A 144,179-nucleotide genomic window follows, 5' to 3' on the forward strand; every position below is an offset into this window, starting at 1 on the left:
AGCAATTCTAGACAAAGAAAGATAACTAAAAAAGGATGAATTTAATAATGAAATCATTCATATCTTTAGAAGAGATATTGAGATTCCTGCAACTTGCTAAAGTCATGTAGTTTTTTTTGACAAGTGTAACATCATTTTGTACCTTGGATGTATGAGCATATATTACACCAATTAATTTCTGGAAATGTTCATAGATACTCATCATAGGATGTATAGAATGTTATGATCAATCCACTAAATTGGTCCAATGGATGTATCAAAAAGGTAGTGATAAATCTTAGAAGATTTAGATATCTAGTCAGTCCCATAAGGTTTTGAATGCACTTTGTGCAATCTTTACCTAAAAACTGGTGGACAGATTTTTCTAAGCTCTCAGCATAGATACTTTTTGTTGTGCTTAAATTTAAACTTGTAACCTAGCTTCTCTAGTTTTCACGATTTGTTTATACAACAGGTTGGACAACAACATCAATCCAGTAAGAAGTTGTTACATACCTCATTAGAGTTTTTGTTCTATCACTTGTATAAATCATTTTTCTTTATAAACAGTGCTTAACCTCGCATTTCAAGTCAATAAGACATTCTGTAATAACAGTATCTCGCATTTCAAGACAATACGACATTCTGCAATAACAGTATCAATTTTGCTACACCAGATGCCTATTTTAACAACTAATGTCTCTTCAGTGATGCAACATTAAGTTTTTTAAATTAATTTGTTACTAACTGAAAGTTTACCTTCAGATGTTTCGTTACTTTATATACTAGTATTATATAAATAGTATTCACTTCTTTACATGTCATTCCTTTAATTTTTTTCAAGGAGGGTCATATTTACGAATAAGAGGAAATTTTGGATAATTTTCTTCTCAACAGGCTAAATACATATCCCTTTTGTTGATTCTGCAAGTTTTTTTTATCATGCTGAGTGACAGTTTTTTAACATACTGAGTGACAGTTTTATTTATTGATGCATTAGATTGAATGACCCAATGTAGACATGACAGTTTTATTTATTGATGCATTGGATTGAATGACCCAATGTATACATGACAGTTTTATTTATTGATGCATTGGATTGACTGGCCCAATGTAGACATGACAGTTTTATTTATTGATGCATTGGATTGAATGACCCAATGTAGACATGACAGTTTTATTTATTGATGCATTGGATTGACTAGCCCAATGTAGACATGACAGTTTTATGTATTGATGCATTGGTTTGAATGACCCAATGTAGACATGACAGTTTTATGTATTGATGCATTGTATTGAATGACCCAATGAAGACATGACAGTTTTATTCATTGATGCATTGGATTGAATGACCCAATGTAGACATGACAGTTTTATTTATTGATGCATTGGATTGAATGACCCAATGTAGACATGACAGTTTTATGTATTGATGCATTGTATTGAATGACCCAATGTAGACATGACAGTTTTATTCATTGATGCATTGTATTGAATGACCCAATGTAGGATGACAGTTTTATGTATTGATGCATTAGATTGAATGACCCAATGTAGACATGACAGTTTTATTTATTGATGCATTGGATTGATCAACCCAATGTAGACATGACAGTTTTATTTATTGATGCATTGGATTGAATGACTCAATGTAGACATGAAAGTTTTATGTATTGATGCATTGGATTGAATGACCCAATGTAGACTTGACAGTTATAGATATTGATGCATTGGGATTGAATGACCCAATGTAGACATGACAGTTTTATCTATTGATGCATTGGATTGAATAACCCAATGTAGACATGACAGTTTTATTTATTGATGCATTGGATTGAATGACCCAATGTAGTCATGACAGTTTTATTTATTGATGCATTGGATTGAATGACGCAATGTAGACATGACAGTTTTATTTATTGATGCATTGGATTGAATGACCCAATGTATACATGACAGTTTTATTTATTGATGCATTGGATTGACTGGCCCAATGTAGACATGAAAGTTTTATTTATTGATGCATTGTATTGAATGACCCAATGTAGGATGACAGTTTTATGTATTGATGCATTAGATTGAATGACCCAAATGTAGAAATGACAGTTTTATTTATTGATGCATTGGATTGAATGACCCAATGTATACATGACAGTTTTATTTATTGATGCATTGGATTGAATGACCTAATGTAGACATGACAGTTTTATTTATTGATGCATTTAATTGAATGACCTAATGTAGACATGACAGTTTTATTTATTGATGCATTGGATTGAATGACCCAGTGTAGACATGACAGTTTTATTTATTGATGCATTGGATTGAATGACCCAATGTATACATGACAGTTTTATTTATTGATGCATTGGATTGAATGACAGTTTTATTTATTGATGCATTGTATTGAATGACCCAATGTAGGATGACAGTTTTATGTATTGATGCATTAGATTGAATGACCCAAATGTAGACATGACAGTTTTATTTATTGATGCATTGGATTGAATGACCCAATGTATACATGACAGTTTTATTTATTGATGCATTGGATTGAATGACCCAATGTAGACATGACAGTTTTATGTATTGATGCATTGTATTGAATGACCTAATGTAGACATGACAGTTTTATTCATTGATGCATTGTATTGAATGACCCAATGTAGGATGACAGTTTTATGTATTGATGCATTAGATTGAATAACCCAATGTAGACATGACAGTTTTATTTATTGATGCATTGGATTGATCGACCCAATGTAGACATGACAGTTTTATTTATTGATGCATTGGATTGAATGACTCAATGTAGACATGACAGTTTTATGTATTGATGCATTAGATTGAATGACCCAATGTAGACATGACAGTTTTATTTATTGGTGCATTAGATTGAATGACCCAAATTGTAGACATGACAGTTTTATTTATTGGTGCATTGGATTGAATGACCCAATGTAGACATGACAGTTTTATTTATTGATGCATTGGATTGAATTATCCAATGTAGACATGACAGTTTTATGTATTGATGCATTGTATTGAATGACCTAATGTAGACATGACAGTTTTATTCATTGATGCATTGTATTGAATGACCCAATGTAGGATGACAGTTTTATGTATTGATGCATTAGATTGAATAACCCAATGTAGACATGACAGTTTTATTTATTGATGCATTGGATTGATCGACCCAATGTAGACATGACAGTTTTATTTATTGATGCATTGGATTGAATGACTCAATGTAGACATGAAAGTTTTATATATTGATGCATTGGATTGAATGACCCAATGTAGACATGACAGTTTTATTTATTGGTGCATTAGATTGAATGACCCAAATTGTAGACATGACAGTTTTATTTATTGGTGCATTGGATTGAATGACCCAATGTAGACATGACAGTTTTATTTATTGATGCATTGGATTGAATTATCCAATGTAGACATGACAGTTTTATTTATTGGTGCATTGGATTGAATGACCCAATGTAGACATGACTGGATAATGACCCAATGTAGACATGACAGTTTTATTTATTGACGCATTGGATTGAATGACCCAATGTAGACATGACAGTTTTATGTATTGATGCATTGGATTGAATGACCCAAATGTAGACATGACAGTTTTATTTATTGGTGCATTGGATTGAATGACCAAATGTAGACATGACTGGATAATGACCCAATGTAGACATGACAGTTTTATGTATTGATGCATTGGATTGAATGACCCAATGTAGACATGACAGTTTTATGTATTGATGCATTGGATTGAATGACCCAATGTAGACATAACTGGATAATGACCCAATGTAGACATGACTGGATAATGACCCAATGTAGACATGACAGTTTTATGTATTGATGCATTGGATTAAATGACCCAATGTAGACATGACAGTTTTATGTATTGATGCATTAGATTGAATGACCCAATGTAGACATGACAGTTTTATGTATTGATGCATTAGATTGAATGACCCAATGTAGACATGACAGTTTTATTTATTGATGCATTGGATTGAATGACCCAATGTAGACATGACAGTTTTATTTATTGATGCATTAGATTGAATGACCCAATGTAGACATGAAAGTTTTATTTATTGATGCATTGGATTGAATGACCCAATGTAGACATGACAGTTTTATTTATTGATGCATTGGATTGAATGACCCAATGTAGACTTGACAGTTATAGATATTGATGCATTGGGATTGAATGACCCAATGTAGACATGACAGTTTTATGTATTGATGCATTAGATTGAATGACCCAATGTAGACATGACAGTTATAGATATTGATGCATTAGATTGAATGACCCAATGTAGACATGACAGTTTTATGTATTGATGCATTGGATTGACTAGCCCAATGTAGACATGACAGTTTTATGTATTGATGCATTGGTTTGAATGACCCAATGTAGACATGACAGTTTTATTTATTGATGCATTGGATTGACTAGCCCAATGTAGACATGACAGTTTTATGTATTGATGCATTGGTTTGAATGACCCAATGTAGACATGACAGTTTTATTTATTGGTGCATTGGATTGAATGACCCAATGTAGACATGACAGTTTTATTTATTGATGCATTGGATTGAATGACCCAATGTAGTCATGACAGTTTTATTTATTGATGCATTGGATTGAATGACTTAATGTAGACATGACAGTTTTATTTATTGATGCATTGGATTGAATGACCCAATGTAGACATGACAGTTTTATTTATTGATGCATTAGATTGAATGACCCAATGTAGACATGACAGTTTTATGTATTGATGCATTGTATTGAATGACCCAATGTAGACATGACAGTTTTATTTATTGATGCATTGGATTGAATGACCTAATGTAGACATGACAGTTTTATTTATTGATGCATTGGATTGAATGACCCAATGTAGACATGACAGTTTTATTTATTGATGCATTGGATTGAATGACCCAATGTAGACATGACAGTTTTATTTATTGATGCATTGGATTGAATGACCCAATGTAGACATGACAGTTTTATTTATTGATGCATTGGATTGAATGACCCAGTGTAGACATGATGATACTGCATATCAATACAACCTGCATACACAGCCAAGTGCTCACAACTTCAAACTAACTATTGCCCTCTTAAACTATAATGTGCAAGTTAAAAAAACAGCCTAAAAACATTGAATTTTCCTTCAAGAGTAGGTCAAGATACTTATGCATAAGGATGATTCAACTCCCATTTCCTTGCATATTGTACCAAAAGCATACCAAACTCCCTCCATTACGACAGTATAAATTTTACAGTAATGCTCATCATCAAAAAGTTGTCTGTTTTTTAATTAATGGTTTACTCATTATAATGCCCTACTAACTTGACCATATTTGGTTTTACAAATGTTCTTGTCATAGTGGGTACTAGAATGGATAATTGATGGTAGACTATTATCCATAATATTAAATATAGGGAATGGAGACCATGAATTGTAATGTAAGATAACAAACAATCAAAATTAATATCTTCTTTATATCTTTAACCATGATCTTTGTAAACATTATCTAATAACAACGCGAGATAGAGCACTAATATATTTATTTTTAAATTTGATATTAGTACATTATTATCTTAATGATTTGAATCCAAACATCCCTTCTTTTTTTCCTGATGTTAACAACAATGAAATAAACTTAAATATATTGCATTCAAGATTTAAAATTCCACATTTAATACTTTCTTTAAAAAATACACAAATAATAACTGAATGAAATTTCTAACAAAAGACTGACAATTTTTGTTTTATACCACTACATAAAAAGATGAATTCATTGATCTTTCTAACAAAACAAATGTTAATTTCTTTTTTATACCACCATGGGTAAAGACGTTGTCATTTTCCTTCAAACTATATTGTAATTGAACCTTTGCCTAAAATTGCATGAGTTTGTCATTCATCACTAGAAGTTCTGTTTAAACCTTCGGTAAATAAAATAAGGTATGAAATTAATTTCATGCTTTGTCTATGTTATGAAATTAATTTCATGCTTTGTCTATGTTATGAAATCAATTTCATGCTTTGTCTATGTTATAAACTCATAAATAAGGGTTGATTTATACAGTTATAATCAAAACTGTCACATTATTTAATATATTTAAACACCACATTATAGCAATATTACTGAAAATAAGCCATGTACATCATCAGAGATTATCAAACATCAGTGTTAGTCAGAGGTGTCATGAGGCATGAACCCATTAAAAAAAAGAAAGGATAAAAGGAGGCCCAAGCTCCTGTGGCAATAGTGAGATTATCTAGGTTTTCTTAAACCATTAATTACCATAGCTCTGATTTGACATTTCACTGATGAATAACATTTTCATTAATTGTAAAATAATATAAAGAAATTGGCCAATACAACAAAGCAGCAATAAATATTTTGTTCTTTTACTTAGGTTTTGTCATGTGCACTAATGCATTATGTGTCATGAATCTATACACCATATTCGACAGATTTGTTGACATGCACTGAGGTGTAAAGAGTTTCCATATTTTTTGCACTTATTCCATGGTTAGATAATAATTTCAACCTTTTTACAGGGTAAATGTTTTTTAAAAATATCAATTTTTTGAAAGCTGAACAAAGATGATTTTTCAATTCATCTTGGGAACAGAGAGATTTTTTCTGGCAGATAAAGCCTAGAATCTTTTCAAAGTTTTGTACAATAGTTACAATGAATTCTTGGAAATCCATTCTTTGTAAAAAGGAAATGGTTGTGATAGCAAAATAAATAATGATGAAAGTCATGTTGCTTTTAAGTTATCACAATATAAAATAAATAACAACAGTAGACAGAAATATCAGTCTGCAATATAAGGTTCTAATAAAAGTTCTGAAAAAGCCTTGATCCTCTCAACCCCTCGCACTTCCTCTTCTTGCAGTGGTAGTTTTGTTACATTGAAATCTTCGTACAGATCAGCAATCTGGTAAAATTAAAGCAACATTTAAAATTTGTCTTTTTTAAAACTTGGATAACAATAGAGAATGGAAGATTTGCAGCAATTTATAAATTAATACAAACTTACTTTACTAGCCACTCACTCTGTACACATTTAATTTTTTAGCCACTGAGTCTATCAAACTTACTTTACTTTCCACTCAGTCTGTCTATAAAATCTTACTTAATTGTTTTTAGCATTTGAAAATATTTTTTACCATGCTTGGCAGCATTTATCGAAGGTTTGGTCTTTTTGTAGTTGTGTGAAAAGGTTGAATATCTTAACAGTGGATCGTGGATTCAAAGATATGGTGAAGATCACATTGAATTTGAAAAAGAAGTTCAAACTATAATTTTCATTCAAAAAGCCAAATAAAGCTTGAAGCAAAACAAAAAAAACATAGTCGAAAGAAGGGATTTTTTTTTTAAATGCTCATTTCAAGATGCATTTGTAATAGTCCTAATCAATATAGGTATATGTATTTTCTAATCAAGTAAATCTCCTCACCTGGTCAAGGTATTTTGCTTGGATTTTATGTCTGGCTCTACACATTTTACATGGCTCCTCCCCTTTCTTCAGAAATAGTAACTGATTGACAACAACATTGTGTGTATCAATACCATATTTTGTCAGTTCTTGAACAAGTCTCTCTGTTTCATACAAAGATAAAAATTCTGCTATACATACACACACAAATGTTGTTTGCTCCTGAAATTGAAAAACAGAAAACAATATTCACACAAAAAAAAAATTGTTCGAGATGTTGAAAATAAGTACTGTATACAACCAGATACTCCGCAGGGCACAGCTTTATACAACTGCAGAGGTTGAACCCTGAACGGTTGGGGAAAGTATGGACACAACATTCAAGCTGGATTCAGCTCTAAATTTGGATTGTGATTAAATAGTTGACACAGCATAGGTTTCTGACACAGAATGAATGTGGTCTAATTAATGAACTTTAAAAAAAAGTTTGCCTTTGAGCAATTCACGATGCTGTTGAATATTAATCCTCCCAAAAAAATGTTTGAAGAAATTTTCTTTTAATTTATGAAATCTGAAAAAAAATTGACCCTCCCCCCCAATTTTGATTTCACATCCCCCTTTCCCTTATTCCAAAACTGACCACAATTCAAATTTCTAATGGAGTTTGCAAAAATAACTGCTCATTTAAATACATCTTCAAATATTAAAATGTAAAAACATTGAATGGTAAAGAATGTTTTAATTTATCAGTTGGTAGTAAAAGTGAAAATACATTGTATAGTGTATAAAACAATGATTTAAGTTGATTCAACTACTATTCTGGACAAAGAAAGATAACTCAAATTTTCAAAGAATATTGAAAATATCTTGCTATTGCACAAATATCTATTCTGGACAAAGAAAGATAACTCCAATTGAAAATTGATTGCTATTGCACAATATTATGCAATTAGATATTTCTTCCTATTGTGCAATACTGTCAATTGAAGATTTCTTGCTATTGAACAATACTGTGCAATTGAAAATTTCTTGCTATTGCACAATACTGTGCAATTGAAAACTTCTTGCTATTGCACAATACTAAATATAATAATTTTGAATCCTGATTTGGACCAAATTGAAAACTTTGCCCATAATCAAAAATCCAAGTACATGTTTAGATTCAGCATATCAAAGAACCCCAAGGATTCAATTTTTGTTAAAATCAAACTAAGTTTAATTTTGGGACCCTTTGGACCCTAATGTAGACCAATTTGAAAAAGGGACAGTTAGATTTGGCATATCAAAGAACCCCAATTATTTAATTTTTGATAAATCAAACAAAGTTTGGACCCTGATCTGGACCAACTTGAAAACTGGGCTAATAATAAAAAATCTAAGTACATTTTTAGATTCAGCATATCAAAGAACCCCAAGGATTCAATTTTTGTTAAAATCAAACTAACTTTTATTTTGGACCCTTTGGACCCTAATGTAGACCAATTTGAAAACGGGACCAAAAATTAAGAATCTACAAACACAGTTAGATTTGGCATATCAAAGAACCCCAATTATTACATTTTTGATGAAATCAAACGAAGTTTAGTTTTGGACCCTTTGGGCCCCTTATTTCCAAACTGTTGGGACCAAAACTTCCAAAATCAATCCCAATCTTCCTTTTATGGTCATACATGTAAACCTTATGTTTAAATTTCATAGATTTCTATTAACTTATACTAAAGTTATGGTGTGAAAACCAAGAAAAATGCTTATTTGGGCCCCTAATTCCTAAACTGTTGGGATCTCAACTCCCAAAATCAATCCCAACCTTCCTTTTGTGTTCATAAACCTTGTGTTTAAATTTCATTGATTTCGATTCATTTATACTACAGTTATTGTGAAAAAAAACAAGAATAATGCTTATTTGGGCCCTTTTTTGGCCCCTTATTCTTAAACAGTTAGAAAAAAACCTCCCAAAAATCTATCCCAACCTGCCTTTTGTGGTCATAAACCTTGTGTCAAAATTTCATAGATTTCTATTAACTTAAACTAAAGTTACTGTGCGAAAAACCAAGAAAATGCTTATTTGGGCCCTTTTTGGCCCCTAATTCCTAAATTCCTAGGGGTTTCAGAGTTAAAGTGCTGAAACACTTATTTCTTTTATTAGTAAAGGAGTGACAGAGTTGAACTGAGTTTAGACCAATACTTGCACTGTACAGTTCTCTTGAAATTGTTATCTGCTATGCTCTGGTTAAATTAAACTATTCTATTCTCTTCAAGTAAACTTCATTGAACAAATATTCAGTCAAGAAGCAAAACTGTAACAAAGGAGATATGAACCTGGCATAATTCCATGTTTTTTTAATTGGTTTGGTGGATGTACTTTCTTTTTTGTCAGTTTCAATTCAATATTACTGGTGAAGGATAATAAGATTTCAGGATTTCCAAAGTCTTGTTTAGGAACTACCATATATATTCCATGCATTCTATTGATTTTTATCAATTATCCATCTTTAAAGAATCATGATTTCAAATAGACTTGAAATAAATCAATAATGGCAATATCCTGTATCCTAATAATAGTATGTAAACAAAAGATACAAATATCAAAATGATAAGAGGTCAATATTGGATACATCTGTAACCCTTATAAGGCACACTAAATATGTCAAAGTTTCAACTTCAAAAGTTCTATTTTTTTTAAAAACATTCAATATAGGAGGATGGGTTAACCCTTTGATATTTTTAACCATACAGTTTTGATAATATATATCATCCCTCAATAACAGATATGCTGATTTGCATCTAAATTTATACATTGTAAACCACTTACAGCATTTTTGAATTGTTCATTAACTTGACGTATGGTACTCAACATATCTTCTAGTTTCCCAGACATTTCATCAGCATTCATGTCCTGCATTCCAACAAATCTGCCCATCTGGAATATTTGAAAAATTACAATGTTTAAAAGCAAGAACAAATTAAAACAATCCTAGAGGGCGAAATCAAATAAAGTTATAGGTAAAACAGTTATCTGAAATGAATCACTGGTTAAAATGATTCCTCAGACAATTTTGAAGTAAATATTCGTGAGACTCATAAATATGCTCACAGATTGTATCCTGCATTTATTTTTTTATCAGAAATAAGTGGTTGTTACATCATTGAATTATCGTCCTTTTTTTACTTATAATATAAACTGTAAAACTTAAAATCTGAGAATTTTATTTTCTCACTATCAATTGAAGACTAAGATTAAATAATTGTTTCAAAGGATTCTTAATGTAAATTATTAGTTATTCTAAATTTTAATAAAATTTTAACTAATTTACTCTATACATGATTCACAAGTAGTACTTATTATGTCCCCTTACAAAATTTTGTCTCACTTTCTATCTCACCAAAGCTGAACTCATTTTATAAGAACAGTTCTGTGTATAGTGATATTTATTTAGTTAAAAACTTATTTTTATACAGTATCACATTGAAAACATGCTGCAATTGTTTTTTATAAGCTATATGCATATCTTGAAAATTTTTATTCAAACCACTTCAAACAAAAAATTTCATTTCTACCCATTAACCATCATTTGATGTTAAAGCAAGATGTATGAATTTATGAAATATTAGGCCATCTGCAATTAGCAGGTGCCTGTTAAATTGTTCATAGTAGCCAGTTTTAATTAAGGCCACTCAGCCAGAAATGGGGCCTATGTACAATGAAAAAGTCAGATAATATTAAATAATTATGTTTAACCTGACCTAGAAAACATTTGACTACCTAATTCTTGACATTATGAATCTAGTGTTAATAAACAAGTCTAGCTTGAAATGCTTAAGCATTAATAAAAGCATCTTTTATTTACCCTTTAAATGATCAAAGCAAATAAAGCAATGCTATTTGTGTTTAACACTACTACCAGGTGTAAAAGAATGGTTGAAGATTTCATTAAGAATGTAAGGATGAAGATGTTGAGAGTAAATTTTATTAAACCTTTATAAATTGCTATGTTAAGATGAAGTACAAGTACTCATTTTTATTTTTGATTTGATAAAGTGACTTATTTCATAAGTGAAATCATATTATTAAGGCAAAGTGTATATAATTGGACTGTGATTTTTTTTTTAAATCTATGTGAATATTGTAAATCTCTTTGAAACTGTATCTGAATATAATAAAAATACTGTTAAGAGGATTTAAATATATAACTATCCACATTATGTGACATATGTATAAAATGTGTGTAAAATGCAACTGAGATTATAGAATTTTTTCTCTCTCTATTCTCAAAAGCTTTGCAACATACATTACATATCATGATTATTGCTATGAACCTTCCTGTAAAATAAGCCAATGAACCATTATCAATTATCAATTATCAATAAAATAGAAATGTCCATAGCAAAACCAGGTTAATTTTCGATCAAATGTTTTCAAGTTTTCAACGAAAAATGCATATCAAGGTACTTTTTAAAAACATTCTACACATTTAAAACTCGACCTAATTCATATTGTTTTATCTGTTTTTCCACTGGGCTAATAATAAATGCTATATAATTCTTTTATTATATTCAGATGCAGTTTATAGAGGTTTAATGCAAACACATTTTTAACAAGTTTGAAACACCACCAATTACATATAGTTTGCCTTAATATTCACACATTTAATGATTTACCATTTTCATATCTTCCTAGATATAAAATATTGAGAAAAAACAAGTTTTTACAGGTTTTTTTTACTTATTTCATACATAAAAACAACTATAACATGTAGAACATTCTACACAGCAAATATTGCACCAACATTAATTATTTAGAGCTCTTCTTTGAACTGTCAAGTTAATTACTTAGCAGGATTGATAGACTCTAAATAAGAATCTCATTATAAACATTAATGCAAATATCCCTTTAAATTACTTGTGACTTTTGTAACATTTATAATCTATTCTTCAGAACTCAAGACAAGGTCATGAACTAACAAATATTCTGTGTAAAATGAGTTAAACAATTATACATTCTCTCTCTCTCTCTTAATGAGTCTTAATTCCTTATATAAATTGGAAGCATAACCGATTTTTGTTTTAATATTTTTAGAAGTTACTAAAATAAAAGTATACAGAAATCTATTAATATCTGAATACCCTTTTTTCCTTTTGAACCTAAATTAGAAGGGACTAGATGTGTCAGAATGACATGAATGGCAAATCTAAAGCTTGAATTTTGGCAAAAATTAGCAGAGCAGAACAAAACTTAAACTTGATCTGTAAATCATCATGGTTAACTCACATACCAAAAAAATCAGCCCAATCTTAGAAGGTGTTAATAATAAAATTACATATAATGGTTTAAATTTGTTCCAGAATGACAAGATGCAAATGAAGGTCAAATAATATGAATCCAACAACTTTGTTGCAAGCCATAAAAAGGAGGCAGAGTTTGAAATCGTACAGGAAAGGACGACAACATAACTTAATTTCTTGTTTATTTCCTTTGCTCTTTTACCCAAATGGATATAATTGTTTTGCGAAAGCTAAGCAGAAATTGATTAATTAAATAAATATCTTGTCATCAGAAAATAGATCACATTTATTGTAGTTGTGATTCTATATATTCAGTAGGCAGCTATTTCAACAATGGATGCTTTATCTATTTTCCCACATCTCTGCTGAATTTCTGTCAATAAACTGATGACACAGGGATATGTCTCGCTTTTTTGTAATTCTGATAGTGTAATGTAACACAAATTAATACAACGTTGACTCTAACACTGCCACCAGAAATATGTTTGTATAAAACTTGCTTTTTCCTTTTTGTAAAGCCAAGTCAATTATGATTTAAAGCATTTTTTAATTATTTAATTATTTTTTAAAAACAGAAGTGTTTAACACACAATATGCTGGTATTGTAGTTAAGAAGATAACATAGCGACACTTAAAAATGAACCATCACGTTCATTTGTTCAGCGATGATCCCAATTTGATCTTAAAAGCAAGAACCAAAAGTTTGACTGCTCTAATTATATTCCTTTTATCTTTTAAGGTGGAAGTTGTTAATAATAAATCATAACATGCTATGTATACTTTTATTTTATCAATATACTTGGTTGCTATTATACATCATGCTATTGCATATAAACAATGTATAATATTGCTGTTCGTCATCTTAATCAAAACATCACCAACCAATATATCATATAATATATGCGCATATAAACTAATGTAATTTTTAAACAATATTGTACATACCTGTGATATAAATGGACCAATCTGATTTTTTAGTCTCATTATCTTTCCTAAACCTTTTTCTACCACACTTGGAAAGGAGAGTAATCTTAGCGTATGTCCTGTTGGTGCTGTGTCAAATACAACACAAGAGAAGTTCATTCCTCGTACCAATCTAAAACAAAATTCAGGGAAACAAACATTAACCTTAAATTGTTTCTTTGTGTGTCATTTGGTTCCATTTGGAGAGTTGTCTCATCAGCAATCATACCACATCTTCTTTTTATACTTATATACAACATATATTTTTGTTTAAACTCATTCATGTCTTAAACTTGAATAAGTTGAGGTATATTGTCAGTCATTGTTGTTTGTTCAATGCATTTCTATCTCTGATTGATCAAACTTCATTGACTTGAGATCTTAGCTTACTCAAGTATATTTTAGGTCCCTTCAAAGATAAATGAACATCATTTAACTCTAAGCCTGTTTAAGTTTGTTGTAAATTGTATTGTATCAGCTTTCAAAACTATAACACATACACAAACAAATGATGTGGTGTATAACCGTCCTAAACATTTTTTCCTGTAATAACCTTTATATAAAAAAGAACCAAAAAAAGACCATAACAGTTTAATTTTAAAGCTTTTTGTTTCAATTTGACCAGGCACCCCAAACAACAAAGTATGCATATCTGACAGAGAAAGTTCTATCAGATTTTTAATCGAAACAATTCAAAAATTAAAACTTTGAATCTTTTAGGCCCTTTCTACTGTCTTAAAACACGACTACATGTGTGTGGTTCAAATTTTTCTGAAAGGTGTAATTACTTCATCACTTCAGCAAAACTCATTGCCTCATCAATACCAGGGAATGCACTCAGTAATTCTGAGGCCATAGCTTTACCCATTGACAATGTATCTGAAAAATACAGTAATTCAATAAGATAAAACAACATTAATTGCTTATTTTTTTATTAAATTGTATGTCCTAATATAATTATATAAAATCAATAACAGGAAAATAGTCTTTTTTATTACTACAGTGAACTATAGTTGCTAACATCACTTGGTCTCTGGTGGATAGTTTTCTCATTGTCAATCATAACTCTACCCCTTACTTATAAATAAAAAGACAACATAAGTAGGTAATAGATAAATAGATCATGTTTGTTTAGTCATTTTTTTGCCATAAAGTCCCAACTGTTATAGCTTTGTAAATTATATAATTATAGTTTTTTCCCAGCTGACTTATCTAACATATATCATTGTGCCCGTGGTTGTCTGAATGTTTGTATTGCTTTTTTCCATACTTCAGTGTGATTGCCTGTCAAATAGTTGTCTTCTTTGACCAAAATATTTTTATTACTACCATGGCTTTGCTTTTCACAGTTTAGGTGTGATTGTCAGTAAGCAAAGAATTCATCTCAAACAGTACTACAGGACTGTCTTAACCTTCCAATGAGGTTAGTGTTTTTTGCTCTTGTATTGAAGGTCTCACTGTGACATTGAGATAGAACAGCAATAAATAGCAACATATTGCTTACATCACAACCAAGGTTTAAAGATTTACTGAAAGTGTTCATGAACATGTGTATAACACTAGTGTTTAATTTACAGTCAATAAAATTTGGAAAATATAATCTAGGTCATACATGTATATCTGAAACAATCCTCATCTTATTTACTATACTAACCTTGTTCAAAATATTCTTCTGGTAATTCTGAAAAACCTAAATTTGGATCTATTTCCTAAAAGTAAAAAAAAATATCAAAACTGTAAAATTTAATGGATAATAAATTTTCAAATGAATATGGACTTTGGCCCCAAGGGATCTTATTATATAAACTAGTCATTTAAAAAATTACAGGTGTGCATGTCATGCATGTGATGGAATCCTAAATGGAATGCAATCTTTTCATAAATTTCTCTACCAATAATTTCAAGAAATAACTACACTATCATGACAATAATTTCTTAACTGAATTCTAAAAAAAAAAATTGCATTTCAACGAATGCTGTTACCATTAACATGGTTAAATAAGAAAAACATATTTAAAGCTTCCTTGAGGAATTTTCTAGTTCAATGTTTGTTCTAACATTGGCTAGAGGTATAGGGGAGGGTTGAGATCTCACAAATATGTTTAACCCCACCGCATTTTTGTGCCTGTCCCAAGTCAGGAGCCTCTGGCCTTTGTTAGTCTTGTATTATTTTATTTTAGTTTCTTGTATACAATTTGGAAATTAATATGGCGTTCAATATCACTGAACTAGTATATATTTGTTTAGGGGCCATCTGAAGGATGCCTCCATGTGAGGGAATTTCTTGCTACATTGAAGACGTTAGACGGTTAGTGACCTTCTGCTGTTGTTTTTTCTATGGTCGGGTTGTTGTCTCTGTGACACATTTCCCATTTCCATTGTCAATTTTACATTTTGTATGTACAAACTAGCATTATATAATTTCTGATAACATGGATAAGTGATAACAGAATTAAAATAAGTTAAATATAACCAACTATAACTGGTAATAATGTCAAAATGCATATAATACCAATACTAATGTTCTAATACCATGAATACACTACAGTATAATTTCATCAGTTCAGTTTTATATGAAAAGTCTTCACATAAAATGTAATCAGGTGTATTAGTATTTTGGCTACTATTATTGATGTGATCTATCCACATAGGGACCATAAGATATTTTCGATGTTCTTACCATTGCAAACAAATTAGTGAATCCATTGACTGGACCTGGCACTTTGGAGAATTTCTGATTGAAGGCATCAGAAATATTGTGTGCTGGATCAGTTGAAATGATCAGGACTGTTTCTCTCTTTTTAGCCAGCTGGACTGATAGACAACAACTGGAAAAGAAAATTTTGTTCCATATCAAAATTTTAAACTTTTAAATGACCCTATAATTATAATATTCTAGATCTGTAACTGTAAGTCAAGTCAATATAAGATAATTTCATAAGTTTACATTATGTCTAACAGACTAAAAATTTGTTTCAATATCTATACATGTACATGTATATCATGTATATGTCACTTCCCTTTTAGATTGAGTTGAGTCATTCCAATTGATATTTCATAATGTTTCTTTCTATGTAGTGATGTTATACTACTGTTTCAGAAAAGGGAGACGGTTTGGTACCATTAAAACGTTTAATTCCGTTTTAGGCCATTGGTTTTCACTTTTGAATGGTTTTACACCAGTAATTTTTGGGGCACTTAATAGCTTGCTGTTTGGTGTGAGCCTATGCTCCGTGTTGAAGACCGTATCTTGACTTATAATGGTTTACTTTTATAAATTATGACATGGATGGATAGTTGTCTCATTGGTACTCATACCACATCTTCCTACCAGTATATCTACATTGTATATATGATATTATCAGTTCCCCACTATCTATGTTACTCTGCTCAGCTCTTCATTAAATCATTGTTGCTACAATGTATGTGATGTCATATCTCTATAACCTGGCCTGAATAACTTTCACCCAGACATATCACTTACATCATAACAAATGAAATGACATTGATAAGCTTCACTATACTGTAAATTCAGAAATTATTGCGAGGTTTTCAGTGGCGTAGCTGGGTCATTTTTACGTGTACGCCCGAACCTTGGCGAGGGATATGAGGGTTCCCAACCGCTCAATGATAAAGCACCTGCTGGTGGTGGGTTCGAAAGGGACGACGCCCGCGAAAGCTATGAGAATGAGATACCAGATACCGTAATGATTCCTGTCAGTAAAAAATCATTGATAGCAACATACTTTTGAATGTAAATTGTTTATTTGTTTTTGGTTAAATTTTGTAATATGTTAACTTTATAATCATCGTGTTAACCTGGAAGCTAGCCTAATGGTCATTGGTTTTAGAGAAAACTTTCAAACCAATATTACTTTTAAATAAGTTTAAAGGGTGCAGTGAGTGGGCATACAATCGACAAAAGCACCTTTTAATGAACACTAAGAGGTGCAATATGAAAAAATTATGGAACACTTAGGATTTCTTCCCACAAAAAGTGAATCAAAATATATCGTTCCTTTAGAGGGATTTAAAAAAAATCTTAAATTTTTTTCTTGATCTGGAATATTTTACGACAATCTATGAAGGTTTATAGATAGAGCATGTAAAACAATTAATTGCGTAAAGAAAAGTCCGGCTATCTGTCTATCAGAAAAGAACAGAAAAATGAACGAAAACAAATGCTTTTCAAATTTTAGCTTTAGACATTAGTCATAGAAAAAGCTTCTTCGGCATTTTCATAAAATTCGATGAAGGTTCGACAAGTAGTCAATGTAATAGAGAAATAACTAAATGTAAGCCCAAACTGCGACAACTTATTAATTGCAGAAAGAAATACATTTTGTCCTTAAAATGCAGGAAAATTGAAGATATAATTGCAATCTAAATATTGATGCCGCTTTGTCTCTCTTTTGGGACATAAATCACAGGGTCGACAAAAATACAAACAGAATTTCAAATCTGAGCAGATAGTGAATTGCTTTAAATATAAGAAAAGTATGTAGAATTCATAGTAGATTTAGACTTTTACAAAAGATTCGAACAAATATATTAAATGGATATAGGAAGATGTGGTGTGAGTGCCAATGAGACAACTCTCCATCCAAATAACAATTTAAAAAGTAAACCATTATAGGTTAAAGTACGGCCTTCAACACGGAGCCTTGGCTCACACCGAACAACAAGCTATAAAGGGCCCCAAAATTACTAGTTTAAAACCATTCAAACGGGAAAACCAACGGTCTAATCTATATAAACAAAACGAGAAACGAGAAACACGTATATATTACATAAACAAACAACAACTACTGTACATCAGATTATTATGATCTATTTGAGAAAATTTAGTCCCTTTTTATTCAAAATTTCAATCCATTGAAAAAGGAAGCACAAGGCTGATGTGCTTTTGACCAGTTTTTTTTAATTTTATGTCGATTATTTTTTTTATTTTCAAAATTCAAGTGTACGCCCGGGCGTTTTGACGTAAACGTAGCGACGCGCATGGTTTTTATTATTGCGAATAATGCGACTGAGTTGTAAACGCAATAATTAAAACTCGCATTTTGTAATATTTCAACTGAACTAAGCATGACTTTTCTCAACATCGTAAAAATTAAAATCGCTTTCAAGTGTAAAATGACAAAATCGCAATAATAAATGCACGCAATAATTTCTGAATTTACAGTACTTTTAAGTCAAATTCCAGTTTGCTGAAGAATCAAAGAAAAAGACTTGTTTCTGTCTTGAAAAATTTATAAACTGTTTATTTTAATGATGACTGTTTTGCGAGTTTTAAGGCCAGTAGAAATTATTTTTTGAAAAAATGGGTTCCATATATACAGTGCCTGAGTAATCTAAAACTGAGCAAACAAGAGACATGTAGGAAGTTTCTTTAAAATGTTTGTTGCAGTGTTTAAGGTTCCTTCTGCATGTTCTGATAAATCCCAGGGTAGAATTAACTTTGTTGCAGAATTAGTTAATGTGAGATGACTATTTCAAATTATTGCTAACCTAAGTATTTATTTTCTCTGACTTGCTCTAAGGCATGATTACCTAATGTATAGCTGTATGTGAGCGAGGACCTGCTAAGGTGAATTGATATGAAATAGCATTTACTGGCATTAAAATGCATACCCCAGTCCTTTGCCCAATTGTCTAATGAGTCTAGATCTTTCTATTTTTGGAGGTAGGTCCTGTGGTGTGTTGATGGTAAAATACAGGAGGCAGTCATCAGCAAATATTCATACTTGCGATTTTACACAGAGAGGTAAGTCAATATGACAAAGAAAAAGAAGGGGCCTAGGACAGTTCCTTGGGGCACTCCCGAGTCAAAGGAGCAGGATGAAGAAAATTCTCCTTCAACAATAACTCACTGTTGACGTTGCATAAGGAATGATTAATCCATTCATTTGTATTACCTTCAATTCCATAGTTTTTCAATCTGTGTAAGAGTTTTTAATGAGGCACCATGTCAAATGCCTTACTTAAGTCCAGTATCACTATGGTTAAATCAATTTGTTTCTTGACATAAAAGATACAAGAATTCATGATGTCATGCATAGTATAATTAAGAAGTTGACTTTTGCAGGAATGGCCACTACGAAAGCCATGTTGAAGTGAGGTATTGTGGATTCATTTATTTTCCTGGTACCACTTTTCGTGGATTGAGAAAAACAGGAATTTTTGTGGATATTCAATTTCTAGGTTTAAAACGTTTTAACAGAGTCTGCATATAACATGTATAATTCTTTAGAAAATTTGTAATTTGTTGAACATTTGAATTCGTGGTTCCCTTGTTCCCACGAAAATTGGTATCCATCGATTATCAATGAATCGACAGTAAGTTAAGTATACATGTACTGAACTTGTATATATTTGTTTAGGGGCCAGCTGAAGGACGCCTCCGGTTGCGGGAATTTCTCGCTACATTGAAGACCTGTTGGTGACCTTCTGCTGTTGTTTTTTATTTGGTCGGGTTGTTGTCTCTTTGACACATTCCCCATTTCCATTCTCAATTTTATTGTGTGCTTCCAGGTGATTCAGGATATGCTTGCAAACTATGAGTTCAAGAAGCTTACAGCAAACACAGGTGAGTGATACAAGTCGGTAATTTGCTGCTGTATGTCTATCACCTTTTTTAAATATTAGACTGATGTTAGCATTTCTCCAGTCCGATGGAAGTGTACCATAACCTAGTCTTAGCTGGAATATGTGACTCACAGACACTATTCATGCTAATTCAATTGAGCAGTTCTAAGACTTTTTTTGCAATGCCGTCTGGTTGACTAGCTTTGTTGACATAATCCATGTTATAGGGCTCTTCATGGTTAGTACAGCCACATTGGATAGGGGGCAGATTTTTATAATGAAGGTAAAAATGGTGTGAAAAATACCAGAAAACATCATTAAAACAGGGCAGTTGCTTGGTATCTTGCGTAGGATTTCCCATGCTTTCATACACTGGCACTTGTTTCTTTCAAATGAATAGAAACAAGTGCATGTGGTGAAGAGCCCTATTGAAAACTCTTTTTTTCCCCTTAAAATTAATAAAAATATTCATTTAAATTGGAAGGCCCGGATTGTGTTTACATGTGGGACAATTTGTCAGTAAGTCAGTATATTTAGAAAGTTGAATGTGGGTAGTATATGGAGAAGAGGTATATGGAAGAAGAGGACCGACTTGGGACGGAATGACTTGTGACGGATCGACTTCGGGCCGGTTCGCCATTAAAGCAAAACTATATAGTAGCAATCACCTTGTTGTTGTTTTACCAACACCACCTTTTCCACCGACGAATACCCATTTCAGGGAGGCTTGGTCTACTATATTTTTAAGTGAAGGATCCAGCTGTTCAAAATCGTCTTCTAGATCTTTTAAGTTTGCCATTTTTTTGGTTATTCCAAGTATTACTTCCGGTTTCGAGACCAGAGACTCCTAGCGGACATTATATCAAACAAACAAGTCAGATTCGTCCCTAAGAAGTATCGTCCATGACCGTTTTGCGAGTTTTTAGGCCAGGAGACACTTCCAAAAAAATTGATTAATTCAAATATTCAGAATCAAGCAGACTAGATTATGTTCATACCTCTGCAAAATGAATGAAAAGTAATGTTGACTGCTGTACCCCTATTTTTTTACTTACATGCCATTGTTTTCCCCATTACAGAGTAGCCATTTAACTTAAAAAAATGTGCAAAACAAAAACATTTTTATTTCAACACTGTTGATCATTAATTATTTTTTTTCTGTCAAAATTTATCACTTTATTAAAGTTATGGGTGAAAATTTGGATTTGGAATATTTTATTTTTCATCTACTTGACCACAATATTTTTTTTCATCAAATTAGGGATCAGAATAATTTTTTTTTGATAAAACTACTGTAAAACCAATCTAAAAAAAACGAAACCAGAAACAAAAAACATTTATGAACCACACCAAGAACAAATGTAGCAGATTAAATTTTTATACTGGCACCAACCTTCACCCTAACCTGAAGTAGTAGTGTCAAATTACAATATCATTTATGCATTTACAAAGTTGGGAACCTCAAGTTCAGTGGTTGTCATTTGTTGATGTGGTTCATAAATGTTTTTTTGTTTCTCTTTTTTTTTTTAGATTGGTTTTACACTAGTCATTTTTTTTTATGTTTTCAATAATTGCAGTGTCCATTTGTAAGTAATTATACATGCATAATTATTGTGATGTCCATTTGTTGTTCTGGTGTGCATAGTTATTCTAATGTCAATTCATATTTCTGTGTGTAAAGTGATCATGATGTCTATAATTCATGCACAGTTTGTCTTTATATACCTTACACAATCTGCACTCAAATTGATGGTTCATAATTTCCAGAATGTTAACCATACTGAACAAAGATATTTTATGGATATTTTTACTAAATCCATTGGATGTTGGATGTGTATTGATTGATACTTTAATTATTAGATGCATATCTTTAAATATTGTAATGGCTTTGCATTAGCTGTCAGTAACTGCATGTTCTCTCAGATCTGTACTTTGCTCAGTTGTTGGTAGGGATGTATAAATACCATGTCAATTCCAGTCTGTGTTTTTATTTAAAGTCTTTCTGCTTTATATCCATCTGATGAGTTAAGCCCTTTTCTACTGATTTTTTATTGTCTGTTTTTATGGTGTTCTGTAACTCTGTCCCTGGTATGGGGAGGTATGAGCACTTGCATACATGATTAACCCAGCCACATTCTTTAGGCCTGTCTCAAGTCAGAAGCCTGTAGTACAGAGATTCTCCATTCATGTCATTCATAGTTTATCTTTGTAAATTGTTTTGTTATAAATAAGGATGTTAGTTTTTTCTCAATTGAATTGTTTTCAATTTTTCATGTCTTTTTATAGCTAACTTTAATAATGGTATATGGCTTTTGCTCATTTTTTAAATCAATATGGTTGCCTATAATTGCTTACATCCATGTCAATTGAACTTTGGTTGATAGTTATCTCCTTAGCAATCATAACATATCTTCTAATTTTTAAACATAACTACTTTGTTGTTGCAGTGAAATGCCCTAAAAAAAAATTTGCTTTGAACTGAGAATTTTTTTAATGAACACAGCATCATAACAAAATACTTACAGTATTGTGTATACATATATGTATTATAAAGTAATAAAATGAAAATTACACATTTATCACAGACTATTCTTTCTATCTTTATCACAGTAGCTTATCTACAGTCAGAAGTGTTATTGTCATATAAAAGTTATGCTTTATAATTAAGTCCTAATATTGATACAGGATTACATCCTTTCAAACATATATCTATCATTTTTACATGTATTTTTATTTGTTTTGTTGTGCACAAACAGTAATTTTGCTTGAACAGGCAAAAAATGGAATTGAGTTTCAGTATGAGATTTCATTTTCTATTGAAATCAAACATTCCTTTTCAAATACAACTGCAAATGAACCAAATATATACAATGTAATTCATTTTATCTTAAAACAATGAAATTATTTGACATTTAATATGTGAACTTTGCACACAACGTTATAGAACAGTGCACCAATAGAAAGCATTCAAGTTGAATGATTTGAAAGTTAGTTTTCTTTTAATTAATTCATTGTAAATCATAGCATTAGTATAAATGTACTGCACATTGATAACTTTTCAACCCAATGGAGATTAAAAGTTACGTGATTTTCAAACTAATTATGTAAATATTGATTCACTTCTTGGTTGTTGAAGGATTTTAATCTATATATATATATGTACTAATTGTATGATCATACATTTCAGTGTTTAAATGCAACTGCATGCATATAAGAAAATCTCAAAACACAAAAGAACAAAAATATGATTTAAACAAGGAAGATCACTGCAATAATTCTAACTTTCTATTTCAAAATGTTTAAATCTACATGTATATGAATCTGCAACCTAATCAGGACTTCAACATGTTAAGCCTAGTTAAACATTATTTAACTTTATCAAGCTTTTTTTATGTTTAGGTTCTTTGAGGATTATTTTTTTGAGTTAAATATTAAGATAATTTTTACTTTTCGAATAGATTAGTTACAACATTAAAATACATCATACATAATAAGAGATGATAGTGTTTAAATGAGCATATAAGTCCAAATGTTATCAAGGCCTCATTTTTCACAACATAGAGCCAGTTTCTATTTCTTTTACTATGTATAAGTTTCTAAGCTTGGGTTCTTTGAGAATCATAAACCTTCATTCTATCAGATCTTTCAGATTCCCACTTCTTTAATTCTCCTGCATCTAATATGTTTTTCATCAATTCCTTGAAGAAGGCATCACAATCTCCAAATATTCTGGACCCTAGAACATTTCCATCTTTATCTGTTGCTGAGCAGGCACTGTCTTTATCTGTAAGTTGCCTTTAAAAGAAATATAGCTTTATAGGTTTATTGGAATGAGAGTTGGATACCACTTGATAGCAAACTTGAGTTATTTTTCAACTTATTGATTTTTATACTGTAATGCTTCAAGAATTTGTACTTTATTATTTTTTAATTATTGATTATGAGGATGTTGTCATCTATTAATGAAAAACAAGTATGGACCAAACATTCAAGCTTGATACAGCTCTGAATTTGGATTGCGATAAAATATTTGACATAATAAATATGAGTTTCTGACACAAAACAAATGTCAAGATCTAACAAATGTATTGTGCAATTAAAGATTTCTTCTTTTTACTTATTCAAAAATTATAATCTGGAAACAATCTGTCTTTGGTTGATGCTGACAACGACGACGTGATATCAATATACGACAAAAATGTTTTTAATATTTGCGGTCGTATAAAAATGACTATAGATAATACGAAGGAATATCTAATTCTTGCTTCTGAGTGTTTTGTATACTTTGTAATACAACACACATATTTCCTTTGCCACAGTCGAAAATTAACCTGGATATAGTAAAGTTATCATTTACCTCACTTATAGTCAAATGAAACATTGCAATTTCATATTCAGAAAAATTCAAAGAACAAAAAAATAGTTTCAAGAGGCTATCATTAATCATTCACAAACCTGTTACATATAACATATTGTTGAGGTTTCTTTATTTTCTCCACCAAGTCACTAGCAGGTGTTACTGTAAGGGTAGTACCCAGACATAACATCAAATCACACTTCTCAGAGTTTATTTCCGCTTGTTTGAATATGTGATCATCCAACAAGTCACGGAAATTAATAATTGAGTCTTGTAAATATCCAGAGCAGCCCTGCAAAAATATTATATATAAATTTCAACATTATTATTTAACATGATTAAGTAGCTACGTCATTTTTGTATATTTATAAAAATGGAAAGATGATAAATTTCAAAATTTTCAATCAAATGTCTATTATCTGTAAATTCTATAGACAGAGTACATGTTCATGAATTGTAACATGTCCAATTTTCCGAAATAATATAGGTTTTTTCGTATTGAATATTTTCACAAGATTTGACCATCACAAAGTGAGCACTTGGAGCACCTATTTGTATGTTAAGTGTTCTCACCAGGGTCTTATAGCTATTTGTACCATATTACTATATTTTTTCAAAATGTTGCAATCTGATTAGATTTGATTAAAGAATGTATCCTACAAAATACAAACATGTGGTGCTATAACTGAGAAACAACCTGGATTTCCTGTTCATGCTGTACTTTATGAGAAAATATAATTAATTTTAAATTGAGATGAAAAACAATTACAAAAGTGCATGTACTGATCCTTTGCTGTTTTGTGTACATTTGTATGTACTAGAGTATGTAAAGATTTTGTGTCGGGAATAATTACACCAAATATGTCTTTTATTCAAGTATTATCTTATAGTGTCAAAATAGTTGGGATTTTTCCCCACTGTCATTTCAGCCATCAAAAAACAACTATTCTTGTCTGTAGATAAATCATATTTACACAACTCTGTTATTTTAGGTCATGTGAGCTTTTGTAAGGGGAGAAAAATAAATAAATGTATAGCAATCACAAAGAAAAAAGTGTGAAAACTGGTTTGCCAGACTGACAGATGGACAGACTGAATGCATCCTAAATACCCCTTTGACTTCTTTGGTAGGGACTAAAAATGCTAGTCTCATAAATATAAACTTCCACTGGGGAATGCTTCAAAGCAAAACTTTTCACTGGAGAATGCTTCAAAGCAAAACTTTTCACAGATGCTATTATATACAAAATGAATATTGATGTTTTAAAAATACTGAAATGCTTAAAATAACATATCAATTAATGTACCTTAGATTCACATTTTCTTCCAGTTCTGTGTGATAAACCACATTTTTTACACTTCACTGCATATTTAGGTTTCTTTATATCTGTTTTCCCATTATCGTCCAGTTCTTCAAAATACTGACTACCAACATCATCCATCACATAGGAAGGTCTGTTATACTGTCTCTTACATTTCTCACAGATTTCTAAGAAAACATTACCATGAAGTTCTGAAATTTTGTCACCTGGTACCCCTGATAAACCATGCAGGCCATCTCCATTCTGACTGATTATGTATTTCAAATACCCATCAGTCATCAATTTCTGAAGTGCTTCGTGAGTGTATGTCGGTCTTAAAGCTTCATAAGCGACACCATTTTCTTCTGTTTCTTCCATGTCTTTATCTTTTTCTAAATACATTTTACAAACATGTAATTACTGTAAGACAAGTAGAAACAGTATGTGACTTTCTCAAACTTTGTATTTGATTTTTATGTAAAAGTGTATAATTACAATGTATGTATTCTTGTACAATCTTTTAAGTTTGTACTTCCAATGAGTTTTCACAATGGCAATACATTTGTACTTGTAAAACAAATTCAAAATATTAAAACATGCATGTTTATGTCTATGGTCAGCTGGTTGTTGTCTCTTTGACACATTCCTCATTTCCATTCTCAATTTTATGTACATTTTTGTAATTTAATACAAATTTAAATTTTAAAATTTAAAATTAAAAAAAAACCTGATTACTAAGTTTGATAAGCAGTGTGTTTCCCCATCAAAGTCATACATCTTTCAGTCAGTTTTATTGAAGTCTGGAGCTGGCATGTCATTTAAATGCTAGTAGTCTGTTGTTATTTATGTATTATTGTCATTTTGTTTATTTTCTTTGGTTACATCTTCTGACATCAGACTCAGACTTCTCTTGAACTGAATTTCAATGTGTGTATTGTTATGCGTTTATTTTTCTACATTGGCTAGAGGAGGGGGCAGCTTTATACAACCGCAGAGGTTGAACGCTGAACGGTTGGGGCAAGTATGGACACAACATTCAAGCTGGATTCAGTTCTAAATTTGGATTGTGATTAAATAGTTGACACAGCATAGGTTTCTGACACAGAATGAATGTGGTCTAATGAACTTTAAAACCAGATGCTTCGCAGGGCGTAGCTTTATACGACCGCAGAGGTTGAATCCTGAACGGTTGGGGCAAGTATGGACACAACATTCAAGCTGGATTCTGCTCTAAATTTGGATTGTGATTAAATAGTTGACACAGCATAGGTTTCTGACACAGAATGAATGTATTCAAATGAACTTAAAATTTTTGTTTTCTCTTAGAGCAATTCACTATGCTGTTGAATAGTAATCCTCTCAAAAAATGTTTGAAGAAATTTTCTTTTTATTTATGAAATTTCAAATGAGAAAAATTGAACCCAATTTTTTATTCACATCCCCCTTTCCCTTATTCCAAAACCAATTTCAATTAAAATATTCTAATGGAGTTTGCAACAATTACTACTCATTTAAATACATCATAAAATATTAAGATGTAAAAAAAACTGCTTGTTATCACTGAATGGTAAAGATTATTTAAATTTATCAGTTGGTAGTAAAAAGTGAATATACATTGTATATTGTATATAACAAAGATTTAAGTTGATTCTGGACAAAGAAAGATAACTCCAATTAAAAAAAATTCATGCAGATATTTCTTGCTTACTATACTGGACAAAGAAAGATAACTCTTAATTAAAAAAAAAATTGCTATTTCACAATATTGTGAAATTAGATATTTCTTGCCATTGCACAATACTGTGCAATTGAAAAGACTTGCTATTGCACAATACTTAATATAATAATTTTAGATCCTGATTTGGACCATCTTGAAAAATGGGCCCATAATCAAAAATCTAAGTACATGTTTAGATTCAGCATATCAAAGAGGTCCAAGAATTTAATTTTTGTTAAAATCAAACTTAGTTTAATTTTGGACCCTTTGCACTTTAATTTAGACCAATTTTAAAACTGGACCAAAAATTAAGAATCTCCATACACAGTTAGATTTGGCATATCAAAGAACCCCAATTATTCAATTTTTGATGAAATCAAACAATGTTTAATTTTGGACCTCAATTTGGGCCAACTTGAAAACTGGGCCAATAATCAAAAATCTAAGTACATTTTTAGATTCAGCATATCAAAGAACCCCAAGGTTTCAATTTTTGTTAAAATCAAACTTAGTTTAATTTTGGACCCTTTGGACCTTAATGTAGACCAATTTGAAAACGGGACCAAAAATTAAGAATCTACATACACAGTTAGATTCGGCATATTTAAAGAACCCCAATTATTCAATTTTGATGAAATCAAACAAAGTTTAATTTTGGACCCTTTGGGCCCCTTTTTCCTTAACTGTTGGGACCAAAACTCCCAAAATCAATACCATCCTTCCTTTTATAGTCATAAACCTTATGTTAAAATTTCATAGATTTCTATTCACTTATACTAACGCTATGGTGCGAAAACCAAGAAAAATGCTTATTTGGGTCCCTTTTTGGCCCCTAATTCCTAAACTGTTGGGACCGAAACTCCCAAAATCAATACCAACCTTCCTTTTGTGGTCATAAACATTTTGTTTAAATTTCATTGATTTCTATTTACTTTAACTAAAGTTATTGTGCGAAAACCAAGAATATTGCTTATTTGGGCCCTTTTTTGGCCCCTAATTCCTAAACTGTTGAAACCAAAACTCCCAAAATTGATCCCAACCTTTCTTTTGTGGTCATAAACCTTGTGTCAAAATTTCATAGATTTCTATTAACTTAAACTAAAGTTATAGTGCGAAAACCAAGAAAATGCTTATTTGGGCCCTTTTTGGCCCCTAATTCCTAAAATGTTGGGACCAAAACTCCCAAAATCAATACCAGCCTTCCTTTTATGGTCATAAACCTTGTGTTAAAATTTCATAGATTTCTATTCACTTTTACTAAAGTTAGAGTGCGAAAACTAAAAGTATTCGGACGACGACGACGCCAACGTGATAGCAATATACGACGAAGATTTTTTCAAAATTTGCGGTCGTATAAAAAATGTTTGCCTTTGAGCAATTCACTATGCTGTTGAATATTAATCCTCTCAAAAAATGTTTGAAGCAATTTTCTTTTTATTCATGAAATTTCAAATGAAAAAAATTCCCCCCCCCCCCAATTTTTTTTTCACATCCCCCTTTCCTTCATTCCAAACCCGATCTCAATTCAAATTTCTAATGGAGTTTGCAACAATAATTACTCATTTAAATACATCATAAAATATTAAAATGTAAAAAAAAAGTGCTTGTAATCACTGAATGGTAAAGATTGTTTTAATTTATCAGTTGGTAGTAAAAGTGAATAAACTTTGTATATTGTATAAAACAATGATTTAAGTTGATTCAACTACTATTCTGGACAAAGAAAGATAACTCCAATTGAAATTTCTTGCTTTTGCACAATATTGTGCAATAAGATATTTCTTGTTATTGCGCAATACTGTGCAATTGAAAATACTTGCTATTGCACAATATTGTGCAATTGAAGATTTCTTGCTATTGAGCAATACTGTGCAATTGAAAATTTCTTGCTATTGCACAATACTGTACAATTGAAGATTTCTTGAAATTGCTGAATACTGTGCAATTGAAAATTTCTTGCTATTGCACAATACTTAATATAATAATTTTGAATCTCGATTTGGACCAACTTGAAAACTGGGCCCATAATCAAAAATTTAAGTACATGTTTAGATTCAGCATATCAAAAAAGCCCAAGAATTTAATTTTTTGTTAAAATCAAACTTAGTTTAAATTTGGACCCTTTGGACATTAAAGTAGACCAATTTGAAAACGGGACCAAAAATTAAGAATCTACATACACAGTTAGATTTGGCATATCAAAGAACCCCATTTATTCAATTTTTGATGAAATCAAACCCAGTTTAATTTTGGACACTGATTTGGACCAACTTGAAAACTGGGCCAATAATAAACCAGATGCTCCGCAGGGCGTAGCTTTATACGACCGCAGAGGTTGAACCCTGAACGGTTGGGGCAAGTATGGACACAACATTCAAGCTGGATTCCGCTCTAAATTTGGATTGTGATTAAATAGTTGACACAGCATAGGTTTCTGACACAGAATGAATGTATTCAAATGAACTTAAAATTTTTGTTTTCTCTTAGAGCAATTCACTATGCTGTTGAATATTAATCCTCTCAAAAAAATGTTTGAAGAAATTTTCTTTTTATTTATGAAATTTCAAATGAGAAAAATTGAACCCAATTTTTTAATCACATCCCCCTTTCCCTTATTCCAAAACTAATTTCAATTAAAATATTCTAATGGAGTTTGCAACAATTACTACTCATTTAAATACATCATAAAATATTAAGATGTAAAAAAAACTGCTTGTTATCACTGAATGGTAAAGATTATTTAAATTTATCAGTTGGTAGTAAAAAGTGAATATACATTGTATATTGTATATAACAAAGATTTAAGTTGATTCTGGACAAAGAAAGATAACTCATATTAAAAAAAAATTCTTGCAGATATTTCTTGCTTACTATACTGGACAAAGAAAGATAACTCTTAATTAAAAAAAAATTGCAATTTCACAATATTGTGAAATTAGATATTTCTTGCCATTGCACAATACTGTGCAATTGAAAAGACTTGCTATTGCACAATACTTAATATAATAATTTTGGACCTCTATTTGGACCAACTTGAAAACTGGGCCCATAATCAAAAATCTAAGTAGATGTTTAGATTCAGCATATCAAAGAGGCCCAAGAATTTAATTTTTGTTAAAATCAAACTTAGTTTAATTTTGGACCCTTTGCACTTTAATTTAGACCAATTTTAAAACTGGACCAAAAATTAAGAATCTACATACACAGTTAGATTTGGCATATCAAAGAACCCCAATTATTCAATTTTTAATGAAATCAAACAATGTTTAATTTTGGACCTCGATTTGGGCCAACTTGAAAACTGGGCCAATAATCAAAAATCTAAGTACATTTTTAGATTCAGCATATCAAAGAACCCCAAGGTTTCAATTTTTGTTAAAATCAAACTAAGTTTAATTTTGGACCCTTTGGACCTTAATGTAGACCAATTTGAAAACGGGACCAAAAATTAAGAACCTACATACACAGTTAGATTCGGCATATTAAAGAACCCCAATTATTCAATTTTGATGAAATCAAACAAAGTTTAATTTTGGACCCTTTGGGCCCCTTTTTCCTTATTAAACTGTTGGGACCAAAACTCCCAAAATCAATACCAACCTTCCTTTTGTGGTCATAAACATTGTGTTTAAATTTCATTGATTTCTATTTACTTTAACTAAAGTTATTGTGCGAAAACCAAGAATAATGCTTATTTGGGCCCTTTTTTGGCCCCTAATTCCTAAACTGTTGAAACCAAAACTCCCAAAATCAATCCCAACCTTTCTTTTGTGGTCATAAACCTTGTGTCAAAATTTCATAGATTTCTATTAACTTAAACTAAAGTTATAGTGCGAAAACCAAGAAAATGCTTATTTGGGCCCTTTTTGGCCCCTAATTCCTGAAATGTTGGGACCAAAACTCCCAAAATCAATACCAGCCTTCCTTTTATGGTCATAAACCTTGTGTTAAAATTTCATAGATTTCTATTCACTTTTACTAAAGTTAGAGTGCAAAAACTAAAAGTATTCGGACGACGACGACGACGACGATGCCAACGTGATAGCAATATACGACGAAATGTTTTTCAAAATTTGCGGTCGTATAAAAATCTAAGTACATTTTTAGATTCAGCATATCAAAGAACAACAAGGATTCAATTTTAGTCAAAATCCAACTAAGTTTAATTTTGGACCCTTTGGACCATAATGTAGACCAATTTGAACCAGATGCTCCGCAGGGCGTAGCTTTATACGACCGCAGAGGTTGAACCCTGAACAGTTGGGGCAAGTATGGACACAACATTCAAGCTGGATTCAGCTCTAAATTTGGATTGTGATTAAATTGTTGACACAGCATAGGTTTCTGACACAGAATGAATGTGTTCTAATGAACTTACAATTTTTGTTTTCTCTTAGAGCAATTCACTATGCTGTTGAATATTAATCCTCTCAAAAAAATGTTTGAAGAAATTTTCTTTTTATTTATGAAATTTCAAATGAGAAAAATTGAACCCAATTTTTTAATCACATCCCCCTTTCCCTTATTCAAAAACTAATCTCAATTAAAATATTCTAATGGAGTTTGCAACAATAACTACTCATTTAAATACATCATAAAATATTAAGATGTAAAAAAACACTTTGTTATCACTGAATGGTAAAGATTATTTAAATTTATCAGTTGGTAGTAAAAAATGAATATACATTGTATATTGTATATAACAAAGATTTAAGTTGATTCTGGACAAAGAAAGATAACTCCAATTAAAAAAAATTCTTACAATAAGATATTTCTTGCTTACTATTCTGGACAAAGAAAGATAACTCTAATTAAAAAAAAAATTGCTATTTCACAATATTGTGAAATTAGATATTTCTTGTCATTGCACAATACTGTGCAATTGAAAAGACTTGCTATTGCACAATACTTAATATAATAATTTAAGATCCTGATTTGGACCAACTTGAAAACTGGGCCCATAATCAAAAATCTAAGTACATGTTTAGATTCAGCATATCAAAGAGGCCCAAGAATTTAATTTTTGTTAAAATCAAACTTAGTTTCATTTTGGACCCTTTGGACCTTAATGTAGGCCAATTTGAAAACTGGACCAAAAATGAAGAATCTACATACACAGTTAGATTTGGCATATCAAAGAACCCCATTTATTCAATTTTTGATGAAATCAAATAAAGTTTAATTTTGGACCCAGATTTGGACCAACTTGAAAACTGGGCCAATAATCAGGAATCTAAGTACATTTTTAGATTCAGCATATCAAAGAACCCAACCGATTCACATTTTGTCAAAATCAAACTAAGTTTAATTTTAGACCCTTTGGACCTTAATGTAGACCAATTTGAAAACATGACCAAAAGTTAAGAATCTACAACATACATAGTTAGATTCGGCATATCAAAGAACCCCAATTATTCAATTTTGATGAAATCAAACAAAGTTTAATTTTGGACCCTTTGGGCCCCTTTTTCCTAAACTGTTGGGACCAAAACACCCAAAATCAATACCAACCTTCCTTTTATGGTCATAAACCTTAACCTTAAATTTCATAGATTTCTATTTACTTATACTAACGTTATGGTGCGAAAACCAAGAAAAATACTTATTTGAATCCCTTTTTGGCCCCTAATTCCTAAACTGTTGGGACCTAACCTCCCAAAATCAATACCAATCTTCCTTTTGTGGTCATAAACATTGTGTTTAAATTTCATTGATTTCTATTTACTTAAACTAAAGTTATTGAGCGAAAACCAAGAATAATGCTTATTTGGGCCCTTTTTTGGCCCCTAATTCCTAAACAGTTGAAACCAAAACTCCCACAATGAATCCCAACCTTTCTTTTGTGGTTATAAACCTTGTGTCAAAATTTCATAGATTTCTATTAACTTAAACTAAAGTTATAGTGCGAAAACCAAGAAAATGCTTATTTGGGCCCTTTTTGGCCCCTTATTCCTAAATTGTTGGGACCAAAACTCCCAAAATCAATACCAACCTTCCTTTTATGGTCATAAACCTTGTGTTAAAATTTCATAGATTTCTATTCACTTTTACTAAAGTTAGAGTGCGAAAACTAAAAGTATTCGGACGACGACGTAATAGCAATTTACGACGAAATTTTTTTCAAAATTTGCGGTCGTATAAAAACCAGACCAAAAATCAAGAATCTACATACACAGTTAGATTCGGCATATCAAAGAACCCCAATTATTCAATTTTTGATGAAATCAAACAAAAAAGTTTAGTTTTGGACCTTTTGGGCCCCTTATTCCCAAACTGCTTGGACCAAAACTCCCCAAATCAATCCCAACCTTCCTTTCATGGTCATAAACCTTATGTTTAGTTTCATAGATTTCTATATACTTATACTAAAGTTATGGTGCGAAAATCAAGAAAAATGCTTATTTGGGCCCCTAATTCCTAAACTGTTGGGATCTCAACTCCCAAAATCAACCCCAACCTTCCTTTTGTGTTCATAAACCTTGTGTTTAAATTTCATTGGTTTCTATTCACTTATACTAAAGTTATTGTGCAAAAACCAAGAATAATGCTTATTTGGGCCCTTTTTTGGACCCTAATTCCTAAACAGTTAAAACCAAAACTCCCAAAATCAATCCCAACCTGCCTTTTGTGGTCATAAACCTTGTGTTTTAATTTCATAGATTTCTATTTACTTAAACTAAAGTTATATAGTGCGAAAACCAAGAAAATGCTTATTTGGGCTCTTTTTGGCCCCTAATTCATAAACTGTTGGGACCAAAACTCCCAAAATCAATCCCAACCTTCCTTTTGTGTTCATAAAACTTGTGGATAAATTTCATTGATTTCTATTTACTTATACTAAAGTTATAGTGCGAAAACCAAGAAAATGCTTATTTGGGCCCTTTTTGGCCCCTAATTCATAAACTGTTGGGACCAAAACTCCCAAAATCAATCCCAACCTTCCTTTTGTGTTCATAAAACTTGTGGATAAATTTCATTGATTTCTATTTACTTATACTAAAGTTATAGTGCGAAAACCAAGAAAATGCTTATTTGGGCCCTTTTGGCTCCTGATTCCTAAACTGTTGGGACCAAAACTTCCAAAATCAATCCTAACCTTCCTTTTGTGGTCATAAACCTTGTGTTCAAATTTCAAAGATTTCTATTGACTTAAACTAAAGTTAGAGTGCGAAAACTAAAAGTATTCGGACAACGACAAAGTGATACCAATATACGACCAAAAAATTTTGCAGTTGTATAAAAAAAATGATTAGATAAGTTTTTTGGTTTATTTTATAAAGATAAGACTGTTTGTTATTCCGTTTGAATTGTTTTACACTTGTAACTTTTTGGAGCCTTTATTTAGCTTGTTGTATGGTGTGAGCCAAGGCTTCATGTTGAAGACCCTTCTTTGACCTATAATGTTTAAGTTTTACAAATTATGACTTGAATGGAGAGTTGTCTCATTGGCACATGTACCATATCTTCTCATATCTAGTTGTTTGTAACTAGTTACCCAAGATAATGATTTACTTTTTTTATTTATCAGTCACATACACATGATATATGTTTGAATAAAATGAAATATAATAGATTTAGCAACAGAAAATTTAATATGTCAAACAGTTCAATATGGATTATATTGTTTATCATGAACTGTTTATAGATTTTATTTAATTGTAAATGTCACAATAATTACCATTTTACCTTATATCCTTTTTGACGCTGTAACAAAAATATTACTGTAGATTTCATGGTACATTTTACTTTTTTTGAGTATCGATCAATTCTAAATGTCATGGGTCTTTGCATGTTTTTTTTCTAACAAAAATTTATGTCAAGTACATATACACAATGTATTAGTTCATACTGGAACCACCATGACCCCTTTTTCCAAAGACAGAACATTTTATATTACCATGGTTATAGTTGGTACATGTTACTGTACATAGACTTACAAATGTACATGTAATGATGTACGTCCTGTTTCAATCTAAATTTATTTTTAATCATAAAATACTATAAAAAAATCTTCTACCTTCTGTCTGCAACTTTGCTTTCTTGCTTGGTGTATGTTCTATCCTGTCACTTAATAAATGGTCTACATCAATTTCATTTTGATCCATCTCAGTCCATTTTCCACTCTTACCACGATAATCACCAATACCAGCAGATGTAGAAATCCCTGCACCTTAAATATTTAATTTTAACATAAGTACTGTATTTAGCTGTGTGTAGTACACATTTGTGAGTAATGCAGACACCCTTGTCATCCCCCATCCTAAAAATAGTCTTGTAACTTTTCACCTTCATGTACAAAAACCAAACAGACAGATTTTTTTTAACTTAAGAATAACAGTGGCGGATCCAGGATTTTTCATAAGTGGGGGCCAACTGACTGACCTAAGAGGGGGCCCGCTCCAGTCACGCTTCAATGATTCCCTATATAAGCAACCAATTTTTTTCCCAAAAAGGAGGGGCCCGGCCCCCCCCCCCCCTAAATCCGCCTCTGAATAATGCTTTTCTTTGAAGTTATTTGTAGGCAACAAAATGTCAAGCTGAAGTCTACAAAATACTAAGTATTCTGTTAATTGAAATTGGTTAAAAACTGATTATATGACAATTCTTATAACATCATTATCTGTATTAGAAACAAGCCTGGATAAATCTAGTTATCTATTTGTCAGAAAGTTTTTTAACAAGGAAATTCCTCGAAGGATGATACAAATTAAATTACATAAAAGAGTGAAATTTGCAATGTGTACATGTATGTACAATTTCATCAACAATTGGATATGTGACCTAGTAACTCTATGCAAATATTTTAACCAATTTTGACCTTTTTTATGCCCCACCTACCATGTACGATAGTGAGGGGCATTATGTTTTCTGGTATGTGGGTCTTTCGTTTATTCACCTGTCTGTCCTGCTTGTGGTTAAAAAATTTGGTCAAGGTAGTTTTTGATGAAGTTGAAGTCCAATCAACCTGAAACTTAGTATACATGCTCACTAGGATATCATCTTTCTGATTAAATTGCCAAATTAAGAGTTTTAACCCCAATTTCACAGTCCAGTCATCCTGACACTTAACAGAAAATATATATAGTGTGAGTTGTGTATCTGTGTACTATGGACACATTCTTGTTATCAATGTTTCTACTGTATATTGTACATGTATAAGCATACCAGTAAAGGCTACACAGTGCTCAGATGATTTTATCAAGTCTGAAACGCGTTTCGCTTCTTCAATGATTTTTTTATGTGCATTCCTAAATTCAGCAGTTTTTTCAGCTTCCTTCACGAGAGTTTTTTCCTGTGAAGAAAATTTAAATGCACTTCTTATGTTCCTTTTAATTGAAGAAATGATTTGTGTCCAACAGTGTTCATGAAATCTTGCTTCACCATTTGCAGCCCAGTTAATATGAAATTCTGAAGTTTTAACCTTTCGTTTTGGCCACACAGTTTTGACTTCTACAATATCATTTTCAATCACATCCAGAGTTGAACTCTTGCAGTATTTTAAATCACACATTTTTACAAAATGATTGTTTTTCTCATTGATGATTGCGCAATCCCTAAATATTCAAAATTAACGAGGACAGTTCTGAACTTTGAAATTTGATGACCATATGATACTACATTTCTCCAGAAGTTTATATTATGAAACTGAGATAAAAGTTTTGAATAAGTAGCCAACCATTATTGATTTTAGAGATATTACGAATGCTGAAATATAAAGTAAATGTTATTTAATTGATTATTTTAGACGGGATTGAAATATTTATTTTTGTCATTTTTACGTGTGTGGATCTGTTGTCGCTTCTTGTCGCTTGTTGACGCTTGTTGTCGCTAAAATTCTTGTTGTCGCTAATTAGTGAGACCGTGGATCTGTACTTCCGGTTTGAGTTTCAAGCACATGTTTTTTGTTTACAAAATTATTTTCCCTAAAAGTCTGTGAACATGAAATAATTTGTATGAACTGTTTATGTGACAACCATGCCAGCAAGTAAAATATTCACAGGATTCAGAGCTCTAGGATACGTTAGCAATCATATCCCGCTTCAAGTTCGCCACCACAGAAAGCATAAGGAAAACTATGTTATCACTTGTGTTGGGAAATCCTTTCACACTTACAATGTAATTTGACTTAAATACTAGTAATTTAGTGAACACATGCTACATCTTCATCAGTAATGTATCATATCTATTTGTTGACGGGGGCACAAAATTATGTAAAATGTATGCCAGTCGACTGGCAAATATTTCTGCCCCAAAACGTCTTTGACACATACCCTATGGGGGGATCAGATCTATGATACCGTACCATAATCTGACAGTCCTATAGTCCAACAGCCCGATATTATGACTTGTGGTTTCTAATAAAATTGAGAATGGAAATGGGGAATGTGCCAAAGAGACAGCAACCTGACCATAGAGCAGAAAAAAGCAGAAGGTCACCAACAGTTCTTCAATGCAACGAGAAATTACAGCACCTGGAGGCATCCTTCAGCTGGTCCCTAAACAAATATATACTAGTTCAGTGATAATGAACGCCATATTAAACTCCATATTGTACACAAGAAACTAAAAGTTAAAATAATACAAGACTAACAAAGGCCAGAGGCTCCTAACTTGGAACAGGCGCAAAAATGTGGCGTGGTTAAACATGTTTGTGAGATCTCAACCCTCCCCCTATACCTCTAGCCAATGCAGAAAAGTAAATGCATAACAATATGCGCATTAAAATTCAGTTCACGAGAAGTCAGAGTTCATTTATGTCTATAATCATGATAATGAGAAGAACATAACCCATGTACATATGGACCATAATTTGCTGTTGGGCTCCGTTTCCTATAACTATAGAAAAGTGATAAAATGTGAATTACTGTAAGAAAAGTTCCAACTACATCTAAAGATGCCATTATTTTTATCAACATACAAGTGTATGCTACACTTCCCTAGAAAAAAAAATAAAATATACGAATTTCAAAGATTCTACAACCGTATTTTTGTGTCGTTTCTCGCGTTATTTATTGCTTCCGAAGAGCATAACGCTGACTGATTTATAGATAATCGTCACCGGCAAATTCGTAACTTTTGCTTTCAAATAACAAAGAACATCGACCAATAACAATAGTGAGAAGAAAATGCCGAGAACTATAAGTATTTATGTAGCAGATGTGAGAACAGTGGCGTGATTTTTGTGTCCGATTTCATAACGCAATTTTTAGATGATGTAATCTGCTTTCTTGTAATAGAATTCTTAAAAACAATATGCAAATATGAACTCTCGCGAGATGTTCAAACAGGTAAATCCGAGATGATTTACATTCTTGTTTTGATCTTCGTAATAATTAAGTAAGAAAATTACGTTGCCGTCATGCGTTACATTTCACACGAAACAGAAGTCCAGTTATTTATTAAAATTGTTTTTGTCCTTAAGTTCTAACCATTTCCGGTCATACGTGAAACATGTGACTAACATGTGATCACGCCATTACGGCCGGATGTACGAAATACTAGGTCTAAACATTGTTTTTGTTTCCAACGGGATGTTAGCAAACATAATCTGTAGACTTGTTTCGTCTTGTTTAAAAGGGGAAAATACAATTGTCAAAGAGATTGCGCCGGTGGTCTGTTATTTTTCCTATGTGCATAATGTTACATACGATCCTGTGTGAAAATAAATGCCCAATGACTTGACAAAATCGATTTCATATTTGACAGACGTTAGAACACACTTCGTTTCCCGATAATGACGTGAAGAGTCCTTGGAAAAATCAATCGAAATTACGTCTCTTATCATTGTACCAATGCTCATTGGATTGATTTAACTTCAGCAGTAAATATTACTGGATATTTTAGGTGAATAAATATAATTTAATAAAAAATACATGTTAATATACCGTTACACTTGGAATGTACAAAGTTGGAATCCTGTCACAGTTTTTAATTAATATTTTTTATTCATGTTCTGCAAACACTTATCAGAAACGCAATAAATTTGTCAAAGGAGAAGTAAACTTTTAGCATGCATGACTTGAAAGGAAGTACTTTATTGATTTTAGCCCACTAAAGTAGGTTAAAATGTGGAAACCCTGTAGATGGTGTACAGGTCACAAGTATCACATTGTGTCTATTTTAAAGATTTTAATTCCAAGTTAAAGGATTTTTCTTTACTGGATTTAAAGAATGTTACATTGCCAATGATTTGGAATAAATTGTATATATATTAACTGGAAAATCAAAACCAAATATAAATACATTTTTTTGCTTAAACATCATCTGATCATGATTCAACGATTATGGTATCCTGTATCAATGGAGAAAATATGGAAAATTCTGAATAAATTGTACTAATTGATTTCAAAACAAGCACATATTTAGGAGTTTTATAATACTGTTACATTTAAGATGGATTTTAAGAAAAAGTATACTGTTCAGATTATTTTAAGCAGATTTTGCAATAAAATAAAACTAAAAAAATGCTTTCAGTTTCTTATGGTTTCCTGTCAGGTTTAAAAAAAACTTTAATATAACATTGAAAATAGATTTTAAATATTAACATGAAGCAAGTAACACTATTAATGGTGTTTATTTATGCCTTTTGAATTATATTGTGCAAAATAAAGAAAATAAAGATTGGTTTCCTGTTTGGTTTCATGTCACGTAAACGGTGAATCAAAATGTATTATTTTTTTCTCGAAAAACTCAATTGTTCCATTCATATTATTCTAACACCAACACAACCCACTAAATAGAAGTTAAAATTTTAGAACTTATAAAAAAGGATACAAAAAGAAACCAAAGGCCGAATACCAAATTATGGTCCATATATGAGAAGAACATAACCCATGTATCTAATACACAACCCATGTACATATATGAGAAGAACATAACCCATGTATCTAATACACAACCCATGTACATATATGAGAAGAACATAACCCATGTATCTAATACACAACCCATGTACATATATGAGAAGAACATAACCCATGTATCTAATACACAACCCATGTACATATATGAGAAGAACATAACCCATGTATCTAATACACAACCCATGTACATATATGAGAAGAACATAACCCATGTACATAATACATGTATCTGAAAAATATGCATATTCATGTATATCAGTCAGGGGTACTACTTATACAAGTGTATTTTATTTACTTGAAGAAGTAAAAAAAAATATACACATATAAGTAAATTTGTAGGATACTTATACAAGTGAATTTTATTTACTTGTATAGGTAAAAAAAAAATGGCTGAGTTATGTCCCTTCAGCATTCAGATTTTTTTACTTGTATAGGTAAAAAAATCAACCTTTCTTCTTTTCTTGAATTCTGAATATTTCTTTGCTCTAATAGAATTTTAAATTGTGTATCCTTTGCAGATGTCTTTACTAATCATTTAAGTGTAATTTCATGGACAATGAAAGTCCCATTTGTCTGTTATCTTCTTAACACTGCTCATTTACAAGCCCCAAAGGAGCAATTTTTGAAGGCCTTGCGCAAATATACAAGATCTTTGCTCAATCAGTTTCTTTGATGAATTAATGAGATGAAACATTGAACTTTAATAAAAAAAATTGAGCAAACCTGGGAAAAATCATTAAAGGCATGATTTTATATATCAAAACTTGAGGATTTTTGTGGGATTTTAAGAAAAATTTACTTATACAAGTAAATTTTTCAGAAAATTAAGGGGAGATTATTCTAACATGATTTATTTACTTATATGTGTATATTTTTTTTCACTTCTTCAAGTAAATAAAATACACTTGTACAAGTAGTACCCCTGACTGTATATAGTCATGACAAGTCAGAATTAAATTAAAAAAATTGAGGGGAGGGGGGTGGTCTAATTTGGACATCAAATCCAAGGCAGTATAATCAGTTCGTTCATTGTGGCCATTACTTGCAGCCCTAAGCAAAAATTTTGTAACTTGTTATATTTTCTCACAAACTTAATTATCAATCTGAAAAATATGCATATAACATGTCTAAAGACATGAAACATTTGTAAACCCCTAACGGGAAGGATTGTGCCTGATGTTCATATGATGAAATCATAATCTTCCAGTCAGTTTAATTGAAGTCTGGAGCTGGCATGTCAGTTAACTGCTAGTAGTCTGTTGTTATTTATGTATTATTGTCATTTTGTTTATTTTCTTTGGTTATATCTTCTGACATCAGACTCGGACTTCTCTTGAACTGAATTTTAATGTGCGTAATGTTATGCGTTTACTTTTCTACATCGGTTAGAGGTATAGGGGAGGGTTGAGATCTCACAAACATGTTTAACCCCGCCGCATTTTTGCGCCTGTCCCAAGTCAGGAGCCTCTGGCCTTTGTTAGTCTTGTATTATTTTTATTTTAGTTTCTTGTGTACAATTTGAAAATAAGTATGGCGTTCATTATCACTGAACTAGTATATATTTGTTTAGGGTCCAGCTGAAGGACGCCTCCAGGTGCGTGAATTTCTCGCTACATTTAAGACCTGTTGGTGACCTTCTGCTGTTGTTTTTTTATTTGGTCGGGTTGTTGTCTCTTTGACACATTCCCCATTTCCATTCTCAATTTTATGTAATTTGGTATATTTTTCACACAAAAAATTATCAAATTAGTGAGTATGACTTCTTGTACAGTTTTAGCTTGTGGTATCGTATGTATATTCTCAGGGGTTGACACTAACTTTTGTAGGCACTAGCCTGAAGGTTAGTAAAAATTATATTCAACTAGCCCTGTCCTGTATCAGGTAGCCCGGTGAATTGACTCTCACAAATTGGATGTGGTATCCAGCAGTGAAATATTTGTTTGATTGGACAGATGAGATATTGTTTTAAAAGTTTAAATGTTTATACATGTTATACATGACATTGCAATCCTTGAAATAAAAATACACCATTCTATACAAATTTGTCATTTTGTGTGTTAATAAAAGTTGATAAAAAAGTGGCATCCTATATATGCCTCAAATGTTTAATCAATATTGGAAATTAAAGGTATATACAGTGAAGTTTTTGAAACAGCAGCTGCCTTTTGATATAAATCTTTTTATTTTAAAAGGCAAGACTTTAAAAAAAAGTTTTCTTTTTTTATGTCACAAAAAGTTGTTGCACTCCTGACGTTTTTAGCATTTCCGGGCACCAATTCATTATTTTGAAAGATATCTCTTAGATTTTTGGTATACAAGTGCAGAATATCATGACACATATAGTGTGCCTCAAATCATCCAGACTGTCTGTAAATTAAGTTAATTGGCCAAATATGCTGTGCCTCATTTATTTTGAATTCGCCCATACAAGTGTTATCATTTGTCAGCAAAAAAATCATGTTTTGACAATAAAACAAGAAAAGAAAAGATATTACAGTGATTTATATTGCCACACAAAAGCAGTGATAAGGTATCATTTGATGACAGAAACATAGATGCAATTTATTTTAAAAGATTTTATTCTCAGTCCATCTCTATGAACTATCTTCTAAAAGTGTTACTGGATAATTAATAAAATAATGACACTATTCTTATTTTATCAAAACTAAGACTATTGCTCTCTTAAGAATAAGTGAAAGATAAAATCATTTTTTAACGTATATGTAAATCAATCTAATGTATCTGTCTCTTATCCTTAGGGCTAACACCCCTCAGATATGAGAAGCATACATGTACATATCTAATATATATGCAACATTTCAAATTATCCACATAATATGCTACATGCACGTGCATGTATGAACATAGACCTTCTCATTATCAATTTGATATGATGACCAGTAATCTTGAGTAAATTGTTTTAACAATATAGAATTTAATTTGGATCCATCCCATTACAGTCATGACAGTGCACTACAATTTTTAAGATTTAAAAACTGCTTTCAATTTGAGAGTAAACTAATAAGCTTATGAGAAGATCCATATCCTTTGCAGCAGCAAAATTCAGACTTCATTTTTTGAGCTCACAGGGCCCAAAGGGCCAAGTGAGCTTTTCCCATCACTTTGCGTCCGTTGTCCGTCCTCGTCGTCCTGCGTCAGTCGTCTTGAACTTTTGCAAAAATCTTCTTCTCTGAAACTACTGAACCAATTCAAACCAAACTTCATCTGATTGATTCCCAGGGTATCTAGAATAAAGTTTGTGTTTTAATTCCCATTTCATCAAAAAACATGGCCGCCATGGCTAAAAATAGAACATAGGGGTAAAATGCTGTTTTTGGCTTATAACTCAAAAACCAAAGCATTTAGAGCAAATCTGACATGGGGTAAGATTGTTTATCAGGTCAGGATCTATCTGCACTGAAATTTTTAGTTTAGATGAATCAGACAACCCATTGTTGGGTTGCTGCCCCTAAATTGGTAATTTTAAGGAAATTTTGCTGTATTGGGTTATTATCTTGAACATTATTATAGATAGAGATAAACTGTAAACAGCAATAATGTACAGCAATTTAAGACTAAAAAATAAGTCAAAATGACCAAAATGGAAGTTAGTGTCCTTTATAATCAATTTTTAACAATATTTGTAAATTTTTACTGACATTTTCCACTGAAACTACACGGACAAGTTCATTATAGATAGAGATAATTGTAAGCAGCAAGAATGTTCAGTAAAGTAGGATGTACAAACACATCACAATCACCTAAACACAATTTTGTCATGAACTGTCTGCTTCCTTTGTTTAATTCACATATACCAAGGTGAGCGACACAGGCTCTTTAGAGCCTCTAGTTTAACATTACATACACATATACCATATACCAGTTAAAAATTATGAATAAAGTATTTTAAAGAGTTGTGCATGTACATGTTGGATTCAACAAAGCACCCTGCAGTTTTTCTCTGTACAGGAATACAGTATCACTTTAGATAAGTTTACTTACATGTAATATACTAACATTGTATTTTATTTATCTATTTTCAGAGTTCTAAGTTAGGAATTGTTAGCATCAGTAAGTATGATAATATTTTTCCTGTCTTTTCTGCTTAAATGAGCCCTGTATATTTAAAGAGAATATTGTGACAGATCTTAAGCAGTGTTTTAGCTAGGATTTAAGACCAGATGGTACAGTTTCTAACCTATAAAAAGTCATTTATTTCCATTGGCCACATTTTGGCAAGATGTTTTACCGCTGCTGCCATTTGAAATCCTTACAGAAATGTTCTGCTCTACAATGTATGTATCATATGAATAACTGTATAAGAGTTAGAATCTTATCAGAAAATCATATAGACATTGTTTTTAAATAGACTATCAGAGATGACTACTACATGTTATCTTGAAAATTTATGCTACCAGTTTAATTTTGCAATGTCTGATTGTGAAAAAAACTGAAGCTGAAGGTCACAAAGGAGTATAACAAAAAAAAAATAACCCCTTAAACATTAAACAGCTTTAATATACATACTGTGAAGGGTGTTAATACATTATGTATCTATTGTAGGTAATACACATCCAGATGATATATCTTGTCTAGCTGTTGATGCTAATTTAGTATTTACTGGGTGTCGTAATAAAGTTCAAGCATTTCAGAGAGGAAAACAGGTAAAACAAAGTTTAGACACAGATTCATGTATAGACTTTATACATTCTCAATATTGAAGAAAACAAGATTCTGCTGCGATCAGGACTACATTGTTTGTACTTCTTAATATTTGTTCATGGAAGGTAGTTAATTATAAAATTAAAGGATATAGTTTATTAAATTCTTTGTTATTATACAATGATTGTAATTGTTTTTTTGGATTTTTTAAAGAAAAAGTCCCAAAATGCTCATGTGAAGCATTTCAGAAGTTTTCATGTAGATTTTGTAATTGCAATTCTCAAAATAGTCTTCTTAAAATTTGGTAGAGTATTTCATCAAGACCCTTTGGTCAATAGAATTTGGTGAAAAATCAGCAAATGATTGACAATTTTTATGGTTTCTTGGCTGATACTAATATGGGCCTCAGTCATTTTTGTCAGCTGCCTAACAATGGGCAAACCAATAATTTTAACTTTTTGAATTTTAAAAAAATTACTCAATGAAACTTTCACATATTTTTTAAACATTTTTTTTCTTCAGGTATTACGTACCTATGAAGGACATGAATACCCAGTCCATCTGTTGTTACCGTTTGGGAATCACTTAATCTCTGTAGACACAGATAGTAATGTTAAAGTATGGGACATACACTCAGAAGGTACACATTATTTTATAGAATAGAGAGTCCAAAATGACACAAAAATTCATATTTATACAAATTAAAAAAAAGTACACTTAGATTGGTATATTATCAAAGGTATTAAGTGGCAAAATATGACTTAAAGAGTATAAGGTCATGACCAAAATTATTAAATATTATTGATACACAAAATGCATTTACATGTAATAGCCAAACTATTAAAAGAAGCAATGTATATAGTTCTTATCAGATGGCATACTGGCTACAAAAAAAAAACAATTTTATTCTGTCACAATTCAATATACAATGTTTTTGTAGCTTAATATCATGTTTTTACCTCTATTTTCTTTTCCTAGGAGTGTATTTGGATATGAACTTTGACAACTCAGGTTTCCAGGTGACAGCTATAATGCATCCACATACCTATCTCAATAAATTAGTGCTGGGAAGTAAACAAGGATCCCTGCAGTTATGGAATATTAAACAAGATAAGATGTTATATGTGTTTGAGGGATGGAATAGTGCAGTAACATGTCTGGAGCAGGTAATAATAAGCAACAATACTTAATGTATATAATGAAAACATAAGAAGAAGTAATGTATGGTATGATTGCCTATGAGACATTTATCCAACAAATGCAACTATAGGTTACTGCAAATACTTCAACATTGAGAAAAAATCATTCCAAAAAGGAAATGTAAAGCTTTTATAGGCAACGCAAAATGATGAAATTCACAATTCAAATGAGTAAAATTTAAAAGCATGTGTTGCATAAGTTACAGTAGAGTCCACTTAAAAATAAAATTTAATCCTGGTATTTATGATGAGTTTATTTGAATAATTCAGAAATTTGCACAATTTTCGCCTGTAAAGAAATATAGTAATATAAAATCTGATTACCGCTATTTGCATAACCTTAGATGTGTAATTTTGGTTAATTATACAGGAAAAATATTTGCACCAGATATGGTATACTATATTTTGTCACTTGGACTAATGTTTTTTTAATATAACACAAACTGCTTTATAAACACAAATTGTAGATATGCATTGTTCAATATTTCAGTCTCCAGCCATGGATGTAATAGCCATAGGACTTGCTGATGGTCAGATTATCATACATAATCTTAAGTTTGATGAAACTGTGATGAAATTTAGACAAGACTGGGGACCAGTTACTACAATAGCTTTCAGAACAGGTACATATTGTGATTATTAAATATTCAAAGGGCACCAAGTTATACATTTAAATATCCTATAGCCATACAGCCAAAGGGCCTTAAGCCATACATTCAAAGAGCCTTAAGGCATACATTTGAAGAGCCTTATTCCATTAATTCAAAGGTTTTTTTTTAATTTCATAGAACTTTGCTTTAACACACACTGTGACACACATATTGATGGAGGCATTAGACAGATCTACGAAAAATTGAGACATTCTTGGAGATGTTATATCATTCAAAAAATATTTTGATAAGATCAAACCATCAAAACAGACCAGAAACATCTAATTCATCTGGAAAGATTTATAAAGTAACTTTTAATTATTACATTTTCTTGATCCAGTGTCAAAGTGAATATATGTCCAAAATATTTGATTTCAATACTACATAGAATTTTGAATAGCTCTGTAAGTCCTGTATTGAAATCTGTGTTTTAAGAAAAATAATCTATAGATGTCTTAGCTTTAAGTTGATTTTAGTGGAGCTCTCACATGAAAAGCCTGTCAAGAAATTATCCTGTATAATGATGTAGAACTATAATTTTATGTTTCTAGTTTAGGTTTCATGAAACGCGTTTGTTTTTTATTTTCTAGATGGCCACCCAATGATGGTGACAGGAAGTACAATAGGCCATATTGCATTATGGGACTTAGAATCTAAAAAATTGAAAAGTCAAATTAGAAATGCACATGAAGGAGCTGTTGTTGGTATGCAATGTTTACCAAATGAACCTCTAATGGTTACCAATGCAGCTGACAATTCTTTAAAGGTAATAGAAATTAGAAAACTATGAAATAATTACATTTATGATTATTTCTGCCAGCATATAAAATTTACATGTAGAATTTTGACCATGTGTCTGAACTGCACTATTGAGGTCATAAAAAACTTTGCAGCACAATTCTTTTACAAGCTGCATGAGAGAACTTAGTTAACAGATTTAACCTTGTTCCAAATGGATGGCTGTTGTGATTGTTGATTATGAATTGAATTTGCTGATCCTTTTAGTTATGACCCCCAAGGGTGACTGGGGAATAGAAATATGGTCACTTGGTCTTCTCCTGACTGGCAGTAAAACGCTTGCCGAAGTGGGGCATCCGTTTGGCTGTGCAGGATGTATTAAGTTCCCAGTCACGTCCAGTCAGATTGGGGACGTTAAATCCGATGTCTCATGTAAAGAGAGTGCCACCCTCTTTGCATATTAAGAACCCTTGCAACAACTCTTGAGGGCCCATAGGTGGCGCAAGGCAAAATTTCTGTCCCTATCCAATATAACCTTATTTTTTAAGTGGCAGTCCAAATTTCCCCGACCATCTTCCCAAATGGCCTTTATTATGACACGACCTTCCTATTGTATTTATTGTGAACCTCTTGTCCTGAATATGCATGAAATATTTGCCCCTGGACGTTAAGCAACCAACAATTAATCAATCCTTTTAGTTATGTTATTTTTTTTGTAATATAGGAACCAAAATTCTGTAAAAAAAATAATCAGACTATGGACAGGATGTGCAGTTAGGTGATTGAATTATCATTTTATTCAAATGATGATTAGTTTCAGCAGAAGCAATGTGAACAATGTCAAAACTCGTAGATTAAACAGAATGGAATTAAGTTTTATATGTCCTCCTAAAAAAACTCACTATTTACAGCATATCATGTAAGTTAAATTTATGTTTTAAAGGTTTGGATATTTGATCAACCAGATGGGGGTGGAAGGTTATTAAGACAAAGGTCAGGTCATTCAGCTCCACCAAACAAAGTTCAACACTATGACAACAATGGGAAAAACATCCTTAGTGCAGGTAATTAACAGATATATCTTACAAATAAAAATCTTGTTGAAATATTATAACATTAACTACATATACAACATACCAGATACACAGGATTCAGAACAGATGTTACTGTAGTATATAAGGCTTCATTTAAAACTACACAATGATAATTTTGATATATAAGATAGACCAGACCATAGTAAATTATCTGTTGACAGTCTCTTGCTATGATTTTTTCTAAATATTGAATATTTTGATAAGTTTATTTTAATTGTCTGTATTTGTTATTTTACTGACAAATATTACTAATTCTTAGGTTTTCCAATTGTTGGAAAATTTAGTCAAACATCAATATTTGATGACACACTGCTCAGAAATATTACTATTCTTTAGAAGTCTTCTATGCTACATGTAGATTTTGAAGTTTGAATAATGGCATTCTTTAATACTGGAGATGAAATAGTTATATATATATTATGTTTTATAGCCTAAAATGCAATTGTATTTTAGGTCAAGACAGTACTTTAAGGTCATTTTCTGTGACCCATGACAAACACAACAAAAGTTTAGGAAGGGCGTCATATGACAAGAAAGAAACTAAAAAGACAGGATTAAAGAAAGATAGATATATGATGCCTCCTATCACACAGTTTTCATCAGGTAAGATAATTTTTCTTATTTTGCTGTAAAATCCAAAAAAAATTGTGTGCATTTATTAATATAATAGTTAATCAGCATTCCAACAATATAATGGAAATTAATAATTTGAATGTATGCCATACTAATCAGTTTAATTTTTGTGCAGATTCAAATTTTTTACTGTTTAAAGTCAATTCATAGTATGAGAAAAAAAATATTGAATGACCAGATAGGCTTCATAAATTAAAGTAGCATCTTTCTATAGGGTAACTGAAATACTTTAAAGCTAAAGAGAAAACTTAAAAGTAGATGATTAATGCATTCAATATAATTTTCTCACAATTTTACAAAATATATATTTAATGATTGATTAAAGCATTTCTGAAGTGACTATTTAAGTTCATGACGCATATTTGGTCACATATCTGTATCAAATTAAAACATCACATAATTTCCGAATTCATACAATTAAAGGGTACGAAAAATAACCATACTTAACCAGTGTATCATCGTACAGCAGATATAGGTACTAACCAAGTGGGCATGATCGGTTTTGAACTGAAACGGTAACAAAAATCTTTATTTTGTTTTATCAATATCCAGTGTACATTTGTCAACATCTGAAATTCCTGCTCCAAAATAATTTTCGCATCGATTTTTTTCTATTTATAAGACAACTTTAATATTCTAATAAGAACAATTTGTAAATGCGCTAATAGTTGTGAATGTCAACACCAACTTTCAATTTCGATACAATTGTCGAGACATTTACATGTTTTACCTGAAAGAAGGCTAATACAGGGCAAAAGTAATAGTAACCAATCTTAACCTACAGCAACTTAACTATGCACCATACAGAAGGATTTATGTGGTCAGCTAAACACTGTACACAAAGATTCTTTTCAGAATAAAAAATCGAAAAAACATATGCATGAAAGATTTCAATGCCAATTATTGATACAGCTATACTTATTTCACTTGCACAGTGCCTTCTATCAGAAAAAAAGTTGTAATGAATATAGAATTATATCTTTTGAGACGAGTGCCAACTTCTTTGACAAGTATTTGTACATGTTTTTAGTAATCGTTCTTGTTTGGGGGAAAATAATGAGACATCTCTCATCATCAACCTACGACCAAATCATTTCTTAAAACAACAATTATGTTTAGATTGAGGTACACATTGATATTATGTGAACAAAACAAAGATTTTCGTTACCGTGTGAGATCAAAATTGATCACTCTGGCTTGGTTAGTACCTATATCTGGTGTACTGATGATACACAGTGTTAACCCATAGGAATAAAACAAATAATATAGTAAGTACCATTCATCCAGACAATCTAATTTTAACAGTAAACCATTTATTTGATCTTTGACAGATACCAGTAGACAGAGTGATTGGGATAACATAGCAGCATGTCATCGTGGGAAATGTTTGGTAACTACATGGAGTTATCAGAGGTCCACAATGGGTTCCTTTAAACTGAAACATCCTAGGTTTGATGAGGATCCAAAATTAAAACTAGCTACAGCATTGGTATGGATTTGTTTATTTTGAAAATATCTGTGATCATTAGAAAAATTAGTTTCAATAGATATTTCTTTATAGGATTTCCTTAGTATGATGATAGTAATACTATCAGTAAAAAATATCCAATCACCAATATGAAAATCATTTTCCATTAGGGCTATTCCAGAAAAAAATGTATGGAGGGGTTGGAAGGCAGTTTTTGTCAGCACCCACCACCCAGACAATTGTAATTAAGAATTATAGTGCATTATAGTGTGAAAAGTCCTCTGATACCCATCACCCATGTATTATTAATACAATGTGCCTTCCAACCCCCCCATACATTTTTTTCTGGAATAGCCCTTATCTCCATTGGGTACTGTAAATTCAGAAATAATTGTGTGCACCTATAATTGTTTTTGTCAATTTAGACTAAAAATGTGATTATATTTTTTGCGATATTGAGAAAAATTCTGTTTAATTCATATATAAAATTTCACAATCTAGTTTAAATTATTGCGATTATAACTCTGTCACATTTTTGGCAATAATTAAAACATCGCAATAATTTCTGAATTTACAGATTTTTCTGTTTCTGTTTTCTGTTTTATTTGTAATTTATAATTTTGAATGTTAACACTAAGTAACTATTTGCTTTATTTAATATAATTTCCTTATTGCTAATATATTGTTAATTTTGAAGAGCTTGTGGTATACATCTTTAGGCATTAATCATTCTTTTTGTTTAAATTTAGTGTACTGATATAAGTCCTTGTGGTAATTTTGTGGTAATTGGATACAGCACTGGTCATGTGGATAACTATAATCTTCAGTCTGGAATACATAGAGGCTGTTATGGAGAGACTATAGGTAAGGTGTTCGGGCTTAGTAGAAATATTTGAAACAAATTATAAAACAAATTTAGACTACAGAGTTGGAATGTAAATACATAATATAGTATCTTAAAAACCTCCTATGAGTTCCAAATTCAGATAGTATCAATATTGAAATTGGAGTCCAAATTTGCCTTAACTTTTCAGGATTTAACTTTGTGGTTTTAACAGGCTGCGCTGCCCTGAGCGAAGCATTTTATTATCTTTTTATACGACCGCAAATTTTGAAAAAATTTTCGTCGTATATTGCTATCACGTTGGCGTCGTCGTCTGCAACGTCGTCGTCGTCCGAATACTTTTAGTTTTCGCACTCTAACTTTAGTAAGAGTGAATAGAAATCTATGATATTTTAACACAAGGTAAATGTCCATAAAAGGAAGGTTGGTATTGATTTTGGGCGTTTTGGTTCCAACAATTTAGGAATTAGGGGCCAAAAAGGGACCCAAATAAGCATTTTTCTTGGTTTTCGCACCATAACCTTAGTATAAGTAAATAGAAATCTATGAAATTTAAACACAAGGTTTATGACCATAAAAGGAAGGTTGGTATTGATTTTGGGAGTTTTGGTCCCAACAGTTTAGGAAAAAGGGGCCCAAAGGGTCCAAAATTAAACTTTGTTTGATTTCATCAAAATTGAATAATTGGGGTTCTTTGATATGCCGAATCTAACTGTGTATGTAGATTCTTAACTTTTGGTCATATTTTCAAATTGGTCTACATTAAGGTCCAAAGGGTCCAAAATTAAACTTAGTTTGATTTTGACAAAAAATGAATCGGTTGGGTTCTTTGATATGTTGAATCTAAAAATGTACTTAGATTCTTGATTATTGGCCCAGTTTTCAAGTTGGTCCAAATCTGGGTCCAAAATTAAACTTTATTTGATTTCATCAAAAATTGAATAAATGGGGTTCTTTGATATACCAAATCTAACTGTGTATGTAGATTCTTCATTTTTGGTCCCGTTTTCAAATTGGCCTACATTAAGGTCCAAAGGGTCCAAAATTAAACTAAGGTTAATTTTAACAAAAATTAAATTCTTGGGCCTCTTTGATATGCTGAATCTAAACATGTACTTAGATTTTTTATTATGGGCCCAGTTTTCAAGTTGGTCCAAATCAGGATCTAAAATTATTATATTAAGTATTGTGCAATAGCAAGTCTTTTCAATTGCACAGTATTGTGCAATGGCAAGAAATATCTAATTTCACAATATTGTGAAATAGCAAATTATTTTTTAATTAGAGTTATCTTTCTTTGTCCAGAATAGTAAGCAAGAAATATCTTATTGCAAGATTTTTTTTTAATTGGAGTTATCTTTCTTTGTCCAGAATCAACTTAAATCTTTGTTATATACAATATACAATGTATATTCACTTTTTACTACCAACTGATAAATTTAAATAATCTTTACCATTCAGTGATAACAAGCAGTTTTTTTACATCTTAATATTTTAAGATGTATTTAAATGAGTAGTTATTGTTGCAAACTCCCTTAGAATATTTTAATTGAGATTAGTTTTGGAATAAGGGAAAGGGGGATGTGATTAAAAAATTGGGTTCAATTTTTCTCATTTGAAATTTCATAAATAAAAAGAAAATTTCTTCAAACATTTTTTTGAGAGGATTAATATTCAACAGCATAGTGAATTGCTCTAAGAGAAAACAAAAATTTTAAGTTCATTAGAACACATTCATTCTGTGTCAGAAACCTATGCTGTGTCAACTATTTAATCACAATCCAAATTTAGAGCTGAATTCAGCTTGAATGTTGTGTCCATACTTGCCCCAACCGTTCAGGGTTCAACCTCTGCGGTCGTATAAAGCTACGCCCTGCAGAGCATCTGGTTAATGTTTAAAAAAAACATGATGGAAATAAACATGATTACTTTTCCTGATGTGGGAAGCATGACAAAAAAATATGTGTAGGTGACTAGGTGGGTCCATCGAACAATGAATTAAATTATTGTGGACTGACTGCAGTTTTACTTTTTTACAGCACATAACTGCAGTGTAAGAGGTATTGCCATAGATGGGTTAAGCCAAATCACAATTACAGCAGGTCTGGATGGTGAAGTCAAATTCTGGAAATTTAAACAGAAAAATCTGATAGATTCATGTCACCTGAAATGTTGTATATCTGATATATTGTTACATAGAGAAAGGTAAGGGGTTTTCTTTGTTAGAATTTGTTTTTGACCTAGATTTTGACTGTGAAAATTGTGTGGTTTCTTTTCTCAAATATAAATGTATCTTTTCTTATTTTATGTCATGAAGGAAACTCGAAAAATTCGAAATTAAATTGCTGCAAAGTGGGCTTTAAATAGCTTAAAGAAAAATGGGGTATTTTTCTGATTACCTACCACATTACAGTTTATAGCATATATAAAATATCCACTTGCTTATTATTTAAAAAAAGATATGTTGAAATTTATAATACCTTATTGTCTTGATATTTTTTTTTGAATTACTGGATCATATTATGCTATTCATATAACAATAACCTTGATTATACATTTATGTAATAAAGAACTTTTTATCGCCTGAGTGAACATGTTTTCATTATTGTCCTCTTCATTTACTTCTAAGAACTCAGAAGCTTATCTCTCTAATTATACCCTTATAATTTATTTTTTTGTAGTTCTATGCTGGCAGTGTCACTTGATGACTTTAGAGTTATGATAATAGATATAGACACACGTAAAATCGTAAGGACATTTCAAGGACATCACAATGCTGTCACAGATATGGTAAGACAACAGTTTAAATTTGAGTTATCTCCCTTTATTGTGATTCTAAACAGTTGTTCAAATTACTTGTGTGTCTCATTTAAAAAAAAAATCATGATTATACACTTTGTATCAGATATTGTTACCCTAGAGTAACAAATGTTGAGTCACTTCCAGCAAAAGTGAAAAAAAAACCTAAATTGCAATAGAAACATACTCGAACCTACATGTCTTGTACAATTGTGATGACATTTATATCAAAGGATGATACCAGCAATGTCTGGGACAAGATTAAAATCAGGGCTGATGAATTATGTTTACATGAGTTATAACCTTCAAAATGTAATTTATATTCAACATTTGAATTATTAGCATTCTCACATCTACATTTCTTTAAATATCAGATTTGTATGAAAATTATTTGCCCTCAGATAAATAAATTGTCTGCATTAGTGGGGGATGAAGGAATATTGTTCTTTTTGTTCTATTGTTTTAATTTGCTTTTTAAATTACAGTACCTTAACTGAAATAAACAAATTGTGCAATGCTCTGAATCTGCTATTTCAGACCTTCAGTCCTGATGCTAGATGGTTGATTACTGCTAGTATGGATTCTACAGTGAGAACTTGGGACCTGCCCACAGGAAAGTATGTCGCAAACCTTAATTTCTTATGTCACACATTTCATAATATTTTATAAATTCTGTCCACCTTTTGGGGAGTTATAACCCCATTATTGCTATTTTTATGGCCCCGCAACAAAGTTGTCAGGGACATATTGTTTTACCCTTGTCCGAAATTCCGTAATTCCGTCATTCCGTCATTCTGCAACAAACCATTATACAGGTTGTTTTTTCTAAACGCCTTGAGATATTGGACAGATTTTTGGTATGTGAGTTAACCATGATGAGTTAAAGATCAAGTTTGAGTTTCCTTCTACTTCACTAATTTTTGTCAAAATTACAGGCTCTGGACGTTGATAAATTGTTGAAAATCACAGTAATACAGACTTTTTTCTAAACGCATTGAGATATTGGATTGATTTTTAGTATGTGAGTTAACCATGAAGAGTTACAGATCAAGTTTGAGTTTTGTTCTGCTTCATTAGTTCTTGTCGAAATTACGGGCTGTGGACCTTGATATTTGTTGAAAATCACAGCTAGATGCACTTTTTTCTAAGAGCTGTTCCAGAAAATACTATGTCCCCCCCAGGGAAGGCAATTTTTTTAAATATTATGTGGGTGGTTGTATTTGAAATACCAAAATGCAAAGGGAGTACTGTTCTAATTAAATTTTATTTCTGTTGGTGGTGGGGGTTAAAAAAAAGTGCCGTCCCTGGGGGGGCATAGTATTTTCTGGAACAGCCCTAAACGCTTTCATATATTGGACTGATTTTTGGTATGTGAGTTACCCATGATGAGTTGCAGATCAAGATTGATTTTCGTTCCGCTTCACTTATTTTTGTCGAAATTACGGGCTTTGGATATTGATAAATTATGGAAAATCTTAGTTATATGTTTTTTTTTTAAAGCCTTAAGATTTTAAGCAGATTTAGTATATGTGACACTTCCATCTTGTTTGTCTCTGCATGTGTTGTTAAAATTGCAGATTTTTAACATTTTTGCAACGAGGCCATTCACATCGTTTTGACACATCTAGTTTTTAATGTAAACATTGTATTAAAATGTAGAGGAGCTAGGTGACAAGTGTAAAATTTTCAGCACAATGAGATCTACTGATCCTGAATTTTCAAAATAAATTGTCAACCTGTTGTTAAGTTCTTGCCCAAGAGATATAATTTTCTATGCAAATGTTTGGCTTTTTCTCAAAATTATAAGAGCTAGGTTAAAACTGTAAAATGAAAGCGTTATCAGAAAGTATTAAATGTATCGATTCTGATAGCCTGTTTTTTTTTGCTGAAATGTTGCTTATTATATCTAGTAGTTTTAGCTGTATTTGAAAAAAATTGAGGTCAAATATTTTTAAAATGTAAAAAAAATCAGCAATACATTGAGTATGATATGAGCATAAATAAAACTCCTAATTAGCAAACTGCCATTTGTTTTCACAAGTCAGCAATACAGGCAAAAGTGTGCCTCTTTTATTTTATATTTAAAAATTTCATAAATTGTTTTCAATATTTAGTAAATTGAATACAATTGAGAATAATTATTGATAAATATAGACCTATTATTTGATATTTACAGACTTATCGACTGTTTCCTGCTCAGTTCAGCAGCGACATCACTGAGCCTTTCACCTACAGGGGATTTTCTAGCCACATCACATGTAGATGATATAGGTGTTTACCTGTGGTCTAACATGACATTGTACACCTTTGTCGCATTGAGACCTCTCCCGGAGGATTACGAACCTGACACATTAGATCTGCCAGCTACCCAATATGAAAATAAAAGTAAGTAGAGGAACATAGAGCTTTGTAAGCCAAATGTTTTTATGTTCAATTTATTTTAAAATGTATATTTGGAATGAAATAGCATTAATATTTTGTATGCTATAGATATGCTTATTTTTAGGCAACAAGTGAAAAAGTATTGACACCGCAATTAAAACACTAACTTTTCTTTAATGCCAGGTAATTCTTTCTATATATAAAAAATATGGTCTAATTAGGGGGGGGGGGGAGGGGGAGGGCATAGGCGCTCAGGGATTGGGTGTTATTATGTACAGAATTTCTGAATTGATCCTTTTGAGATAGGGGAATTATTTTGTTTGAATTACTCAATGTCTTGATTTCAATTTCTTTAAATCCCGGACCAAGAGATACCATGTTTTTAAGCCAGGGATTTTTGAGATCAGGACCCCTCTGACACCCCCCCCTCTATTAATATGACTAATAATGATTTCTGCATTTTATTTATAGAAGCAGACGAAGACGATGAAAAAGAGGATATGGAAATGGATGACTACGACCTGTCTGAATTTAAATCTCCAGAACAAATATCTGATGAACTTATAACATTATCATTATTACCTAATTCAAGGTGGCAAAACCTACTCAATTTAGACATTATTAAGGTAAGCTTTAATGTACTGCTAGTTTTGATAACTGTGACATCATCTTTAAATTTTATTCAGTTATATTATCTAATTTTTTAAATGGTTAGAAATATTTCTGATGTATTCTTCAAATGTTAGTTTAAAATCTTCTAGCTAACAATAATTATTGGATCAAGTAAAAAGATGAATGATGATTGTCTGTGCCTAATTATTTAAATAATATCATTGTGGTAAAACTATTTTTTAAATTTTTTTTTTGAAAAAATAGACTAAAATTTAAGTTTCTTAACTAGAGAAAAAACTAATTAAGTATCAAAATGTCTAATTTAAAAAATAAAAAAAACTTTAGTAAAATGCTATTGTATTAATTGAAAAGATGCATTACTTTTTATGCATCATTTATATATTTCTGTTTTAGAAAAGGAACAAACCTAAAGAAGCTCCCAGAGCCCCAAAGTCTGCACCATTCTTTATACCAACTATAGCAGGACTTGAACCTAAGTTTGCCAATATTACAGATGATACAGAAAAAGAGGTAAGATTTTATTTAGCACATGGATTTTGATTGACTGAGATATTTACCTACACATATGCTGTCAACCAATAGATTGATATTTTGGCTTGAATTAAATTAGTTATTTGATATATGTCATTGGACATAATTTTTAAAACAAAAAAGATTTTATGGCCCATTTATGGGCATTATGTTTTCTGGTCTGTGCCTCGTCTGTTTGTTCATTCATCCGTCCGTCCATCCGTTCGCCCGGCTTCAGGTTAAAACTTTTGGTGAAGGTAGTTTTTGATGAAGTTGAAGTCCAATCAACTTGAAACTGAGTACACATGTTCCTTATCATGCGATCTTTCAAATTTAAATGCCGCAGAGATTTTACCCCATTTTCAAGGTCCACTGAACAAAGAAAATGATAGTGCAGGGGGCATCCGTGTACTTAGGACACATTCTTGTTTTATCTCTGTAGATGATAGACCATTTGACATTTAATCTTATGATATAACATTATTTTGTAGATAAAATCCAGGATAACTATTGGTAATCTAGAACCTCTGTCAGAGTTGGGGAAAGCATTGACTGCTGATGGATTAGATTGTAAGTCAATAGTTATTACATGTACAACTTTTTTATGCCCTACCTAGTATAGAAGGGGCATTATGTTTTCTGGTCTGTGCCTCCGTTCGTCTGTCCGTTCATTCGTCCTGCTTCAGGTTAAAGTTTTTGGTCAAGGTAGTTTTTGATGAAGTTGGAAGTCCAACCAACTTGAAACTTATTACACATATTCCCCATGATATGATCTTTCTAATTTTAATGCCAAATTATATTTTGATCCAATTTCATGGTCCACTGAACATAGAAAATGATAGTGGAAAGTTCAGGTTAAAGTTTTTGGTCAAGGTAGTTGCTGATGAAGTTTAAAGTCACATCAACTTGAAACTTAGTTCACATTTTCACTATGATATGATCTTTCTACTTTTAATTCACATTAAAAGTTTGACCCCAATTTCACTGTCCACTGAACATGGAAAATTATAGTGTGAGTGGGGCATCCATGTATTATGGACACATTCTTGTTACATTTTGTTTTGTTATGATTTATTTTTTAATTCTTGGGGTTCTTGATATGCTGAATCTAAATCTGTATTTAGATTTTGGATATTGGACCATAATAGGTAAATGTCAAATTTAAATTTTTAAGTTTTTAAGTTCTTACTTCTGTGTCAGAAACCTATGTTGTGTCAACTTTTTAATCACAATCCAAATTCAGATCTGTATCAAGCTTGAATGCTGTGTCTATACTTACCCAACTGTTCAGGTTTGGATCTCTGCGGTCATATAAAAGCTGCGCCCTGTGGAGCACCTGATTAAAACCAAAAAGTCCTATAGAATAAAATCAAGATGATTTTGTTTTTAAAACAGCTATAACTCATATGCAGCAATAATACAAGTGATGAGCTAAACACATTTGATAAAATATGATTTAAAATAAAAACATGTCTGATAGTGATAAGTCTTAGGCTTATTTGCATCTTATTAAAAACATACACTACCATCTTTACTTTGTTTTTATTTTAGATGACAAAATACTAAACAGATTCAAGGAACTAGGACCATCTGCTATTGACCTTGAAATAAGGTCATTGTCACCAGAAGGAGGAGGATCTATAGAAGCCATGGAAAGATTCTTAATGTTCTGTAATCATGTCCTTAATTCTAAAAATAACTTTGAAATAATTAATGCATACCTAGGACTTTTTCTTAAGGTAAGTTTGAGACTGATCAAAATAGAAAAGAACCATTGTACAATTTTGTATTGTCTATTTAAAAATAATTGGTAGAACCATAGAATCTTTGTTCATAATTTTACAACCACTAGGTTGATTTCACAGCTGGTTGACTTTTTGTCTGCGATTAAATCACAAGCTCAGTAGTTAGAAATTTAAAAATATCAAACAAACAAAAATTAGGTGCAATACTAAATATTAGTATACCAAAGAATGCTTTCAGTTACAGAAATAAGTCTTAAATATACAATGTATATATAAAAATAAGGAGATGTGGTATGATTGACAATGAGACAACTACCTACTAAAGTTTAAATGAAGTCAGGCCCGTAGCCAGGCATTTCCAAGGGGGGGTTCGTTGGACTCACAAAGTCGACTTTAACAGTCACAATTTGAACAGAACATTGACTTTAACAGTGCTTATTTGTTTTCAAGGGAGGGGTCGTCCGAAACCCACCAAACCCCCCCTGGCTACCGGTATGGAAGTCCATGTAAGCTATTTGAATTAGGGGTCACCATTTGAATACTTTGTAGTTGTAATGTTGTGTCATTCATGTATCGTCCACATTTCATATAAATTCCATACAAATCAAGTTGACTGTGGAATACAGCATTCACCTATTTAGTCCATAGTTTTTGTAACATTTCAATTAGCTTTTTGTTATTTTTTAATATATAAATGGGTTTTTTTTCATTACAGGTTCATGGTGATACAATAGCAAGCAACCCTACATTGTGTTCAGTTTTAGAAACTTTAAGTTCATGCCATTTACAGACATGGAGAAATTTACAAGATTTATTTACACAAAACACTTGCATGGTCAATTATCTCAGAACTGCTACACTTTAAATTGTTGGAATTTTAATTAAAAAATTAGAAAATAAACATTTTTTATTACTCATTTCAGAAAGTATCTGATTTCTCTCTGTCAGATCATCAACATATCATTAATTGTCAACATTAACAAATTCTGTGGATTAATTATTATTTGTTGGATATCAATTTTTACAGGTTTTGTGGGTATAGCTGAACCACAAATTCAAATGTCCAAAGAATTACACAAATTTTCTGTAGGCTTTGTATGCAGAGATTTACAAAACCACGAAATCAAATATCAATGAAAAAACAATTTTATATCAATCTGAATCCATGAAAATTATGAACCAGAGTATCCACCAATTCATTCCTATTTTAACCTCTTAATCCCTCAACATATGGGAACAGCACAACATACCAAACCAACCATAAACACAAGACCCCATGGTTGGATGGTGTAGAAAGTTATATGTGAACATTTCCAAGAAATAAAGCTCTTTAACACCATAAGCATGAGAAAGGTTTTATTTATTCCACACATCACAAGTGTTTTAACACAGAAATATATTTAAAAGTAAACAGAAATCACCAAAAAAATGGATAGTACAACAAACCAAACAAACACAAGACTCCATGACTTGATGGTGCAGAGAGTGGTAAGTGATTTTTTTTTCAAACATTCATGTTCATGAAGATATAGTGAACCATTAGCATGCCAAAGTTTTTTTTATCCATTCTAAACTTCACAGGATAAACAGGATAACAGAGATAATTATAGATATTGGACAGTACAAACTAACCAAACTAGCACCAGACTTATTGTTAGATGAATCAGAAAGTGAACATTTTTATCAACTATTACTGTGAATTAAGACGTTTAACTCTCCTGACTAGGCTTGCATTTGTTTATGAGAATCTTTGTCACCTGGTAATACTACAACAATGTGACTTCACATGTTCTTGATTGTAATCTCTGAGTCTGTTAGTTTAATCCTTCTGATTGTCTGTACAGCAAGTTTTCTTCTTTTCCCAGTATTGCTTAAATTTAATGATTAGATACTTATCAAGTCATAAAGAGTCGCAGATTGAGGTTGCCTTTTATTGAAGGAGAGTTGTGGATTTTGTACATAGACACTGATTGAAAATAGCAGCTTCCCAACTTTTTTTCCAGAAATGTCTATTTGGTTCATCTAAAAACTAAAATAATAAGAGCAAATTTGATATGATTAAAATGATCATCAGTTACAGGCAATTATTTAATTGTCAGACAATAAGATTCATTTTGATGTTACTGCCTCTAAATGTTTTGTTTCAACTGTAACCCAAATAGTTTTCTAAGGTTATTTATTTTGCACGACTTGAATGAGAAGAAAAATTATGCAAATATAATTAAAAATCATTGTTTATATGTAAAACTTTGATCTTCTGTTATTTAGATAAAAAGTAAATTTGAAAATCAGGAAATTAAATAATTGTGAAGTGGGTTAGAAACGGGATAAAAGCGAAATGAATTATCCATTAGAATTATTAGGTTTACAGTATCTTCAAAACTTTAATAGATGGAGACAAATTTCAAAAGTAAAAATGGCCCAAACAATAACATCAACAATCAGGCAACATGGAGAAATTCATTAACCGACCCTTGAAGGAGTTATTGCGCTTGAAAAATTATTTTTCATTGTTTTTTTTTTATTTGTTGAAAAAAGGTGGAGAGATATTATAATTATTAAAGCAAATTATATTCTGCAAAATAATCGACTAGCTATAAATATGCCAACAATGTAAAATGGCCTTTGAATATTTTGCCGCCATCAAAGATAACAACTGTAAATTGCAAATAACATGTATATCAGCATGGCCTTAAATGTCCCCATGTAGGAGTTATTGCCCTTGATAGATGATTGTTTTTCCTTTATTGAGAAACCATGATTATTAGAATGTATAAATAGCAAATATATTCAGCAAATAAAACCTACAAATAAGTCAACTAAGCCAACATCATATATTTTCCTCTAATAGAAGTTATCACCCTTGGAATATGGTTGTAACCTATTTCATGTGTTGAGTTTTTTTTTGACAAAACATAATAGATTAAAATATCAGATGAGCAGCACAATAACGATCTAAGAAAAAATCAACATGACCGAATTGTCAACTGACCCAATTTATATAAAAAAAAAAATTGGAGTTCGAGAGCAACAAAATATAATTTAAAAAATCATCAGAATAATAAGACCTAAGAAAAAGTAATTGTGTTCGAAATCTTCATGTGGTCCATAAGAGGAGTTATTTCCATTCACATATATTTATATTTCTACAAATAAGTACATATATTAGATATGCACAATGTTTCAACCGACTCCTTTAAGGTGTCCCATAAATGATGTTTTTAAACCCACTTGCATGTGTGTGAAAAAAATTGTGTACATGGAGAGAAATGTTAAAAAGCAAATTAAGATCTCCGAATGAGTAAACATGGTCACATTTTCAAAAAATAAATTGTAAGGTATAAACTAAAAGTAATCATAAAAACAAAGTTACACAAATTTCACTGAATAAGATTTACAATCAGATGACAGTATAGGTACAATAAATATAAAAACTTAAATATTTTAAACCAGGCTGTTTGGAGCCTATTTTGGGAGAAGACTTTATAAGTTTGATTAACTTGTGTCTCATCCCTTTTGCACATTTACGCAAATAAAATATGTTTAAACTAAACTGGAGCCTATTGTATTATAATTTGTTATCGCTTATTATTTCGTTTTTTAATTATCTTGCTTTTGTAAGTTATAGCGATATTCTAGCTAATGTAAAGTAGCTTCGATGTGTTATTGTATTCAAAAGTATTCCGTGAGATAGCTTTACTGCAATATACAACTATTGGACGTTTGTATTAGGTTTTTTGATTTTTAAATAGTTTACCTTCGATCATTGCAATGTATATCTGTTGAAGTTAACTTTTTTTGCTCTTTGATTGGGTTGTTGTCTTTTTGACACATTCCTCATTTCCATTCAAATTTTGTTTGTACCATAATCGGTATTCTATTTATTATGAAACTCAGCTATTGGTCTTTCGTTACATTATCATTTGTTCTAAATAATACATTCTTTGGTTAACCTAGTTTTATTTATGTTAAACGTTTTACTGCAGTATGACAGTTCATTGCACTTATACACCAGTCGGACAAAAAAAAACACTGAATATAAAAATATTAATTTGCAAAAAAGGACAAATTACCGTATCAAAATGCGTTAAACATGCAGTCATAAGTTACTATTATCTGAGCTATTGAATAATGTATCAAGATCAAAGAATATATCCATAATTAACACAGTTTTCTGTAGCACTACATTAACACAAAAGGGCACTACTTTGTATAATTGTTGATATGTCCTGGTTATACCCATGAATGACTTCAGACAGTCATACTGTAAACGACCTCTTTTGAAGCGTTATAGGTATGAACAAAATCAGATAGCTGAAGCCATCTGACTTAGTATAAACTGATAAATTGGAAAAGGACGGTTTTAGAGAAGACATTTTTTATTTCATTTTTATTTTTTTTTGTGTTTCACTGAGTAACTGGGTTCAGTTTCTGGCAGTACATATTACACTTGAACATTTTCTTGCTTCGGAATTTATAATCAATATACACTCAAAAACGTTAAAATATTTTTGTTTTGTCTTAAATTTCATTGCACAAATTTTTATGTGCAAAAGATATTTTTTGTTCATTTGTTCAATAAAGTTTTTCAAGCACATCAATAATTTCAAATAAGGATTTGTATAGTGATCCTTGGTTCAAATCGCGAGCTCTTTCTGTGTTTTACTACTTGAAGATATAAATTATTAAACTCTGCCAATTTCGGAATTTATTTTGCAATGAAATGCACTTACCAATTTTTATACAATTGTCTATTTCATAGAGTTTATATAAGTTAAGATTTACTTTCATGAAAGTAACCTTTAAATGTTTTTATGTTCCCACTTAACTGTAAACATGAGATTGTACCCATGTGCAATTGGAAATTAAGCAAGCAAGAATCAATTAGTCAACCATTCTCAAATCTTTATATTTTGTGCTATTACAAAATTCCAAAGTTGGTTGACACAAGTGGAAACAGCTTGTTAACATTTAGAATCACTTTTCCTTGGCAGTACAAGTGATTAAATGTGAGTGGGAAAACTTTAAATGTTAATTCAAAATGCAAATGAAGCTTTATAACACAGCTTGTTCGAGATTCATCTTGCCATAAAATAATACGATTGTATGTGAAGTAAGCATTTTGCATGTTATTTCAACTTATGAAACTAAGTTTGGGTGTAAGCTTGGACATAACATATTGACTGGTTAGTATGCTCTTCCATGGTATAATGTAGTTTATTTGTAAGATATAAAAGACTTTAAAATAATGCCTGATATCAACTTAATTGATTATAGCTCTTCATTTTTTATATAAGCTTTGGATTTCGAATATTTTGGCCAAGAGCATCACTGAAGAGACATGTTTTGTCGAAATGAGCATCTGGTGCAAGAAAATTGGTACCGTTAATTTTATTAAATAAGAGAAGAGCGTGTTATCTAACTTAAATACCTGACTAATTCACAAAAGATTTTAATAGTTGAAAATTTACATGTTCGTTGCAAAGTTATGTTTAAAATAAATGACATTATTGTTTAAGTTTTGTCTGTGCATGTTTTTCTATATCACTGCTATCATTCTATTTGGTAATGACATTATTGTTTAAGTTTTGTCTGTGCATGTTTTTCTATATCACTGCTATCATTCTATTTGGTAACTCTGCAGTTCTTTACACATTTGTGGAATGCCATCGAAGGACTAAAGGCAAAACTGCATGCTTTACAGTCACCTTTCTTATTAATCTGGACTCTCTCAATTTATCAAACACATCATCTGTTCTCTGCCGAATAGTTGTCTAAGTGTGAAACATACCACATCACCTTAGATTATATAATAAACACCCCTGAACGGTTCATAGTACTTCAAGTATTTAAAGAGTTTAAATTTGCTCATCAATAAACGATGAAATGATGACTTCTTCAAGAAAAATAAATTTACGTTCACTTTTTCATGAAATTTTAAGATACTTTGATAGCTAAGTCTTAGGTGATGTTATTACTTTATTTAAGATATAAAAAAAGGGATATTAAAATTAAAGGCAACAGTAGTATACTGCTGTTCGAAAAAGTGTTGAAAAACTTTAATGATTGGGTAAAATTGTCAGCAATTCAATTTTAGGTTCGAAATGTTACGATTGACCGTTCTGATATTCGCTGTTGGTATTGCATCATGCAATCTAATGGATAATGAAACATATAAACAGTTGGTATTAGATGAACACTCTAAATACAGGAAAATACAGGGTGCTTCAAACATGAACAAACTGGTAAGTTTTCGGTTCATTTCATTGTATATGATACTCTTTATTAAATAGTTAGCAAAGGTACCAGGATTACAATTTATTACGCCAGACACACGTTTCAGCTAAATAAGACTCATCAGTGAGGTTATTCAAAACAGTTAAAAAGCCAAACAAGAACAAAGCATTGAGGACCGAAATTCCAAAAAGTTGTGCAAAATACGGCTAAGGTAATCTACTCCTGGGATAAAAAAATCCTTAGTTTTTCGAAAAATTCAAAGTTTTGTAAACGGGAAATTTATAAAAATGACCATTTAATTGAAATTCATGTCAACACCGAAGTGCTGCCTACTGGACTGGTGATACCCTCGGAGACGAAACTTCCATCCGCAGTAGCATCGACCCAGTGATGTAAAATAGAATCATATTAAAAACAGTGTGGTCCTGGCCATTTATTGACGACCTAAATTATCCCATTGACTGGGACAGATTAGGTGAACGTTTGTCGGTAACAATCACTGCTCACTATGTACTTGTTAAAGACACTGAATCTGTGGGGTCACCAAAGGTTCTCAACACCTAAGGTAGCAATACACAGTTAGGAAAAAAAGTTAAAATTGACACTCATAATTTTTAATCACCCTCTTTCCCCTCCTGTCTAACAAGGAAGGCTTTATATGTGTGTTATGCATGTTTATACTTGTAGAAAGAAAATCTTCCATAGATTTGATTTCTAATGCTCATTAGGGTGAAATATAATCCATTTTGGGTGTAACCATGGCAACAATCTGCATTTCTTAGATACAAAATATAGCAAAACAGGGGGGTGAACATGTCACAAAAGACTCCAAAATTTGGTCTAAAGGAAAATTTCAATGAATTACAGTGATACCTTTCCTGAATCCATAGGTTTATATCTATCAAGTGGTCCAAAAAAAATCATATGCTTTCCTGCTCCTTTTTCCATAAAATTGAATTGAAAACATCGAGCGCAAAATCTTTGTTGATAAAACACTTCAATAATTTAAGGACCTATGAACGGTACGGATAGTAAAATACGGACTGTCAATCATACAAATTGCCTATAAAACATGTTAAAATCAATCTTAATGTTCATATAAACCCACTAAGAAGGCTCTATTATTCTTCAATTATCTAAAAATCAATTTTATTGTACAAAAACTTTCATATTTAAAAAAATCACAGGGGCCATAATGCGAAACTAAAGTTCTAACTGTGTATTGCTACCTAAATAAAGCAATTCGAAAAACGAATCCGGAATAATACGATGTGTTGATTTATATCAATAATATAAATCAAAAGATCAAGGTTATTCCTGAATAATTTTTCGAATTATTTTATTATTAAAGGCGTTAAGAACCTTTGGTGACCCCACAGTTTAAATTCTATAATAAGTAAGAAGTGAACAATGGTCGTTACAGACAAACGTTCACCTAATCTGCCCCAGTCAATGGGATAATTTAGGTCGTCAATCAATGGCCAGGACCACACTGTTTTGATTATGATTCTAGTTATCAAAGGTACCAGGATACAAAATTAATACGCTAGACGCGCGTTTTGTCTAAATATGACTTATAAGTTAATCTCCTAACATTCTGACCATTGAAATTATATTATTGCATGAATCTGATTTGAAGCCTAGTATATATGATGAGTTAATGGTGCTGTTAAAAGGAGTTTTAACGTTTGACTCAATCTCAGTCGACAATTTTGGTGTTAATTTCACATCAAGCGTCATTTTAGCATTAATTCCTTTATTTCAATCTGGAAATTTCTTCAAACTGAAATGCCAGGTCGACGTAAGTGTAATTTTAATCACATTCAAAATAAATCTGATATGAAAGTAACTAAACCATTAATATAACATTACATTGTCAGTCCATATTGACCATTTATGAAATATATGATATAGGAATGGGACGACCAATTAAAGAATGAAGCTCATAACTGGACAAAAGTCTGTATTTGGGGACACGAAGGTGGAGGTCGCGGTGAAAACAAAGGACTTTTCATAGGAGACAATTATAGAGAGGGTATTTCCGATATGGTGAAATCATGGTATGACGAGATCAACGAATACAACTACACTGGGAAATCCTGTTTGCCTTCTAGTTGCCATTACACACAAGTATGTAAATAATAAAATATTCATGCATAAAAGAAATAGGGTGCAAGTTAATGAACAATTGGACATTTAGAAATAAACATGCAGCTTTTAATATAATTAAGATATAGAAATAGAAGTAAACTATTTCCCTTGAACTTGATCTTTTCATACAAAATTTCCTTAACTCTTTATAGATAAACAGACATTTTAATTTTCACACATGTTCTAACTAATTTTGGAATGTTTCAGATGGTTTGGGCTGACACAAGAAAGATAGGATGTTCTTTGAACAAATGTAACTTCGGGATGTTTCTATGCTGTTTCTACGATCCCATGTATGTCATAGTAATTGGTGTTGAAAATATAGCTTTGCATGAATACAAGATGATGAATGTAATGTTTTCGACAATAATACAGCTATTAAAAAAGGAAAGAAAAATACCAGACGGACAGTCAAACTCATAAATCGAAATTAAACTGACAACGCCATGGCTATGTATTAATGTACATCACAATAAATTAAATACAAAATAATGCAATTAGAGGACGCAATTTGTCCTCCAACGATAAACTGTCTATTTTATACATAAAAGTTATGAATGGACAACAAGCCTAAGCAAAACATTAAAGAACTACCAGAGCAAGAACTTCATGCAAGATCAAAATATATTAAGGGCACAGTGTCAAATAAGAAGATAGAGGTAGAGCGATAGAGTTTATGAAAACCAAGTTAAATACGTTTTTTTCCTTTATGAAGCTCTTTCTCAGAGGCGGATGTCGATGAGATTTATTCAATTTTGAATATGCTATTTTTTTTAATGCTATGACATTGAGTACATAATATCAATATTGTTGCAGGGGCAATAATCTGTCTGAATACCCATATCTGAAAGGTACTCCATGTTCTAAATGTCTGGCTAATGAAGTGTGTGATGACGGACTATGTACAGCAAGTTCAGGTAATGTATTGCAAGAAACAATTATTACTGAAGCAGCTAAATGTTCTGATATTGGACATAGAAAAAAGCTTTATATCAATCAAGCGCTGTTAAAAACTCTGGTTTCTGAGATTATGTTATTGTGTTCGAAATATGCCAAATAATAACATTTGTATGGTGATTTCATAAACTGATGACGACTTAGAAGAAACGGCATCCACATCCATGCATAGTGTCATTGATTTTATATTATGTAATTTTTAGATTCAAAAAATGAGAAGAGACATTAAATATGTGGAATCGTTATTACTTTGAACTTTGAACCACCTTTGGTACTGCTTGATTTTTAGATTTTTCTTCACTTTAACGCTTGATCAGGACTTGAACCAGACACAACATCATTAAACAAAGTTTGTTTCAGCAGAGCGGTCATACGAGATAAAGAGTTGTAATATCAACTCCCACAGAAGAGGTTGATATGAGAAGAAGCCTTTCAATCGGCAACTTAGGGACTCGAAATTAGTAATCGCAAGGTCCTTTAATTATTTCTGACCGTACAGAACCATTAAAACACCAAAGGTTAGCAATCTTTTCCACTCAATTAAAGTACTCCAGCATGTACGTCATGTTTAGATAATTTTTTATCCATCTCTAGTTACTATAGTTTATTTGTTTATCCAAATTTTGTTGTTTTATTTTTTAAAATTCATAATATAAATTAATCTATCATTGACAGGTGTTATAGAATCATGTGAAGATGAACTTGAAACAGAATTGTGTGCTAAATATCAAAGTTATTGTAAGAAATCAGAAGCTTTTATGGTTGACAATTGTAGAAAAACATGCAATTTTTGTAAAATAAATTGATTTGGACAAAGACACTGAAAACTGATTTAATAATAGTTGAGTTTAATCTTCATACAAATATCCAGTTAATGATACGTTAGATGATTTCAAAGGACCATTACAAATCAGAAGACTAACGATTGCAATGCTTTATTCAACTATATTTGGCAGTCATCAGCTAAACAGTCTTCATATAAATATCAAAACAATTGTTGTTTATTTTCTAGCAATGTCCACACGTCTTTCTACAATTTTTCTTCATGTAAGCTGCATTGTCCACACAGGAGAATTTCCATCCAGCGCATTTCGCGTCTCCAGCTTTATTCTCACATGCTGGTCCTGAAAATGTTAAAGTAAGCCATTATATACTTGACCAGTTGTAACTATACCAATGAATGTCGAATTGCTCTCATTCAAGCATTCAAGGTTAGAATTATAATTTAGTTTGCTCTATAACCTTTTAAATGTTTTGAATCATCTACATTAGATTAAAGTTAAGTGTAGGTAATCACAAACACAGTTTTATTCATACCATACCCAAGAGTTTCTTTTAATGCTTTTATTCTATCTATATTTGACTTAATACCTTCAATATATTAAGAACTGGGTTTAAATTGTTTACTTTAATCAGTCCTCATGAAGGTAGAACGAGTAAAGTGCTTCGGGGGTATAAAATTAAAAAGGAAAGGTCGTTTTGCTTTTTTTTTTTTTTAAGATCTTACCATTTCTAACATGTAATGAGTTCTAGTCAAATTTTTAGCCGTAATAAACTGAACAATATATATAAAGGCAACAGTAGTACACCACTGTTCAAAACTCGCAAATCGATGGACAAAAAAAAAACAAAATCGGGAAAACAAACTAAAACAAAACTAAAAAAAAGGGAAAAGCATCAAATATAAGAGGAGAACAACGACACAACATTAAAATGTAACACACACAGAAACGGACTAAGCTTTAGACAAAATCCGATGAGAATAACATATATAACATCAAAACCAAATACATGAATTTGGGATAGAAAAGTACCGTGACACGTCTTATAGTTATGTGAATTCAAACTCAAATATAAGAGAAAACAAACGACACAACGGAAACACAACTTTAAAAAGGCAATTTGATGCATATAACTCATTATAGATACCAGGATTGAAATGTGTTTGCACCTGACGCGCATTTCGTTTACAAATGACTCATCATCGACGCTCAAATTTAAAAAGTTAAAAGGCTAAACAAAGTACGAAGTTGAAGAGCATTGAGGACTAAAAATTACTAAAAGTTTTGCAAATGCGGCTAGAACTAAAAATTCCAAAAAGTTTTGCAAATATTGCTAGGACTAAAAATTCCAAATGTTTTGCAAATACGACTAGGAATTAAAATTCCAAAAAGTTTTGTAAATTCTGCTAGGTAATCTATTCCAAAGGTAGAAAAGACTAAGTTTTTCAAACATTCACAGTATTGATCACAGTTGAGAACAGTAAACACATGCAAACCATCGTGTTTGGAACATAAAACAAATGTTTACATTAAAACAAAAATTCTACTGTTTTTAATTTAGCTTTTTTTTCACTACACAACAAAGTTGCTGGTCCTTGTTTTGAATGTCCATATGTACTACCGTATTTTTTCGTTAGAACACATGAAGGATTCGCAATATTATAATAGAATGAGAACAAGTGTAGATGGTATCATAAAATAAGTATTAATTCAAATCTTACCTGCTGTCTGAATATCGTCATCTGAAATATAATGTAAACAAATATTCAAGGCATGTTTTCTAGAAATGAGATATTTTCATTTTTGTTAATATTCATAAATGATTAACATTTCATTTATAAAATGATGAAAGTCAAGAAGCAGAATAGTTTTAGACTGACATAGCAGTTACTAAGTTATCATATGTTGATATATTGTTGAGACACTGTTACATGTGTCTGATTTGTTTACGCTTTACGCAACTATTAACAACGCTTAGTTCAGAGATCGAAGACTTGTATGTGTAACCATTGAAGTAAAATATATAGCCAGCTTTATAGGAGACAGAAATAACACAAAAAGCCACTTGACAATGTTCTTTAATTCATATATATTGATGATGTCCTGTCACTCAATAACCCACATTTATTTGAGTTTTTGCATCTGATATCCTTATTAAATTGTAAGGTCTGCTTCTTTATCCTTCGTTCTCGATAATGGCATTTACATAACTTGATTGATATGTTACGCTTATTTTGGTGAATGATCCAACATATAGACTTAATTCGCAGGGGTACGCTCCTTACACCAAAACTTACCAAACAGAGTTATGATAAAGAACATTAGTATTTGACGCAAGATAGGTTGTATGGTCACCATCTGGAATTGGTTGAACTAATTAATATGTCTGTATCTAGACTCATTAGCGACAATGATTTCACAATCATTTATCTGAACAGAACGAAACATTGTTTTATTATATTATTTGTTATTGTACGAATTGTGTCTATTCTAAAATCGAAATGATAAATATTTTGGCACATACATTTATCATGTATAGTGTATAGGCTTAACATTTCAATAACACATTTCAATAACACAATAAAAACATATGTGTAATACGCATATATAATGAAATGAGTACCTTCGCAGAAATGGCAAGACTTTCTACATGTCTTCTCCATCCATTTTTGGTTTTTGTTGCATTCTTTAATAGATTCCCAGTATTCACACTTATCATCTTTATCTTCACATATCTTCCTGCCTTTTCCTGTCAAAAACGAAATAAAGGTATATAAAAAAAATTCTAGATATTGTTACAATGATTATGCCAAAGGAGAAGGTCCAGTAAGACCCCTTTTTGGCCCCAAAATATAACAGGTTTACAAAATTATTAAAATATAAACTTTTAGTTATTTATTGGAGAGAAGAAAGCTTCTGCTACATAAATATGGGCTGTTTTTGACAATACAATGCACACATATCCGGTTCTAGCATCATTAAGTCATGCTAAATTAATGAAATCTTCACAATTTTAGCATTTTCGTTAAATTTTAGACGGTTTCCGTCTAAAATGAAAGTGGCCGCATTTGTGTTCATTCTTAATATTGAAATATAAGTCGTATTTGATGATAAAACATATCATATATATTAAGGTTGAGGATGAACACGGATGTGGCCACTTTCATTTTTTACAAAAAAACATCTGAAAAGTGATGTTTTAGCCATATTTGATAGATTTTTCATATTTGAGCTTGAATAGGAGAGTTTTAAATAACTAAATCAGTTAAAAAAATTCACATAAACTAATTGAATCAAATGAAAAAGACACACAACTGTTTAAAAAGTGTCCAAAATTTTTCGTCAGATGAACCTGAAATTTGTGGCCAAAATCGGCCCTTACCGGACCCACTCCTTTGTCCGATAATTGCATAGTAGAACAATAAACAGTCCCCAAATATACTGTTTCCTAATCTGGTTTTAAGGCTGTTATTCTTCGATAGAAAAAGCAGTGATTTTTAACATATTAATAATATGATTAGTATATTTAATGTGTTTACTATTTCTCTCTCTCACACTACCGAACGGGTAATTTCCCTCTACATGCCACATACATTATCGACCCTACTCTCACTATTTCCTAAAAAAGAATCCATATTTTAAATATGTAAATGCACAAAATTTACCATTTTTAAACAACCCTTGTTAATATTTTTATCATAGTTCACAAACATGTCTAGTTTAGCCTATCTCAATTGATGAATAAACATACGGTTTACTTGAGCACGGATTTACAAAATATTTACTATGCAACTCCTTGTCTTACTTTTTAAAAACCGAGAGTTTCAACTCAAACTGGATACTATGACAAGAACTAGGTATTTGTTCAATCATAGACGAAACCTACAATCAAACGTACTTAAAATGATTCAAGAAGTGTTCGTATCTTCGAAATAACTTCATACCTGTGCAAAGACCATCGTCACATGTCTGGCCTTCAAGACATTTAGAGCATTTTTCTCCCTTTAAGTACGGATACTCAGACATATCATTTCCCCTAAAACATAAATCAGAACATATTTTTCTATCACTTATATACAGAAGGACACTCATTGTCTAATATTTCTTATTTATATGAATGGTATCATGGAAAAGTCGGTTACAGATATTCAACAAATCAATTGAACCTCATGAGAAAAAAGGGATCTTTAATTTTAGAAATTAAAACTTTTACTTTTAATAAAAACTGTACGAAATACTTGTAAAAAGTTGTGCGGGTAACTGTACGTGAAAGTAAAGTTGCTGTCTGGTATGTATCGCAAATCAGCGCCATTTTATAGCCTATCTGTTCGATCAACTAATTCTCTACGTATTTAAGACATTTCAATAAATGTAGAAAGCATATTCATTTATTTCACAGCAAATTTGAAAGATTAAAGAATTCTTTTATATGATTTGTGAGATAAGCTTACAAGAACAAGAGTTTTTGTGGAAAAGAAAAACCATGAGGATCGATTAGAAGCAAGAAATATCAGGGTTTTTTTTTTATTTTACCTTATCTTATCAGCAAAACAATAACTTATCAGTTAGAATGCCATTTACTTTGGGTGAATTTCTAATGCAATTCTATAATTCTTGATATCTTCAAACTCTGATTGTTTCTATCGCAAATGAAATTCTTTTCAACAGGTGGATTTTGGTTTCTGTATCTCTCCAAAGTCTATTAAAATAATTGCCTTAATGTCTATTTGATTTTTTTCAAATTAGGCCATTTTGGGGTATGAAATAAAAAAAAATGTTTGATTTAAAAACTTTTTCATTTATAGTTTTTAAACACCTTACATCATGACTAACATAACTACTACCAAAGAACAATAAAGAGGACATAGTTATTTTTCACTGTCAGGAGGAAAATACTGAACATTTTGGATTTTCAAAATTGAAAAATTGCAGAAATCTGCTCAAAATTTGTAAGCTGGTTACCATGGCAACATAAGAATTTTTAATACTTTTAATTTTTTTATGAGCACTTTAGGTCAAATATGATGTGTGGACAAAATATCTAGAAAATCTACAAATATGTGTGCCGAGCCAGTGTTTTGATTTTTTGGCCCTTACAGAGAATTGGTGTTAATAAATATTTAACGCCCCCTTGATAACACTGAACAATCAAGTTCTAGTTTTGTTTTATACAGTATAACAATCATCAGTAATGATTAAAATAGACAAATGTTAGTTCATAACATTTAGAACATTTTGTGTAAGTGTCAATCAATATATATAGAGAGAGGAGAGGTTGAGGAAGGATATAAAGAGTGTCTTATGGATAAACATGCAAAATACGCTAAACAAGTGCTATTTACTTCAAACCTTACATTGGATCGTAGAAACAAGCCAAGTACAATGCATTCTTGATCATACGTCCAGAAAATGATAAATAATCGCATTTATTTATAGCACATCCAACCTTCCTAGTTTCTGCCCAGACTACCTAAGGATAAAAGTCGTTGCATTAGTACAAATCTCCTGTAGCAGAATCTAAATGGACATATTCTTTTGTTTACATAGAGAGCATAACTGATATACATGTTCTTGATGTATCACCTTGTGAGATGGATGTAACTCAAATCAAAATAGAGGGACGAAAGATACTAAAGGAACAGTCAAACTCATAAACCTAAAACAAACTGACAACGCCATAGCTAAAAATGAAAAAGACAAACAGACAAACAATAGTACACATGACACAACAAATTCTCAAACAAAATATGTATGGTACCTCTTAAAACTGTTTGTTTTTTGTTTTTGCCAACACTATTTTATTTGGGTTTTATGTTATTGTGAAGCGTTGTTTCGAACCTTCAGTTGTTGATTTTATTAATCATGGCTGAAAAAACGGCACCGAAGCAATCAACTGAATATCAATACAACTAGGAATATGACGCATTACAAATGATAACACGTATAACCAAAACCTAAAATCAGCAGTCATTTACAACTGAAACTTGCTTGAAAATTAACGAACAAAAACAATCTCATTGACACATTTGGTTAATACCATTATGTAATGGATTTAACAATTTTTCACACATCGGTTTTTGTAAAGGTTTGATACAGATTAAAAAAGGTTTAACAAAATTAGTTCGCTACTAAAGGAAGCAAGCCAACATTAACTGATGAACTATATTTAATAGTCGTTATTTAATATATTTAATAAAATTGAGGTGGTGAATTAGCCAGAGAGACAACGCGACCAAAGAACAGATAACAACAGAAGGCCACACATAGGTCTTGAACGAAGTGAGAAAATCCCGTACCAGGAGTTGGGCCTTTATAGACTTTGAATTGTTTTATAACACATACTAATCTCAAGTAGGTTTTTTCTTTGGTTAAGTTGTAAGGTGGATGTCTAAATAGTTTTTTTTACAACCTTTCACTCATTTTAAAAACTGAATAAAACTACAATATTCAAACAAAAACCCCGTGTAATTACGAAATCCTCTTACGAACAAGACATAACTCAAGAATATATTCGCCACCGGAAATTTTTCAAACAATTATCGAAAAAAGTTATCAAAGGTACCAGGATTATAGTTTAGTACGCCAGACGTGCGTTTCGTCTACATAAGACTCATCAGTGACGCTCATATCAAAATATGTATAAAGCTAAATAAGTAAAAAGTTGAAGAGCATTGAGAATCCAAATTTCCAAAAAGTTGTGCCAAATACGGCTAAGGTGATCTATGTCTGGAATAAGAAAATCCATAGTAACGATTTTATCTTAGTTACCTGCGTATAATGACAGCTAGACATACAAGCTTTCCCTGAGTAACTGTACGTGTTTATTTCATCGTACCACCCTTTCATGGCGTTTTTAGCCATCTTTTCGACATCGTCTCCGGTAGCAAAAGCTAAGTTCTCACCACGACCTTTATGCTGATGGTCAAAGTTACATGATTTTATCCAATCGCCTGCTTCCTGTTCTAGCTGTTCGTCCCATACCTTGTAAAAAAAATATTCATTGCTATTATAAAACATTCAAGTTCACCAACACGTCAAATCATAATATCTCTTTAAATTTGACATGAATTTATGGGAAATTTATGTCAGTTATTTCGTTTTTATGATTTTCGGTAAAACCCATACCACATAGTCCGATATAAATGACAAATGTAAAACAATTCAAACCAGTAAACTGACGATCCGATTTTCGTACAAATATGTACAGCAACAAACGACCACTACTGAATTACAGGCTCCTCTATTTCTGTCTACCACTGTTTCGCTCTAATTGTGAAACAATTTCGACAGCATTATATCAGTAAAACATACATCCACCATAACATAAAAAAAATTAAGGTCAATAACCAAAACTGGCGGAATCAACATAATGCAATTCTATTTTTTCAAAATATATATATATATATATAAAAATTTGTTTTTGGATCAGAATTCAGATGCCGTTGAAATTTATTTATTTTACCAAACATATCAATATAAATGTTACTACAAGATTTCCACTTAGCGTTTATAAAATGTTTTTATAAACGTTTTCTGTGTGTGTTACATTTCAGTGTTGTGTCGTTGGTCTCCTCTTATATTTAATGTGTTTCCCTCGGTTTTAGTTTGTTACCCCGATTTTGTTTTTTGTCCATGGATATATGAGTTTTCAACAGCGGTATACTACTGTTGCCTTTATTTAGAACTATTACCAGCTGGTTCATGTTAGAAGCCCCTTGTTTTCTCCTGTAGGCAGAATGTTCATCTAATAATAACTGCTTGTACTTCTCTTTATCTATCATTTCACCAGCTGACATTGCAACAAAACAGAGGAACCACAACGACAACATCCTGTAACTGACAAGGAAAGCAGTATAACAATAGAATTTAATGTTTACACTCATATATTTAAAACAAAAATTACATCTAAACTGCTGTTTAAGTTGTGAAAACGAATTTTCATGAAATGGTTTTTTGTTTTAAGAAGTTGTTCTTTTCTGCCTTAACGAGCTTAGATTTTTTTGTTTGGGATCCCAACATTTTCACTTGCCTAATTTTATTGTTGAAAATATGAATGAGATGTACATGTTGCCTTAAATACAAACATGATATTTTTACTCAAAATACCACAGAACTAAATTTCTTTTGACTTTTGATGAAGTTGATATAATGATTTATTAATGCTAGAGGTATGACATTCAACCTCGGCCGTCGGCCTCGGTGAATATCATATCTTTGTGGTTGATAAATCATTGTATCAACTTAATCAAAAGTCAATAATTGTATATCAACAAACAGAACAAATGAAACACAACTGTCCTATTTCTGATTTGATACAGGCATTTTCCGACAAAATTGATGAGTTCAACATTATTTTATAGTTAGCTGACCATCCCAAGTGTATGCCAGTTGTTTATATCTCTGTTATGTTAACAAAATAGGATGAGCAAATTAATGCTGCGTGCAAAGTAAAAATATTCAGAGTTTGTAACTTACTGGTGTGTCGAGGATTGATAGCGTTAACAGCAACAAATTGTATGTACTAGATAAAGGCAACTGTAGTAAACCGTTGTTCAAAAGTCATAAGTCGATTGAGAGAAAAGAGAAATCCAGGTTATATATTAAAAATGATGGAAACACTTCAACTATAGGAGGAAACAACGAAACAATAGAACACTGAGGTTCAACAAAAAACAAATCACAATGCATCATACTAGAGAAGGCTCATTCGATTATGCCAAATAATGGAGGAAACAACGAAACAATAGAACACTGAGGCGCAATAAGAAACAAACGACAATGCCACATACTATATAAGGATCATTCGGTGACGTCAGAAAATAGAGGAAAACAACGAAATAATAGAACACTGATGTGCAACAAAAAACAAACGACAATGCAACATAGTAGATAAGGCTCATTACGTGATGTCGCAATGGAGGAAAAGATGACGGGATTGTGGTAACGACCAATTGATCATATCCGTGTTTATTGGTTGTTAAGATTATGTTCAATATGAATGAACCGATATATATAGACGTGTCGGGTACATAACTAGTAACTGTATGATAGCGAGAGAAAAAAAAAGTACGATGGATCGTCATTTGTGTATTTCACTTCTATGAATACATTTTAAAAACCGGAAAACCAGTACTGTATGGATCATTAATAACAGTATTTTGTCAAGTTTCAGATTTCATGTGTGGGATAACTTTGTATTAATCATCTTTTTTTTACTTTTATCGTTTCCAAATTTCGTGTTTCCCTATTTTTCAAATTGAACAGTAATATCCTTTAATCAGTCAACAAAAAGATACTGATTCATGCACAGATTGGTTTCTGCATATATAGACGAGTAAATAATAAAGGGAAGGCTTGTGAACCGCAATTAGAACATGTATTATCATATAGGGTTACTCGATATGGAAAGTCCTTATCACCGCTTAATTTTTAGTTAGTTGGTTAAAAAAAATGTGTAACTAGGGGTTAACGGAAAATGGCTCCTTAAAATCCTTACAATACTATTTGTGAAACCATATTTTGGATGTTTGTGAATGTGATTTTTAGGAATACCTGGTATCACAGTTGTTTTACAGTTGATTCATTGACTGATAGTCGAGCGTTTGATTTTGTTAGGTTTTATGGATTTCATCCTTTTAAAATTTACCTTGGAGATCGAAATGTTGCTAATGCAATTTGTTACGATAGTCCAAATAAATAAAATTTAAAAACTACATGCCGAGATAGTATTAAACATCCAACAAGGTTAAGACTAACCAGTTTACGTTGTCATGTGTTAATAAAAATAGAATAAAAAACTTACTTGGTGTTTGCTTGCCTTGAACAATTGTTGATGGTTTGATATCACTCATCTTTTTTTTATAGCGGGTTCTGTTTTAATTATCAGATCATTATTTCATGCATCAGAATCAAAGGTCTTTGTTTTATTGTAGGTTTCATTTGTTTACTGGATCATTATTATCGGCACATTTGAGTAATTTGTAGCAATTAATAATATTTATCACAGTTAGTCATTCGTCTTTGATATGTTCTTTATTGAAAATGTGAGAGACAGATGTATTGTTTTATTAAGGTTGAGTCTTATATTGACTTAAATTTCGAAGGGTCTTTTTTGTATTTTGATATAAGTTTAATAAAAATGTAAAAGGTCGAATTGTCATTTGTTCCACGGGTCCATCTGTATCTTCACCATAGAAATACACATCAGGGTAGTCATCTACCTAAACAGTTTTACTCACAGGGGTCAAATAGAAAAGCAATGAAGCCTACAGCAATTTGAATATTCAGCAGTCTAATGATAGACATAAAAGTGTATTTTTTATGTTATACATTAACTGATATATGTTAAATCATAATTATCTAGTGCTTTTGTTCTTTTTATTCTTTTTTATGTAAGACATCACCGGAAATTCTTGGATTTTGCTATAATACAATGCTGACGAATATCGTCAATTCTAATTTGTTTTATATAGATCTGATTAATATTGGACCCATGTCCGCATGTGACGAAATATAACATATAGAAGATGAACATTTGACGTTGATTATAGACTTACCGTTTTAAATTTTACCTTGAAGTTCGGAATTTTTTGTTATTTTTTAACTACGCTATATTGTAGCTGTGTCAAATCTGTTCTTATTGAAAAATCAGAAGCGGTTACATTCACTCATGAATAAGTTTAATTATAGATTTTTTAAGGAATATACTAGTAAATTTAATTATTATTACAACTTGAATTACCAAATAGACATTAATTGAATTATCTAAACATTAACCTTCAACAGGAACGCACAAAACAGAATATCTGAAAGCCACTACTGTATGAGATACGAAATAGTGAAGAGCTTTATGACCCCAAAAATGACATGAATGTAATAGAAAAACACGTACTTATTTTCTTATAAACAATATTTGAATTTGTTATCTTCATATTTCATGGCAGTTTTGTGCTATGTACAATATGCATGTATATCATACTCTCCTTAATATATATTCTGAATTGATATATTATAGAGACTTATTTTTTATATATTTAGGCTGAGTCTTATGTCCTTAATGCTTATCAGCTTCTAAAAGTTGATGTCTTTCGCTTGGTTTTGGTTTGTGACCTAAAGTTATTTTGAGCTTAATCGATGTATGACTATTGAACAGCGGTATATAATTATTGCCTTTCATTACTTGATTTGGCCGTTTTACAGTTTTTATTTGTGTGTAACTGATAAATATTTTGTAGAAGAAACACGAGTTATAGCAGTGTATATATGTTTATTGATTAACGTTAACAAAAGTTAATTTTTGTAAAATATCAAGTAACTAATATGTAAATGGTCGAAATAATATTTCATGAATAAGTTCATATGTGGCTTTTATCCTTGAAAAGTAATCCAGTTAAGTCATCCGATAAAACTGTTTTATTCTATAGGTCTAGAAGGAAATGCAATGAAGCCTACATCAATTTGAATATATAACTGTCTAATGATAGACATCAAAGATAAGTTTTTTTACAATCCTACATTTTTGCAATACATGACTATATCAGAATGTTATTCAGTGCTTTTTGTTTTCAACGCAGCGAGAAAATCCAGCATCCGGAGGCTGGCTACAGCTGTCCCCTAAAAAATGTGTAGTTATTCAGTACATCACACTAAACTCCAAAACATTTAAAATAACTAAAATAAAAATAAAAAACGGATCAGACTAACTAAAGCAGAGACACGGGCGCAAAAAAGTGGTAGGGGTTAAACATGTTTCGTGAGATCTCAACTCTCTCCCTGTACCTCAAACCAATATAGAAAACATACACAGCAATACGCACAGTAAAAACTCAATTCAAAAGAAGTCCGAGTCCGATTTGAGAAAAGATAACAAAAAGAAACGTCTTTTGATTGATTTAAGCCATTTCAATTGATATTTGATAGTGTGTCTTTTATATGTTGTGATATTACACTATTGTTTCAGATACAGGTGAATGTTCGGTACCTTTAATACGTTAAAAACCGCTGCAATTTTTTTTCTCCTATCATAAGATATGAATGTGATATTCAGTAGTTGTCATTAGTTGATGTGTTTCATAAGTGTTACTCATTTCTTGTTTTTTTTTTTATATAGATTAGACCGTTGGTTTCCCAGTTTGAATGGTTTTACACTAGATATTTTAATGGGAGTCAAGGCTCCGTGTTGAAGACCGTACCTTGACCTATAATGGTTTACTGTCATAAATTGGACTTGGATGGAGTGTTGTCTCATTAACACTCATACCACATCTTGTTATATCTATATAGCAAAATGAATATGTAAATAATACATAAAGCTACAAGGACTACAAGCAGTTACTGACATGCTAGTTCTAGACCTATTAAATAGATTAAAAATTATCTCTTCATTATATAAAAAATCAAGCATAATCCCTCCTGTTAAGGGTTTACTATCATACCATCATAACATATATGACAAGAACATGAGACAATTTTGCAACATTTTTTCTACTTTTAAATGATTTTGTAAATTTTGCATAAAACATATCTATTTGTATCGAAGACATGAAAAAATTAATTAGTGGGTATTTATTAATCTCAAATCTTAAATCAATGAAAATTAGTAACTGTTTAAGGACAACTATTATTTTCTACTTGAACGGTTTAAAGAAAGCAGTAAACAAACTCGTAAAATGTTAACGATCTCAGTGCAAACAACACGTGTTTCCTGAATAACCTTCATCTGGTACATTAGAACCAAAATACTCAAAGAACAAAACAAGTACACAAATCGTTCGAGATTATTAAATACCTCTTAAGAATTGATATATAAAAGCTAAAGACATTAAGTTCACTTTTGCATCATAGAAGAAGCGATCTTTGTTTCAGTTTTAGCAATTTTATAATTTTATGAAATTGAAAGGAGTAAGTTCGGTAAGGGCCATATTTGGCCCCAATTATAAAGTTCATAGTTACAAGACAATACATGTTTTAAGTTGCCTTTAAGACATGTTAGAAAGTTAAACAGAACAGTTTTTGTGCAAAGTTTAACTCTAACACGTTGGTTTTTACATCCATAAAAGGTCAAAATAAGGGATTTTGGTGAAATTTGACAAAATCAGCTAGATTTCAACCAAATAAAGGACCAGGAAACATAGAGCGCAGGCGTCGACAAGCTTAAGATTCAAATAAGACATGTGAAATGTCTTCACAAACATTATTTTAAAATATCTTTGTTGTCGACGCATGCGCTCTATGTTTCCTGTCCAATAAACTATGGAAATTTTCCCATTTTCATTGATTTTTTCGTGTAAAATCAACATGAGCACAACTTGTGACGTCATAATGAAACGCAGAAACGTAAAATGTTCAACAAAATGGTTTATATCCGAGCTAGTCAATGTATTAGCTATAATTTATCGTGATATTGGTCGATAAATCCGACTTTGAAATTTACGCTAAAAAATGGGGCCATTTTAGGACCTTATCGAACATACTCCAAATTTACAGACAAAATGAATCTTTATAATACGCCAATTCTTAAATACAATTGAACATGAAATGAAAAGAGACTACATCAGACTGATATCTTAAATAAATAGACAGACAATCATTGACAATGTTTCTCATTTCATAACAGTAACATAAATACGTTTTTGGATTAAACTATTCGTAAAATTAAACTGAACATTAAATAACAGACGAGTAACACTTAATTTGTATCTGTTTTTGCTTTAAATTTTTAATTAGTACATTTTAAAGAAAAATCTTGTTCGTCACTTCAAAATTACCATTGTAGATGTGCTGGATTGTTTCATTAATTTATGTAATTGTTCCAAATTATATCAGTTACTTTTGGTTCCCTCTTCCAAATTCATCAAAGGTTGTTTTGGGTATTGCATAAGAGCATTTTTATCTGTCCTATTTATGACGTTTCTGTATAAAAATATTTAAATCATAAACCATTTCCCGACATATTAGAATAAGGATGGCATAATTTCACATCAGTAGGTTAGGTACATAAAGCTAATGACCATTCTAGGATATAGGCATCGTTTATTATCGTTTTGTATTTCGTTTTCTTTTTTACATCAATGATAGCGAAATCATAGAGTAAAGTACATATCCGGCATTGAATTATAATGTTATTTTCTGTTCTGTACTTTTTTGTTGGTCTACGTTGAATTAAATTGAGATATGTATATGCAAAATGATATAATCAAATTAATTGAGATAGATAATAGCAGACTGTTAATACCATTTTATATTACGGTATATTTTGTTACGAACCAATACGTTTCTATTGAATGTCGATATTGAATGTAACCTTAACTTACTTTCATGTACTAGCATATATTTCAATGAAATATTTGCTAACATTTGTTTTAATTTGTTGCAATTTGAAATTGAAATATGATTTTTATGAAATAAAAGATGTTTATATATAATTGCTTATAAAATGTGATACAATCTCAGAAATGTATAATCAAGAATTTTCTTATAGATCGGCTTTTGTCTAATGACGTCGAATATGTACTTTCGCGTCAAAAAACACACCCTACGTCTTTTTAAACGAATTTCAAGTTGCTTTGTATGGTCAGTGTCAACGTACTAAGATATCAGATAGCATACAAATGTTTTCAAGTAAAACAGCCGTTTGTTATATTTTTATCTCTATATTGGTTAAAAATGATGTCGCTATAATATAATGCCACTCAAAGCAATATATAGACAATCATCATAAACTGAACGATTAAACAATGAGTTGACTTAGAAAAATAATAGAAAGTTGATACGCAGATGTCTTCGTTTGGTTCTTTTGAAGGTTAGCAAAATCTCCCATCATCAGTCTTTCTTTGTTGCTGCAACGGAATGGAGTAAGTCTTTAAATCGTAAACTTTGAAATAAAAGCTAACGCTATTTATAATTATCGATTTTCATAACATGAAATAAGATACAAGAAATATTTAAAAAACCAGTATTCAATAATTGTTTATCAAAAATTAAAAAAAAACTTATGGAAGGTTTATATTTTTAAACTTGCCATAATTATCTGCATTTTTTTATTTGTTTATAATTTTAAAGTTTCATAGTATAAATGTGTTTTATGGGGTTTATTCAAGTTATTCGAATTATTATCTTTTTGAAAATGAAAACATGGTTATGTTATACGTTCAACATTTCTACTTTAAGTTTGTAAATGGATTCATACAATCAACATTTCTGTGAAAATTAACATTGCTAGCTAATTGAAAAGCAATAACTTCATCTTTCAGGAAGTTAATGATGGGTTGGCTCCTCGTGCTGATGACGCTAACGTCAGTAATGTCTCAAGAAGTACCCGTTGGTCCATATATTCAAGTGATTCTAGATATTCATAACAGATATAGAAGGATTCAACAGAGTTCAAATATGCAGGAACTGGTTTGTAAATATAACTCTACAATAATGTTAGGGTCAGTAAAACGACATGTAGTTTTCTCTTCAAAAATGAAAGTAGTAATTTCACCGAAGAAGATATTCTTAAAATACAGTTCAAGAAAACCTCGATTGCGGTTTGCATAGAAAAGTAAAAAAATTAAAAAGTTGTACATAAATACTTTTTTTTGTCTGTGCGTAAATAGATATAGGAAGATGTGGTGTCAGTGCCAATGAGACAACTCTCCATCCAAATAACTATTTAAAAAAAACTCCATAAAGAAAAGTTTAACAATGTATAATCAAAATCAAGGTATCCCGCATAACAACAAACAGCATCTGTATTAAAACCTGATTTATTTCAGGAAAGGAAAACAAAACACATCAAGTTTTAAATAGACTCGTGGTATTTTTGACTGTTTTTTTGTATTTTATTTTTAAATTTCTTTGATTAAGTCCTTTGCCTTTTCTATTCAAACCATCACAATCTGGCAGCAATATGTAGATAGAATATTTCAATGTACCGATTGCACTAATACATTTGGTAATGTCGTATGGTAAAATAAGTGACTTTTTCCATCCAGTACTATTTATAACCTTTTTCATCCTTTCTTTATCAGCCACTTGTTTATAAATTGTAGTAATACAAGGAGGGTGGATGAATCAGGAACTGGTGGCCCGTCTGTAGTTCATTGTTCAACTTCAGATAACTGTTTGTGTTAGTGTTACTCGGTTTATTTTTTTTGTGTTGTTCTGTGGGGACTGCTGATTTGCTTATTTCTTTCGGTCAATGGGCTAAATAACTTTTATTGACCAGTGATATTAGATTTTCCTTTGGTATCTGTTCATCTATGTCAAGATTGAATTTGACATATGTCAAGGTCATTGAAAGCTGTTGTTGGTGTTATTTTGTATTAACTGCGTTGATAAATGTTTAATCCTTTTCTTCTTGGATTAAATCAGCTTTCGTTTATCAACAAATCAATGACTGGTACATTAAATCCATTGAGTTTTGAGGGATCTTATATGCAGTCTGTCATATTTAGGGTTCTGTGTATTGTTCTATTGTACATACAATATCTTATATGCTGAATAAAAATGAACTTTTTATGTATATCATTTAAACCCTTGCAAAAGAGAGCTATCCGTTTTGCTAAACGGGGATGGAAGTACGCAACCATGTCCAGTCAGAATGATGACGTTAAATCCGATGCCAAGTATAGAAAGAGTACCACGCTTTCTAGTTTGAAAGATAAAAAGCGTTATTTTTTATGTTACTAGAATTTAATTTCATGGCATTAAGTATGAATGTTCCTCTCAATACCCACTAGGCACTTAATGTGAAGGAAACATGTTAAAATATTTACTTTTGCACTAACACTAACAGTATACCTTCAACGTTTCTCAACAACTTTTATTATCTTATATATTAAAATCTTAAAGAGCAAAGAGACTAACAAATGTTTAATACATTAACATTAATAGGTTTGGGATGATGATCTTAGTCGTGAAGCATTTGAATGGGCAAGAGGGTGTCGCTTTGAACATAGACGGGCTACCGGATCTCTTTTTGGAAAAACCTGGTGAAAACCTTGCATTTATGACAAATCAGTACCCAATAGAAGAACAAATCGAGACCGTTATGAAGGACATGTACGATGAAATAAACGATTATTATTACAACGACCAGAATAACTGTGGTTCCTCATGTCATTACACACAGGTAAATAGTAAACCTAAAATTAATTATAGTAATAATTGTATACTAAAATAAATTTTAAAAAAAAGACAAAAACAAAAACTTTATTAATGAATAATGATATTTATGTAATAACTGCATGTTAAACACATCAAACGAATGGATAAAAACTGTCATATTCCTGACTTGATAACCGTTCTGGAAAACACATCAATTTTGAGTTGAGTAACAACAGACCATTGATACGTTCCACTTATCATATCATATTCTCGTCCTCTTTTTTTCGACTGGAACATAACTGAATGTGTTTTACTTCATTTGTACTTGTCGGTGCCACAATAAAGAGACAGAATACAAAACGTACATACAAAACAAACATAATTTGAAAGAAAAAAATTCTACAAAACACTGTACAAAAAAATACTACTAAGTTACACAAACCCAACAATAAACCGAGGAAGTTGTCAGGTGCTCCAAAAGGGAAAAAACAATATTCTGATGTGTGAATATCTCATTAAATAGATACGACTAGATCAATTGGACCCGGATACCTTATCAAACTATGCTTGTGGGATAATTTTACTATTTTTATATAGTATATCAACTAAATTCATACGATATATTTGATTTACAGTTTGATTTAGAAGAAACACCGACATTGCTAGATAATACAATTACTTATCTAATTACTACGACAATTTTATATTAATTAGTATTGTAATTTTCATTGTTATTAATCAATGTTATATCAGTTTTACAAACCTTATCTTGAATACTATCCTATTTCGATCCTATTTTGGGAATTTTTTAAGAAATTCAAATGTGACGTCACTTTGTGCGTTGATCTTGTTCGCTAATTCGACTGTAAATTTTTAGTTGCTAATTTAGGTTATGTTATGCATCTGTTTTTTCTGTAGTTAGTCACCACTTCGGTGTTATCATGTATATCTATTACATTTTATAGATTAACTTTTGTGTGACTTATTCTAAATAATAAGGATGTCCTTATCCCAGGCAGAAAATCGTAGCCGTATCAGGCACAACTTTTTGGAACTTTTGGTCCTCATTGCTCTTCAACTTTGAATTTGTTTTGGCTTTCGAACTTTCTTAATCTGAGCGTCACTGGTAAATCTTATGTGGACGATATGTGCGTCTGACGTAATAAATTTTAAATATGATATCTTTTGTAAGCTATCTGTTCTCCCATTTAATTGTATTGTAGTCCTGTCATGTAATGTTGTCATTTTAATGTTATATTTAACAATGCCATAAATGGCTAGCCACGCCACAAAACCAGGTTCAATCCACCATTTTGTTCGTTAAATGTCTGTATCAAGTCAGGAACATGGTCATTGTTAAATTATAGTTCGTTTATGTGTGTGTTACATTTGAATGTTGTGTTTCTGTTGTGTCGTAGTTCACCTCTTATATTCGATGTGTTTCCCTCAGTTTAAGTTTGGAGCCCGGATTTTTTTTTCTCAATTGATTTATAAATTTCGAACAGCGGTATACTACTGTTGCCGTTATTTGATTTATTGAATTTTAGATAGTTTGGGCTAATACTACCAAAGTAGGATGTGGTATGTATGTTTGTGATTTGTTGAGTAATGTCTACAGGAATGCCTGGCATTTTGTGTGTTTTTACTCTCCAAGGTAAGTCTGCATTATAGACCAATATTCCATGACTTGTTTACACTCACGTGTAAAAAAACCATAATTTATCACCACATTCTTGAATTTGAATATTAAGGAATGTAACTGAATAATTAAAAACATTTCTTTTTTTTTAAATTTCAAAATGTACCTGTTTTGTTTAATATTATGCCTCGACATACCAAAACAAACATATTCTTTATTACGGTTAGAATTTTGATTATGGTTACGAAATTCCGATATAGATATTCAAGTATACAACTAAAAATTATCTTTGAACAATCATAAGGCAACTGAAATGTTATCTACTAAATCTTCAGATAAAACCAGAGTACACATACAAAGCTGATATAGGACTTTCATTCTGTGAAAATTTCGTAGACAAGAATAAGACGATCTATGTTACTGTGTTCTCTAAACATATGGATAGAAATATTGCATTAGTAATGATATATCGAGGGAATTTAAAGTAGAAAAATTAAAGCTACTCGCCTAGAAATAAACTATTATAAATCATAAGCAATTGTGTCCGCGTACTGAATATATATTGATAATTAGACGAAAAAAGTTTTCTATGTTAAAAATCTTTCAGGGCTAACTTTTGTCTCCCTCCTTGTTATCCATTTCTGCGGAATGGACGTCCTTGTTCCCAGTGTAAAACAGGACAATTCTGTAGAAGTGGGTTATGTTCTGACAGAAATAGTATATCTGACGGTGTTACTCCAAATGTTCCGGCTGCTAGTGTTACTTCCCCTGAAATTATCTCAAACCAAAATGCCAATGGTATAGATTCATCTGAAGCAACCGTAGGTAGAGACAATGTAAATCCTAAGACACCCAACACGGTGATAGATAACAATCGAGCAGAAACTGATGGTCCGGATAATATTGAGATCAATTCTGAAACTACACTTGGACCTACTGGTACAACTGAATGTGAAGATAATGATGCAGTGTGTCCATTTTGGGCGAATGGTGGACAATGTGAAGGGTGGCGGTTAGAATTTTGTAAACTCTCATGCAATAGATGTTAATCAGAGCAATAAATTCTCATCATTAAATAGCTTAAACTTAGTTCGTCGTTTCTACAACTACTTTGGAACATTTTCCCCCTGTGTTGTACTATATTTGGACTGCAATTGTTTTTATTAAGTCATCAAAATATAGGGGTCATTAGAATTTAGATTCATTTTAAACAAACATTAGAAAATAAATGGTGCTACATAAAAGAGTACAATGTTAATCGTTGTTATTAATGTTATTTCTAAATGATAATCAGCAAATTTGAGGTTCGGTTTATTAAATAAGACATAATAAATCCAATAAAGACTTTGACCACACTTTACCAATATATGGAATGGACAGCTTTCCTAATTTTACCGAGGTGCACAACTTTTTTTAACAAATTGTCGGCTACCTATGGGAACAACTGTGTGCCTCATCTTGCTCATTTTCATATGAGTCGGTGTTCCTTCAGACATTGTCAAAAACAAAACGATCAAGGAGCAAGATCATTTAATGGCACTTTCAATGCTCTTTTCATCAACAATCCACCCTTTTCTGATTGGGTTCGTTTAATATATCCCGGCTCCAAAAGTATAAACGTTAGAAACGTTAGACATAACTTACAATGCCCCGTTTCTTCTAATTCAAATTATTAATCAGCGGTCATCGTATTACCAGAATCTATGGTATTTTAATTTTGAAATTATTAATGCACCCTTACCCTCGGAAGCAATGTACCAACTTCACCTGCATATGGGATATACATTTTCCAACTCATTCGGTAATCAAAAACTTACATATTCTCAAAAGCCTGCATATGGGATAAACATTTCCCAATTCATTCGGCAATGATAAGCTTCCTCAGACTTAATAAACGCCACCAGTGTCCGAGTAGAACACAGGATATTTCACCAAAAAAAGTTAACCGGAAGATACTTAGACCTTTTTGATAAATATGTCGTTGCTTTTTTACAATAACTTACATGAAATCAGATTTAATCCACCATTTTCTACATTAGGAAATGTCTGTACCAAGTCAGGTATATAACAGTTGTTTTCCCTTTGTTTCATGTGTTTGATCATTTGCGTGTACCATTTGAAAAGGGACTATCCGTTCTGAATTTTCATTGGAGTTTTTTGTTGTTTTTTTGTTTGTTATTTTACTTTTTTGGTTGACTGTATGGAATCTTTGTTTCACAGATGACGATGAATTTACCCCAACTGTCGTAATAACATAAACGGTAACAATTTGTCTGCACCTGATCGTAAACATGAGCCTGTCCTCTTTTCATCGAATTTGATCCACCGAATCACAGGGTTTGTACTTACACGAGCAACAGGACGGATGGATCAGGATCTGCCTACCCTTCAGAGTAACCTGAGATCACATCCGGGAGTCACTAATGAGTCTTTTGTAGACAAATATGGCGTCTTGTATATCAAATTTTAATCCTGGTGTATGTATATATGATGAGGTTATTTCAAGTAAAAAATAATATGAAAAATTTAAAATGGTGAAACAATAGTTAATTGATCCAACTAAAACATATTCACCTCACCTTATTGATATAAGTTGACTTGTTTGAAGTAAAACAATGGTGTGTGCTACATTTAATTGGAAGTTGTAATGTACAGTTTTACATATTTTTAAACATCGATCATAAATTTTAAAAGTCTTTATAGTTTTGAGGATAAGACGAAAATTCACACATTTATTGGAAAATAAAAAATAACTCAATTAGAAATACTTAAGAATTGAGACAATTAAAATGAATGTAACCCTTTTTTGTTCATTTTCAACAGAAATTAAATCTCGTTATGTCAAATTTGTTTGTCGTTTTTACGTTGAAATTGTATACAAATATAAAGGCATTGCAAACTTTTGTTTTATCGATTAAATTCGTTTCTCCTTGACGTTACCATTTCGTGTTAGAGTATCGTATCACCTTGCTTATTGCAATGAAAGGTTTATTAATCAGAAGTGTGCTACTACTTTAAAGTCGAGCTACCTTTCGTATTATAATAAATGATTTCATTTATGTATCGAACTGAGATATGCTGTTTTCAATTTAAAGTTTCAAAAATATAGAAACATACCTAAGCTGTAACACACCCTGTTAAAAGACATCGGAAAGCTCCAAACAGCAACTTAAATACAGCAAGGAGTAAAATAAAGGTATCAGAAAGTTTTGATCTTGATTGCTTTATCTTTATGCAGTAAATAAATTTAGTGTTGAATTAAATTAAAGACAGAATATATGTGGTTGTAATAAACAAACAAAAAGGATAAAAGATATTTACACTAATTTTATTAATCATAAATAACATTTAATATATACACATGTATATTGTCTGTTAAAGACTCGTTTAAGAGAAATATCATGTCAATTATGTAAGAAGCACACAATACACTTTAAAAGTGTCTTTAAGTTTTGAACTTCTCTGTGGTAACATTTGTTTTCGTTTTGTCAAGATATCAGGTTTTAACATTACTTGAAATGTCATCCTCTTCTTTCGTTCCAAAAAGTTTAATAATATTTCTATGCAACCTGAAAAAAAGAAATATTTACTAGTGTTATGATGATGATATGCAACATGAGACTGCTAGGTTTATATTGTCCCAAACAGTATATAATATCATATCAATTCACTCAATCTCCTGTTGAGGTTAGGTCTTAATCATGATAGAGTTTCCATGTTTCGTTTTTATGTCCCACCTACGATAGTAGAGGTGCATTATGTTTTCTGGTCTGTTGGTCTGTTTGTCCGTTCGTCCGTCCGCTTTAGGTTAAAGTTTTTGGTCAAGGTAGTTTTTAATGAAGCTGAAGTCCAATCAACTTGAAACTTAGTACACTTGTTGCTTGTTGCTTATGATTTGATCTTTCTAATTTTAAAGCCAAATTAAGATCATAATTTTAAAGCCAAATTAGACTTTTGGCCCTAATTTCACAGCCCATTGAATAATAGAAAATGAAAGTGGGAGTTTCAGGTTAAAGTTTTTGGTCAAGGTAGTTTTTAATGAAGCTGAAGTCCAATCAACTTGAAACTTAGTACACTTGTTGCTTGTTGCTTATGATTTGATCTTTCTAATTTTAAAGCCAAATTAAGATCATAATTTTAAAGCCAAATTAGACTTTTGGCCCTAATTTCACAGCCCATTGAATAATAGAAAATGAAAATGGGAGTTTCAGGTTAAAGTTTTTGGTCAAGGTAGTTTTTGATGAAGCTGAAGTCCAATCAACTTGAAACTTAGTACACTTGTTGCTTGTTGCTTATGATTTGATCTTTCTAATTTTAAAGCCAAATTAAGATCATAATTTTAAAGCCAAATTAGACTTTTGGCCCTAATTTCACAGCCCATTGAATAATAGAAAATGAAAGTGGGAGTTTCAGGTTAAAGTTTTTGGTCAAGGTAGTTTTTAATGAAGCTGAAGTCCAATCAACTTGAAACTTAGTACACTTGTTGCTTGTTGCTTATGATTTGATCTTTCTAATTTTAAAGCCAAATTAAGATCATAATTTTAAAGCCAAATTAGACTTTTGGCCCTAATTTCATAGCCCATTGAATAATAGAAAATGAAAATGGGAGTTTCAGGTTAAAGTTTTTGGTCAAGGTAGTTTTTGATGAAGCTGAAGTCCAATTAACTTGTAACTTAGTACACTTGTTGCTTCTGATTTGATCTTTCTAATTTTAAAGCCAAATTAGACCTTTGACCCAAATTTCACAGTCCACTTAACATAGAAAATGAAAGTGGGAGTTTCAGGTTAAAGTTTTTGGTCAAGGTAGTTTTTGATGAAATTGAAGTCAAATCAACTTGAAGCTAAGTACACATGTTCCATATAGTATAATCTTTCTAATTTTAATACAAAATTAGATTTTTATCCTATTTCACGGTCCATGGAACATGTAAAATGATTGAGTGGGGCATCCGTGTACTTTAGACACATTCTTGTTGGACATGTTTTCGTGTTCCTACTTTTTTAGTTTTTTGTGTTGTGTTCTTTTGATCGTCTTTTCAATTTTTTGCTATTGCATTGTCAGTTTGTTTACGACTAATGAGTTTGGTTATCCCTTTAATATTATTCACTTCTTTTTTAGAGAAAATATGATATATCAACAAATCAAACCAAAAACATGTTGAGGAAGTCAAATTGTAAAACATACGTGAAAGATTGGGTCATTAGCAGGAAGGCGTATTATAGTGGTATTACCTGACGTCAAATTCAGAAGACTTCAATAAAAGAGAATCACCATCATAGTTAATGTAGTATTTCCTACGATGTCTTGAATCCCCAGTGTCAAATATTCGTACTCTATATCCTCTTCCTCTGAGTGCATGGACAAAATCAAATTTAAACTGAAAAATATGTTATACCATAAAAATGCAAGATACTAATTTTGGCTAACCAAAAATATGCATTATAAAAGGGCCATACAATTTTAATTAACTCGAATCCTCCATACTGCACAATTTCTTCATATACCCTTTTAACATAATAGATTATTTAAAAAAATGATGGAGCATAATTATGACATCTTTTACATAATGGAGTTCTTCATACATAACATCAAGTTCCTTTAGTCTAGATTATTCCGTTTTTCATGCGGTCTTTGTATGAAGCAATCCTGTCAATGTCATATGATCCAGATAGCAAATGTTTCGTAGTCTCTGCAAAATGTGTTTATCATTTGACGTACACATAGAAGAGCAGAAAACGGTTTTGATTAAAAAACCTTTATCATATTTGTTATATTTGTCTACTAGTTGGCGGTATTCGTCCTTTGTCGCAGAGAAAACTGCCTTTTACTTATTTGTAGATTATAAACGTGATCTGCTGTGATAGTGAAATCTGACTGAAAATCTACTTCAAAATTGCATATAGATTATTTCTTGACTTCCTCTTGACGGAACCATAGACACGATACAAAAGTATATAAAAGTATTTATACTTTACTCCAAGGCAAATTGATAAAGGAATGTCCACATATATTGATAGCAATAAAAGCGCTGTTCTTTTGGTTTTCGTTTTTTTTTGGTGTGAATGTTCTTATTTTGTAAAATGAATGAGTACCCCAAATCCTTTGTTTTTTCCATCTTAATCAAACACTATCAATTAATGGAACAAGCGATTATCAACTGCCACATTTTTTGTCTTGGTACGTGCATTTCCCGAAGAAAAATATTGATAAACCTGGTTTTCAAGGTATCTGAACCTACCACTTTTATTATCACTTTGAAAGTCATCCAGTCAACTACAAAAAGATATACTTACACAATATGCGACTCTTTCGTTCACTTTCAATAAATGTTTTAAATGATCACCGAATGAGCATTCTTTGACACAGTGCGCTGTAATTTTAGAGTCACCAAACACTGGATGACAATGGTCGCTGATATCCGTTAACGTTGGAATCCAAGTATCGATACTGTAAACACGGTCCCGAATCACATAGTTTTCTGAAGAAGAAAAAAGATATATGTTAGTACTATCAATGGTTTGTACAATATACTTTCATCTACAACTAAAGGAAGTTCTGCTTTGATATTCTATCATGATATTTATGAACTCTTTGTTTGCTTATGTCGAATACCATACTACCCCTACTAAAAAACGTGACACATATCATATATTGTTTTATCATCATGAATAATGTGATCATTCTTAATACTATAAATCTCAGACTATTATATCAGGCTGAGACGTTAGCCGAGTGTGATATGAGGTCGAAGGGTTATATCAAAATTGTAGTGGAAAATGATGTGTCAATATTCCCTTTACACAAATATAACAAATGTATATGACGCGAAACTTAACCGTAAACCTTGCTCCCACATTCATTCCGTATGATAACTCAGAATCCAGATTATGACAGTCAAATGTCAATGTTAATTCAAGAGTTAAACTTAACCAAAGAATTATGTTTTTCAGTGTAAATTTATATTTTATTATATTTTGTTTTTTTTCTTAATTCTACAAATTGTGATGCCTAGAATAATCTGCATCCCTTTATTATTACAATTACCTTTATCATCATCAGGTAAAAAGTTTGAGATATCATCACAGGATTCCGGATCAGAATAAAGTCCGTTTGTGATGTGTGTATTTCTTCCGCGGTTTGGGGAATTTAGATAAACTTTATCTACACGTGCATTCGTTCGTAACAAGTGGTTCTGGCCAGAGTAAGTCCTTTTGATACTTCGATCAACGTGTACTGAACTTTGGACAGAGTTTATTGGCTTATTATTTATGTCTGATACAGTATTTTTGTGTTTGTACGACACTCTCACTTCATGATTCGAGCCAACTCTGTTGGACGCTTTAAATACACTATTTCTTCTAGTCTGTGAGGTAGCGGACACGTTAGAAAACACGCTCCTTTTTAAAGAGACTCTTCCTCTTTCAATGGCATGACATTTTGAATTTTCATTAATGTCTAAAGATTTACTCCGGTTTATAACTAAATGTTGCCTCTGTTTTCTAACAGAAGATTTCCCCATTCGAACATCATAAGATTTTGTCCTTGTTACAATCCTGTTTGATTGTTTGATAAAGGATTCATTGTCTTTCTTCAACAGACTAACTTCTACATCGTACATTTTTCGTGTAAGCAAGGCTTTCAATGGAGCAACTACAAAACATAAAGCATGATATTAGAAGAACATTTTAAAGTGTACATACAAAAATGTCTATACTATATTTCAATATGAAATCGTGTACGAAAAAGATAAAATTATCTATCTAAATTGCATACTATTATATTAATAAAATAATGCATGTGTGAATAATTTTCACCTCTCAAAATTCTTCAGAGCATGTACGTATGTTTAGTTAAGACTCTTGTTTATTACTTGCAAAACTTTTTAGAAATTGGTATGTAGTTTTTACGCTTATTCGAAACCGAACTTGAAGACTGTATGAATACGCTATATTTGTTTTCTTATGCCTTGCTTGTAGATGTGTTTTCAAATGACCGCTATATGGTAAATGTGAGCATCTGTAAATCACTGCAAGATACATTTACAAACGTCACTAGTTCACATAGTCTTTTTATTTTTGTCAGTTGTTAGTCTCCCGTATTTTCTGTGATGCTATGTTTATTTACTTACTTGAGTAACGTCTAGGTCCCATCCATCTTGTTTTTTCGCAGTCCCTTACCATACGTCCACACAGTCCAAATCCTAATATTAAACAGGCGTAAACAGACAGAACCCCACCCTGATGTACTCCTGCTACGTTTGTACGCGTCACATCGCCTGAATATAAAAACACTATAGCAATTACATCGAGTCCCAAGAGCAAAACGAAATGTTCATAAGTACACAAATTATATTGCAAAACATAATATGAAAGGAAAAACTATGGATTAAAATTGAGAATGGAAATGGGGAATGTGTCAAAGAGTCAACAACTCGGCAAAAGAGCAGACAACAGCCGAAGGCCACGAATGAATTATCTTTTATTATATAACACACCAATACAATGAGCATTTCAGATTTAATTTGATTTAATGTTGATTTTAATGTGACTTCCAGCACAAGTGGCTTTAACATTGCGGTTAGTTTTATTGCCCAAGATAGCCAAAATACCTAGAGAGAACCACCAACCACCGACAGAAATCCTAGTCATTTAATATTGATTGCAGTAGAACGAAGCTTGTCGACTGGGGTTTCGAGCTCACCACCCCAGTTGACTGGCTGGTGATGACTGTAGATGAACTACTTAAATCAGTTGGCCACTAAGGCACACTTAAAGCTTGTCGTGATGTATATAAACCCGTCTATTGTTGGAAACATTGTAATGCCATTGGATTGCTGTCACATTGTCATAAACCCGATCTCTATTTTTATTCATAATAAACCGTATCCATATTTTGTTCTGTTTTAACAAATGCTTAATTATAAGTAGTAAAGCAATTACAAAAGTACGAGTGAAATGTTATGAATTGTACAGAAATTCAAGCAACTGTGCAGAAAATATTATTATTCCGCAATAGTGGATCATAGCGGAGATGAGTTACTGCATGGTAAGTTCAACAAAATATGGAACAAATCAGTTATTCAAATGGACCAAATGTCTTTCAGTGATAGAAATTTATCGCCCTTTTTTCAGTCAGGCACTCGAAAACCCTATGAATTATTTTTGCATTTATGTTATATTGTTCTTTGCAGTGTAATGGTGTGCATGTTGTGTAAGATTCGAATGACCCGTTACAATAAAACTGAAACGCTGATTTTTTTTTAATAAAATTAAAATGTTGTTGAAATATTAGTTTGTTTAAATAAAACAATTATCTTCTGTCCAAAGTAATAACCAACCTAAAATTATCCTTAAAACTGCAGTTTGTACGTCTTTATTGCCATGCAATAGCTCTAATAAAACATTTCCTGAACCAGCTGGTATCACTCCAAGTGGTATATTACATGGCTGCAGACGACTGTGTGTGTCGTGGATATCTACATTATGTTCGGCTTGATGTCGACGAAGAAGTCCATTTACACATTCAGAAAAAATCCCATCTCCACCAACAGTTACAATACTGAAATTGTAAAACACCGGTTTTTTTTTTCATAATGTAATTTCTCAATTATTTATATTAGTTCCCTAAATATTTAAAAACTCTAACTTAGTACAATCTTTGTAAGTGTGTTCTTATTAGTTTTAAATTATTAAATGAAGAGTTTTCCGATCTTTTACCTCTTATTTCGTAAAACCTCATGTTAGAAAAAAGTTCGACCACGGAAAAGATAACTATAGAATACAACTACACTTTTAAAAACGATATTGTTGTACAGAAATTCTAAAACCTGGCGATACAATTCCAGAGTGCTTATAAACTGCAATTTTAAATAAATTTTTCAAAGTGTTATGTGTGTAGTTTTAAAAAATCTAAATATCCCTTATAATTAAAAATGAATGAAATGTCATGTTAAGTATTACGCCATCTATTCTTATAAACAATATCATGTAGCATACCGTCGATACACTGCTGAAGCGATTAAAATGTGTTGTTTTTTTAAGGACACGCGTTCTTTAAATACATGTGTCTATAAAAAAAAAAACTTGGTAACATGTCCATCAACCTTATAAGCTTATAAAACAATTTAAGTGATGGTTGATATGTTTTGTAACTAATCTTCTTTTTATATCATGGTCAATCTCCTGTCAGAAAGAAAAACATTGCTCATTTAGAAAACAAATTATTTTATTACAGTTTTATGTACAATTTTACTGAAGCATTAAATCACACGACCTACGGACATATTTTTAATGGAGGCGAAAAAGTTAATAAAGGATATAAAAGTAATTATCGCATACCTACCCGTCTATACTACTCAGATCGTAGTTGTCTAGGATTTCAAGCGCTTGACCACGTCTGTTAGTAACTATAAACATATATACAGCCATGATTATTGTATGACGAAGCAGACGTTATATATGACCAAACTGACAGACCAATAGTAATCAGAAAAATTATTTGAAAACAACCAGATGACCAATCGCAGTAATTAAAGAACTATTTAATACTGCATTTTTTTTATCTTCTTAAAGCAATGTGTGGGGGAAAGTCAAACGAAATGTTTTGTGATTTCAAAATAACTTAAAAACATAATAACATGTTTATGCGAACAGTAAAATATTTCAAGGTAACGGGGTAAAATACCTGATGAAAATACCATAAAAGTCCAGTATACGTGTACAGTCTGTAGGGGTATTGCATAAATATTTGTTACAAGCTTTCTATTGCAATATATTCTACCAAAGATAATATTCATATATTCAAATATGAATGAATTAACACTTTTATTGTATAGAAAATTTTTAAAAACTTGTTTTTGTCACTGATGGCGTCCAGAATTTTAAGTTATATTACGTCTAGATCAATTACTATAGATTAATTTACCGCAGTATGTATTTCTTTTTTTTCAATAAAAAAGATAAATGAATAAATTTACTATTTCAAATTTATCGAAATTTTTATCTGAAAAACACATGTTAAAGGTTAATAGTTCCAAAAACTATTTACTATGAACTATTTGCTGAATGCAAATATTTTCCCGTTAACATATTATTTATATGTTAGAGTTGGCGCCGAGGAAGAACATACTTTTATTAAATTATCATTCGTCAAATATGTGCCACTGGCCGTCCATAAACCAACAATCAGTCAACAAATCAATCGAGGAGGAATATTAACTTGCTTTCGTCTTCAATAGTCAGAACAAAAGTGAATTACTAGTATACAAAAAGTACGGGGAAATGTTTGCTTGTAGCAAATTGAAGTTTTGAAACTATCCACCAGAAATTAATTTCTTATCTGACTATAATAAGTTTATAGTTTCCCAACTATATCCCTCCGCTTTAATATTGCACGCTACTTTTTGTTTTCGTAATGTTCTGTGGAAAATATAACGTTGCTATACTATAAATGTACTAACCTATCACACTGCATTCTATTCCACAAAGCTTGCAAATAGGTGCCATCTGTTGTCGGTAAATTTTTAAACCCTTCTTCCTACCACTGATGGGATTGATGAAAACTAGAAGCTTTCTTGGACGAGAGAAACCTAAAAAATAAAATAAGGAAGTTCGTAATGTGCAATGTGTTTAAATTGAAGGAAAAAGAAACACAACAGCAAAATAAAACCCAAACACAAATCCAATAAAATTGAGAATTGAAATAGGGAATTTGTCAAGGAGACAAAACCCCGACCAAAGAGCAGAAAACAGCCGAAGGCCATCAACGGGTCTTCAATACAGCCAGAAAATCCAACTACCGGGCTTCAGCTGACCCATAATAAAAATGAATACTAGTTCAGTGAAAATCGACGCCATGCTAACAAAGGCCAGAGAAAACTGTCCCGGGACAGGCACAAAAATGCGGCGGGTTGAAGTATTTTTGTTTTAGTAATAAATAATTTATAAAGAAATGACGTCTTCAATTTAAATCCATTCGATGTTTGATACTTATATACGGCTTGATAGTTTAGTCCTAGATAAAATATATTGTTTTGTTAGTTATTGGCATTGAACTAGCTGTCAGGAAGAGCGACTTCTTTCAGATCAGTGATTTGTGTCTTGTTGGTTGTGAGGGATGTTTAAATATCCGTTATTTTGTTACATGTTTCTTCTGTTTTGTAACCTTCTGTCTTTAAACAAATGAAATATGTTTTACAAAACAAAGTATTTACGTTTTTCATTACACTAGATTAAAAACAGAATGTTCTCATTCATATTCCTTCGCTTACAAATCTTACAATGATGAAAATGATTAATGAATGAACAAGTTGAGTTCAACAAGAACATGCACTTAATACTGGTAACCTTCTTAAACTCAAGGTATTTTCCTGGCAAAAAAATACTACATTAATTATAATATTATGAAAAAACCTACAGACTATCATTGATGTAAAATGTCAATGCTCAAAGAGTTGACGCTTGGGTCAAGAGATTAGTTTTTTTATAGTTCACATTTTATGTTTATAAATAGGGTTTTTTATTTCACTTTTGTATCTTCGGACAAGGAAGAGTTTCCACTAAAGTAATATAACCATACTTTTGTGAGGTCTGTGGGCAAAATATTGCACCTTGTCGTTAAACAGGTATTTATCTTAAACCATAGATGTAATAGCTATTATATATATGACTTAACTTTACAGTAACATGGTGTTAATATTCTAATAGACCACAGTCAAACATAAAAAAAAAAAGGAATAATTTTGAAATCAACAATCTAACGTGTCTGTCCCAAGTCAGGAGCCTGTAGTTCAGTGGTTGTCGTTCATTTCTGTAATATTGTTTTGAGTAAATTGTTTTGTTATAAATCACATTGTTAGTTTTCTCTATTGAAATGTTTTCATATATAACTTGGTGACTAGGTCTTTTTTTAAGCCGACAATATACGGTTTGGAGTTTTCTCGTTGTCGAAGACCGTATGATTGCCTATAATTGGCATTTGCTTACCCCCTCTTCATTGAACTTTGTTTAAAATTTTGTCTCATGACAATTATATTAAGTCAGGAATATGGCAGTTGTTATCAAATAGTTTGTTTCTGTGTTTGTTGACGTTCGTTTTTTGTTGTACTTGAGTATTTCTATTGTACTAATGTCAGCCTCTTATAGTTGGTGTGACCCCTCGACTCGATTTAGTTTGTAACCCGGATTTGTTTTCTCTGAATTGATTTCTGTCTTTTGAACAGTGGTATACAAATGTTGCCATTATTTTTTACACATCTCCATGTTTTTCTAAGTAAGTTGTCAATTTAAGAAACATATATATACAAATGATTTGTAGAATACCTTGAATGACGTCATCCATCAGAATATGAAAATATGTTGCCTCAGATGCCACCGCTCTAAATCTAATACTTTCCATTTTCAACATTCTGTGAAGTTCATGTTTTATATAGTATATCTCAATAATTAGTCCGTCTGACGTACCATCAACCTCCTTTACTACAAGAATGTCCTTAAGTGAGATTTTAAAATCTGAAATGAAATTTTATGAAGACTTAAATAAATTTAGTAACCCAATTATTTAAAATTATGATGAATCAAAGGACGCGTGCAAGGAGCATATATGTAACACTCCCAAACGTGTCCTTCCACCCAAACGTGTCCGATTCCCCCAAACGTGTCTTTTCTCCCTAAACGTGTCCGAAATGTACAATATTCCCCAAACGTGTCCGATTTCATAACACCCAAACGTGTCCGATAAATGTTATTCGCCAAAACGTGTCCACTATTTAACGCCAGAACGTCTCACGTCTTTTAGCGTTACTACATGTATCTCTAAAATAAAATTGCTGATAACGTTAACTTTACGGCAGCCCTATGATGGTGACACAGGTGACACACCTTTTATTTATTAGCTTTAGCTAATTAAATGTAGGTTTTAAATGAATATCATAATTCCAAATTTAATCTGTAAATGTTAACTATCTTTTGACTGAAATTGCTTATTGATTTCATACTCATTTACAGCGATCCTTCAGTGAATAATTATAGAGTTGTATTAATCGGTAACTTTGTAAATTATTTTGTACTTATAAACTCCGTTGATGCTTTTTATATTTATCCGAATATTGCATGCGGGCGTTAAGCAGCATTTGTTTGATTTTTTGATTGTTTGTTAATTAGTTCTCCATCTGAATGTGTGTGTATTTCAAACCCTCATCAAATCATCAACTGGTTATCCATTTTTTTAAATAAATTGTAGGTTTCCAGCATCACTAAAGACACACGATCAAGAGTCATAACGTCCAGTGCCAAATATTTCATGCATTGGTTATATAGATTATTTTTATTAATATAAATAGTATGTGATCAACGCCGGTTATTAGTGGTTACCGAAATTGCAAATTTAAATTGTATTGCATTAATTAACTTTTGACTGTTGATAGCGTATCTCCAGTTGCAAGTAGTTCATGCATTTTTAGAGAACATACATGATTTAATGATTTTACTGTTCTATACTGTTTAAGCTATCTTTAAACTGATGATTGCGTATTGTCCAGTTGCAAGTATTTCATGCTATTTAGAGAGAACATAGGTTAGAAGTTTTTATTTTTACATTTGTACTGTATAAATTTACTTTAGACTGTTGATCGTCCAGTAGCCGGTGTTTCACAATATTTAGAGAGAACAATTTTTAATGTGCAGAGAAAGGGACACTTTCATCCGTTAACTGTACAGTTTAACTAAATATGTGTGCTTCCTATTTACATACGACATAGCCGAAATGACGCCCCCACTTTTACCCAGTTTTTCGGCCGGTTTGAAAAAGTACCTTATCTATATTTTTAATGAAATGGTAAAATTAGTATAAATTAGTATTAATGGAATAGCAATAACCAAATAACGCTTGATATGGACACGCTTTTGGCATTGGACACGTTTGGGGTAAGTTGAGAAATGGACACGTTTGGGCGTTTATACAAATCACACGCTTTGGCGATGTTTTGATCTAGTCATCTTTTGCAGTTCAGTGACGTCAACATGGACACGTTTGGGGGAATCGGACACGTTTGGGGGAAGGACACGTTTCTGAGTGTTACATATATATAACCAGTTGTTGCAACATCAGACATAAATGTTTTACTTTCACGAAAATAGGAAGTCACACAATGCACACGGGCATAGAAAGTGCAACCAAAAAGTAAATACGTTGATGCTTACTGTTGAATATCGAAAAAAAATATCATGCTATTATGGATAACCCTTTCAATAGATAACTATAATAATACTTCAAGTTTTCATCTTTCAAAGTAACAATTATTTTTTAAATTTTAAGTTTTCGGTGGGAATGGATTGGCTCTGGGTTGTTTATATAAAATCTTGGGAACGACATGAATATAAGATTGGGCTGTATGATAAAAAAAAAACAGTACTCAAGAATTGATTGTAAATACTTGAATAATTCCGTTTTGTTTTAAATTACCTATAATTTGACAAGCTTATAGCAAAAACAGATATACAAACATACTGTCAAGGTTCATCTTTTTTCAAGTGATCTTCATGTTGGTCAAAAATGAGGTCTATGTCACATGAGTGAAAATGGATATTTATTGGTCGTGTATGACGTTTATTAAAAGGTCTCTTACGGAGTTAAACGAATATGTCGCATAGCAATAATGAAAATTACGATTGCATCACGATTCGCAGGTAGGTATATAGCGATAAAAAAGATATGATTTCTTATCCTTCGTTGTCACATGTGGTATGATTTTGTTGTTTGTTATTTCAGGAATATATATTAAAAAGCCGCTCATTTTTCTTCATATGAGTTTGTTTAACATTTCGTATCCTTAATTGTTTCATCAACTTTAAAAGCTTATAAATTACACAATTTGAGAATTGAAACGCGAATATGCCATAGAGACAACAACATAACCGTATGTCAATATTTGGGGTACTTTACTTATTTACATAGAGGCCTTGTTGCCTTATAATGACGACAGCCATAACAATATGATATACATGCTCTTTAAATATAAATGCATGTGTCGAATCATCAATTAAAATCTATTCGTTTATGAGACCCTCTTTGAAAAGCGCGTCTGACATTCAAAAAATGTTTTCTGCAATTGTTTGATAAAGTCTTATAAAAAATAATAAGTAACATATTCACGATGGACACCTCCAAAAGATACTCAGTTATAACTCATTTTTATTCACTGAATTGTCCGCTTAAAGAATTGAAATACGAATTTTACAATTGAATAATAATATTAATACTAAACATTTTATCTTTATATACTAGTAGTTTTTTCATCATAGACCACAAATAAATCGTAACAAAACAACATTATTTCCGGACATTAGTTATCATGAAGAACGTATGTACCTACATTGCACACACCAATAACTTTATTAAGCTTAAAAGGGGGTAGAAGTTTGTCATATTGTAGAGCCTTCAAAAATTTGATTTTAGTCTTCAGTGTGTTTTGGCATATTTTTAAAGAGCCCACGGTCCCAAAATAACATAAGGAAAAAACTGGTTCAAAGAATGTTTATCTTATTACCATAACAGAGAAAAGACTGATGATAAATTAATGTTTGTTTCTATGAAAAAAATCTATTAATCTTTGTTTTACCGGACATTGTTTAGAAAAATAATGGAAAACTAGAAATAGTAATTGTCCTTGAGTCTATTGACCATTCAGTAAATAGAGAAATGTATCTTATTCCCTTTTTAAATGTTTGTATTTATAAAAGATTTCGTTGCAGTTTAACATTTAGAGTTCTTAATCAAGTTTTTTGGTCTACTAAATCTGATGATATTTCTCTGAAGCTTTTGAATAAATTTCTCGTTTTTGTTGTATAATTTTTTGCCTTATCATAATTTTGTTCATGTTTATCTTAGGAAAACACAAGGAATTACATACAATTAAGGAAAACTTAAAACTGTTTTTCTTCTTTCGTTTACGTTTCTAAACATTTTGGTTCAATTTCCTTCTGAGAAAAAAACCAGCAACATCTTGTTTCTAGTATGTATTTAAAAAAAAAAAGCCAACAATTGTATACCACTGTTCAAAAAGGTAACTTAGAAATAAACACGCTCATCAGTAACGCTCGAATCCCAAAATGTTAAAAAGACCAAATAAAGTACGAAGTTGAAGAGCATTGAGGACCAAAATTCCGAAAAGTTTTGCCAAATACAGCTAAGGTAATCTTTGCCTGAGGTAGAAAAGCCTTAGTATTTAAAAAAAAATGAAAATTTTGTAAACAGAAAATTTAAATATATAACCATATCAATGATAATTCATGTCAGCACAAAAAGTGCTGACTTCTAGGCTGGTGAATTTTGTTTCTGTGAAACAGTCATTTAATGCTAAGTTCACACGTAATTCGAATTCGATTCGCATTAACTAATTCGAATCAATTTAATTCGCATTCGAAACGGATTACGTCAATTATTATTCGAATTACATTTAGCGTTAAGTTTTTTTTTATTCGTATTAACAAAAGCGTATCATAATGCGAATTGGATAATTCGAATTATGCAAGAAGAGCCTGTGAACGCGATTAGCGAATTCAATTCGAAGTAAATTCGAATTAAATATACGGAACGAGGCATTAATCCAGTCATTTAAATTGTCATTTTAACAATAAGCTATCGGCCACAAAAGCATATGTGCCAGTTCAACCAATTCAGATGAAACTACCTCCACGTGTCCAGCAATGTGATTACATCGTTTATGTGCTAATGGCTTATAGATATTGCTTAGTTCTGCATGACATTTACTGATTCAGAAAGGTCTTTCAATGTGTTTACGAATATGTGCAAAAATCATAGTTAAATTTAAGATTTAATCAGAGTTTGAAAGTAAAAAAAGACTAGAATTGATTATAAAGTCTCATATATCGTATTTTTTGTTGCTGTTCGTTTGTTTGAAAAGTATATTATAGAGACAGAAAATCATCAAATACGCCAGGTTTATAATTTGGAACGCTAGACTCATCCGGGGATTGGAATCATATCGAGTTCAGTATTTTTGTTATTTTACTTTTTGCATAACTAAATAACAAAAAAATTGTGCCAAAAAGACGACATCAATCTATACCTGGGAGTAGAAAAACTTAAGACCTGAATATCTAGTAAATTTACAGAAAATAAATATTTAATGCTATATCATGTCAACATAAAAATTGCATTCGGTGAATAACGTCAACCAGCAGTGATTTAGATCAAGCGGTTTAAAAATAATCCCTTTTTTATTTTTTATTTCTTTAAATTTTGGTTATATATATAGAATTGATATCGTACATAAAATACCTAATGTAAATTCAAGGGCAGTTTAAAATTAACAACAAGCCTTTAGTTCAGTTTAATAAAACATAGTTAACACTCTTATGAATATTCGAAACACTTGCCAAAGTCCTTCAAAAAGGACGCTTTTTTAGTTGTTCAGTGAAAAGGTTAAAAATACAATGGGGCTTTTTTGTAGCTATTTCGTGTTTTTATTTATTATTGGATACAATAATTTTGAAACCAAAATGAATAAGAAGTACAGACATTCCACAGACTAATGTGTAATTGTAGGGTATTATTTGATCGTTTTCTTCTTCTTTCTTGATTAATGGACTATAAACTTATCATTTGATTTTGCTGTGATGTCCAAATTGCACCCCTTGAATTGAAACCGTTTGCTCAAAGTTACCTATCTGGCCAAAAATCAACGATATTTCGAATCACGAAAGTGGTTTTTTTTTAAACATGGAATGGTTTAAGCAGCGTATTTTAAAAGTCTTACTGTTAGCAAATTTAAAAATGGTATATCTTTGTGATAAAAGCAACAAATCCAAAATGGCGACCTAAAAGATGCTCAAATATAACTTATTTTGTATCTTCTGAAATGTCCACTCATAACCCACAGAAATGAAACACGGATTTTACATTTTAACTTTAATCGTAAACACTTGAATAACTTCCTTTTCTCTTTTTTTTTCATAATAAAATACGAGATAGTGAAACATCCTTAAGGGACATTTGCACAATCAATCCGGTTCATATGAAGAACGTGTGTTACAACATTGCAAACATTAACCATATCAGGTTCAAAGAGATTATGTCGACAATGTCATAGATAAGCCCTCAAAAATTTCAATAATTTTCCAACACGTAATATTTTAACTTGTCAAACAGCCCACTGTCTACATAACAAGCATTAGAAAAAAAACCAAGTTCAAAGAATGTTTGTGTCAACACCAAAGCAGAGAAATTTGCAATGACAAATTACTGTGTTTGTCTGTAAATTATGATATTAAATAGTTTTATTAACATTTTGAACCAATGAAATATTCATTGTCCTTGTGTCTACAAAGAAAACAGTTGTGTTTACAAATTTTGAGGTTTCTTTCTTGGCCCTTCTGTGAATGGAGGAAATACTGAAACTGGAATTTTGTTATGTAACATACTTAGACTTACGTACTAGTATTGTTTTCCCTTATCATGCTTTCTATTGTTAATGTAATATTACAAAACGTGTAAATAGAATTCCGCAAGACGATAACTGATTTATAAAAATTATAATTTATGTTTAGAGAAAAGAGGCATATTTTATTTAAGGAAAAGTGGATAAAAATCACGAAAATAGAAACGCTCATTTGATTAAGTTTTTAATGTGATCAAATTCGAATTCATCACAATCGGTCATATTATCTTCTCTTATCTTATGAAAACACGAGCTTATATATTAAGGGAAAACTGGAATAATCGCTTTTATTTATACGTCTCAAAAATAAAATTCTGTATATATACTTAAGTTTAGATTCAAAGACATTCATTTTCAAGAAGTCTAGTTTATGTTTTCAAAGCACGAACACTTCGGTTTAAATTCCTTTCAAATATACCAGTTTCGAGTCAATACTGAATGTAATATAGACCTTTTTGATTTAGTGGAAAGGAATTTAAAGATTCAAATTAGACGGTCATTTAAACAGCAATGATGAGTAAGATATAGCAATAAAAAACAATTTATCCAAGTTTAACTATTACAAGTGAAAGTCATCTTTATATCGGTCAACAAATGTGTTCATATCGGATATGTGCTAATGGATAGTTATAGGCCATGCATGACTTAAACTGAAAGGTTTTTAAAGGATTGAAAGAATATGTCGCAATAAGATAATGAAAATAACGTTTGAATCATCACTCGGAAAAGGTGCATTTCGCTAAGATTAGTCACGATTCCTTCTCCATAGTTCGTGTGATTTTGTCATTGTAAGAAAGGTTATCTAAGAAAGTCATCTTTATTTTTCAGTTGGTTTTTAGTTGCATTTAACATGAATTAGTTTCATTCGAATGTATTAACTTTAAACGCAATACACATCTTGCATACATTGATATATTTATCGTGGTTGCTCTATTTAGTTGCCTACAACAAGCCTGACTGGAAAACTTTCAACAACTTCCATACTGCATGCTTGAAATATCCGTAAAATCTTTCAAACACTCAACAGTTCACTTCAGAATTTTGAAATACTAAAGGGTTTTCTTCCACAGTAATAGATGACCTTAGCTGTATTTGGCAAAACTTTTAGGATTTTTTTTATTCGAGCGTCACTTAAGAGTCTATTATAGACGAAACGCGCGTCTGGCGCAAATACAAAATTGCAATGCTTGTATCTATGAGAAGTTTATTTTTTAATTATTTTACTGATTTCTTTATATAAATATTCTGTATAATCACAAACACCTTTAAAAAAACATAAACGATATCTAGTTTTATATATATATATGATATTGACAGCCGAATATAGAGAGTTTAAATCAGTTTTGTTGATCAAAACACCATTACGAATGGTGAGTGATGGTTGCTGTCAATTGTACTGTCCATTTGATGATTTGTGATATTCTTTTTATTCAAGTTGTCTCCGAAATTTTGTAAACGATACCATGAAGGAGCTTGGTCAAGATGTTATACGTATACTCACATTCTACAAGGAATTGACATATTTTACGATCAAAATAATACAAAAAGATTTATTCATTGTTCAGAAGGTAGTATGACATTTCTTATTTGGAACAATTATAGAACAATATATTAATTAGATACATGGTAGATTCTGCAACGTGTGTCTGTCATGGCTAAAGGTACCGAATATTAACTGACAGAAGAAATAGAATGCACTTTGCATAAAAGTGGCGATTGATTTGCAAGACTACCTAAAGAACCATACAATTATTGTTGCAACTTAACGTTTAAAGAGCGGAGCATTTTCCATGGACGTGGGGAAATTATTGCACTGATTCCGAGATTATAATGTTTAATTTGGAGGTCATAAACCGGTTCAGTGGGAATGGGGAAGGTAGACAATCTGATTTCTTCCATTTGACTATAAGACAAGTTCATGCTGTTGATGTTAGTTTGTTTGTGTGGTATGCAATATACAGCTAATGTGTCAAAATGACGACAAATAAACAATACTCAATATAATGAGTTCAAAGACTTGAAAGGGTGTTAGAATAGGAATGAGAACAAAATGTTTGTTTTCTTATTGGACGAACAAACATAAACTTGATGACAAATATGTCAACAAATTCATATATTTACTATTACCATCTTTCTTTGAAAACACGGATCATTCCTAAAGAGCCAATGAGAAAGGTTTAGTCTTTAAAAGTGAAAAAACTTAATATAAAGACTAAGAGACAACTATCACCCTAAGATCAAATGAAACGGATGCTAGCAATTATAGGTAACTGTACAAACTCTTTGGTTTGTTGGGTAGAATCTCGGGAAAAGTTAACGGTCTACCGAGCTCTTCAAAAAGTTTATGCGAAAAACCCAGGAGAAAAATGATGTGACATAAAATAATATTGCAATGAATGACACTATTTTTACCCAGTTAAGTAAATAGAGACAACAGAAACTGTTCCAGCTGTGGTATAGATACACAACATCAAGGACGTATGTTAGTTTATACTTTAGAAACGTGAAAAGGAAAGGCTCGTTCAGTAATTTGATTCAATGGTATATTTTTACGGGACCACACAAGCATTTCATCTTTTCTATATGACTACGAGTACGGTATTATAAAAAAGAAAAATCCCATGAATAATAAAGTTACAGGATACTTATACTAGCAGCGGGCACAGGGCGTTTGCGCTTTTTTACCTGTAAAACGATAGGACATTTGCGCTTCAAACACTATTTATATATATGGACATTGGCGCTTTTAATTTTGATTCACCTGTATCAAATTGACCGGACATTTGCGCTTTTTCCTTATAGTCGTCTACCGCAAATGAATTTAACATATACACGTATGTATTTATCAATTGATTATAGTAAGACAAAATGGTCCAGAATCCATCCATGACCACTATAATGAACAGTTCTACTCAAATCATCCAATTTATTTTTTAAATATATATTTAAAGAGTATCATTTAACAACAGTCGGCGAATTATATTAAGATTCGTTCTTATGATGAACAGGCACCCCAGTCAAAAATTGAGAAAGAGAAACTTGATTATTTATTTGAAATGTTGGCGCAATACCAGTCAGAACAGATAACAAGGACTAAATTTGTTCACTCTTTGGATATCAGATATCAAGCAAAAACTGGCCTATGATGACTATACGCGATTTAATGTCTTCAAAATGTTTACTTTTTGCTTTATATAAACTTTATATATATGTCAAAGTGCTATGACATGCATGTGCTATGAAATGTGCTATGAAGTGATTTTAAAACTTATAACCATAAAGGAAAATATGACTAACTCTGCCAGGTTAAACCTGCCAGTCCCAAGTCTGGATAAAAGAGGATGAATAGTCATAAAAACCAAATATTGCAAAAGCGGAAATGTCTTATGTAAGAAGCGCAAATGCCCTATGATTTGAAGCGCAAGTGTCCAAATAAAAAAAGCGCAAATGTCCTATGAAAAAGCGCAAACGTCCCGTGCCTCTAGCAGCATAGCCAAAAGGACCTCCATTCCACAAAATCTCAACACGGGTTTCCTGCAGGACATATTTCTTAGATATTCAAACAATTTTTAATATTAATATTTTCCAACTTTTGTTTAGGAATTAAAACTATTTCGTCCGTTAAACATTAAAAAAAACATGCATTCAAAGGACTGATTGTTTCTAATTGTTTTCTTAACGTACCATATTAAAGACAGATTGTTTTAGCCAAACAACTACTTTTTATCTCTAATTTAGTATAATCTTGAAAATATCAAAAATTACAATTTAAAACGGGATATATTGTTAAAAACAAATACTTATATCGAATAAGAGTAGAGAATTAGACTTAAAAGATAATATTTTACAAAAAAAATATGCAATATACAAAAACAATGTAATATCAACGTTCATGTATATATCATTATATTTAAAACACAAACTTACCGAAATTTTTCTTGTGCGATTTGTCACAAAATTTAGCATACATAAAAGAATGTTCAATATTCACTTGTCCTTTTCCAAGAAGTTTTCCAGATTTAGAAATAAGTTCCATATCAAAACAATTATCTACGTAATAATTTGTCTTATTATTTTCCATATTTATTCGTATATATAATGTTATTATGTTATTTCCATATTTTACAATCACAAATCTATTACAAGAGTTTCATTACAAGCATGATGATAATTATCAACGATACTCATTCATCATGGTCCGAGAAACTATAATGATTTGTAAAACGTCATTTTTTTCTGAAATATTGCCTTGTTAACAAACCAGACACGTGGTCATTAGTTTTATTGCTGACCGTTTTAACACTGCTTCTCAATGACCATCGGGCAGGTTCTCATTAATTTAACCCCCGTCAGAACTACAAATTGTAAACATAAATACATTATTTTATGAGACCACATAGTTGTTTTAAAGATCTAATCAATACCCTTGATATATTTTAGTTATAACTTTAAGGTAAGGTTCAAAGATGACGTAAAAATTCAATAATAAGTTAAAATGTAGTATCTTTTGATTTTAATGGTAAGGTTTGTTTTGTCTCGTAGTGACTAGTAAAATGTAGGCGAATTTCAGCACCTTCTTCTTTCAACAGCTTTAATTTGTGTGAAATATTTCAATAAAGTGGTTATCCGTATTCGTCACTGTGAATGAATTGTCTGACGTTTGCAATTATATAACAAATCTTGGTTTCAGTTCGTGGTCAATTTTCACACTGTTGTCGAATGCGTTATTGTGACGAACATTGTGTATACTTTTATATCTTTATAATGAGTCGAAGCTATTCAAACAGTTGTGCATAAAGATGCTCTACCATAACTGCATTGAAAACCAAATTGCGAAACATCTTAAAAATTCAAGAACGATAATTGATACACGAAAAGCTATTATATGTGTTGACATTTTTTTTAAATTGAATTAAAGAACGTTAACATAAATACTGTATCTAAAAAGGGTCTGTCTTTTCGAAAAATGAACCTGTTAAGAACCAAAAAAGAAAGAATAGTGTAACGCTTGAAAAGTTCTACAATCACAATCATGGCCCCACAACGATAACATGTTGTATTTTTACTCTCTTTTTTAACAATTTGCTTTGTTTTTGTTTTCTTACAATTATAGCAGCGTCATGTGCATCTATAACGACCATATAATCAAATATATCATTTTAAAATGCATGTCGATAGTAAACTATGGTAACCGTTTTCAACCGCTTCTGTTACATGTTGAAAAAATAGTGAATCGAAGAAATACTTTTGCAAATTTTTCTGGAACATAGGCTTGAAATTTACCTCGACGTAGTGTTTTGTCGATACAGGAAGTAATTATGTCGTACACAAATGGTGTTCCCCCTATTTTTTTCTTTCGAACAAAACTCGACGTGTGTGCATTGACGCAACTTTAAAAAACTGACTAAAATTATTTATTTAATCGCAATTTGGCAAAATTATAAAAGATTACGCTATTCACTATAAATTATTCCCAACTAAGGTAAATGCATGTCTAAAATTATTACAGAGTTTCTATTAATCACTGTATATGTTTTAAGAATTCTTTCTGCAAAATATATAATTCAAATTTACAAATACCATATGATTGTGCAAAATTCACATTTGGTAGGTATTGTTATATTTATTATCAATTATATTTATTTACATGTGATACTTGAAAAAAATGAGCGCATACGTAAAACAAAAATTAATCCCCGAATGCGTGCAAATGGAAGCGCCAAAAACTAAAGCAACATCAAAATAAGTGTTCTCTAAATATCACCCGTGTAGAACGCCACATGAGGGGTGTCGGCTATGTTTGACATGGGGTGGCAATTTTGAAGCGACAAAATAGTAACAAGGTAAGTTCAAGCATCAACATTTCTTATTTTAAGAACTCTCAGTACCATAAAATGTATTGCACGGAAGGAACCACAACGTAATCTATTTCCTGAAAGCAGAAGCAGTCGTTTTCAGTGCTCAGTTTTCTCAAACACCTCGCCCTAGTTTTCCGTGTTGCAGATTTTGAGGCTTTATACATTGTTATATGCACATTTCGGTATAAAAAACTACTTTACACAACTACCGTCCGTAATATTTATATACAATTGTATTCCTCTCATGGTTTTCTACCAAATACCAGTTTCTTAGTAAAAACTTATTGGTTTTTAAACTATTATTCATCAAAATATAAAGTGTCGCTCGGGGTGTCAGATTTTGCATGTCAAGGGGTAGAGGCTTGTCATTAAAAAAGAATACATTTTCTTATAAATCGGTCTCTGTCTGAAACTTTTTAATTCAAACACACCTACACTGTTATGATGACAAATTACAAACTTAAGTTATGTCATAAGAATATGAAAATTACACGTATGAATGAAGGAGGGTGATTGTACCTGAATTATTATCAAATACAATTAGTTAAATGATTTGAACAGACCAATCTGATGTTATTCTATTTAACAGACCAATCTAATGTTATTCTATTTAACATGAATCTGACTGTTTCCAGGAAAAAGTTAAGCGAAATATTGTCTAGAGGAAATTTTCTTTTACCATTTGGATAAATGATAGAAATTCAGCAGTCAAATGAACTTTTTTAAAAATTCTATTCGCTGTTTTGAAATCATTTACAATTGTAGTATCATTGTCTTCAGGATTACTTGAAGTTGTCTTTTCATTAGATGAAAACGATTCTGGTGATTGTTTCTTTGGAGAGAGTATTCAAATTCTTTTTGGAGTGATGGATTTTTGCGGCGTGCACGAGTGTTTTTTAGATGAACCTGGAGATGAAGTATGATGCAGTTACGCTGGTGGCGGTTTCGGGCAGATCTTATATTGAGGACTATTTTGTGATTTTTCACCAGGTTTGGGTTTATTGAGCCATAGTCTTGACTTTTGTCTGACCATGGTAAACTGAAAAGGAAAAGAAATCATTTACCAGCTTTAAAATTAAATATTTTGAGCCATTTTGTACTATGAATAAAATCAAAAGCATATTTTTTATAAGACTAAAACAGGCAAAATGAAATACCCTTATTTTGTCATAGTATAGAAATTGTGTTTGAAATGAAATGTATCATATGAAGACTAATTTACGTGTAAACATGTCTTTTTTTATGACAAGCCTCTACCGCTTGACATGCAAATTCTGACACCCCGAGTGACACTTTATATTTTGATGAATAATAGTTTTAAAACCAATTAATTTTAACTAAGAAACTGGTATTTGGTAGAAGTCCATGAGAGGAATGTAATTCTATATAAATAATACAGAGGGTAGTTGTGTAAAGTAGTTTTTATACCGAAATGTGCATATAAAGCCTCAAAATCTGCAACACGGAAAACTAGGGCGAGGTGTTTGAGAAAACTGAGCACTGCAAACGACTGCTTCTGCTTTCAAGAAAAAGATTACGTTGTGGTTCCTTCCGTGCAATACATTATATGGTACTGAGAGTTCTTAAAATAAGAAATGTTGATGCTTGCACTTACCTTGTTACTTTTTTGTAGCTTCAAAATTGCCACCCCATGTCAAACATAGCCGACACCCCTCATGTGGCGTTCTACACGGTGGATATGTATGTACGAAAAAGAAACACGAATAAATTACGAGCGCATTTCATACCTATGATAGGTTATAATCCTTGTATAATGTCGTAGTCACTTTTAATAAGAATCTCATAATACTGATCCATTATAATAATTAATAATGGGTTGCACTGACATTCCTCTTCTATTATTTTCATGCTATAAAGCATACACACAGTACCTATAAGCGTAACATAAACGGAGGAAATTGGCCCCAAAGATAGAAACAAAATAACTTTAATCGTATCATTTGTGCAGCTGAATGAATTCAGTGAAGGCATGTTGTTGTAATAAATTGAAATGTTACATCGGCGACGATTATTTCTTTTGCATGTGTGGAACTAAATGATAAATTAATACTTGTGAGAAATGTCGTAGTTTATAAGGAACAATGCTCGTTTGAATTGTTTTACATTGTCATTTCGGGACCTTTTATAGCGGTATGGGCTTTGTTCATTATTGAAAGCCGTACGGTGACCTATAGTTGTTAATTTCTGTATCGTTTGGTCTCTTGTGGAGAGTTGTCTCATTGGCAATCATACCACATCTTCTTTTTTTAAATATAAATGTACTGTTTTCAATTTAAATGGATGAACATTTATCTTTTAATTTTATACTGTAAGAATAGAGCTGCATAACATTGTTGAACTATCCGCTAAAGTATATGTTGTATGTATTTGTATTTAAAATGAAATACAAAACGAAACGTCTATGATAAACTGCTAAACAAAATATCAAGAAATTGTGCAAGAAGAAACTCAACATTTTATCAATACATTTAAATGATTTAATGAATAAACACTTTTTTTAAAAACTGTTTTTTCTATTTACATAGATATAGAAAGATGTGTTGTGAGTACCAATGAGACAACTCTCTATCCAAATAACAATTTATAAAAGTAAACCATTATAGGTCAATTGTACGGCCTTCAACACGGAGCCTTGGTTCACACTGAACAACAAGCTATAAAGGGCCCCAAAATTACTAGTGTAAAACCATTCAAACGGGAAAACCAACGGTTTAATATTTACAATAAATAATTTACGTTCGTTTTTCAACCGAGAATAGCAAAACCTCATGAAGTATATCGTTGGAGTTTATAAACTACATTTAATCATCCCATGTGCCATGATTGGCCATCTCCGTTTTTTCTTAACAAAGCGTCGTAAGTTACATGTTATGAATTTACTTACAATTTCGGGATTTTTTTTTTTTTCTTCAAGTAAACGGAATCAGAAAAAAATCACTATACTATGTCGAATACCTAAAACTTGGCAAAGAATATGAAAAGTGTTTGTAGTAAAGTACGGTTTCATTTTTCAATTACAACGTTAATTAATCGAGTCCATTGAGTAAAAGGAAAGGCAGGATAAGCAACTTGGGGGAGTCAATGAAAAAAATATGTGAATTGAGTTTTTTATTCCACATTGAACTTTTAATTTCTTCCTTGATCTAGAGGAGACATTTAAATTGAATATTTTAACTGTTAGGATTTTAAAGTTTAAACTTTACTACCAATTGCAGAAAATTATAAAACCAATGAATTTCACATGCACATTTATAAAAGCTAGAATTGTGATTGAAATCATGTATGCAAATGCGACGATGGAAGCTTTAAACGACTTGACCAGCTACATGAATATTAATCAGTCCATTCAACGTTATAGCATTGGTTTGACTGATTATGCCGCACGACCTTTCGCGAAGCAGTTATGTGTACAAGTTGCGTTTATTTTTTGTTACATATGCGAGTTCATCAATTACCGTTCTGTCTCCTTTTATATAACCAGACACACACATATTAATATATTATATGTCTCTGATAGAACTGATACAAATTATCGTCTCGAATTATAGTACAATTATATATCTTCCGTCCTGTATGAGTGGCCGTTCGTGTCAAAATAATGATAGTTTTCCATCGTTATGGTTTTAATAAGTATCACGATGCTTTTGACAAGTATCATGATACTACTCAAAAGCATCGTGATACTTATCAAAAGTATTGTGATACTTATTATACTTATCAAAAGTAATTGCCGAAAGCATCTTGATGCAACTAAATTGAGAAAAGCATCGCGATGGAAGTTAAAAGCATCGCGATGGAAGTTAAAAGCATCATGATGGAAGTCAAAAGCATCACGATGGAAGTTAAAAGCATCGTGCATGATGGAAGTCAAACGCATCACGATGGAGATTAATCCATCATGATATGGAACGGCATTACGATCCGTTGACCGACGATAACCAATCAAATAGATTGTCTTTTATTTCTTTCTTTGAAATCTCGCGATATCTGTATGTATTACTAACCTCCAAAGTAGAAGATCGTTTTATTTCGCGGGAAATTCCAATCGACAATTTGTATTTTATAGTAGCTTTTGATTATCTTTCGTAATGGACAGGTACTCACAACTTGTGCGAAGAAGTTTAGGTCGAATCAGAGCCCAGATTGAGGAAGAAGAAAGAGAGGACGACGATTTTACAACAGGGTAAAGTTTTAGATATACGATGCAGACCACCCAAGTCTTTGTTCGTACATATTTCTGCTTTATCGCATAACATTTGCCTCAATATAACTTGTCAGAAATTATGCAAATCATATTTAAATGACCACTCTGTCATCTGGTCATGTCTGTTGACTAACAAACTAATAGTAACTACCAAAAATTATGGTTGCCAAATAATTATGATGCCTTCAAGGGTTATTTTATATTTTTTTGGATGCCCTCCAATGAGGGAACTGAAAACAATCCAAATATAAAAATACCCTCAGAATACGGCATGATTATCTGGACTACCAAAATGGTGCTGTTTTTGATATTTCTTCAGATACAGATGTTAAATAAAGAACCAAATGAAATATTGCCGAATTTATATCAAAAAGAAAAAATGGCAGAATAAAAAAATCAGGAAAATGTTTAAAACTTGAAATCTGAAGAAAATTCGGGTGGTCAGAATTACCAGACAGTCGGAATGATCAGATACTACCGTATCTGTCATGTTTATGTATGTTTCCCCTCTGTTATTCCTCAGAGCATCCATCTAAGGGGTCTCATGGGGGGGGGGGGGGGAGTTCGATCCCGGATCCCATTTAGTGATTTTTCAGATCCCTGCTTAAACTATATACATGTTTGCATTTTAATTTTTTTTGCAATTTCCTGTTTCTTGTCGGACTTCATTTCCTGTTTTCACACTTAACAATTTGACTTTCCCGTGTCACGCTTAACAGAAAGTACTAGTAGATTTATAAATTACGCACTTGACAGTGACTATAAGGGTTGGGAATGCAGTGATATTGTTTGCCTTAAATTAGTGGAAAATAAAGGCTTTTCCCCCTAGAGAATAATCCCAATTTGAAACAAAAAAATGGCTTAAAATTATTCCCAAAAAGACAATTTTTTTCTCAAACAGTTCTGTCACAGTAGAAATTGTGCATGAATACAAGCTGAAAAACACTCATTAAAACATTGTTCATCCCTAAAATGGCTATATTTGCAGATTTGAGGGTCTATTTATGTATCATGATGTACAAAATGAGGTCTTATTTTAAAGCAGAGTTTGACTCTTGAAAATGGCTCTGTAAATTGAAGTTTCAGTCAAATTCATGGTTAATTTTAAATTTCCCAATTTGATGAAAATGACGCATATTTTCCAAATAAAAAAGGGTAGAGGTAGTTTTGAAAAAAGCCAACAATATCACTGGAATGCATAGTTGTGATACATGTAAATAATTGGATTCTCCTTTGAATGAATCATGTTTATGAATGCTTAGAAGGACAATAGAATTCGGTTTTCTTTTGTTTCAGTTATGTAATTACGCAAATATGCAGCTTATCTGGAGCTCTGCACATTTGAGTTTTTGCTCAGTTAAAGATGGTTTTGTGTTCCACTGAATATATTGAAAATAATTGTGCAAGCCTTTCAGTGTACATTGTATTACGGAAACATTTCTGATTGTTTTTCTTATGAAATTCTGTTCTGAAGTTACTTTTTTTGTAGATTTATTAATTTTCGGACAAGGCATGATAGCAGGCCAGGCCTGACTGCTGCTGCTTCTTCCTACAGAAAAAGAAATACACCACTCTATTCATTTAAAATTTGTTGCCTAAAAGAACCAACTGACAGAATCAGCCCAATGTTGATAAGAAGATTAAATGCCTGTAACTTGGGTAAGTATACGAGATTCTTGCTGAAACGGCCATCTTGTTCAAAATCTCGTTTCTAGAATTTAGCCCGTAAATTGTAAGAACTCCTCTCATTGGTTTAGTTTCAAAGAGCATTGCGCCATATAGCGATTTTGACTTGTATCATAATACTAATAACTGCCATCATGATGCTTTTAACTTCCATCGTGATGCTTTTAACTTCCATCGCGATGCTTTTTACTTCCATCGCGATGCTTTTAACTTCTATCGTGATGCTTTTAATTTCCATCATGATACTTTTTACTTTCATCGCGATGCTATTGTCATTTTAATTGCATCGTGATGCTTTAAGTAAGTATCATGATACTTTTGAGAAGTATCGTGATACTGTTTGAAAGCATCATGATACTTGTAATAACCATCACGATGGAAAAAACTATCATGATGGAAGTATCATTATTTTGACACGAACGGCCACTCATAGTCCTGTGGTAGAATCACATTTAACATCTACTCGAGACCACTGCAGTAGCGATAAGTATACGGGTCCGCTGTCTGACAGGCAAAATTATAAATTGTTACTTTGATACTGAGTTGTCTCCTTGGCACGCATATCCCCTTTTCTGTATCTAAACACAATGTCCTTCGTATTTTCAGGGTACTGATCGTTATTTTATTTATTTTTTCAGCAAATCCGGCACGGCATTATATGGCCATCAATGTTAACTGCTTGTTAAGAAAATTTTATTTGTAAACAATTAAAGTATGTATAAATTCACTCTGTGAATCGCACAACATCGTGTTTTCTGTATACAGTCAATAACGCTACGATATGAAATCTCCTTACTACGAAGTACAGCAACCAATACTAGAGTGTAATAAGTAAGAAGTACGTGTCATCAGTCGAAGTACATTGAGTATGCTTTCAGTTACTGAAATCAATAATGTTTTGTTTATCATAATTGTGCTTACACATGTGAATTTGTTATCTATTCAACCTATTCTAATTTCTACCAATTTCTCAGTATAAAGAGGGTAGTTACTGTACCTTTCTGTACTGATTTTTATTGTACATTCTAACAAAAATGTTTCTTCATTCCATGCACTGATCGAGATTAAACATGTAGAGATATATTATAAAAAAAAATCTAATCTAGTCATATTTTCAGGTGTATGTCCCAAGTTAGGAACCCTGCATATGTTGTTTTAAAGTTTTTATTTAATATTTAGAGAATTCGGTGATTGTTGAAGATGTTTTAAATTTGCTCACAACTTTTCTCTACTCGAGGCGAGTTTTCATTGACATATTGTAAAATGTTAAAAATCTTGATGAACTCAAGATGTGTTATTTAGACTGATTAAAAAGATGTGGTGTACATATACTTGCCGATGTTATGTTACGTTTCACCAGAGTATGAGGTAGAAGTAAGCAACTATCGATCATCGTAAGGCATTCAACCATGAGCTAAATCCCTACCGCATAGCAAGGTATGTTTACTCCGGACCGACATGACACATGTAAAACAATTCAAACGAGAAAAAATTAACGGTCTGTTTTGTGTAATAAACTATAAACGAAAAACAAATGCGATATACAGCAACGAACAACAACCACTGGATTTCAAGATTTTTACTTGGGACACACATCGACGGGATTAAACATGTTTACGTGAGCCAAAATCTCAATTAACCTGGGACGATAGTGTTACAGCACAACACATACAGAATGTTACAAGTTAGAACTTGGTGTCTTTAATCGCAAACTTAAAGTACTTGGTTATATCATATCAGCAAGTATTCTATAAAATGCAACTTCATGTTTCTGAACTGCGTCGAATACACGGCATATTCTCAATTAACCTATCACATCTTTGTCATTGCCGCAACTGATAAAATCAATTCTTTATAGTTGAATATTATTTTTTTTTTAATATAATCTATTATTTCGAGACGAGTCTATAGTTGATAACCGAATGTTTGAAGATGGAAAATATTTATTTCACAAACACAATTTTTTTTTACCATGACAAAAAAAATGAGAGAAAAAAATTAAACCTGTCCTACAAGAATTGGCTCTTGCTTAGGATCAACTTTTGTCATTTAAATAAATACTAATGATTGTAAATTTTCAAAGGCTCGTCTACTATTTTTTATTTGCAATTAGGAAATAAATCAAGTTTAATACATTCACTCGTGATGAAACTTTCAATTCTACGGATTGAATATTGACAGTACGGGGCGCCGAATGGGACTCTGGTGGTTTTGTACAAAATTCAATTCTGTCATAACAAAATCATTTTTGTCTTACAAAACTATGTGCTACAGACTTGTTTTGTGAGAACTTCAATTTTGTGATGACAAAATTCATTTGTGTAGACAAAATTCATGTTTGTCATGACAAAATTATTTTTTGTAGACAATATTCATATTTGTCATGACAAAGGTCAATTTTGTCTAAAAGGTATGCAAATATAAACTTATTTGCATACAAAATTGAGTTTTGTTACCTGATATGTAAATTAAATCACAAAAGTCAATTGTGTGAGACAAAATTAACTTTTGTGAGACAAAATTGACTTTTGTGAGACAAAATTGACTTTTTGTCAATTTTGTTGAGACAAAAGTCAATTTTGTTGAGACAAAAGTCAATTTTGTTGAGACAAAAGTCAATTTTGTTGAGACGAAAGTCAATTTTGTTGAGACAAAAGTCAATTTTGTCAATTTTGTTGAGACAAAAGTCAATTTTGTTGAGACAAAAGTCAAGTTTGTGACGACAAAATTCATTTTTGTGACGACAAATTCATTTTTGTGACGACAAAATTGACTTTCGTGAGACAAAAATCAATTTTGTTAAGACAAAATTCAATTTTGTCAATTTTGTTGAGACAAAAGTCAATTTTGTCAATTTTGTTGAGACAAAAGTCAATTTTGTCTCACAAAAGTCAATTTTGTCAATTTTGTCTCACAAAAGTCTATTTTGTCAATTTTGTCTCACAAAAGTCAATTTTGTGTAACAAAAGTCGATTTTGTATGCAAATTAGTTCACAGAAACCAAACTAAACTAATTTCAATACAAAATGGACTTTTGTCGCCCAATTTTCAAATTAGGTAACAAAAGTCAAGTATGTGTAACAAAAATGAATTTTGTCATGACAAAAGTGACTTTTGTCCGCTGATAGATAATTTTGTATGACAAAATTTTAAATTTGTACTATGATACAAATTTTGTTAAACTGAACTCATTTTTGTTGAACAAAAGTCACTTTTGTCCGTACAAAATTGAATTTTGAGTACAAAACCACAAGAGTCCCATTCGGCGCCCCGTAGACAGAGCCTCAACCATATCTGCAATCACATCTGAAGAAAAAAAACTATGGCATGTAAGTTTTCTGATTTTGAATTGTTTCCCTTTCACTGTTATAATTTTTGCCGTATTATAGACGACGGTTTAAAACACTTTCCGTTGAATATCATGGCAAAGGATTGACCACATGATTTATAAACTTTTAAAGTGCATGAGCAGAAAGTTGATGAACCAGGGGTATGTCAAAGAAAGTCTCGACCTTTTTCTAAAAAAAAAATCATTGTAAGTTACCAAGACCTTGTTGATAAATTATATTCCGTAACAACTTCACAAATAATACACGATGGGCTTGAAGTAAAGATTCTGCGAACTGATGTTAATTTAAACATATGTATTTATAGTGTATTGGGAAACTAGTTTCGCAACTAAAGCCCTTTTCACTTTCAGGGTGCGAGTGCTGCCTTGTGTAGCGACATGAGCCTGCTCTTTTTCGAAGTCTATAAGTGTGTCTTTAACGAGCAAGAGATATGGATCAGTCTTAACACTTATCAGCCATTGTTCATCGTCTTAATACGTGATATAGTGTTCTTCTGTTTGTCTTTATTAAAATTACTTTTACTGTTTCGTCTGTTTTTGATTTTTTTTTACATTTGACGTGGCACTGTTCTTATGTATCCCGTCATTGTGTTGTTTACATTATCTTTCATATTTGCTAAATTTCTGTGTGACTTTTTGTGTTTCTTTGATACATATGACGTGACTCTGTATTTTAAACATCCCGCTATTGTGTTATTGATTTATTATAATTTTTGCATTCTGGTCTTTCATATTTGCTAATGCTTTGCCTAAATGCTTTTGTGATTCTTTTATACATATAAATGACGTGGCTCTTTTAAGAAGAAATACACAAAAGAGCATAAGGACAGGCGACAAGAAGGAAAGGTAAACTCCTAATTTACATTGTACAGAGTATATGTCTAGAGAACTAAATGACTGTATTATTTTCCGGCATACTTTGAACGACAAAATTATTTTATATCTAGATACCTGTGCGACTTTTACATTCTGACGTAACCTGCGTTGTTCTACGTTAGAGTGTATGTTAATCTGACCATTCGGTCCCAGTGCTTAAGGTCTTTCGATCGTTTATGGGTGCTTTGTCTATACGCCTTTTTATCTTGTAACATATATGACGTGGCTTTGTACTTATACATCCCGACATTTTGTTATTGTACTATGGTAAATTTGTGTATTCTTGTCTTTAAATTTTGTTAATATGCCTGGTCGATATGCCATTTTGTGCTTATTTGTTACATATGTTTTTTTTTTAGTGATATAAGACTATAACAGAATGTTGACTGCTGTATTCCTAACATTTTTACCTATTACGTCTGCTTGTTTTGTTCACGCATCGTTGTCAATATAATGGAATTTGAGGCGACGCTCATATAAGTCGGAGGTTTAGCAAGCTATAAAACCAGGTTCAATCCTCCATTTTCTTCATAAGAAAATACCAGTACAAAGTTAGAATATGACAGTTGTTATCCATTCGTTTGATGTGTTTGAGCTTTTGATTTTGCCATTTAATTAGGGACTTTCCGTTTGGAATTTTCCTCGGAGTTCAGTATTTTTGTGATTTTACTTTTGTTTATTACTTATTTTATGATGATTTTATACAAAACGTATTCCCAAGGATACCAAGAGACAACAACTATCGACACTTTCGTGCCCGTTTGACTGTGTGGGATGTGCAAGTACCTATCAACATCCGGTTAAGATGTCTCGTGTAAAGAGAATACCACGCTCTCTTCATATTAAAACCTCTTGTTACAAATTATCGGGGTGCCCGTAGGTGGCCTGGTGCGAGGCAAACTTTCTGTTCCTATCCAATATACCCTCGTTTTTAAATGGGAGTTCAAATTTCCCCGACGTTCATCTCGGACAGCCCGGCTAATTGACAGCATATACCTGATATATTTAATGTCTCTTTATAACTTAGAAAAAGGTTTGTTCCAGGCCAGATCGGATAAAAATAACATAGTAATTCTATTTTCATATTCCAGATTATAGTTTTATTGGTATGCCCTACACGGTACTAAAACGTATTTTTGGATGTGGACTGAAAGTTAGCCTTGTAACATGCCAGCTACTGACCCATCAAGGAGTTGTTGAAAGGGTACTTAACACACTGTGCGTCAGATATAAAGTCCCCTTTCAGACTAGACGCGGCTGCGTACTTGTACATCCCGCACAATCAAACTGACACCTCACTTTGGCAAGGGTTTTAGTTAATGCTGTTTGGAAGAAGACAAGTGACCATATTTCTATTCCCCGTTTATTTTTGATGGTAAACAATTTTAGAAAGATTTTTTATAAGCGATTGCAGTACTGAAGTAATAAACTAATAATAACGGTTCGTTAAAGTCAAAATAACAAGATGATGTAGGCCACTGATGTGACAGTTTATGTTTCAAACTAAATCATATCAAAAGAGACATGTTAAAAAATTTCCTTACACTACAATTATAAGTACCAATTATGAATTTGAATATACAATACTTTCATTACAGTCTGAACCAATGAGCATATTATGTAAGAAATGAAAAGACAAATGTCATCAATTATTGAAATCGATTTCTTTGAAGTCAATCATTTTAGAGTTATCTTCCCTTGACTATAATAGTTATCAAAGGTACCAGGATTATAATTTAGTACGCCAGACGCGCGTTTTTAAATTTATCAATTTGTTAATAATAGTGTAACATTTTGGGAGCAGATACCGCCGCATCTACCGTTTTTTTTGTCCTCATGCAATTCAACAATTAACAAACCCCTTTTCAAGGCGGAAGAAGGGGAAGACGGAGGGGATTAAAATATTTTATGAAATTGAATGTCACCAAATTTAAGTATGTGTTTTTCCTTCGGCAGCTATATGGAAAAGAGGCTGGATATTAAAATATGTGCTTGAAGTAGCGCCCCTTATTAATTACAAAATTCCATTTCTTGTCCTTTCGTTTTTGATGCGTTTTGTTATTGGATTTTGTCATGTGATTATGGACTTTCCGAATTGATTTTCCTCTAAGTTCAGTATTTTTGTGATTTTACTTTATTCCATTCCAAGTTAGATAATCACATGTGTACCATACATAACTATTTTTCTATATATTTCTAAAATTTACAAAACATGATAACACAAGACTGAATACAATTAAAATTTACAGTCTTTCATTGTACCATAAATTAAGTCATTTATGCTGCACACAAGTGTATTTGTTGATTTATAAGAATTTAATAAGATCCTTTTGAAATTATTAAACAAAAAACGAAATGTGTAAAAATAAGGAAGATGGGAACCCGGATGGTGCTTTTATTCTGCGTGACCAATTATAAGATCTTATAACATACGCTTGATCACATTCCCCTTCAACATGAAAGGATGTTAATATATATTTATTGTTTTCCATTTCTTCAACGAGAAGACAAATACTCATCTAGATATAAATAGTTAATGAAACACTTAGGATTTACTTTTTGTTAAAAAAACCACATGTTCGTCTGCTTTACACATTATGTGTACCAACATGTCTGTGCTCACATAAAGATTGTTCACATGCATCAAGTAAATTTACTGTATGGAATTGACATTTTGTTTACGTATGTGTGAATCGGTACAACATGTTAACATGAACGTTGGCATCTTGGATTGTTCCAACGTATGTGTTGACACTTTCCATAGCATGATGGATTGATCAAAACTGTTTGGTACAGTGGATTCGCGTGATGTGAACAGTCTTTACTTGTGACCAGACAAGTTATTAGAAGAGATATTTGCATACATGTATGCTAATGATTATGATTTTTTTAAGATTTACTAGTAGCTGGTGTAATGTATTGGATTCGTGCTTTGACAACACCTTTTCGTGTTTTTTAAACGTTTAAAGTGCACTGTCATATAACATTTTAAAGCTACATGATATACTAGTAATGTTTTTTCGCTCAATAAAAATTTGACGGACTCGAAAAAAAAATGGGACTGCTTTCGAATAAACCCAGAAGACTTTACCCTTAAAATGTAATATTTTTTCAATAAAGTATTATTAAGGCTTGAACAAAATGATGTTGAACTACAGTATCGCTACTATTGCAAGGTCGTTAAAGATTGCATATTTTTGGTTTAAAATTAATTCACTTATAGGGTTTTTGCTTCGGAAATAAAACTCATTAATTCTAAAACCAGTTGTTGGCATGATACGGGTTATGTTTTTCTCATATATTTCAAAATTATATAATACCTAAACCCTAACGGAAGGCCTTTATTTGATATTCATATGATTAAGACATACTAGTACTCTTTAAATCAGTTTCATTTAGGTCCGTGGCTGGCATGTCAGTAACTGCGGTTAGTCATTTGTTAATTTATGTATCATTGTCGTTTTGTTTAGTCTTTTTTGTTCCCTTTTCTGTCATTGGACTTGAGCTTCTTTTGAACTGAGTTTTACTGTGCGTATTGTTGTGAGTTTTTTTTTTACTTCACTGGCTAGTTGTATGAGGAGAGGGTTGATATATTTCAAAAACATGTCTATCTCCGCCGCATTTTTACACCTTTCCCAGGCCAGGAGACTCTGGTCTTTGTTAGTCTTTCATGAGTTTAATTTAAGTTTCTTGTGTATACTTTGGTATTTAGTATGACGTTCACTACATGTATCACTGAATTAGCATACAAGTTTGTTAAGGGGCCAGATGAAGCACGCCTCCGGGTGCGGAAGTTTCTCGCTGCATTGAAGACCCATTGATGGCCTTCGGCTTGTGTCTGCTCTTTGGTCGGGTTGTTGTCGCTTTGACACATTCCCGATATCATTCTCAACTTTATGATAATATCTTTTTATCCCAAATACTAATTGATCTTGTATGATATTTTATATTAGGTTTAAGCATCTTAGTAACACCTAACTGTGATAACAAAGGCAAACCCACTGGCGATCATCTAGCAATTTCGTCACAAATTAACATCGCTAAACCACCAAAACAGCGCAAAACAGTGACATTTCGGAAATATCGTGATATTGTAGTCAAAGATCTTATCACTGACTTGAATAATTCCATCGTTCTGGTGAAAGTCTATAACTCTGAAGTTCAAATAACATCGATAAACATGCTTCATTACAAACAAAAGACATTTTGCTAAGACTTAACACGCAGTGGTATACCGATGAATTGCATTCAGCAAAAAGAGAGCGCTGAAAAGCTGAGAGACAAATGCGTAAAACAAATTTAGAGGTGCACAAACAAATTTATAGGGACAGAAGTGTACAATCAAACATACTGCTCTTGAAATGAATGTAAAAATGAGTACTTTTCTAACAAAATTCTAGAAATTGGACACGATCAAAAACAGCTGCACAAACTTACGAACCATCTCTTGGGAAATAAAGCAGAAACTGTACTACCATCACATCAGGACAAACATGCACTATCCAATAGATTTGGTGAATTCTTTGTTGGGAAATAGACACAATTCGCAACAACCTGAGTAATTCAAACAAAACATCAACAGAAATTGACAATACTCTTGAAGCCGATGTAAAATTCGACGGAAATCCGCTTACTTCGCTTTCACCAGCGTCAACTGAAGAAGTTCGAAAGATCATCAAGAAAGCTCCGATAAAGTCATGCGAACTCGACCCAATTCCTACTTACCTCTTAAAATCATGTCTCGACAGCTTACTTCCTATCATAACTAAGATAGTAAACACTTCAATGGCAGAATCACACGTTCCTGCATTTTACAAGGAAGCGGTTTTAAGACCTTTGTTGAAAAAGCCCGGTCTTGACGCTGATGAGTTAAAAAACTATCGTCCCGTTTCGAACTTTCCTTTTACTTCAAAGATCTTGGAAAAGGTGAGTGAAACTCGGTTTGAACAGCATCTTGAAGCAAACTCACTTTCGACAACCTGCAGTCAGCATATCGTGCTTGTCATTCAACAGAAACGGCTCTTCTACGGGTTCATCATGATATAGCATTGGCACTTGACAATAACTGTTGTGCGGTACCTGTTGTGCTCGATCTATCCGCTGCATTCGACACTATCGACCATCCCATCCTGATCAATCGGTTAGAATACTCTTACGGCATAACTGGCTCAGCGCTGTCATGAATGAGATCCTATCTTGAAAGTCGAACTCAACGTGTAGCAATTGGCTCCGTATTGTCAGATGTAATAAACATTAAATATGGCGTTCCGCAAGGTTCGGTATGGGGACCCCGATTGTATTGTATTTTTGCAAAACCAATCAGTGAAATATGTCGGCGACACAGCTTTAGCTATCATGGGTATGCTGATGACACTCAAGTCTACCTAGTTATCAAACCACTCGATAATTGGGTCAACATATCTTCCCGTCTAGAGACTTGTTTAGCTGACATTAGTAAATGGATGTGCTCAAACATGCTGAAACTGAACCAAGACAAAACGGAACTGATCTTATTTTCACCAAAAAATCGTGGAAAGGAATTTTCGAATTGTCATCTGTTATTTGACGGATCAATAGTAAGCAATGCATCTGTAAACAAAAATCTTGGTGTTTATTTTGATAGAACATTAAGCATTGAAAAACAGGTCAATGGCATCACGAAGTCGTGCTTCTTCCAAATAAGGAACATTGGTCGAATTCGGCAATATATCACTGAGGCTGCCTGTAAAACTTTAGTCTGCTCGCTCGTCACGTCACGTCTAGACTACGGAAACGCTCTGCTTTATGGAGTAAATGCCAGCTTAGTCAATAAGTTACAGCGAGTACAGAATACGACAGCCAGGATCGTTGCACGTACCAATAAACATGACCATACAACACCAGTTCTTGTGTCTCTTCATTGGATCCCGGTGCAGAACCGAATACAATATAAATTTCTTTTGTATACTTTCAAAATCCTGCATGGCCTAGCGCCCGTCTATCTTGAGGATCTCATTAGTGCCTACCAACCATCAAAATCTCTTGGATCGGAAAATGCCATGCAGCTTATACAACCTCTTGTACGCACCAAAATCTATGGTGAAAGACGTTTCGACAAAGCTACTGCGAGCCTGTGGAACAATCTTCCTAGCCATCTAAGACATGAACATTCAATCGAACTTTTTAAGAAAAATTTGAAAACCCATTATTTTAGAGTCGCTTTCAGTGATTACATGTAACTTTTTATACTGACAATGACTTTTTAACTTCGTTCTTTTCGTTGTAATATACCTTTTAATTATGATAATCAATTTTTTAACTTTTCTGTTCCTTTTGGGTTTTTTTATATGTGTTTCAAAATTTTATTTCATTCTTATTGCCGATTGATTGTTTTAATGTTTAACACCTTTTTTTTTTAACTGCATTGATTGTTTTATGTTAAGCGCTTAGAGTAATTTTTAATTATATAATGCGCTATATAAATATTGTAAATAATAATAGAAAGGAATTTTTTGTTTACATTTTTGATCATACTAACTCGGAAAATAAAACACAAGTGGTTACACTCGAAAAAATAGGATCCCAGACTGACACTGTATATACTGTATAAACGCATATTAGTAAAAGAAAGATATAAGCACTTAAATTTTTGAAATGTACGAAAGGAAACGGAGCCACTGTTGAATCTTTAAGTACCTAACTCTGTACCCCAGGACTTACTTTTGAGTAAAACATACCAATTTGTGTTTCTTTTTCGCGTTCGAAGCACGTGTCTGGATAAATGTTTATCTAGATATTTACTGACCAGAAGTTGTAACAACTCAAAAGAGATAAAATGAAGACAGAAGAAGCTGAATAACCGAAAGGGGACTAGGAAAAAGCTAATACCATTGAGGGTCAATGTGTTTTCTCTCAATCGATTCGTGGCTTTGGAACAGCGGTACAGAACTGTTGCCTTAATTATCGTGGATAGTTTGACTACAGCTCTGTAAAATCTTTAACAGCTATTTGTCTTTTAAAATTCATGTAACATGAAAACCACAGTTTTGATAAAATAGTTACAAATATTTTTTTTCAATAACACACAAGGTTGTTATATATTAAAGTGCTAGTATTTCATTATGAAATTTACCGGGTATTCGAAGTCTTTTGTGATTCTATTTTTATATACTTTCAGTTTTAAATCTAATCCTGTTGACAATTTGATAGTGTATTGTAATATAGGAATGTCAACTAAAAACTTCATAATTTATTTATCAATAAAAGTGTCGTCTTATTGTGACCAACTGACCTTAGTTGGACATAATATTGACATATTGTCAGAACATTAGATACGTAATACGAACAGTAGAACACATACGACGCGAGAGAAGAAAAATAAACTGCAGTGTGATCGACACGTGTTTCTCAATTAACTTCGAACAAGCATATAAAAAATACAAAAAGAGTTAATTAAAGTGAACAGTAGTTTGCCACTGCTGGTGGAGTTTTAAATCCCCGAGGGTTTCACCAGCCCAGTAGTCAGCACTTCTGCGTTGACTTGAGTTATCATTGATATGTTCATATTTATAAATTAACTGTTAACAAAACTATGAATTTTTTGAAATACTAAGGCTTTTCTACCTCAGAAATAGATGACCTTAGATGAATTTGGCAAAATATTTAAGAACTTTTGGTCCTCAATGCTTTTTAACTTCGTACTTAATTTGGATTCAATAGTCACCATGAGTCTTTTGTAGACGAAACGCGTGTCTGGCGTAAATATAAAATATTAATCCTGGCATCTAAGATAAGTTTATTTATATACCTGTGTTCAAAAGACACAAATTGAAGAGAAATAAAAATTCCGGGTCACAAACCAAAAACAATTTTTTTATGGAAATATTCTTTATAAAGCACAAAGGTGTCAGTATTCAACTCAGAAACTTACAAAACCTTTAAATAGACTGATTAAGAAGGGATATAATTACGATACTGTTGTCAAGTCATTAAAGATTGCATATTTGGCGTTAATATTGAGTCACTGATAAGGTCTTTGCGTCGGAACTAAAGACATTTATTCTAAAAACAGTTGTTGGCATGACACGGGTTATGTTCTTCTCATATATGTTATGATGGTATGATACTAAACCCCTAACGGGAAGGGTTGTGCCTGAGGTTCATACGATGAAACCATAATCTTTCAGTCAGTTTAATTGAAGTCTGGAGCTGGCATGTCAGTTAACTGCTAGTAGTCTGTTGTTATTTATGTATTATTGTCATTTTGTTTATTTTCTTTGGTTACATCTTCTGACATCAGACTCGGACTTCTCTTGAACTGAATTTTAATGTGCGTATTGTTATGCGTTTATTTTTCTACATTGGTTAGAGGTATAGGGGGAGGGTTGAGATCTCACAAACATGTTTAACCCCGCCGCATTTTTGCGCCTGTCCCAAGTCAGGAGCCTCTGGCCTTTGTAAGTCTTGTATTATTTTTATATTAGTTTCTTGTGTACAATTTGGAAATTAGTATGGCGTTCATTATCACTGAACTAGTATATATTTGTTTAGGGGCCAGCTGAAGGACGCCTCCGGGTGCGGGAATTTCTCGCTACATTGAAGACCTGTTGGTGACCTTCTGCTGTTGTTTTTTATTTTGGTCGGGTTGTTGTCTCTTTGACACATTTCCCATTTCCATTCTCAATTTTACATATGGAAACACATCAAGTTCAACCACAAGATGAGGGAGATCGACTATGAAACGTTTGTGGGTATCCAAACCAAGCAGTTTGTCAGCTCTTTCAGGGATAGTTTTAGTATAAATATGCAAATAATAGATTAGACCGTTGGTTTTCCCGTTTAGATGGTTTTACACTTGTAATTTTGGGGCCCTTTATAGCTTGTTGTTCGGTGTGTGCCAAGTCTCCGTGTTGAAGGCCGTACTTTAACCTATAATGGTTTACTTTTTAAATTGTTATTTGGATGGAGAGTTGTCTCATTGGCACTCACACCACATCTTCCTATATCTTAATAAGTACGAGGGAAACAAATATTGCCTTAGATTATTAGTTACATAGTGTGTTAGTGAACTAATATAATATATACAGGGTCAGTAAATTGCATATCGGATGAGAGCGAAGCTCAAAACCCATATGGAATTTACTTACCCTATATATATCATATTATGTCACTAGCACACTATGTAACGAATTTATCTTACCGACTATCTTTATTTGTTGAAATTAGACTAAAGTTGTCTTATTTCCTATCATAACGCATCTTCTTATTTATGTATTAAAGTGTTCGAGTATTCAATTTTAAGAACCTTCTTCAATTGGTCTGCACTAAAAAAAAAATTATCTAAACGATAAATATCTATTATCAACAACCTTGATATAACAATATTAAACAGAACTTTTAATACTTTTAAATAATCAAACAGTGCCTAAGTCGTGAATCCATTACTAATTATTGAAATAAGCCCGCTTCCCTACTAACCTAATATTGAATATACACGGTCTCCACGAGGTCGCCTTTAACCAATCATATTCCTAGAAATGTATAGGAGGTAAGATAATATAATTTACTCGTAAATATAAAAAAGAAGATGTGGTATGATTGCCAATCAGACAACTATCCACAAAAGACCAAAATGACACAGACATTAACAACTAAAGTCCTTCATATAATTCAATTTCTGAAATCCATATTCTATTGTACCTTTTAGCCGCACTATGTGTTAGCATATATCTGCGAGTTGTTTAAATAATCAGAAAAATATATGTGAGAGCAAGTTGTTTGTGACGATTTCAGTATCAATTCAATAAAAGAAAGGGAATGAATATTCAAACTCATCAGAAGAACAAAAATACACAAAACACTACATAGAAAACTTAATATTTTGAAACACCAACCCCACTAAATAACTGGGGGTTATATCAGGAGCTTACGAAGGGTAATCTGGTTGTTAATGTATAACGACATTTGGAACTGAGAAACGGAAAAACGTAAAATAAATTTAGATTTCAGCAACTTGAGTTTCCATTTATATTGTAATTTAATATAGAAACGATTTCTCTGGCAACGAATAGTAGACGTTTTTACTAGTTCTATGTGCAATGTCAATTACTTCAAGGTATTGGTGCAAAGGGAGAATGTTTCCTTATGAGATGAGACACAGACGTGTCGTAACTGAGACCAAATCACAATGGTTACCATATAACTTGTAGGGTGTAAATTTCAGTCATTATTATCCCATAACTTTACTAGAGCAGTTTTGCGTTAAAACCACACCGCTGTAAGTGAATCCGAATAATATGAACATGCAAGAGCATAACATAATAAGATGAAAATGTCATCAAGTCATTAAGCATGTAGTGAAATGTATATTTCTTATTATCCAGTTGCTTGCTTTATTAATGGGAGTTCAATAGATGGGATCTAAATGTTCGTATGTTCAATTTTACAGTTGTAGCATTGATAAATGTCATATAAAAACCCAAAACCATTATGTATTTAGCAGGGCCTTTCACCTCGAATTTGAATCCCTTTTTCATCTTTTCAATAAACTAAAACTTTGGATTCCAGTGGGACCCATTCATGGTTCACTTTTGCAAAATGTGTCCATTCTGAAACCTACATTGATATAGATGGACTGAAAACCTGTAATAAATTAAAACAATTTAAAAATATTAAAAATTATAAAACCATATTAAACCCATATACACTCATATAGGTTGATGCCACTGCTGGTGAACGTTTCGTCCCCGAGGGTATCACCAGCCCGGTAGTCAACACTTCGGTGTTGACATGAATATCAATAATGTGATCATTTTTATAAATTTCCTGTTTACAAAACTTTGATTTTTTCGAAAAACTAATGATTTTCTTATCCCAGGCATAGATTACCTTAGCCGTATTTGGCACAACTTTTTGGAATTTTGAATCCTTAATGCTCTTCAATTTTGTACTTGTTTGGCTTTATACATATTTTGATCTGAGCGTCACTGATGAGTCTTATGTAGACGAAACACGCGTCTGGAGTACTAAATTATAATCCTGGTACCTTTGATAACTATATTACAACAACCAGTTGATCGATAAGTTGAGTACTATTGATGATAAAAGTAAACTAAATGTTCATGATAAAGGACTTGATCCAAATCTATTGGTAAAACCTTACCTCTCTAACTCAAATTTTGAATTAAGAAAAATTAATTACAAAACTTAGAATCAGTGATCATTCATTATTAATTGAAGAAGGAAGGCATTTTAAAATTCTTCGCGAAGAGAGACTTTGCAAAAATTGGAAGATTTTTTTTTCAATCTATATATATATGTCTAAATTCAGCATAAACCTATAATCGTACACGTTTAGCTAGTCATAAACCATGTTTAATCCTCTTTTTTTCAAAATAAGGAAATACCTGTACAAATTTAGTAACACAACAGTTGTATGCATTCGTTGTGTGTGTTCGAGTTTTGCATTTGTCATTTGATAAAGGACTTTCTTTACCTTTTCATGATGAAACGATTATCGAATAAAGGGCAAAATATCACATAACAGAAGATCACAATTTAGTTTTTGAGAGATTCTGTTCTTTAATTAAGAAAAGACCTATTTTTATTACTATTTATGCTATTTTCTTAAACTATTTCATTTATATAAAACGACGTTTTACATTTTTTTTATTACATCGACGAAATTATTGTTAGAACAAAGCTACCAAAGTATCGTGTTAGTGACTGACTTCGTTGTGCCAAGAAAAATGTCCGTTGTTTATTTCAACGATGCTGAAAAACAACTTCAAAAACTGCATTGAATTTATCATTATAAAATGGATTGCCGTAAAGTATTCAAGCTAACCGTGACTATTTAATTTGCGATTTTTTGTTTTTGTAAGAAATAGTTTATAAATGACTTTCTGTCATATGACAATATCGGTTCATTTACCCAGTAATTGACCTGGTATGGACTGGATTTTATTTCGAGTGTCCAGTACTATACAGTAATTGACCTGGTATGGACTGGATTTTATTTCCAGTGTCGAGTACTTTCCAGTATTTGTTGGTATTTACTACTGGCCTGTCATTTTAAGTATTGACCATTTGCCAACATTGGTTTTGTGAACTTTTTCATTTTCTCTCAACTGTGTTTTTAATGTCTCGTTGGTAATTTCAATACTTTCCTTCTGGCATTACATAATTTTTTTTTTTATTTTTATTTTTATTTTACAGCTTGATTGGCTAAGGTTTTAATCATCACACTTACCATATATATATGTATAGTTCATTTGAGTGTTGTTTTATTTGTTTATATTTATTTGACCAACTGACCAATTGAACTATTATTTGAATTACAATTTTACAACTGTTTGTTCTAGTCTATATGGTCTACATTTTGAATTCTGAGTCAAGTGTGCACGGGTGATGTTTTGATTCGTACGTTTTCATTGAATTGGTCATATTCAGCAACTATTTGCCAAGTAATCTACAAAGAAAGAAAAAGTAACAACTTAAACATGGCTTATAAATGATAATTTAATCTAATTATCTGATTAAAAAGTTGCTGGTTTGTCTCATTAGCAACATTTCGTACTGAACAATTTTAAAAGCCAAGATATCCTTAACTTGATTTTTAACTATTTCAAATTGATAAAACGTTTTTTAGAATAATCTCAGCCACCCCCAATTCGTAGGAACATGAAACTTAGCATACTGCTTATGTAGGATTAAATAGTGTCCCCCATGAAATGGTGTCCCATGGACACTGTAAATTTACTTTTAGCTGTAAATTTTAAATAATTATATATTTGCCCTAATAGCAGAATTGTGGACGACGAAAACAATGCAAATATATGATAATCAGTTAATCAGTAAATATTTTAAACTGTTTAGAATACATACTTTTTAGACGTTTTATGTTTATATGTAACAGTGAATTTTGTAAAATCCCTTGAATAATAAGTGATTTTGTAAAATCACTAACTGTTTCAGTGTTTTGTAAAATCCCAAAAATTTCAGGGATTTTACAAAATTACTGAAAATATTACCAGCGAGATTGTAAAATTCTTGGTTACAAATTTGAACCTGATATCAGAAATGTGTTTTTCTTAATACAAATTAAATAAACCAAGGATTTTGAAGAATTTTTTTTTTTATATAATACTAGTTAAAACTATTGCATATGAACTGATATCAAAACTTCAATTCACTTATTTTTGCAAAGCATTGAATGATATCATCGCTCTGCTTTTCGACAAAAACTATTTTGTTCGCATTCATTTTTTGCATAACATCCACATTTAAAAAAAAACACTCAAAAACTGGGAATCAGTTGATTCAACTGGTTTCTAGTGATGTCAACGTATATTTGTTCCACCTAAAAAAAAGTCTCATTGGAAACAATGCCATAATACCTATTCCTGCAGGAATAAATACTTTATACCATTTATTCCGTAAGGAACATTTACAGTGATATTTATTCCAGTTGAAAAAATATTCCAGAATATTTTGACCATTTGGAACTATAATATTATGAATGGACTTCTATTTCGTAAACAAACCCTAACAAAATACCAGGTTTGATAACACGACTAGTATTTCTGTGAATGTCTTTAAGACATACAAACAATTTGATATATAATTTCATCTTATGAATATGATTTGCTTTTAAACTATTTTCATCACATTTCTGCATTGAAACAATTTATACCTACATTAAACAAAATTTTACTTTTAATTTGATTTTGATCTAAATGAAAGAGAAAGTGTAAAACCGTTTTTTAAGATTTATAACTTAGCGAATAAATACTATTTGAGATATTTATGACAAATATAGGAAATGCAAATACAAAACAATAAAATAATGTATTTTTTCCTACACCTAGGTTGTCTTGTTTGTTATAATTCTCGTATTGTGGATACATTTGTCTTTTGGAGGCTGCAAATCAACAATACAACACTTATTGCTTTTCATGTGCCAATTTTCATGTCACAATAAGATGTGCATGTAACATTTGCCACTGGATCACATAGCTTAACCAAATCATGTTCTTACTTTTCCAATCACTACAATGAACAGTCTTTATATTTGATTAAAATTAGACATACTTAGTTTATACTGTTCAGTTATTACTACAGAAGCAATATAGTAAAACAGGCCGTTTTCTTACAGTATGTCAGTTGTTTTAAGAAAATTGGTCAAAAAGTATTAACAGTGAAGGCTAATTTGACCTCAAACTTGTTAAGTGTAGGCTTTTTTATTGATTTTTTTAATGAAAAAAAACCCAAACATTGTATTTACAAATTCACTGAATTTAATCAGGGAATCTGTAAAAAAAAAACTCGATGCTAGGAATGTCATATTACCATCACGAGTTGGTTGACCGTTATGGAATAACCGTTTCACAAATGATATCGGATATGTTCCTTACGTCGTAACTATAATCCCCTTCCCTTTCATGAATTTGACCTACCGAATTAGACTATTTACCGGATTTGTAATCACATAAGCAACACGACGGGTGCCGCATGTGGAGCAGGATCTGCTTACCCTTCCGGAGCACCTGAGATCACCCCTAGTTTTTGGTGAGGTTCGTGTTGTTTATTCTTTAGTTTTCTATTTTGTGTCATGTGTACTATTGTTTTTCTGTTTGTCTTTTTCATTTTTAGCCATGGCGTTGTCAGTTTGTTTTAGATTTACGAGTTTGACTGTCCCTTTGGTATCTTTCGTCCCTCTTTTATGTACCCTGTCTGAGACCTGAATTACATATAGTCTTTTCCTGTCATTTCTAGTATTTAAAGTATGCCAATATTGGTTTTGTGAACCTGTTTTGTCATTTGATAAAGAACTTTTCGTTTAGAATTTTCCTTAGTTTTTAGTGTTATTGTTATTTTACTTTTTCATACTTTAACCTCTGGAGTAGTTTCGCGTTATATTCTTACCCCTGTCAACAAATTCAAAATAAACATGAATTTACATAACATAAAAAGTTGAAATTGTCTTTAAAAAATTAACCTTTTTTAAAATGATGTAGGGTATTTTTTGATAAATCACAAAGTAAATGACCTGGTATGGACTGGATCTTATTTCGGGTGTCCAACTGTGTTTTAAATGTATCCTTGGTATTTTCCAGACTTTTTTAAAAATTTCTTCAATAACTTTTTTTAGTTTCTTTTTTTATAGCTTGATTGGCTATGGTATTAATCATCACACTTACCAAACATACTTATTTTAGTTCATTGGAGTGTTGTTATTTGTTCATATTTGTTTGACCAACTGACCAATTGAAAAATTGTTTGAATTACAAATTTACAACTGTTTGTTCTAGTCTATATGGTCCACATTTTAGATTCTAAGTCAAGTGTGCACGGATGATACGCACGTTTTCAGTGAAGTGGACATATTCTGCAAATATTAGCCTTATCTAAAAAGAAAGAAAAGTATCAATATAAAACATAGCTTATAAAGGATAATTCAAACTGATTATCTAATTTAAAAGTTGCTGCTTCATATTTTATCCCCTTATCAACATTTTGTACAAAACCATTTAAAAGCTTATTTATCACAAACTTGATTGTTGACTATTATAAATAGAAAAAAGAACCTATACATTTGCTTTTTTGTTGGATATGCATTTCTTTGGTGTATTGATAATACAAGATGTCCTTTCAATTGAGTTTTACCCCCTACATATATTTTATAACAGCTCACAAAAGTGCATGCATACTTTATAAATGTCATTTGATATCCATATTGCATCAAAATCTTTTCACAGTAGACAAGAAGAAACATGGTAGGTTTTCGGTAAGGTCTTCTATTTGTATGTTCTTAACATCATCAATTCAACGAACAGATCCGTTTCATATTGGAGACTTTTCAAATAATGAAAATTGAATATACCCGACCAAACGTCAGAGAGGTATTTTAAAATAATAGTGATGTTTTCCTTTTATTCAATTCTATAAAACATTTTATTGGAAAGACCACAATCGAGTTATCGATAAAGATGTTACGTTGTCGGAGGTATATATCCCACACCCACTTCAAATAAAAATAAATACGGAATTTACTACTACTGAGCAGTTTTTATTGAATATTACCTGGTGGACGTTTCGTCCCCGAGGGTATCACCAGCCCATTAGTAAACACTTCGGTGTTGACATGAATATCAATAATGTGGTCATTTTTATAAATTTCCTGCATACAAAACTTTGAATTTTTCGAAAAAATACTAAGGATTTTTTTATCCCAGGAATAAATTACCTGAGCCGTATTTGGCACAACTTTTTGGAATTTTGGATCCTCAATGCTCTTCAACTTTGTACTTGTTTGGCTATATAAATATTTTGATACGAGCGTCACTGATGAGTAGATGAAACGCGCGTCTGGCGTACTAAATTATAATCCTGGTACCTTTGATAACTATGTAATGAATGCAAAACATATGAAGTAGTCATGGATTATTATAAAGATTGTCTATGTCCACTATTTTCAATAGTTCTAAATAAATAACTATCAACCCAGAATTGATGGCGAAAACATATTTCGGGTTCTGCAATATCTAGTTAGATAGTGTTAAGTGTTCGTAATATTAAATTGTTACTATATTCCGAATTGAACATATTCTGAAATTTTTGTATGACACCTACCGCATTGTATATTGAGGATACAATCCCTTTCACATTACTATAGATGCCGTATACATACATAAATCAACTATTAAATTGGTCTTCTTACATAATAATTTAGTGAAGATCGAAAAGAAAATAAAGGTGACTGTTGTTTTCATATACATAAATATTATTCAAAGATATATTAAGGGTATAAGTTGATAGGACTGCAATCCAAGAACATAAAGAAATATAACTATCCAACTAGGTCAAGACATAAAGGCAACAGTAGTATACCGGTGTTGACAATTCATCAATCGATTGAGAGAAGAAAAAAAACGGGTTACCAACTATCAACACTGAAATACATAGAAAAGAACTATTTGATAACAACTGCCATATTCCCGTCTTGGTACAGGACATTTTAAGAAAAGATGATGGGTTTAACCTGGTTTAATCGCTAGTCAAACCTCCCGATAAATGACAATGTTAAACAAATGTATCGCTGAAATGACAATACTACTTGACAGAAACACAGCACAAACACACGCAAAAACATTCATCACAGAGAAACGCGCAAACAAATAATATATTGTCGACACAACATGCAAACTTCAGAACAACAACGGACATAGTATATCAACGACAAAGACCACAGGATATCAAAAACAGTGATGGGATTGCGTAACGACAAACGATAAACAATGAAATAGGGCAGATATCTTCACTATGTCAAACTTTAAATCGCAAAAAGTCTTGAAAAGTTAAAAACCTGCAATGACCACCAAGGTAACAAAAGAAGCAAAAACACTTTGAAATGGAGACCACATGCAGCCACTTAAAAGATATCGAACTAAGAACAGGCGCATGACAGGCTTTAGATTGAAAATGTCATTTTTAGTAAAACGAAATTGTATATGAACTCCACTTTAACAGAAGACGCAATAATTAAGCAACACTATTATTAGGAAATAATCTTAAGGTAGGTAGGGTGTTTATTTACAACCACTGGGTCGATGCCACTGCTGGTGGAGATTTATTTCCCCGAGGGTATCACAAGCCGAGTAGTCAGCACTTTTTGTGCTGACATGAATTGTCATTGATATGGTTATATTTATAAATCTACTGTTTACAAATTTTAGAATTTTTTGAAATACTAAGGCTTTTCTACCTCAGGCATAGATTACCTTAGCTGTATTTGGCAACACTTTTAGGAATTTTGGTCTAATGCTCTTTAACTTCGTACTTTTTTTTGCCTTTTTAACTTTTTTGGATTCGAGCGTCACTGATGAGTCTTTTGTAGACGAAACGCGTCTGGCGTATATACTAAATTTAGTCCTGGTATCTATGATTTTCCTCCATTTTGGATTTTGAAATACCAGAAACCAAGGTCTAAATTTTTGATAAAATGTGCAAATTTTGAAATTAGTAGGTAATTTATGTGTAAGATTTTTTATTATAAAAGGGAAAATACCATGTTTTATCATATTTATGGTTGTATTTTACCAAAAAACAAATACTTTTGTTTGACTAAATTTTTTCCAAATTTGCCAAATAAGGGGAGCCAACCCAAATGCAAGGGCAGATAATTCAGAGAGTGTTACAATAGAATGTGTTAGGAATGTACCCATTTTACTATGTAGCAAGAAAAACATTTGAGCTATCTTCTCATATTTTATCTCAAAATTCTATGGTGTAGTTTTCGTTTTATGACCGAAAATTTGGTTTCCATGCATAATCTATACAAAATTGGACAATTTTCACAACCTGTAGTGTGAAAATAAGTCCGGTGATCCCATTCTTTTTGTTAATGTTCTTAAACAAGCAGGATATAAACTACATTTTGGCAAATTATTACGAAATTCTATGGATTATAATTTAGACACCCCATCTACCTTAAGTAAACAAAGTCTACAACAGCAAATAAAAGGATTTGAATTGAAATTCTTTAACTTTTTATCTAATAGGATAGGTATTTGCCAAACAAAATTTTGGTGTGAACACCCAAAAAAAGGAACTGTACGACATATTACCTTATATGTTATATGAGTGTTGTTATTTATTTATTTTTGTTTGACCAACTGACCAACTGAAGTACTGTTTGAATTACAACTTATTTGTTTATTCTATTTACATGTTCTATATTTTGATTTACACGTCAAACGTGCACGAGTTTTGATTCACGTGTTTCCGGTGAACTTGGGTTAAGAAGGGTTGAGTGCTTGCAAACATGTGTCACCCTTTCACATTATTTTAGAGCGTAACGCTTTTCCTGGACCAATTTTTATTGCATGGTCTTGTATGTACTTATTGTAAATCACTAAATGAGATTAAAATGATTTTTTAGCGCCGTATATGTGTATGTCTTCCATGTTAGAAACACATTTAATAATTTTGTTATCTGGAGAATATGGCGCTCATGGAACAACTTTTAAACAGAGCACTAACTAAACTTACAGTACATGGTTTTATACGAAGCTACATCAGATTTTGAGGCACATTTGTATACAACGGCGTATGTACAACGAGTTTTTTTTTTGTTCTTTTTAAATACACCAAGAACGCTCAAAGCAGAATATTTGAAAACCAAAGATATATAATTATCGGAACAGTTGAAGAGTTTTTGGTTCGATTCACATAGCATACGATGTTTCCGCAAATTGACCAAGCAACAGTTTACAGCCATGTACAAAATCCGAAGCCATATGAAATGATTTGTAAATGTAAACTTTGATGTTCTTATGTATATGTCAAGACAAGCAGGTTTTTTCTCTTTATCTTAATAGTTTATTTGTTATGTTAGCATAAGCTAAAACTTTAAATGGATATGTATGGTTCGAAAAGTATTCAATTTGCTAAATATGTAGGTACATATACATTCTATTTCATGACAAAAAGAAATAAGTTTGTCGGTTACATTTATTTGTAATGCTCTATATGTACACTTATACTATGATGATATGATAAGAACTGTTATTAACCTATTTATGAATATGATGTGAATTTTAGATTTATTATTTGAACAACGACTTGAAGTGATTTTCTAAAGCTCGTCATAATTTTATGACAAATTTTACTAAATATTGTTAGCATTATGATGGGAATTTGTCTATCTCGACATTTATATTGTTTTATGGCACTTAAAAGAACAACCGAGATTGATTTTCTCATTTCTGCAAACTAATTAACTTTAAAAGCCGGGTACAAAGGTCCACTAACATTAAGCTTTCAGTCAAAATATATATACTTGTTCCACTTAACTGAATTAATTCATATTAATAATAGCATGGGGTTCAAAGTCCAGCCATCATAATTGTTAAAAATTTGCTGACAAATAACATGATTTTTTGGGGAAATCCAAAAACATTTTATAACAGGCGTTAATCATACGA

The 144,179-nt window shown here is 31.6% G+C and overlaps 7 protein-coding genes across 9 annotated transcripts; 3 read left to right on the forward strand and 4 right to left on the reverse strand.

Moving 5' to 3' along the window:
• Positions 1-5,573: 5,573 nt before the first annotated feature.
• Positions 5,574-21,179, reverse strand: LOC134687144 (ATPase ASNA1 homolog). The gene is made up of 8 exons (XM_063547166.1): positions 20,981-21,179; positions 16,405-16,552; positions 15,379-15,433; positions 14,513-14,603; positions 13,707-13,857; positions 10,291-10,398; positions 7,500-7,700; positions 5,574-6,977 (listed from the first exon to the last, which is right to left on the reverse strand). Exons 1-8 carry the CDS (start codon positions 21,109-21,111, stop codon positions 6,855-6,857), a joined length of 1,008 nt encoding a protein of 335 aa, XP_063403236.1. The 5' UTR covers positions 21,112-21,179; the 3' UTR covers positions 5,574-6,854.
• A 1,599-nt stretch (positions 21,180-22,778) lies between these two features.
• LOC134687151 (NAD-dependent protein deacylase sirtuin-6-like) lies at positions 22,779-37,263 on the reverse strand. Its single transcript, XM_063547177.1, has 5 exons — positions 36,853-37,263; positions 35,705-35,857; positions 25,977-26,362; positions 24,768-24,961; positions 22,779-24,107 (listed from the first exon to the last, which is right to left on the reverse strand). The coding sequence occupies exons 1-5, from the start codon at positions 37,196-37,198 to the stop codon at positions 23,909-23,911; spliced, it is 1,278 nt and encodes a 425-aa protein (XP_063403247.1). The 5' UTR covers positions 37,199-37,263; the 3' UTR covers positions 22,779-23,908.
• A 291-nt stretch (positions 37,264-37,554) lies between these two features.
• Positions 37,555-60,804, forward strand: LOC134687155 (WD repeat-containing protein 36-like). Its single transcript, XM_063547193.1, has 20 exons — positions 37,555-37,803; positions 44,594-44,621; positions 45,114-45,214; positions 45,735-45,852; positions 46,191-46,378; positions 46,902-47,034; positions 47,652-47,827; positions 48,743-48,863; positions 49,347-49,496; positions 50,858-51,015; positions 51,744-51,858; positions 53,878-54,043; positions 54,520-54,628; positions 55,175-55,254; positions 56,814-57,022; positions 57,491-57,645; positions 58,046-58,162; positions 58,654-58,732; positions 59,714-59,901; positions 60,623-60,804. Exons 1-20 carry the CDS (start codon positions 37,663-37,665, stop codon positions 60,770-60,772), a joined length of 2,682 nt encoding a protein of 893 aa, XP_063403263.1. The 5' UTR covers positions 37,555-37,662; the 3' UTR covers positions 60,773-60,804.
• A 5,207-nt stretch (positions 60,805-66,011) lies between these two features.
• Positions 66,012-70,090, forward strand: LOC134697214 (cysteine-rich secretory protein 3-like). Its single transcript, XM_063559379.1, has 5 exons — positions 66,012-66,152; positions 68,059-68,274; positions 68,503-68,588; positions 69,112-69,212; positions 69,928-70,090. Exons 1-5 carry the CDS (start codon positions 66,012-66,014, stop codon positions 70,056-70,058), a joined length of 675 nt encoding a protein of 224 aa, XP_063415449.1. The 3' UTR covers positions 70,059-70,090.
• Positions 70,091-70,171: 81 nt separating this feature from the next.
• On the reverse strand, positions 70,172-79,918 carry LOC134687159 (peptidase inhibitor 15-like). The gene is made up of 8 exons (XM_063547207.1): positions 79,837-79,918; positions 77,726-77,870; positions 76,803-77,015; positions 75,389-75,504; positions 73,979-74,070; positions 72,658-72,783; positions 71,756-71,776; positions 70,172-70,376 (listed from the first exon to the last, which is right to left on the reverse strand). Exons 2-8 carry the CDS (start codon positions 77,861-77,863, stop codon positions 70,261-70,263), a joined length of 822 nt encoding a protein of 273 aa, XP_063403277.1. The 5' UTR covers positions 77,864-77,870; positions 79,837-79,918; the 3' UTR covers positions 70,172-70,260.
• A 6,688-nt stretch (positions 79,919-86,606) lies between these two features.
• LOC134697284 (peptidase inhibitor 16-like) lies at positions 86,607-89,813 on the forward strand. Its single transcript, XM_063559502.1, has 4 exons — positions 86,607-86,644; positions 86,913-87,150; positions 88,673-88,779; positions 89,372-89,813. Exons 1-4 carry the CDS (start codon positions 86,607-86,609, stop codon positions 89,811-89,813), a joined length of 825 nt encoding a protein of 274 aa, XP_063415572.1.
• A 2,372-nt stretch (positions 89,814-92,185) lies between these two features.
• On the reverse strand, positions 92,186-112,555 carry LOC134710494 (ceramide kinase 1-like). Of its 3 annotated transcripts, XM_063570864.1 has the most exons (10): positions 112,149-112,555; positions 102,085-102,273; positions 100,224-100,352; positions 99,107-99,170; positions 98,103-98,323; positions 96,894-97,040; positions 95,810-96,415; positions 95,059-95,243; positions 93,997-94,142; positions 92,186-92,333 (listed from the first exon to the last, which is right to left on the reverse strand). In XM_063570864.1, the coding sequence occupies exons 1-10, from the start codon at positions 112,300-112,302 to the stop codon at positions 92,261-92,263; spliced, it is 1,914 nt and encodes a 637-aa protein (XP_063426934.1). In that variant the 5' UTR covers positions 112,303-112,555; the 3' UTR covers positions 92,186-92,260. The 3 variants fall into 3 exon arrangements, with proteins under 3 accessions (XP_063426934.1, XP_063426942.1, XP_063426950.1); XM_063570872.1 differs by lacking the exon at positions 102,085-102,273; XM_063570880.1 differs by lacking the exon at positions 95,810-96,415.
• Positions 112,556-144,179: the final 31,624 nt, after the last annotated feature.

The sequence above is a fragment of the Mytilus trossulus genome, chromosome 1, assembly GCF_036588685.1.
Source record: "Mytilus trossulus isolate FHL-02 chromosome 1, PNRI_Mtr1.1.1.hap1, whole genome shotgun sequence".
NCBI classification, from domain to species: Eukaryota; Metazoa; Mollusca; class Bivalvia; order Mytilida; family Mytilidae; genus Mytilus; species Mytilus trossulus.

Coding starts and splice junctions, on each gene's coding strand:
- LOC134710494 (XM_063570864.1), bottom strand. CDS start 112,302: ATGGAAAATAATAAGACAAATTATTACGTAGATAATTGTTTTGATATG. Junction 96,416..96,893: donor GGGACCTAGACGTTACTCAA/GTAAGTAAATAA, acceptor TATGTTTTGTAG/TTGCTCCATTGAAAGCCTTG. Junction 92,334..93,996: donor TCTTCTGAATTTGACGTCAG/GTAATACCACTA, acceptor TCTTTTTTTCAG/GTTGCATAGAAATATTATTA.
- LOC134697214 (XM_063559379.1), top strand. CDS start 66,012: ATGTTACGATTGACCGTTCTGATATTCGCTGTTGGTATTGCATCATGC. Junction 68,275..68,502: donor CTAGTTGCCATTACACACAA/GTATGTAAATAA, acceptor GGAATGTTTCAG/ATGGTTTGGGCTGACACAAG. Junction 69,213..69,927: donor ACTATGTACAGCAAGTTCAG/GTAATGTATTGC, acceptor TATCATTGACAG/GTGTTATAGAATCATGTGAA.
- LOC134687151 (XM_063547177.1), bottom strand. CDS start 37,198: ATGTGTGATTTAAAATACTGCAAGAGTTCAACTCTGGATGTGATTGAA. Junction 26,363..35,704: donor AGCAAAGTTGCAGACAGAAG/GTAGAAGATTTT, acceptor AAATGTATTTAG/AAAAAGATAAAGACATGGAA. Junction 24,108..24,767: donor CAATATGTTATATGTAACAG/GTTTGTGAATGA, acceptor TTTCTTTTAAAG/GCAACTTACAGATAAAGACA.
- LOC134687144 (XM_063547166.1), bottom strand. CDS start 21,111: ATGGCAAACTTAAAAGATCTAGAAGACGATTTTGAACAGCTGGATCCT. Junction 14,604..15,378: donor AGAAGAATATTTTGAACAAG/GTTAGTATAGTA, acceptor TGTATTTTTCAG/ATACATTGTCAATGGGTAAA. Junction 6,978..7,499: donor AAGCAAAATACCTTGACCAG/GTGAGGAGATTT, acceptor TAATTTTACCAG/ATTGCTGATCTGTACGAAGA.
- LOC134687159 (XM_063547207.1), bottom strand. CDS start 77,863: ATGTTGTCGTTGTGGTTCCTCTGTTTTGTTGCAATGTCAGCTGGTGAA. Junction 77,016..77,725: donor CTTCTAACATGAACCAGCTG/GTAATAGTTCTA, acceptor TTTTTTTACAAG/GTATGGGACGAACAGCTAGA. Junction 75,505..76,802: donor CTAGCTGTCATTATACGCAG/GTAACTAAGATA, acceptor TTTTATCCTTAG/GTAGTCTGGGCAGAAACTAG.
- LOC134697284 (XM_063559502.1), top strand. CDS start 86,607: ATGTCCAGTCAGAATGATGACGTTAAATCCGATGCCAA. Junction 86,645..86,912: donor GACGTTAAATCCGATGCCAA/GTATAGAAAGAG, acceptor TAACATTAATAG/GTTTGGGATGATGATCTTAG. Junction 87,151..88,672: donor CCTCATGTCATTACACACAG/GTAAATAGTAAA, acceptor ATTGAATTTTAG/ATAGTTTGGGCTAATACTAC.
- LOC134687155 (XM_063547193.1), top strand. CDS start 37,663: ATGCCAGCAAGTAAAATATTCACAGGATTCAGAGCTCTAGGATACGTT. Junction 37,804..44,593: donor AATCCTTTCACACTTACAAT/GTAATTTGACTT, acceptor ATCTATTTTCAG/AGTTCTAAGTTAGGAATTGT. Junction 51,859..53,877: donor CTGTTATGGAGAGACTATAG/GTAAGGTGTTCG, acceptor ACTTTTTTACAG/CACATAACTGCAGTGTAAGA.